The sequence below is a fragment of the Cricetulus griseus genome (genome assembly GCF_003668045.3).
Source record: "Cricetulus griseus strain 17A/GY chromosome 1 unlocalized genomic scaffold, alternate assembly CriGri-PICRH-1.0 chr1_1, whole genome shotgun sequence".
Classification (NCBI taxonomy): domain Eukaryota; kingdom Metazoa; phylum Chordata; class Mammalia; order Rodentia; family Cricetidae; genus Cricetulus; species Cricetulus griseus.
This window is the reverse complement of record NW_023276807.1, coordinates 229,818,154-229,962,332: the sequence shown is the minus strand read 5'-3', so window position 1 is coordinate 229,962,332 and position 144,179 is coordinate 229,818,154. Positions and strand designations below refer to the sequence as shown.

At 44.9% G+C, this 144,179-nt stretch overlaps 2 protein-coding genes across 4 annotated transcripts in view; one reads left to right on the top strand and one right to left on the bottom strand.

The window, feature by feature from the left end:
- The window catches only part of Cby2 (chibby family member 2), a 9,556-nt gene extending 1,380 nt beyond the window's left edge, over positions 1-8,176 (top strand). For all 3 annotated transcript variants that reach the window (XM_027390029.2, XM_027390028.2, XM_027390030.2), the window contains one exon: positions 6,986-8,176. In XM_027390029.2, coding sequence (XP_027245830.1) covers positions 6,986-8,176 — 1,191 coding nt within the window. The remainder of the gene's footprint in view (positions 1-6,985) is intronic.
- Positions 8,177-64,048: 55,872 nt separating this feature from the next.
- Siah3 (siah E3 ubiquitin protein ligase family member 3) lies at positions 64,049-135,744 on the bottom strand. Its single transcript, XM_035452386.1, has 2 exons — positions 135,566-135,744; positions 64,049-64,717 (listed from the first exon to the last, which is right to left on the bottom strand). Exons 1-2 carry the CDS (start codon positions 135,698-135,700, stop codon positions 64,049-64,051), a joined length of 804 nt encoding a protein of 267 aa, XP_035308277.1. The 5' UTR covers positions 135,701-135,744.
- Positions 135,745-144,179: the final 8,435 nt, after the last annotated feature.

The window sequence follows — 144,179 nt, the reverse complement described above, 5'->3', positions numbered from 1 at the left end:
TATTAGGCAACTATGTCCTGGGCATCCTATAGAAGAACAAGGAACCTTGCTAGGTCTGATCCCTGACACATAAACTACACATCTGTGCATGAGGGTGGCCGTGGTTCCTTTGGTACCTTTATTAGCCCACATGTTAGGGGCAGACAGGAGATACCAGCCCAGATGTGGGAGTGGGAATGGGGCTGGGAATAAGATTTGAAAGTAGGTGTATTACTTGCTGTTCACATTGTTGTGACCAAATACCTGGCAAGAAGCAAGTTAAGGGAGGAAGTCTTTATTTTGGATCTTGGTTGAGGGGTAAATCTGTTGTGAAGTGGAAGCTATGGGGTGGGGCCGCTGCCTCACATCACTGCAGATCCATGTTTTTCTCAGTCCAGGATGCTAGTTCATGAGCACTGTAAGACCCTTGGAAAGCTGAGGCTTCCAGAATCTTAGCCCAGGACCTCGGCCACCCCAATCACAGAATGGAGGCGAAAGCTAGATGCAAATTGCATGAGGCTTTATTGTAGTTTAACGAGCTAACACCATGTTAGCTCGGGTCTTTGACCCACCCACCATGGCAGATGGCTAGCAAAGACAGTTTGAAGCTGCTGCATACAGATCTTTATAGGGCAGCATAAGGGGAGTGTTTAGGGGTATGCACAGGCTCAGGATTGGTGTGCCTCCAGGCTTGGAGGGTTTGCCCTGTGTTGATTGGTCAACTGGCTGTTATGGCCCATAGGCCCTCCCAGGGTGGTTGCTATGCTTTGTGCGTCATTGCTGTGCGCTTGTCCATAAAGCACACCCAGGGTCATAAAGCATAGCGCTATCAGCTAACTTCTGATTGGCTCCTTGTCACGAGGCAGGCATCTGACTTTCTAGTGACTAACTTCTGATTGTTTCCTTGTCACGAGGCAGGCATCTGACTTTCTAGTGACTAAGACAAGGTCATAGAGCACGTGTTTGGTCATTATGGCTGCCAAAAGGGAAGCTGGTCCCTTCAAGCACTAGCCACATTAAGTATGGGCCTCCCCTCTGTTAGTCCTTCCCCATAAAGTCCCCACAGACACATCAAGGATGTGTGCCTTGCTAATGCCCTGGGTGTTTCTTAATCTAGCAAGCTGACACAAAGCCTTCATTACTGCCATGCCATAGAAAGATTAGAAAGATCCATCTACCCCTGGCATGACTTTGTCCCTAGCTCCCAGCGCCAGCTTAGCAGTCAAGGAGAAAAGGTGTTTGAGGAGTCTTGGGTTTGTTCTGGTCCTTTCAGGCCTACTTCCTGTGCTGTGGGACCTGGATCTTGGAAGGCAGAAGAATATGGAAGGAAGAGGTCACTGCTGTCTGGAGATTTTTCATGGCCAGCCAGGCTTAGTCAGCAGTCATCTCTAGGTCACTTAAGTAAGCAGCTGGTGTTGAAAAGCAGGAAGAGGATAATTCTTCAGTGTGGCAACACCTGAAGGAGGAACGAGGTGTTAGTGGTCCTCGGAGGACATCTTGAACATGAAATTTGGGTTTAAGTAGAGGTGCAGAGGTTCACATAACTAAGCAGTCCTGGTCTGGGAGTGGTCCAGCCCAGCATCATTGTGTCATCCCCAGTCTCTTCTGCAGGGTGGTCTGACAAGTTATGATGTGTGAAATGTCTGAGAGACAATCTTCCTTCGGCCTGGCACCAGCCTTCTCAGCCTTTACCTTTTTCAAACATAAGACTACAGCAGAACTTTTTTGGTGTCCATTGTTTCAATAATCTGATATCTAGAAGGATGGACTTAAGAATCTCTTTAGAATATCTTCATTCCTGCCAGGATGTTACAGGCACAAGTCAGACAACCTGTCAGGATACCCTAGACCGGTCCTCTTGGGTAGGGAAGTAGTTTACTAGATGATGTAAACTGACCCACCCACTTTGGGAGCCCATTCCACATAGAGGGATACTCCCTGAGCCAAGACACATGGGGGTGGGCCTAGGCCCTATCCCAAAGGATAAGATAGACTCTGATGACACCCTATGGAAGGCCTTACCATCCAGGGGGAGCAGAAAGGATAGGTGATAGGTAGGGTTTTAGTTAGGGGTGGGTAGTAGGGGAGGAGGGGAGGGAGCGGGAACTGGGATTGTCATGTAAAACAATCTTGTTTCTAATTAAAAATCTGCAAAAAAAAAAAAAACCCTGACCCCACCCATCTGGCTGTGAGAAGGGCCTATATGCTCATGTACCTCCCCAAATGGGATAGTGGGGCAGGATTATTATGAGAAACAAGGTGAAGAAGAATATCTTGTTGGCCACAGGGCCATGCAAGTATAAGGCAGAGATTTCACAGCTGTTGGAATTGGGAGACTCTGTAGGGAGACACCGTAACCACGCCTCCTAAGGGGTGGTGGCTACAGCTGTGCCTGACCACACCCTGACAGGCATGGTCAAGGTGAGGTCAGGATGATGCATGATGGGTTTTTAAGGAGCTGCAAGGCACGTGGGCTCCCCTTCTCTCTGGCCTGCCTGCCTTGCGGTCCCTGGCATGCTCTGGCTTGTGTTGGCTGGCGTTTATCAGTATAAAAATATCTTAACCTTATGGACTATGGATCACCGGCTCTCCTTATAATACTCAGTAACAAGGACAGAGCTGAGGTTTAACCCAGGTCAGTGTCCAGCCTGTCATGCTATTCAGTGGGTTCAGGTGATGTCTTAGCTCTAATTCTTCTCTTGCTTCTAGAATCTAGTGCATCTTCCCCCCTCATCTAGACTGCAACTGCTAACCCCCAAGCTGCCAGTATGTATCTGCTCCAGGTAGCTTCATTCTGAGTTGAGTTCATTCTCTTTGGAAGGGAATTATAACAGTACCTCTGTCTCCTGCTCTACTGGTTGGCTGGAGTTCTCGATTGCACTGCAAATGCTATGATTCACTAGTTATCACCTTTAGGTCTTTTCAGGTCTTATTGATTTCACATTTTTCTTCCTCACATTGAACACGTTTTTTCTTCTAGCACATTAGCTTGCAAGCCATAGTGTTATTTCCTGTCCAAGCAACTGATCTCCTTCTATACACAGACTCACTTTTCCAGGCATTCAAGCTTCCCCAGTGAGCTGTTTCCTTTAGACATTGTTAGTGCTAGATTGTCAATGAAAGATTAGCGTTAGATCGTCAAGGAGAGATCTCTGTCTGGATCTGAATGCAGCTGACAGTACTTCCTAGTGCCCACTCCATTTCCCTTTATTTTTTCCTCCTTCCTCTTTGGCTCACAGCAATGCCAACTGAAATAGCTTCAGAGCAAGATTTTAGGAGAGTCATCAATTAGCTAAGATGATTACATCGGACATCTTTATTCTCTTTGCTGTTAGCATTAAAAATATATCAAAACCAATCATATTTACCTTGTTAGCATTTAGTAAAACAAACAATGTCTTTGGCTATTTAGCATAGGTGAGAAAGTTTTTTGGGTTTTTTGTTTTTATGACAGCAGCACTCAGCTGTGAAGGTTTTTCCTTCTAGGACCCTGGTGCCCTTCAGTTTCACATGCATTAAAAGTGCTTCAGCTGGCTGAGCATTCCCTACTGTTAACACTCAATAGTGTTGACGAAGCAGGTGCTTTAGAAGCTTGGTCAGCCATCTTGGGCTTCCTGGGAGCATGCGGATGTTTCTTCTGGGTGATGGTATCTACATCTTTCATGTAGGGGAGAGAAAGAACTTCAGTGCTGTTTCCTCAGTTTTCTGCTACTATAGCAAATGTCCAATGACAGACAGTTCACAAAGAATGAAGAGCATGGCACTATTCTAGCACCTGGTCATTATTTGGCAAGGGCCTTTGTGTTGTGTCCTACCATGGTGGAGGGCATCATTTGGTGAGATACACAGCAACTACAGAGAGCTCACTTTATAACAGACGTTCCTGCAACAGCCCATCACGATCCATCCACATTGAGAAGGTCTCACTTCCCAAATACCATTAGTATTCGACTTTGGAGGTCAAGTTCCCAGCACATGAACTATAGAGGACACACTCAAATCATAGCAGTGCATGTCAGCTAAGCCTGGATGTTCACTGTCTAGTCCCGCTCCCAAACTCTTTAGGCAGAAGGCCACCTAACCCCAGTAACTCCATCCGAGAAGATTTCTCCTTGAGAGTTCTAGTCTTTAGAAATCATACAGTACCAGTAAGAGACTCTGGTGGTATCCCCTCCCTTTCCCCATTGCCTTTTGTTCCCTTTGTTCAGTTGGCTGCTCTGCTGTTTTTCAGGGTCGCTGGAAATCACAGTCATTGGTGATTTAAAGCATCTTCATTAGAAATGAAATACCAGGAGGGGCCAGGCCTATGCTCAGGAAGGAGTCCAGCCCATAGGCAGTTTCAGGCACCAGTGAGGGCCATGTATGTACCCAGGGCTCTTCCTGGATCCCCAGCACTGACACTTCGTTGGGCCACAGCTATGAGTATACTACCCTGGCTCCTGAAGACAGTCTCTTGATCATCTTTCTAACACCTAATGGGGGAGGTATGATGAGCCTCAGAGTCACCTGTGCTCCCCTTCCACAACTTCATTCCCTGAAAGAGCCAACTTTGTTCTTTTTCACACACTGTTCTCCATCTCTATGGGAGAACATGTCCCAAAGACCAAGAAGAGACATTCCTTCATTGACTGAATCTCCTAGGATCAGTAGAACCCCTTCATGATGTTCCAAATACAGATAGAAATCTTGTCAAGACCCAGGTCATCAAACAGATTAGATCAGCCAATGGAAGAAATCTGGGAATATCATTGACCTGGCCCAAGACCCCTACGGAGAAGGGCAGGACTCTTGAGTGCCAGTTAAAGGAGACTGGGGTCTTGAATCTACATGTATTTGCTCAGCTTTGTTGCTTACATTTTGGCAGAGCCTTTTGTAAAGCAATACATTCAGATTTCATAGTAGTTTAGAACAGGAGTTTCCAAATATTACCAGTGGGACTCTCTTTTTGTGTGACATCTTGTCTACCACTTGTTCTCTTATGAACCTAGGAAGCAGGCACAGCAGCCATGAGCAGGCTCATTTTTAGAGGTGATGGAGAAACAAGAACTTCTCAATGGGACTGAGTCATGGAAGTTTTGAGATCAAGGCTCCTGGGGCTTTGGATTCTAGGTTCAAGATGATGAAATGGCTGCTGTCCTGGCTTCATTTCTGTTGCAGTGATGAAATGTCCCCAATATGAACATCTTAGGGGAAAAAGGGTTTATCTGATTTACAGGTTACATCCCATCACTGAAAGGAAGTCAAGAAGTTGAGACTACTAGTTACACCCACAGACAAGAGCAGAGGGACGCTAATTGCATGCACTTTCCTAGTATTTAGCTTATTTTCTCCACTCTTACATAGTCTAGGACCCAAACCCAGGGTATGGCACTACACACTGTGGGCTGGATCTTCCCACATCAAGTAACCCAATTTAGAAAAAACAAAAAACAAAAACAAAAACCTCGAAAATAAAAGAAAAAGAAAATCCCTCACAGGTATTTCACAGGACAGCCCAATCCAGATAAGTCTTCATTGAGAATCCCCCACCTAGATTGTGATTCTAGATTGTGTTAAGTCATGACTGAAACCACTCATCATGGATGTTCAGTATGGTGTATGCAGGAAGCAGCCTTTAAAGGGGTGGCTTTTAGATTTTGGGATATTTCAATATATAGATGGAGACAGAAGGAAGGGAGGTTTCTCAGGGAATGGAGCCCATGCAAAAACATTAAATCCATATGATATGTAGATATCATATACAACTCATAATAATTTTATGCACTATTTTAGTGCACCTGTTTCTTTGCATGAAGGCAGGTGTAGGATTTTTCACTTGTGACATCATGTGGATGCTCACAAAGATACATATTTTGGAGCACTTTGGAACTGAGATTCTCCAGGTTAGGGATGTTCCAGGTAAGCTAAAATAATATTTCAATTGCCAGTGTTGTGAGAATTAAGTGAATTATATAGGTCAAATGCAACCACATAGCCAGCTTGGCAGCCTGCAGATGCCTGCAGCTGCAGCTCTGAGGGACCTGACACCCTCCTCAAGGAGGTGTAGTCATCCCAAGCTAAAATTTTAGAAACTGAAATTCATACAACTTGCCCAAATTCTTATAACTGATAAGTAACAGGACTGAAGTTGAAGAGGAAAAAATGTTTGACTTTAAAATCCATGCCTTTAATTTCTAACATATGATTGGATCTTATTATCTGTGGGTTTTCATTTTTTTGAGACAGGGTCTTTCTCTATGCAGTCCTGGTTTGCCTGGAACATGCTATGTAGAGCAGGATGGCCTTGAAGTTCTGATTACATTCCTATCTGCACTGCCTCCATATAACGGGGTTAACAGGCCTGTGCAAGGCATAGCTCATTATTCATAGACTTTATAGTTATGAATTTATAGACCTTTGACTATCACGGCATTAGTGCCCATAGAATACTTGTGGTCATTCTTGGATCTGTAGAGAGTCTGTGGGAGTGTACACCCAAGAACTGGCCTCCAGGCACCCCTTGTTTGAACTCTCATCCTGGAAAATAGTGTCCTGTTTGCAGTTTATATACCACTACATTTTCTGAAACCTGTGCTTCCTATTGGTGGTTTCCTTGCTTAAAGTGGCATCTACAAACCCTGTTAAAGACTGTTCCTAATTACAGTGTGCCTGTGCTGTGCCTCCCGGAGCAAGCTTGTTAGATAAGCTCTGCTCAGGCCGGGTGCACCCACTGCCAATCTACAGATCCGTGAGGGTGTCTTTAAACAGAAACAAGGATCAATTACCAGAATTTTTATGACCAGAACCTTATAGGAACCTAGCCCAGCATCTCCCCTAGGAACCATGGTTCAGTATTCATTAATTCAAGAAGAAAGGTATTCAGAATAACAAAGGCTGGCTGTATTTCCTTGTGAGGATGCTCGGAGGTCAGGTGCGGGGTGTGTGGGGGGGTCCTCTGGGCCTCTTAGTCTACCAGCAAGCAGTCCTTTACTAGTTCCTGTAACAGTTTCCTTGCTCTCTCCCACAGAGGGGCACCACTGAGCCCTTCCTGAGGTTGCACAACCTGTACAGTATTCCTCGCTGCTCCAGGCAGACTGCCTTGCCCCGAATGAGTCGCAGGGTAGTCAGCCAGCATTCCTACCCACTCAACCGCTTCTCCTCTGTGCCCTTTGACCCCATGGAGCGCCCCACCTCCCAAGCTGACCTGGAACTGGACTACAACCCTCCCAGGGTGCAGCTCAGCGACGAGATGTTTGTCTTCCAGGATGGGCGCTGGGTGAACGAGAACTGCCGCCTGCAGTCGCCTTACTTCTCTCCGTCCTCCTCTTTCCATCATAAGCTGCACCACAAGAGGCTGGCCAAGGAGCACCTGCTGCAGGAGGAGAACAAGTCTCTACGGGATGAGAACCGGGCCCTGAGGGATGAGAACAAGGCCCTCCGCAAGGAGAACAAGATACTACAGATCTTTTGGGAAGAGCACAAGGTCACTTTGGGCCATGAGGAGAACCCATCCTCCTCACCACTGATGCACAAGGACACAGCCTCCCAAGAAGTGGTGAAAAAAGACAATGTCACCTTGCCTGTCCAGCGTAGCAAGGAGAACACCCTGCAGCTCATTCGAGAGGAGAATCGGGCCCTTCAGCAGCTGCTGGAGCAGAGACAGGCCTATTGGGCCCAGGCAGAAGACAATGCAACTTCTGCCGAGGAGGGCAAGCCCACCTCCTCACCCAAGGAGGAGCCCCATAACCCTGGGCTTCTGCCAGAACAGAGTCCAGGCCTCTCCTCCCCATTTGAGGAGCACAAGGGGCCGCCTCCAACACAGGAGGACTCTAAGACACTGCGTGCCCTGAGGGAGATGGTTAACAACTTATCTGGACCATCTGGGGAGGAGGAGGGCAAAGTAGGCCCCAACCTATCTGACAGCGCTCAACCTCTGCAGCTGCTGAGAGAGATGAACCAGGCCCTGCAGGCCCTGCGAGAGGAGAATAGGCTGCTGCAGGAGGAGAACCGGGCTCTGCACGTCCTGCGTGAGGAGCATCGAGTCTTCCAGGAGGAGAACAAGGCCCTGTGGGAGAACAACAAGTTGAAGCTGCAGCAACGGCTGGTCATTGACACGGTGACTGAAGTTACAGCCCGTATGGAGATGCTTATTGAGGAGCTGTATGCCTTCATGCCGGCCAAGAACAGTAAAGATCCCAAGAAGCCCAGTAGGGTCTGAGGCCTTCTCAGCTGACATAGACACAGATCAAGCACAGCACAGGAGGCCAGAGAGAATCCCCAGCCTCCCTATGTCTTCCTCACCTTTGTCACCCCCAGTGCATGCCTGTGGAACAGCAGAGAAAGGGCCATCCTACACCCAGAGACACACAATAAAGGCAGAGGAGGCTGGGCCAGCCGACACCAGTGTGGAGTTTTGGCTTCTTGTCATCTGTCTTCATTACTCTTTTAACTTCCCACTTCCTCTTCTGCTTCCTGTCCTCCTCTTTCCTCCTCCTCCCTCACCAACCTTCTTGTCCAACCCCCCTTCCTCCTCGTCCAACCCCTATGCCTTTTCTCCCCCTCTATAGACTTAGCTGGGTATGGTGGTACATTTCTGCATTCTTAGGATTCAGGAGACTGAGGCAGGAGGATTGTGAATTTAAGGCTCTAGCTAGGCTACCATAGTAAAAGAGGAAGGGGCTGAGGTCAGGCACGTGACATGGGGTGATAGACGATGACTTTAGTCTTTAGAGCAAAACTGAGCTGAAAGTCAAAGTTCCTGTAGACCTCTGCCCATACTCATCAACGTCCCCTACTAAGATCTATAAGAATTGATGAATCTACATTGACTCATTATTAGCATGTAAAGTCCACAGTTTGTTAGGATTCTCTGGCTGAGTTCCTTAGACCTTGAGCCAGGAACCGTAACCCACCCCTCTCCTGGAGGTCCTGGCATGTTGGGAGTCTCAGTATCCTTAGAACCCTATATGGTGGGCATTCTCATCTCTAAGACATGAGAACAGGAATTCTAAGACAGTCACCAACTGACAGGTAGGAAAAGCCAAGTGGGGACTCGTACCGCAGACCAAGTCAGGCTCCTCCATGGCACTCACTGCTGGTTTCCTAGTCTCTAAGCATTAAAGGTGTTTTTGGTATCTGTTTTCCAGATTTAAGAACTTGACAAGTCTCACCCCCAGAGCAGCATCAGAAATCCCAGAGGAGGGGGGACAATATGAGAGGTTTTCCTCTCACTAGTCAGTGGCACATTTGCTCTGCACCCAGGGTAGACAGTGACGGATGTACAGGAGGAGGCTAGTCATTTATTCTACTAATGTCACCTGAATCTGAAAAATGTGTACTGGCTGTTGATGGTCCTCTGGGCCTTAGTAGTTTTTCCTTCTCTGTTTGTTCAATTAATTCATCATTCAGGGGACCATAAATATCAAACCTGTTTAAGTCAGGGTACTAACCCCAGGGTGTGTGTGTGTGTGTCGGGGTGTGTTACTTTTGTGTTTTGATGAAACCATATCGATTCTGTTATGCTGCACAACGGGAAGACAAAAGACACACTCTTCTAAGGTTTGTGTTCCCAGTATTTAACTTGGGTTAATCTACATAACAGCGGTTAAATGTTGTCTCATGAGTTGACAGTGCTCAGGGAACTTAATACTATTTAGCCATGTCAACTTTCTCTGTTGGGCAGAATCTAAATGGATGAAAAAAAAAAAAAAGCCAGACAAGCCATAAGTTGCCATTTTTATGGTGTGGGGGAGATTTATTTCACAACATTGCTTCATTGTATAGCACAGAGCAATCTGTCAGATTGCCAGCACTCTAGTGGAATCTAACTTATAGTGGAACAGTGAGAAAGTTCACTTTTTTAAATTTTTACTTAATTTTTTTTTAATTTTATGTGCATTGGTGTTTTGCCTGCATGTAGATCTATGTGAGAATGTCATATCTTGGAGTTATGGACAGTTGTAAGTTGCCATGTGGTTGCTGGAAATTGAACTCGGGTCCTCTGGAAGAACAGTCAGTGCTCTTAACCACTGAGCTATCCCTCTAGCCCCTTACTGTTCACTCTTATAGGTATGCCTCTAGTCTAACACTAGGCCCTTGAGAATAGCTGAAAGCTTTCTCTTGGCAAGGTAGATCTTAGAACTGAGCCTCAAGCTTTGCATTTGGAGAGGTAAACATTCCACCTTTCCTGACTTTTATCACTTGGTCATTTGCTTGGCTGGGTTTCTTGGTTGCTACAGTTAATTACATTCTTTGCTGAGTTGGCTGGATCCTGTCCATAGGATTATCTGGCTATAAGTTGAAGGTCAAGGTCAACTGAGAACATACACAGTCTGAAACAGCTAGCTAAGTAACAGAATATCCCCCCCCCAATAATTCATGGGGCATATTCTAAGAGGTAAACAATGATGCAAGATGCATCACTGTATTACTTTTTTATTATAATGAAACAAAGCTACACACTTATTTAAAACAAGTTTATCTACATTACAGTTGTAGAAATTCCTAGGGCATAGAGCTAGCCTCAGGGCAGCTCGGGTAAGGACTCAGAGTGGATAACAGCTCAAAGAAGAAGTACACATGAAGATATCAAATGACTTTGCAGGAAGCCAAAGAAGCTGTGGCATAGCCTGACTGTTCTTTTATAACAATCTTCTTGAGACCTAACCAAAGGGTCTCACAAGAACTGAATTTTCCCAGGGATCCTGTTTTAGTCACTTTTCTTTTGCTGTGGTAGAAGACATGGCCAAGGCAATTTATAGAAAAGTGCATTTGGGCTTATGGTTCCAGAGGAATGTAGTCCATAATGGCAGAGGCAGTGTGGCAGGAAGCAGTAGGTAGCAAGGCATGGCAGCAGGCCTAGTAAACTGAGGGCTCCCATCCTGAACTGTCAACAGGAAACAAAGCATGTGAAGTGGCTCAAGGATTTAAACTCTCTAATCCCTTTCCCAGGGATATACTTCCTCCCAAAAAGTGCACTTCCCAAGTCTCCCTGAACATCGCCGCCAACTGGGAACCAAGTGCTCAAATGCTCGAGACTAAGGGGACACTTCTCAAACCACCACAGGCCCCAGTGACCCAAGAATCTTCCACTGTGTTCTGTAACCAGGCATGAATTCACATCTCAGTGAGGGCAAAACCCAAACAAGCACGACCAGGAAATGAAAGAGTGGGGGAAGATGTATATGACCTTTAGCCGGTAAGGAGAATATGGGGATTATTTCCAAAGCAATCAATGACCCCTTAAAGGAAGCACGAGGATAGTTTCTTGGAAGTCTACAAATGGAAAGCACTATAGGGACAAGTACATTCCTGAGCATACTTCTGGGCATGCCCAGTTTAAGGTCATATAGAAATATATGAAATATAGAGGCTATATCAGCATGCATAGCTCAAGGTTATGGAGTATGTGTTGAAAAAGTTAAAATGTTGGACAGGAACACTCAGCACATGCTGAGTTTGTGACTCAAAAACATCAGGAATGCCTGTGGGCATGATCAGTTTTCTCCAGAAATTAAAAAGATATTAATTTAAAACAAAAGGAAATGATCCTTTGTTTGTGCTTTGATACAGGGATTTGTCCTTACATGTTCATGACAAGCGTAGTATTTAACATTCTTATCTCTTAAAGGTCTCCCAACCCCATAATGCTGCCACTTTGTACACCAAACTTCCCCATGGATAAAACACTCAAGCTCCATTTAAATGGATAGTCGTCCTGAGCTTTGTTGAGTTCACAATGAGAATCAAATCAGAAAGACTCTGTGGGAAAGCCTTAGTGAGCAGATTCTATTCCTGAACTCTTTTTTAAATAATTGTAATTAGACGAATTTTAAATTAGAAACAAGATTCTTTTACATGTCAATCCCAGTTCCCTTTCCTTCTCCTCCTCCCCTGCCCCCAACTGACCCCCTATATCAACCCCTTTCTGCTCCCCAGGGGGGGTAGAGGCCTTCCATGGGGGATCTTCAGAGTCTGTCATATCATTTGGAGCAGGACCTAGGCCCTCCCCCGTGTGTCTAGGCTGAGCGGGTATCCCTCTATGTGGAGTGGGCTCCCAAAGTCCATTCATGTACTAGGGATAAATACTGATCTACTACCAGAAGCTCCATAGATCTCCCAGACCGCCAAACTGACATCCTTGTTGGGGTGGGGGGTTGGGGGTGGGGATCCGGAACAGTCCTATGCTGGTTTTTATTCCTGAACTCTTGTCTTTGCTCTGGAATCTCCACAAACTAGAGCCACTTCAGTCTTCACAGAGTCAATGCTTGCCCGGTGCTACGCTTGAGAAGCATGGGAATCATGGGAGAGAAGAGAATGATGGGATAAAGTCCCTAATGGAGGATCTCTAAACACTTCTCAATGAACAGTTTATTGTCTTCGGTTGAGTTTCAGATGGGAAAGGACTCACCGTGAAGCAAAGCCATTTTCATGCATTGCTGAGAGCTGCTGCTGGAAATTGGTTTTCTTCCCATTCATAATTTGGAGCCTCACTTGGCTTGTGTGTATTTCAGCAAACTGGAAGTTGGTGCTTAGATCTCCCAACTCTTCAGTCACATGCAGGTCTTCTCCAACCTGGGCTCTTATCAGTTCCTTCCCATTTGTTCACTCCAACAAAGGCCTTTGTAACCTTGCAACCAAGAACAAAGTTAGGAGTGGGTGACATTATTCTTTGTGCTGTCAGGACAAGTGGTGGTTTAATTGGTGGCACTTTCTCTGTAAGCCTGCTTTTATTCTTTGCAGACAGCTCATCCCATTTGGAAATTCTTCTTCCCTTGGAAACATCAAGTCCAAATCATTTGTTAAGAACTGAGTCCTTTGCTACTCTGGGAATGTCTGGTGAGCTACAAAAGAATTTCTTGGTGATCAGTTACTTTCTGTGGAGCTTCTGGATGGTTCTTACCTGTGCTGTCTCCTCCTCACCCATACAGTCACTGGCTAATCATTTTCTAAATCTTCTAAATCTAGATAGCCCTAGAACCTTCTGCTTCTCTCTATTCACACTGGTCAAATCCAGTTCTTGTCAAGGTCATCTGCTCGGTGACAGCTGCAGTTATTTGCTATGTGTTGATATTTCCTTAGAATTAGTTCTAGCCATTCTCCATGTTGTAACTAGACTGATCTTAAATGTGAAAATATAATCACGCTATTTCCTTCCTTAAAACCCATCATTCTCTGTCCATGTCTTTCGGTTGAAACTTTACTATGGTCTCTGACTTAAGCGTAGATGCTACTTCATATTCTCCTGACCTTCTGAATTCACTTACACCATTGCTTCTCTGGGTCCCACTGGAATTCTTTAAATGGTTCCAGATGCCACCCCTGACTCACGGATATAACAACTAGTGAACACAAAGATTTTTTTTTTCCTTTTAAGAAGGACCTCTGGAGGCCTGAGGAAGATTTACATGAAGGAGAGAAAAAGGATAGCCCTAGGACTAATTGGATCAAAGTGTTAGTGTTTGGAAACAAGGTTAGTGTTTGGAAAGTGACTGTGCTTGGAACCAAGGTCTTTGAGAGATAATTAGCATTGGATGTGGTCACAAGGGTGGTTTGATGATAAATCTTCAGTGTTACCTTGACTGAACTTAGACTCACTCAATCTACTGGCTACATTGCTATGTGCCCATACAGTGAAATATTGGCATTACAAAAGTGGGTGCATCTCTAAATACAAAGATACTTGAATATCAACTTGAGTTGGGAAGAGACTGTAAGTTAGGAAAGCCATCCTCTGGGTTTGTTTGTGAGGGTATTTCCAGAAAGGATTAGCTGAGGGATCTACCCTGAATGTGGGTGGCACTGGACATTTAAAAAAGGGTGGAGGCTGGCTGAGCACCTGCATTCTCTTTTCTCTGCTTTCTGGTCTGCCCTGATGGGAACTCTTCTGTTTTGGGGTGCCTTCTATGACGAGACTGACTTGTATCCTCTGAAAACATAAGCCAAAGTAGATGTTCCCTCCCTCAAGTTGTTCTCTTGGGTATTTTTGTCATAGTAATAAAAAATAATACAGGTTTTGCTAACTTGTCTTATGTCAACTTGACACAAGCTAGGGTTTTCTGAAAGGAGGGAACCTTAAATGAGAAAATGTCTTCATAAGGTCTGGCTGTAAGGAATTTTCTTAATTAGGGATTGATGGGCGTGGTGCCTTCCCTGGGCTGATGGTCCTGGGTTCTATAAGAAAGCATGATGAGCAAGCCAGTGAGCAGCTCCCCTCCATGGCCTCTATATCAGCTCCTGCCTCCAGGTTCCTGCCCTGTTTGAGTTCCTGTCCTGACTTCCTTCAGTGATGAACAGTGATGTGGAAGTGTAAGCCAAACAAACCCTTTCCTCCCCAACTTGCTCTTGGTCACTTTCTTTTTATTATAGCAATAGTAACCCTAACGAAGACACAGATAGTACCCTCATGATGGGACTAGTGTCCTTAGAAGACATCAGAGAAATGGCTGTTCGGGAGCAGCAACAGCAGATGGACACGGACTGACAGAAACAGATGCAGTATATTAACAAAGAGTGCACTCCCAGGTAAGGAATTGAGCTAGAGAATTGGTTAGACACTCTATGGCACCTTTGCCTCGTAGATTGTGACCTTTTAGGTTATTTGTATCGTGAGAGGTTTTTGTTTGTTTGTTATGTGCATGCTGTATTTCATGTTGGCCTTGGTGGTGCTAATGCTTCATATTTTTTTCCTCTGCCAAGTGGTTTCTATCATATTCTGATCCCTCCAACTTCTGCCCTGTTTCCTCATCATTAAAGACAATGATAGTACCCTGCCATGTCAATTACTTGTTATACCATAACTAGTTCTGAACTGAGCAACTTTCAGTGCCCATTTATTTAGCAGTTTGGTACATCAGACTGAGCTCACCTAGGAAGCTATAGTCCTAGCTGGCTTCTCTGATGTCCGAAATCAGCAGGCAGGTCAGTAGGTAGCTGATTCTAGCTGACTGTCGGGGGCCCTTGTTTTTTTCCTCATGTGTTCTCTCTTCTGACAACTTACCCCAGGCTAGGCAAAGGCCCAAGAAAGACAAAGCAGCAGCTTGTCAGCGACCTTCCCCGTACCCCCACCCCCAGCCTAGGCTCAGAGCGGGCGGTTTCCAATGACCATACTCTGCAGATAAGAGGTCAAGAAGCCACTGGTGTGGAAGAGATGTGAAGCTCGTCCCACCTCCATACAGTGGTACCGTGGACTGGCACTTTCTATGTTCGACTCTGACATGCTATCTTATAGGTTGTCAAGACTCACATGGTCCCAGCTAAGGAGAAATCAAGTCATCACACAGAAAGTTTAACTGGCGGCTTCCTCCCCTCTTCTTTCTTCTTTTCGCTTGTGGGTTGGGTCTCTGTGGTAGAAGACTTTGTCATGTGTAGGACTTTAAGAAAGAAGACAGGAGTATTTCAGATACCCTCGATGAGTTTTCTTAATTTGTCTGGATTAGGAAGTCTTTTTTTTTTCTTCTTTTCTTTTTTTCTTTCTTTTTTAAATCTAGTTCAATGGTCTGGTGAATGGGGAAAGATTTTAATCTTTAGACAGGATAGATTTCTGTATTCATTCAATCTGAGCCAGAAGCAGGCAGTAGTTGCCCTGGACTCTGCACCTTCCCTTATTTCCTGTGACTATGAAGTCATCAGATCTGGCCGATCCCACCTCCTCTGTCTCTTTTGTGTCTGTAAGAGACTGGGTCCCTGTAGACCAGGTTATCCTCAAAATTGCTATGTAGCTGAGGATGTTCTTGAACTCCCCCACTTGCCTCCCTGCTTCCTCCTCCTCCTCCTGAGTCTGGGACTGTTGGAGGGAATGAGTACAGGTATGTGCCACCATGCCTAGTTGATGCAGGGTTGCAGACAGACACAGCTGCATTCATGCTGTGTGTCCTGATTGGTTTTGTCAACTTAACAACCAACTAGAGTCATCTGGGAAGATGAACCTCAGAGGAAGGAATGCCTCTATCACATTGGCCTATAGGGAAGTCTGCAGGTAATTTTCTTGATTAGTGATTGACCTGGGAGGACCCAGCACACTGTGGGCAGTGTTACCCATGGACAGGGAGTCCTGGGTAGTAGGAGAAAGCAGGTTGAGCAAGCCATGGGGAATGATTCAATAAGTTGTATTCCTTTATGGCTTCTGCTTCAGTTCCTGCCTTGACTTTCCCTTAGTGATAAAGTGCTGCCTGGAAATACAAGATGAAATAAACCCTTTCCTCTCCAGGTTGGTCATGGTCTTTATCCCAGCAATAGAAAGCCCTAACTAAGACTCTACAAACTGAGCCCCCTCACTCACTCTTCCTTTTTCCTGAACATGTCCTTTTCTCTTTCTTTGTCAGATCACTGACCCAGTTATCTACTCTTGCCTGAATGATGATGGACAAATCCTAAGTTAATCCATTTTTTTTTACTTTGTTCCAGGCGAGCAATTTAAAATATAGTCCTGGCTATGTCACAACCTTTCTTCGGTGCTTTTAATAGCTCATTATTTCTCTTAGTGAGCTTTCTCACTAGTACATTGGGTTCAATTAAAGCTGTGTAGGCATATTGATTCCTTTAGCTCGAAGAGTGTCCACTCTGTAAGCAGCCTTACTGACTCACTCACCACCCCACCTCCCATTCTATGCAAGCATCATTTATTCCCGGTGGCATGATGTGGGAAAGATGTGTAGAAGAGAATCCAAGATGCTTGGACCACTCCCCTCGTGCCAGGTGTATCATCTGTTACATTGCCCTGTGCAGTACTAACACAGCCCTCTGGGTATCACTCTTTACCCTTGTAGTTTTCTGCATCTAAAATATTCTTTGAGCTTGTTTATGTGTTTAGATTCCTAATTATCCTCCAAGACTCAATTGGGAATCATTTATTTCAGGAATCCTTCCTAGAAGTTCAAGGTTAGGCTAAGAATGACTCACTTATTTTCTTTCTCTTCATCTCTTCTGGGGTTAGAGCTAGGAGTTAGGTGTAAGGTGTGGGGGTTAGGGTTAGAGGTTAGGGGTTACAGGTTAATGTTAAGGTTAGGATTAGGAATTAGTTAAGGTTAAAGTTAGAGATTAGGGGATATATTTAGGGATAGGTCTTCTGTTACCTTAGCCCTGAGTATATTACCAAGCAGCAGTTTTTTATGTGTCTGCCTTTCCTTCAAGCCTAAGAGTTCCTTGAAGACAAAATGAGTTATCTTCTACCCAGCATCATGCCAAGCACAGGTTAGTACTCAGTAAATTAGGAACTCGGGAACATTTGGAGGTTGGGTACAATGCTCACGTCTGTGCTGGCAGAGCTAAATACTCGAGGGTTGCTCCTAGCATCTTATTTAGATTTCATCAGCATTACTTGCTAAAACTTTAAGTCCTGTGCATCAAAATGCTGAAGTGAGTGTCATGAAGGATGGATAGAGTGAAGATTCTCTAATTCTCAGGTGTTTTCGATGTTTTGAACAGCGGCAGATGTGAAGAGGCGTGGCACACCAGACAGACAGGGCAGTGAGGATTGCTGTGTTAGCACTGGTACTATATGATGCTGATATGGGGGTGTGTGGCTGTATCCCACCTCCACAGCCCAAGGACTTAATATTATTTTAGCTGTTAGAGTCTGTAGACTATTAGTTGGTAGCAAATAACCATTTCCAAGATCATACATGTACTACCAGACTGGCACGGAACCAATATTAAAAAACAATGCTACGAGTTGTAACAACCAATTGTCAGTTTATGAAAAACCTCACGATTTGCTCTTGGATACCTCACCTCTGCTTGTCACTCCCACACATAGGAAGTTAGAGAACACGACACTTTAAGAAATCTAATTTGTTGGAGTTCAAAGGCTACAGAAGCTTTTGACCAGGGTGCTGTGCTCAGAGAGCTCTCCAGAGACACCCTACAGTGGTGTCTTAAACCACACAACATGGGTAGATTCCAGTGTTGTCTTCCCTGGTCGTCCCTGGTGAGGCCACTGTGAGGAAGGAAGGTGGATGCATCTCAGGTATTAGAGTGAAAAGAGGATGGTGGAGGAGAACGAGCTTCTACATGATGTATGTAACACAGCATGGGGAGGTAGAGTGTCTGTGTACTGTCTGCTAGATGGATGCTGAGAATCTGCCATCTACATGCTGGAGAAACAAGAAACTGGCTGTGTGTCTTAGGATTTCTATTGTTGTAAAGAGACACCGTGACCATGGCAGCTCTTATAAAAGAAAACATTTAACTGGGGTTGGCTTACAGTTCAGAGGTTTAGTCCATTATCAACATGGCAGAAAGCACGCCAGTGCACAGGCAGACATGGTGCTGGAGAAGGAACTGAAAATTCTACATCTGGATTAACAGGCAGCAGGAAGAGAGACAGAGAGAGAGAAAGAGAGAGAGAGAGAGACTGGACCTGGTTTGAGTTTCTGAAACCTCCCCTCCCCAGTGATATACTTTCTCCAACAAGGCCATGCGTCCTAATAACTTTCAAATACTGCTACTCTCTGTGAGCCCATGGTGGCCATTTTTCATTTAAAACACAACACTGCATAGCTACTTTCCATTTGAAGGCCTGAGAAGTGGCCAAGAGGTAGAGAGGGACAGACAAAGATGACACATGTCCAAGATCAGACAGAAGACACTCAGCTTCCTCCACCCCCGGGTTCTGCTATGTCTGCCCTTTGTAGATTGTGTGTCACTTGCCTGCACTGATCTTATTTCCTTGTGCTAATCTCTTGTAGGCACACCAAGAAATAATGTTTTACCAGCTATGTGGGTATCCCACGACCCAGTCAATTTCACATATAAAATTAGCAGTCACACAGTGTAGTGGAGAACCACAGGATCCTTCAGTTTAGCTCATTTGTCTCATTTCAGGGACTCCAGGGATTTGCTGATATTCCAACTAATTATTCTCCATCATTAATGGATCAAACACATGATATATTACAGTGAAGCAGGGAGGGGAGGAAGGAGAGAAACTGTAAAATAAAGTTGAATGGGGCACTATGATAGAAGAAAAAAATGTGTGAAGAATCACCCCAAATCTTATTGCAACCCTAAATATTACCTAATATATCAAGTTTGCCTTTCTCTATGAATGTATGCCTGGAGGAGACTGCTCAGTGATCTTTGCTGGCATCTTTCATTACAGAAATGGTTTTGTTGGTGTGCACTTACCTATCTCATCATTCCTTATATAAAGCTGGAGTGCAATAGAACTATCTACCCACTCAGTTATATGTACTATTATCTATTCATAGTTTATATACATACAGACTACATAAATATGTGCATACCCAAGAAAAATGAAAATATTGGCTCTGGATTATTCAAAAAAGGGAAAACAACCTAGCTTAAGTTATACTTCATGAGAAAGGCATGAAAATGAGGCACATACCAGCAAGTCTGCTTTTCTTTAGCTAGTCAGTTTTTTACCATGCATTTACCATGGTCCAGGCTTCAGTATGTGCATTGAAGAACAAAGCAGACAAGGAATCTACATTCTAATGGGGCAGACAAGTGATAGACAGGTAGGTACACAAACAAAGCAATCTCAGGAAAGTCATGGGAAGAGGGGCTGAGCTGTGAGTGCTGGAGACAATTTCATATAGCATCATCAGGAAAGGACTCTTTGAGGCTTCTTATTTAAGATATGAGATGCTATCATAACCTGTGCAGGCAGCTATGGAATACTTCAGACTAGGTAGCTTGTAAATAACACAAACTCTTGCTCCAAGTTTTGAAGGCTGGGAAGCCTGCTAGGCCCTAGAAGATTCAATATCTGGGGAGACTTATCTTTCTGCTTTGAAGATAATACCTTCCTATTACGTCGTCATGTGCTGGAAGGAACAAGGCAGCTGCTTTCAACCTCTTCTAAAAGGGAACAAATCCTTTAATCATGACTAATTGCTTCCCCAGAGGCTCCAGCATGTGTGCATGTGTGTTTGTGTGTGTGTATGTGTGTGTGTGTGTACATGTGTGTATGTGTGTTTGTGTATGTGTGTATGTGCACGTGGTGCTTCCACATCCTGAGACCTAAGTTCAACATCCAGTGTCTTCCTCCATCACTCTCTACCATATTTTTTGACAGGGTCTCTAAACGAAGTTCGGGGCTCTCTAATTTAGTTAGAATAGTTGGCCAGCAAGCCCCAGGGATCCTCCTGTCTCCACTTCCCCAGCCCTGGGATTACAGGTGTGCACCGCTGTGCCCAGCCTTTTTAAGTGAATGCTGGGGTCCAAATTCAGGTGCTCATGGTAGCACTGCAAGTCCTTTGTCAAATGAGCCATCCCCCAGCCCCTGGTTCCTTAATACCCAATAGGGGTAGGAGTAGCAGCTCAGACCATTGTGTCTGCATAGTTCTGTTGTTTTCTTCTGGATTGATCTGTGTGATGAGAGGAAGAGACAACAAAGCGTTCCATCCTCCTACAGTCTCAGCTTTCGGAGGCCGGTGTCCATAGGCTGTGACCTTTGGGTCACCCACTGGTTAGGAAAGAGTGGCTAGAGAGGGCTAGAGCTGGATACAGCATCTTTCTTCTTCTAGGTAATTTAGTCTTTGCTAAAACTCCCAGCAGCTTATGGTTTAATAAGCTTTCCTAGAGAGAATAGTAGAATGAGCTGTAGGTGACAGCCCTCACCTGTAACCCTAGCACTAAGGATGCTAAGCAGGACAATCATGGGTTTGGGACCATTCTGGGCTACATAGCAAGTTATGGAACAGCCTGGACTCTATTGTAAGACTCCCCTCACCTAAAACAACAACAGCAAAAACAACAGAATGTTGTACTTCAAAATGGCCTGGTGCCAGGGGCTTCTCTCTGATTTTCTTTGTGTGAGTCTGGGCAGATTTTTTTTTTAGATAAAACTCAGACACCATGGGGGTGGGATGGGCTTATAACTGGGCCTCCTAGAAGTTTTTTTCTATTTCAGGTTTGATTTATTTTTATTTTTATATGTATGTCTGCATGTCTAGTGTCTGTGGGGTTAGGAGATGGCAATGGAGTCCCTAGAACTGGAGTTCCAAACTATTATGAGTTGCCATGTGGGTGCTAAGAACCAAACCCTGGTTCTTACAAGAGCAGCCAGTGCTCTCAACAGCTGAGCCATCTCTCTAACCCTGTACCAGCACCTACTCTCCAGTTCTCTAGTCTCAAAAGTGCCTACTTTAAAGCCCCTGAAATTCATCAATTACTGCTTGTAATTTTTTTTTCCCAGGCTCTGTTTCCAGAGGAAATTTCTGTTGTGGTACTCTGTGATTTTTCACTCTGCCTGTCTCTTTTTGATCTTTAATACAGCAGTTTCCTATGATTAGGTGACTTTAATTCCGTGAATCCAAAAAGAATGGTTGACTTTCAGTTTTAAAGCCTACCTCCCATGAGGAGAGGATGCTGGCTTCCGAGGACTTTATATGTTGGATTTGAAACCAGGAGTAAGGAAGCTTAAAGGTTCCCATGCGACCTCTCTGCTGGGATGTGAATAAAGAGAAAGACATCAGATGAGGAGTGTGGGAAACCTTTCCAGGTAGGAAAATAGTGCATTCAAAGGTTCAAAGGGCCTGGGCTATCTGGAGCTGAGTGTTGAAAAGAAGGTAAGAGGACATGGGCCCAAGATCGACACAGATACATCTGTAGGTTAGATCTTGAAGGGCCAGCAAGGCCCACGATAGTGGAAGGTCTTACACACTAAAGGGAACTACTTACTCATCTTGGGATGTAAGCAACACAGATCCAATGGCATGCCCCTCATCTCTACACAGTGTCACAGAGATAGAAACATTATGGTAGTAAGCCCCATGCTCTTTCTGTGCGTCTCCTATTTCCAGTTCAGATGATACAGACAATGGAATGGATGAAGACATTGGTTTTTGCCCATAGGATGATTCACCCCATAAAGGGGCTTGTGCAGACTCTCTCATTCTGGAGTGATAGGATTAATTGTAAATGTGATTGAATCTAGAATCCACTGGGAGCCAGGCCTCTGACATGTCTGCGGGAGATAATCTTGAGTGTGTTTCTTCAGGTGAGTTGACTCACCCACTGTGGGTGAGTCCTTGTCTGGGAACCTGAACTGTATAAGTGGACAGACAGGCTGAGAAAGCCTTGTGACCTGCCCATGACTGCACATGCATGTGATCTCTAAGAGCACCTACGAGGACCCTTGAGTTCTAGAAGTCAGATGTTGGTGGCTGCCGAGATTGCTTTGGGGATAAGTTGATTGCCTTGACTAGTTAGTACCCATAGGAGTGGAGATAGAGTAAAAACAACACACACAGGCACACACTGAAAGCCCAAATAAAACAAAACAAAAACAATAACAATAACAAATAAACAAAAAACCCTAGATTCAAACAAAAAAGTAGACAATTGAGCAATTTTCGGGAAAACCCACTCCAAAATCAAAGGAAGATTACTTTACTTTATTTTTTTTAAATGTGAAAACTACCACAATAACCACAGGGTTTTGTTTTCATTCTGAAGAAAGCCTTGTCACTAGATAATTGTTGTATTCTGAAGAAGCCTCGCTATGTAATGAATGGCCCTGGTGACCCAATTTCCTTCCATGTGTCTTGCTGGCCAATTCAGCTTCACTGTTCTGAGTGACAGTCTTCTCTCATCTCCCACAGAAGTCAGCCCGCAATCCCACCTTTGTCCATTATTTCCTTGTTTTCCTCCCATTGTTTCTTTATCCTTCCCTCCCTTTGCTAAGCCCCATGCTGTCTGAGGAAACTGTTCTCTCTCAAGGATGTCCTGGTGCTACGCATTTTATTCCTCTGGTTTTTTTTTCCCAGAGCTGGAACCTCAAGAACTCTTTTCTTTTAATTTTTTATTCCCAACTTCTTCCTCATATAGGTACTTGAGGCTGGAGGGAGGCTGCAGCAGAGAACACTGGGCTGTCAGCTCTCTAGTGTGACAAGACCTGGCACCAGGGCTTCATATGTCCATGGCATTATGGGTCCTTTTCTGAAAAGTCATGGTGAGAGCTCAGCCTGCTTCTCCATCATACTGTGAAGGCAAGAAGACTCTTCTGTGTGGTTACAGAAAAGCTTCTCACAAATGTATTGTGTCCCAGGGCCGCCGTAACTGAGTACCATAGACTCAGTGACAAACCAATAGCAGTTTATTCTCATAGCTCTGCTGCCGGAAGTCTGAAATGAAGTTGCCCACAGTGCTGGTTCCCTCTCCAGGCTCAGGGCATGTGTGTGTGTGTGTGTGTGTGTGTGTGTGTGTGTGTGTGTGTGTGTGTGTTAGGGGCAGGAAGGCTTCCTTATATTCCCACATTGGGCAGCTGCAGACCAAGGGTTCAAAGCATGAGCCCACAGAGGACATTTCTCATGTAAGTTACCAGAGCCATAATGTGACCAGTTACATCATGTGTCTGCCAACATGAATTGAGTGGCTCCCATTGTCATGCCTTCCCATCTTCCATGCAATGAGCCACCCTGAAGCCATGAGCCAAAAGTCTTTCCTCCCAAATTTGCTGCTGTCACAGGGACAGTTAAGTAGTGACATCACACAGTCTCGCCATTGAGCATTTGTTTGTGGATCTTCCCAGATCAAGTGTGATGGCTTTTAGGTGCAAACAGCATGCAGCCTTCTAGACTATCAGGAAATGCCTACGAAGATCACAGGCTTAATGGACAGTAGTAGCCTTAGGTCACCGAGTCCCACTAGAATATTCCCCCACTGCATTGATTGTCTCTAATGACCCCAGTGGAAGTTAGGAACAGGTTCCATGTATATAAAACACTCTGTTAGGATTGGGATTTATTTTGACAACCAGTTGTCACGATGTCCCATGTTTGCTGAGATCCAGATGAACAGAGCTTGCTCTCAAGGGGAAATGGATTTGATCTCTCCATTGGGTTTTAACCGCCGAGCACTTTAGAGTGAACCATTTGTGATGAATAAGTGACTGATGGGGGGGAATAAATAATTCAGATCAGTTTTCCTTTCAAGGACTTGAAGTGTTTGCCCGATGCTCAAGGTTAGTAATTATAGCTCTAAGGGATGGAGATCTCATTTTAAAAATCCTTTATTTCTATTAATAAAGGGGCCTCATCTCTGCTAATAGAACTGCCTACAGTGTTTGCCATGTGAGATTTCATGTGGCCCGGTGCACAAGTGCTTTGCATTTTGGGGCCAGACAGACCAGGTTCCAGCTCTGGCTATCCCATTTAATTAGTTAGGAGTTTGGAGGTAATTATTTTATTTCTCCAGCACTCAATTTTTTTGGTCTGCAAAAGCCAGAAGAGCACTCATAGTTATCTTAGAGGCACAGGAAACCGAGGGCAAAGTGTACTTAGAGAACTTGAATTTGCAGCAAGTGTCTGTTGTTAGGACTTTTCTCAGAAAATAATGCCACCCTTTATAGAATTGGTCGGCACTAAATGGTTTTGAAAGGATGCACAGTATGAGGTCATTTAGTGTCTTCTGCACCAGTATAGAGCTGCAAGGGTAACAGTTTAACACAGCTTGTTGATGAAGGATCCAGTTTTGCCAGCTCAGCTGTACCCTAGGTTATATGTTCCTTCCAGCTCCCCAGGTCTGCTCTCCCTGTACCAGAACTATGTGCACAAGGAATTATGATGAAATTCATCCTCTAGACACACCAAGCTCCCAGTGTGGCATGCTGGTAAACCTGAGTGTTACAGGGAGTGGAATGCATTATAAATCCATCTTACAGAAGTGAGAGTGAGCTCGGAGACTACCTACGTGTCTAACCATTTCCCATTGCAAATTGAGCATCTTTCCTTTGATCCCATATAATGTCAAGAAACTAGCATGAATCTTTGATCCCATGCCAGTATCTAGAGAAATTGCAAGGTCTCCAGGATGGGATAATAGAGTGTCATCAAGACTTCTAGCTTTAGGAAATTACTTAATCTCCATTCTCAGTGGCTGCTGCTTTGAGACAGCTGTGACAGAAAGGTCCCAAGTGCTATTGAAAATAGCTCATCAGTTCAGAACAAAGCTGATTATGTAAATTGGGCATTAAGATGCAGCTCCAATTTAATTTTACTCTGTAAATAAATATCCCATTAGCATCCATCTGTTGCCAATCAGGTAAGGCCTTCTCTAAAAAGATACGGCCAAGACCCCAGTGGCTTCTCTCAAAAATGCTGATAGGGTGTGGGAGGGTGAGGGTTAAGACACCCAAATTCTCTGTGTAGAACTTAATTTTGTTCTTTAAATGGCAAGTCAGCTATAAAAATCAATTGGGGGCAAGAAGAAGCTGTGATTGGCCAAAAACAACAGGGCACCTCATCTATTTCTGGCTCTGTTTGTCGGGGACACATGAAAGCTTTCTCTGATTGTTGTCATGGAGATCAATAATAATTATAACTAGCCGATTCCCTCCAAAAAGAAAAACATTTCATCTGATGAGGAGTGAGAACTAAATTAGCACTCGCTCTTTTGGCTGCAGGGCAACTTATCAGACAGAGGGGTATGTGAGTGTTGTCTTTGCTGAACCTGAGGATATAGCCCCACCCTGCCTACCCCGAACAGTGACTGTTGGACAATGCTACTGGCTGGCCGCCAGAACCAGAAGGAGGGTGGCAGGAAGACAGTGTGTTTTCTTCAGGGCTGTGCTGTCTAGGTTTCAGGAGGCTGAGTTCTAGAAGTTTCTGATATTTCCATAGTAGTTTATCAACATGAGAAGCAGAAGCTTGGCACTATCTGCCCAGTGGAGGATTAAAACCTGTTGTGTGTTTGGATGGTGCTGCTGGCGGTGATGAAGGAAGAGGAGAGGGATCAGCAAGGAGCTGGGTATAGACCCAGGAGACCCCTTGTGGCCCATGCACTCCAGCACTTGAGGCATTGTCTTCTACGCTGTCAATAACCCCTGCACCTGGCTAGGGACATCCCGGGAGGAATATGTAGCAGAGGCTCTTCAACGGAGACTGCTAGACACAATGCTACTGGCATAAACAAAGCTTTTTGAGCATATTAAAAGGAGGCAAAAGCGATTACTTCCTCTAAACCAATGATGCCTGAACCAAAGCCCATGGATTCGGAGGAAGACCCACTCCTCTCCATATTCTTTTCTCCACTATAGGCCAAGTTTGGGGCCAGAACATCTGTCCCAGTATCCCTAAGGCAGCGAGGGCCCTAAGTTAGCTCCTCCCTCTTCTCCTCTTTTTCCTGTCTTGAAGTTGACTATGATTCCTGGTCATGACATCAGTATCTTACAGAGCATGAGGTGAAGATCAGAAGGAAGGAGCTGGCCCCTGATAACAATGGTGAATGCTGCACTAGCCTTGAACTGGCTGCCTGGGAACTGCTATGTGAGAAAGGTAAATACCAATTTTAAACAACTATCAAGAGTTCTATGACTTGGAGCCACAATAGCCCCAATCAAAACAGGCAATGAGTGTAATAGCACAGCCATGATAGTGGCGGGCAGAGCGGTCTGCCATGTTCACCTTTAGAGGCAGAGCTCACGCCCTTCACTGCGCTTTACGGCCCCTTTCTCAGCATTTGCTCTGCACTGTGTCCTTTCTCTGAGTTCCCCTCAGCCCTTTGTTCCAAGGATGGTTTCTGTTGTACTATTATCCCGAGTCCTGAGTGAATCTACGATGAAGACTGGATGAGGCATCCCGGGGACAGTCAGTCCTAAAGCGAAGTATCAGAGATGGTTCGGTGTGCTGAAATGAGGTAAAGCAGGTCAGTCAGCATATGAGATGCACAACCCTCCCAAAGCCTGCTGGCTGCAACAAGCCAGAGGCATGCTCACGTCACATAGGTGGTCTGAAGTGCTACTGGAAGGAGACAGAGCATTTTAGGTTTGGGTCTCCCTTGATATAAAGATTGAAGTGTGTGTGTGTGTGTGTGTGTGTGTGTGTGTGTGTGTGTGTGCGTGGTGTGTAGTGCGAGTGTGTGGTGTCATATGTGTATGGTGTGTGTGGTGTATGTATGTGTGCTGTGGTGTGTGTGTGGTGTGTGTGTGTGTGTGTGTGGTATGTGTGTGGAATGTGTGGTGTGTGAGTGTGTGTGTGTGTGTGGTGTGTGTGTGTGGTGTATGAATATGTGGTGTGGCGTGTGTGTGAGTGTGTGTGGTGTGTGTATGTGTGCTGTGGTGTGTGTGATGTGAGTGTGTGTGTGTGTGGTATGTGTGTGGAATGTGTGTGTGTGGTGTGTGTGTGTGGTGTGGCATGTGGCGTGTGGTGTGTGTGTGTGTGTGTGTGTGTGTGTGTGTGTGTGTGGTATATGCATGGAGTGTGTGTGTGTGTATGTGTGTGTGTGCTGTGTGTGTGTGTGTGTGTGTGTGTGTGTGTGTGTGTGTGTGTGTGTGTGCTGTGTCCTGGAGCGACCATAAGAAAAATCATGATACAGTTGAGATTTATTCCTCTGAGTTCCCTTTGTGCTAAGCATCTTGCACTGCTTCCATTTAGACTGACTGCTGGCATTTGACTTGTGCCAGTTACAAGAGACTGAGGAGTGAGTGAACTCGGTGATTGAGATGATTGAGATTTGCCTCTTACTTGCACTGTGTGTCCTCTGAAGGTAGCTGGGGGCGCAGTGATCTGCGTCATTATTACTTTCACCCAGCACTCACCTCTGACACATTTCTTTGGCATTGCAGTAGAGGAGACAGACCTTCTGGGGCAGTTATGTGCAACAGAAATACAATGTGAGCCACAAACTCAAATCACAGACCCAAGTGCACATTTTCTAGTCACCTTGGAAAGGCAAAACGAGCTGGGCAGTGGTGGCGCACACCTTTAATCCCAGTGCTTGGGAGGCAGAGGCAGGCAGATCTCTGAGTTCAAGGCCAGCCTGGTCTACAGAGAAACCCTGTCTTAAAAATGAAACAAACAAACAAACAAGAAAGAAAAGAAAGAAAAAAGAATTAAAGTGAAAATGATGAGACTAAGTTTAATAGTGTATTTTATTTTACCTAATTTCAACATACTGTTAATTTTATACCAATAATGAGTTGTATTCACAAATTATATTCACAAGTACTAAATCTTCATAATTTGGTGTATTTTTTACACTTAAAAGAATCTCAATTTGGGCTATCCACATATCAAGCTCTCCCAGTCTCATGTGGCTAGTGGGTACTGTTGTAATTTTAAAAAGCAGCGTGAGAGAGAACATTGACTTCAAGTGAAAGGGTTTTGTTTGTTTGTTTGTTTGTTTGTTTGTTTTAATTAGGGGAAAGTTTTCATAAAAAGGGGAAAGGTGAGGAGGGTGACAGGCCTCTTTGTACAGGAGCAGTGAGGGGGAGAGAGAGAGAGACAGAGACAGAGAGACAGAGAGAGAGAGAGAGAGAGAGAGAGAGAGAGAGAGAGAGAGAGGAGGAAGAGGAGGAGGAGGAGGAGGAGGAGGAGGAGGAGGAGGAGGAGAAAGATGGGAGGTGGGTAGGCCCTTTTAAAAGGGAACATAGTAAATGTGCAGCTGAGGGCAAATCCTGTCAGGACCCCGGGGCAGGCCACTACAGATGCCTGAATACTAACAGGTACCGTACAACATTCTGCAGCTCTACAGCACTCTATCCAAATATATGCTCAACCTGCAAGTGGCATACACATACCTCTGCTCTGTGACTTATTGGATAGAACATTTTTGGAGGGTTCATCCAACTATAAGGATCCATGAGGCATACTCCTCCCTTCTGTTTTTAACACAAGTTGGGAAGAGCTGGGGGAAAGTAGGCATGACCAGCAGGCTTTCCCGTCCTTTACTGGAACATCCCACCAGGCAATCCCTTCTCTGAGGTGAAAGTCTTCCAGCCCAGTAACCACTTTTGCTCGACTACATCCTTGCTGTGTCAGGAACATTTTGTATCTCATGACCCAGAAGGGGCCAGTGCCTCATCTCAAAAAAAAAAAAAAAAAAAAAAAAAAAAAAAGTCTGTCTGTATAAGGTAAATGCTAACAAATGGAGGTGACTAAGTAAGTTGGTGAAGGAAACAGCAGGTAAGTGAGCAGTTTGTGGAGAGGAAGGCATTTCTGCCCATCCTTTAGGTTTGCTAGTGTGGTAGTGTGAATGTAATTGGCCCCCATAATCTCATAGGGAGTGGTGCTGTTAGAGTGTGTGTGGCTGTGTTGGAGGAAGTGAGTCATTGTGGGGGTGGGCTTTGAAGTTTCCTATGCGCAGGATACCACCCACTGTCTCAGTCAACTTCCTGTTCCCTGGAAGATGTAGGACTCTCAACTACTACTCCAGCACCATGTCTGCCTGCATTGCCACCATGTTCCCTGAAATCACGATGATAAAGGGCTGAACCTCTGAAACTGTAAGCAAGCAACCCTACTTAAGTGTTTTCCTTATAAGAGTTGCCATGGTCATGGGGTCTTTTCACAGCAATAGTAACCCTAACGAAGACAGCTAATGTCATTTGCTCTCTTTCTGGCTGTGTGCTGCTGGAGTCCTCTGATCTCTCTTCCCTCACCACTCATGACCCCATAACCTCTCATTGACCCAGTGTTTCACTTCAGGAACCATTGTCTCTCAGTACTGGAAGCTCTTGGTGGTCTCTGCTATGATTCAGTGACCGCTAGCCATAAACCTGGTCCATACCAGATACATAGTAAATATTTACATGGATATATTTATATTAACTTTCACCAAATGATATATCTAAGCTGTCTATATGTTCAATGATGCCATGATTGAGAGCCAGAATTGACCCATCTGCTAGCCACATAGCTATAACCAAAGACCATCGACAGTCACTACAGTCCTCCAAGAAGTCGTTTGGACTTGTGCTTTATAAAATGTTTATAACACTTACATGTCCACGGTTTGAAAACATGGCTGTGGCAAAACCAACAAATAGAAGAAGATGGCTACCACTGAAAAAGTTGCCCATAGATCCCGAGAGGAGGGACCATGTCATGCCGTGCACAGACTCCTGGGGAGGGACAGGGTCAGTCAGGAGGTAGAGTGTGTGAGAGGAGACACAGACCTGGGTCTTGTGATTTCCACAAAACAGGCAAGGCATGAGAAATGAGCTTGGGACTGGCTAACTTTACTGATTTCAGGGCTATCTCTTATTATCTGATATCTGATCTTAGGTATCAAGGGATGCCAGATGGTGACTCATAGTGTGGACCTCTGCTGGGACCCAGGCATTGCAGTGTCTCCAGACACTGGGGATTTGCTGAAATCCCCAGATATCAAAGCATCAGAACTACAGAAAATAAAAGGCAGGGCTCATATGTTCATACTTGATTCTACTGCTGTGAAAAGGGACATCTTGGCCTCTTGGGATTCATAGAAAACTGAGGCTTACATGGCCTTTGTAAGTGTTCCAAGTGGCTTTGTCACATGTCTGGGGAGCTGGTGGATGTTGAGAACACAGCTTGAGCTGTATTTGGAACCCTAATCAGTTTCCATGACTTCTCCTGGAAGACCTCATAAGGAGTTTCTGAATCATTAGATGCAAATGACACAGCCTTGGTGGTACATAACTATGTACTCTGCCCAAAGATTAGATAACTATGTGTTTACAAAGGATATGTGTTATCCTACGTGCACTTGATTTCAAAAAATTAGAATTTTAAAAAGAAATACCACAGATCTGTCAGTAGGGACAAAATGGGGGTAATGTCTTTTCTTCTGCTTTCACTGTCACCCGTAAAGTAGCTCACATCGGAGGGAGAGAGCAAAGCTAGGGGAGAGACAAGGATGTGGGATGATCGGCTGCCACATGTCCCCTTGCAGACTGGACTGCAGTGCTCCCCATGCTAAGTGCTGTGGGATGGTCCCTATTGCATTGGAGGGGAGCTGGTGGGTCATCAGGGGAAGCCTGGTGCTCTTGAAGCCAGTGGCGAGCACACCGGGCTTTGGTGCATTGGTGACTTATCCCTTAAAAGTTAGGTTCAGAAGGACCTCTTGCTGCCTGAGAGATGTGGGAGCATCAGCTGGTTGTCCCCTGAACTTTTCTAGAACTCTTCAGCCCAGGGGTCACTTAAAGAAACTGAGTACTGAGTTCAATAAAAAGGCAAAAATGAAGCCTGTCTCAATATGTCACAATAAAACCATGCAAAATCAATCACTACATTGTTTAGGATGCATAGTGATGATGATGATGATGATGATGATGATGATGATGATGATGATATAATAAAAGCAAAGGCAACATTTATCAAAATTCCGGAGAGTGCCTATTTCTTGGAAGTACAAGAAATTTTCAAACGTGTTAACAAATTCCTTCACTCACCTGACCTGATGGTTACATATGTGCTAAAGGGTAGCCCTTTGGGTGCTTTCCTGATCATACCCCACATGCCTACAACTGGTGGAAGTGCTGTGCTTTATAGTCGGAACTATCATGTTAGACTCCCGGAAAACTCAGGTATCTGGGGTCCCAGGCCACGACCGCGGTCACCCCAATCACCAGGCGGATTCGAGAGCTTTCTGCAAACTGCATGAGGCTTTATTGTAATTTAACGAGCTAATCCCATGTTAGCTCGGGTCTTTCACCCACCCGCCATTGCCGATGAATCACAAAAGACAGCTCCTAGGGTCTCCCGAGAGATCTTATATGACAGCATAAGGGGAGTGTCTGGGGGTACGCACAGGCTCACGATTGGTGTGCCTCCAGGCTTGGAGGGCTTGTCCTGTGTTTATTGGCCAACCCTGTCTCTGCAACAGAGTCTGCTAACCAGAAGCTCCTGATGGATTCCCAATTGCCTAAATTCCTTTTTTGCTTTTGACTAGCATTTCAACCTTCTGGGGTCCCTAACTTCATCCCTAAGTCAGCAGGAAGTAGTTTGGGAAAGAATTCGCCGCCCATTTTCCCTGGTTAAAATGCTAAGTCAGGAGGGACTCCCTTGCATGGGGATGCCAATATCGCTCACTCCCTGATGGGGGCGCTAGAGAGACAGCAATTCCTCCTCCCCACTTGCTGCCTTGTTTGTTCTTTACCACTATCCCACAGGGGTAGGCAATAGTTTTGCTTCTTCGCAGCAGAAAACAGCAGACATTATACAATTTGCCCACGTGTTATTATGGAGCTAGTAAGTGATGGAGTTGATTGCCACGTGTCAGTGTGGCTCCTGAATGCGCACTTACAATCTCGTTCTGGTGGAAGGGCAGTGCTGTTATTGCATGCACTAGTTACTTCTCAGTCTGCAGTGATGTCTATTGATTGTCTCTGCAGGGAACAGGCGTGTCAGGCACAGAAAGCCATGGTCTCCAGAGTCATAGGCAGCTCTTGAACTCAAGTAGGTTTGAGGAGAGCTTCAGGGTCTTCATGTGGCTGTTCTCTGGAGTTGGGTATTCTCGTGGACACCAGGAATCTCAGGCACCTACTTCTCCTCAGAGTCAGAGACCACACTGGTGGAGGAGTCCTGTAGTCCCCAAACTGCCAATTTGCTTGCTTCTTCCTCTCAGGATTAAAAACATGGCTACTAAGTAAATCCATTCAAGCATGAGGATGTTGCAGTAAGAAAAACCGACAAGAGCCAGAGATACGGGTGTGGATGCTTGCTGCTAAGTCCAAGGACCTGAGTTCAATCACTGGGACCTGCATGATGGAAGGAGAGAACCACTTCCAGCGAGTTGTCCTCTGACCTCTGTGGCATGCTCACACATAGTAGATACACATCCAGCTACACTAAATAAATAAATAAATGCAAAACCCAAATAATTCATGAGCTCAGACATGTTGCATGTTGCTATTCCACTCAACCATGGGAGACTAGAAATATCTGGCACACAGCAGCAGTGACCTCTTGTTTCCCAGTCTGAGCAAGGATGGGGAAGAAGGTTTCAGAAAACAGCCAATGTGCTAATCATTATGAAAAATGATTTGTTTCTCGTGACTTGAGGAGGCACCGGGTAACAGGGAGCAAGTGGAGAACCCAGGCCTGAGCCTTGACTGTGGTTTCCAGGAGTAGCTGAGGAGAGCAGGGCAGCTGCTGGCCCTGAGGTCTTAGAAAGTCAACAAGGACAGGTGCCAGCCAGCCTTTATAGCATCTGACTTACATGCATTAAACTAGGAAACACTCAGTGTAGCCGGTTTGTTTTCCTGATGTCTACGACTCCTCCTGTAAAGATAAGTCTTTCCGCTAGCCACCCGAGTTCTGCCTGCTGCCACGTGAAAGTCCCAAGTAACACACAGAGATTTATATTAGGTACAATGCTGCTGGCCAATGACTAGGATTTCTTATCTGTTAGCTCAGTCTTAGTTACCAACCATAACTATTGAACTATATATTTTATAAACTTATCTTATTGAGGATGCTGGCAGAATGCATCCTGTCTTCCTTGCAGTCGCATGGCGAATCCTGTCTCTACTACATTTCCCAGAATCTTCCTCAACTCCTAGTCCTGCCTAACTTGCTCCCCTATTGGCCAACAGTACTTTATTCAACAACCAATAAGAGAAACATACACAGAAGGACCTCCCCCATCATCCTCTCTGCGTCTCTCCTCCTCTCCTCCCCCATCTACCAAGGTCCCGGGACAGTTAACAGTGAGGCTATTAGGTTGGCAGGAGACCGGTTATTGGGAAGCATTTATTTCCCGTGATTTAAAAGGTTGAATGAATCCATGATGACAAAGGATGAGGAGCAAAGATGTGTTTGCAAACATTTTGTGTACATCTGCTGACAATGCTTTTGTAAAAGGGGTTTCCTGGGGGCTCCTTTCCTACCTCTCTGCCATAGAGTGTTTAACCTTTGTCTGTACACTTTCTGGTGTGTGGGGGGATGGAGCTCTTCACCAGAGACTTTCTGTCTAATGTGATTCTAAAGTGACCAAGAATAGTGGCAGAGATAAAGAGAGCTGCCGCTTCTCCTTAGTGTGACTGATTGTGGGGAGATGCTTGTGATGACTAATGTTGTCTATCAAGTTGATGGCATTTAGGATAAACCTTTGGGCATGTCTCTGGGAGAGCTGCTAGACCCACTCTAACTACGATTAGCACCATCCCCTGGGCCAAGATCTGAGACTGACCATGATGCAATGTGGCCTCAAGCTTCTGCCACTGTGCTTGTCCACCATGATGGCTGTACCCTGGGACTGTGAGCCAAGATAACTCTTTCTTTCTTAAGTTGCTTTTGTTGGGTATTTTGTCACAGCAGTGAGAAAAGTAGCCAGTACAATGCTGAGCTGAAAATGTGGTTGATCTCGGTATGTTTTCTACAAGGAAGAATGGGGGAGGGAACTGATTTTAGAGTCACGGATATGGGGTCAAATTCTATGGTACTGAACCGATCCATTTCTCCTTCCTTCATGAACTTACAGTCAGCAAGTGCTCAGGAAGTTGGTCCCTTTCAGCATACATGAAATAAAGAAAACAGAGCCCTCCACAGCCTTGTCTGTCATTCTGGTGTGTCAAGGATAATAGTAAGGTCATAGTAGCTGTTTGGGACACAATGTGTACATGACAATCTCCCTCCCTTCAAGGAACCATAATTAACATTTCGACATAAGGGATAAATTTAGAGCTCAATAAATACACCATAATAAAGGACTGTCAATGAAAGATAGGCCACAGTAGCCCACAGTGGGTGTCATTGTTGTAACAGCTGGAACATATAAACTACAACTCGCTGGGTTGGGGAAGTGGCTCAGTGGGTTAAAGTGATTGGCAAAGCCTGACAACCGGAGATTGATCCCTGGGACCTGTGTAAGAGGAATGAAGCCGGTACTGAGGGATGTCCTCTGACCTAAACACACCTACTGTGGCACTTATCCAGCCACACACCCACATACACACCTTTAGATAAATACCGTGTTTTTTTTTTAAGACTTTTAAAAACTATGACATTCATATGCATTAAAAACAGGAAGGGCAGAGAGTTCAACCCAAGTAAAAACTGTCATCCCATTATTGTTGAAGAGAAACACACACACACACACACACACACACACACACACACACACACACACACACGCACACACACACGTGCTGTGAATATGCTCACTGCATTTTCTAGAAAAAGGATATAAGTCACATTTCTTGTTTGCTGTGTATTATAATGACATTCAGTTGAAGCAGATACACACATTCTCAGTTCACCAGCAAATCTCCAAATATCAGATGGTCATTAAAGTGAAGGCCCCTTGAGCTCTGTTGGCTGAGACACCCCTACAAAGAGCAAATTTCAGTGTCCTGGCTGTCCTTCTCTTTCTCCTTGCCCATAGCTGTAGACGGGCAATCCCTCCCCTGGGGGCTTGCTTTCCATTGAGAACAAAGTCTTCCCTATTAAGATTCTGTCTGTCTGTCTGTCTGTCTGTCTGTCTGTCTGTCTGTCTGTCTGTCTGTCTGTCTAGTCTGTCTGTGTGTGTATTTGCCTATCAGTCTGTCTATCTATCTATCTATCTATCTATCTATCTATCTATCTATCTATCTATCTATCTATCTATGGTTATGGTAGTGATGGCTCACATGGCTAGATATGCCTAGGATTTCCTGACTGAAAAATCACCAGGTGAATCAAAGTCCCTAGAGATGTCACCCAGGAGCCTAAGATTTTACAAGTTTCAAATTATCCTAATGTTTGGAAACCAAGAACTTAGTTTGAAATGGTTTCTGAAGTTCATTGCCAGTAGAGAGTAGCCTCACACCCTGGAAGGCTTATGAATTAAGGGTGGGTTAGTAGAACTTCTGGGAACCTAAATAGGTGTCCAGTCCCTTCTGTTTTCTACTCAATTTCTCAATGCAACTCACAAACAAGGACATTTGCAGAGGAATCCCCTACTTCTCTTTTTCTATCTTTCTTGTACTTTCTGTGAGTTAACTTTAAGATCTCACAGACTGATATCTTTCCTCTAACTAATGGTAACTCTTGACGGTGTCTGTCCTTCCTTGTGTTCAGCTATCAGAGGCTAGAGTGTGTGTCTACTCCACTGGGCTCCCACAGACCCTTGTAGGAGATAACCTTTGTCAACGTCTCTGGATCATGCTTTGCAGGTCTGCTGCCAAAGGGGAGGTAATGTGAAGTAGCAGTACGGAGTCAGGTTAGATATAAGGGTATTTATTTAGGAGGATCCTACTCACTCAGAACAGCCTCGCCAGCCAGCAGGGAGCAAGGGAAGTAGAAAGAAGGGACCCCACATGTGTATCCCTCACTCTCAAATCTTCCTCATGCCACCCTGACCATGCCCAAGTAGGCATGACCAGGCACACCTGTCTCCAGCCCCAAGTGGGAGTGTCTCAGGTATCCCCTACAGGGAGGGGTCCTGAGTTTCAAGCTGAAAGATGTCCTTTTACTTAACTTGCTTGGTTAAAGGCTTCCCCTCTTTAGGCATAACATGTCTCAACAGAACTCCTTGTCTTCTCTCATCTATTCCAGAGCAATCCAGAGCTTGGGGGGACCCCGCAATGCCATTCCTCTCAAATACTTCATATCTAATCCACAAATTCTCACAACCTATCTTTGAGGCCTGTCTTGAGGCTGGCCACATTTCCGCATCTGTGTGAATGGTTCCCTGTCCTGGACACTATTTTCTCTCCCCTGCCCCTTGTGATGGCCTTGTAATTGGTCACCTTCATTCTCCCTTCCCACCACTCTGGTCTGTTCCCAATAAGGCAGACAAGGTAATTTTCTGAGACTCTGTTAGATTCGGTAGTGAATAATTTCATCTTCTCCCTCATTTCCCCAAATAAACATAAACCCCGGGCCAGTGTACGTACGTTCTTCCATCTGCCCTGAAACACTGGTGTCTCTGTTATCCGTCCATAAAGCCAGGGATCTGTCCCAGGATGTAACTGTGCTCAGTTTGGCACAGAACTTTCCTTCAATGGTTCTGTGTAAAACTCCTTTACTTCTTCATTCATCTTTTCCATCAAATTTCATCCTTCAATGTTTAATTCAAAACTTTGCCATGGCACTGATGTTTGTAATCTTCTTGCCAGCCCCAATTTCCCCACAGTCTTTCCACGGTTTACTATTGAATGTCACTTACTTTTTTTGTTGCTAGGCAGAAACAAATTGTCTGTTGTGTTCACTTTTGTTTCCCTAGTGCTCATGTAGCTTGTGACCCTTGGGCTGCATGCATCCCAGGATAGCTATGAATGTGTTCCAACACAGCTGTATATGACAATGTCATATCACAATGTCAAAAGTTGGGACACCTGTTATTCAAATAAATATTGGAGATAAGGGAAAGGAAGAGAGGGGGAGGGTGAGGAGAGTGAGGTAGGGAGGAGAGGGAGGGGTGGGAGAGGGAAGTCTTAAATATTAAAATCAATGATGTTGGGGCTGGAAAGATGACTTAGCAGTTGACAGCACAGAGTTCAGTTCCTATCACCACATGATGGATACAGGCCTAGGGATTCCAATACCATCTTCCAGCCTCCTTCCACACCAGTCATACATGTGGGTGCAAAGTATCCATGCATAAAATAAATGCAAGATAATTGAAAAGTCAAAGTTGCTAGACTTAAGTCAACACGAAGTCACACTGTGAAGAGGGGAGAAGAACAAATGTTTGAAAACCAATATGAGAGACATCTCAGCACACTGCTGGCAACTTAGTGAGCTCATGAGTGGTTCCGCAGAGCCTGCTTACATGGATTGATGGTTCCTGGCCTAATCAATCATCCATCAGTTCCTATCTGTGTTCTCCCCTGTAGGCCATATTGAATGGTGAATAGCTTCCTTGCTTCTGTCAGGCTCTCAAAGTTAGGGGGGTTTTAGCCACAGAATTCTGGAAAGGGTAGAAGGAGACAGTCACCTAAATGTAGGTCAAGACAGCACCTGGAAGATGCTGGGCAATGGAAACCAAGTGTCCCCAGTATAGGGGTGCTCTGGAAACCAAGGTCTTCTCATGAGTACTGGGGTTTATCTGAGCCTGATGTGGATACTTGCATTCATTCATTCCTATCTAGGAGCAGTTACTGTCTATGGTATGGAGTTAGGTATAAGAACTATATTGGTAAGAACTGGCAGCATAGCCTAGTGCTAGAGCATGTACTTAGCATGCATAGAGCGCTGAGTTCAATCACCATTATTGAAAAACCTAAAAGAAAAAGGATATATATATATATATGCATATATATATATATATATATATATATATATATATATATATCTGCAGATTAGTCAAAACAAGTTTCTGCGTATTATCAACAGCCCTGCATGAGCATCCCACAGTGGGCTGAGGTGTCCCTGGCGATGAGGTTGACTGTATTCAGTCACTCCTGCCAGGTGGATGAGAGGAGGGCTCCTTTGTTAATATCTTCCAGCCTCTCAGCAGACACATATTACACTGTTTGGTATGGTCAGTACCTTGGTCTGAGTAGTGAAAAGATTTCTGTTTGGTTTCAAGAGCCCAGGGTTACAAATGAGCATGACTCTTGGGTGACACATGTGACAACTTCAACATGAGGTCACAAGTCCTTTGATGCATGCCTACCTTATCAGAAGTTAGCCTTTATGGCTTGCCTTGAGTCTGAGTGTGACTTGGGATTAATGTAGTTATTCTGTGTAACTTCAAAGGGTGGGACATTAAATGCCATGCATCTCCCACTTGGTTTGTGTGAAGACACACTCTTGGACTCCTGAGTCATGTACACTCTATCTGAGATAGACCTAGTGGAACATATTCATTCTTAAGTCTTCCCAACCCAAGAACCAGACTGATCAGAAGCCCCTTTGGAAGTATCTCCTCCAGCCTTAGCTGTCACGGCTCCACCCCTACCCGAGTGTTCTTCCTGCCTTTGAGTCACCCCTGCAGAGACCCCAGGTATCAAGAATAAAGTAAGGCCTCCACTCTGGCCTTTGCAAATTCCTTACATAAGAACCCATGGACACAAATTGTTGTTTTATGTTTCCAAGTTTCTTGTCAATAGTTTTAGAACATTGCAAGGTGACAAAGAGAAATATCTCTTTTCTAAAACTAATAAACAAAGAACTACATACGGTTTAGCAAAATGGTTTGGCCTTGGCATGGCGACAGATGAAAGATGGTGTCAAGTCTGCCATGTACTTTCAGAAGCATCCTCTTCTTCTTTCCTGTTGTACTCTGCCCTTCAGGGTACACCCCTGTCAAGTTTTCAGACTTGCAAGCACATTGCTGGTGGCTCCTGGGTTTCGAGACCTGTATTTCCCAGCACAGGTGTCATTCTGAGTAAAGAGAAAGCAGTCACATCCTTGGTGTCCTGGGCTGAGCCACAGAAAGTGTCTCTGTGCATACCACAGGCATCTCCTTTTGTCACCTGTAAATGTTTCCCAAACTCGAAACCCATTAAGAAAAAAATATATATTCCCTTTTGTAAAGCATTAGACAGATTTCACAAGTAGCACTCTGCTATGCTTATGCAAAAATAACCATCTTTGTCTACTTGTTGGCTGATTTTCTTAGTTATTCATGTACTATGTATAGATGCTAGCTATGTGCTAACTATGTGCGTCTCCCTGGTTGCCAGTTATTTGGACAGTTTTGCAGGGAAGAGAATCATCAATTTGAAATGACTGCAGGCTGATGTCTCATTAAAATTTCATTAATGCCTTTCCTGGGTGTATTAAATGTGATGCTTTCAAAGCATCTTCTACTGCATTTCTACCAATGATGTCCACTATTTTATTAGCCTGGGATATTTTATTATCCCTTAAGTTAAGGCAAGAGAAAGTAGCATGGAAAGACTGAACTAAGAGAAAGCCTGACACAGTAGCAGGCACTCTCCTGCCCCATCCCACACTGCACCCTTATCTGTAGAAATCACACAATGCAGGAGAGGCTCATGAGAGATTTTTGGGGTACCAGTTAGGCAATCAATAGATTCGGGGTTAGCAGTCTTTGGGTTCCAGTGTTGTCATTGATTGGTGACGGGCACCTAGGGTTGGGAATGTGTGACATGGCTTTTCCTTCTTTAGTGGGTGGCTGGGTCTTGTAAACAGGCTGACTGGCCAACTGATCTCTGGACCTGGTGTCCTATTTGAACATTAGGGAGTCAATACCTGCAGTAATGACAGAGTCAGGCTCCAATTGTGAATTCTGCATAGAGGAACTTCAAGTCCGGACCCTACACAGCCTCCACTGCCACACACAGCTATAGTATCCTGAGACCCTGCAAATGTTGGGTATGAGGTAGCACAGAACACGGGAGCAAAGACACACAGTCTCACCTGTGCTCATACTGCCTCCTCCTGCTGCTGTAGCTTAACTCTACAGTGCGCAAATAAATCGGATGCCTTTTTGTTCCCAAAGAGAGTCATTTAAACTTGTAAGCCCTGAATTGCAGCCCATGGGAGTCCAAAGGATTTCTGGACAAGTGACTTCCCTCAACAAAGACATTACTGTCCTAATATAACTAAAGTTTGGTGAATCAAGGCCGTGTAGTAGGCCCCATCATCCATCCTTTCAAGTATTTAGTAAAGGAACAGAGGAACGACGGAATGTGGGACAGGCTGTTTCAATACTCAAGTTCTTAAGGAATCGGCAATGTTTACGTTCTTATATAGTTTTCCAATTAGGGGGAGATAAATCGAAGTCGGCTACCCTAGGGTCTCCAGAGAGATGCAGGAAAATTTACATGCAACTTAGAGAGATAGAAAGAGTTATTGGTACTGAGAGCCTAGCTAATCTTCCCCTTGTCAAAGGAATTAGGTAGAGAGCTGTGGATCTGGGGTGTTAATCAAGGGAACCCTGGAATTTATATCACACCTTCTAAATTATGGTCTTCTCTCCTTCCATCCCATCATGGAGTAGGCACCAGCTCGCCCATGAATCAGGGCTATTGGGTATTTCTGGAACCCCACACAGTGCTTTGCTTTTAGATCAAAGAGCATTTCCTTTGCTCCTGGGCTCCTTTGCCCTCCCCTGGGTTACAACCCACTAGGAAGCTTCCTGTCAGTCATGTGATATTAATATAGTCCAGGTATTGGGAGGAGTGTCATATAATTTCAGCAGCCTGATCAGATTAAGAAAGAAAAAAGATTTCAACATTTTCTCAAAGATGTCACTATGTGAAATAAATACGTTTTACTCCCACATTGTTTATTTTTAAGAAGTCTTTCCCCACTGGAGCATAAAATTATTGATAGGGATCCTGCTCACCTTGGCCAAGGCTGTTTCTCCCACCCTTTGGGAACAAGGTTTGACATGTGGTAGATAGTCAATGCGATTTGCAGACCACCTTCGTCAAGCTTCTCCTTTCAATTCAGCAAACACCCATCGATTTTCTGTTGCGGGGTCCATCGCCGTGTTAGGTTCTGGACACAGCACGGTGGGAAGACACAGATCTGGGATGACAGACCCCAAACCAGTTACCACAGGAGTTTTCTGCGTGGTGGGCACATCAGGTCCTGTGATGATGATAGACACAGAGAGGGTCCTGGGTTGCCAACACATCTTGCCCTGTGCATATTGCATTTGATGGTTGCTGAGTTCTGCACAAAAGAAACTCATGTTAAGCTTATTATTGGTGCCACTGTTTTAATTATATTTAACTAGGACTTTTTTTTCAACCATTGATTTCTTTCCAGGGATTGATTTCTTTCCAAATAAATTTCCTTGTTTTTATATTATGCATGAAAAGTTTATGTATGTTTAAGACCAAGACTATTAAGATGATTTTTTAAGTTGCTGGAGGACTGGGGAAGATACCTTAGTCTATAAAATGCTTGATGTGCAAGAATAAGGACCCAAGTTCAATTCCTAGAACCTGAATACAAAACTGAGTGTGGTAAGATCTGCTTGTAACTCCAGGTCTGAGGAAGACGAGACAGGCAGATTCCTGGGCCTCTCTGGCCAGCCAGTCTAACCTAATGCCTGGTAGGCAAGCTCCAGGTCTCAGTGACAGGCTTTGTCTTAAAAAATGAAGTGCATGGCCATCCTGAGGAATGCCATCTGAGAATGACCTCATTCTAGCTTCCACATGCAAATGTGCACATATATACCTCCTTGCACACACAAGAACATGCACACATACACACACGGTTGTTGAAGACAGAAGAAATAACTAGAAAATTTTCACTGACCTCATTGGATTTTCCCATGGCAATTATGCAAAAACTACCTGTATGCCAATACCCCTCACTCCCTGATGGGGATGCTAGAGAGACAGCAATTCCATGATTGGAATCTCCAAAAAGAAAATGGGGGAATGAAGTGACCAGCTCCCCATTTCAGCAGCCATAACAGCCTAGCACGTGCTTGACTGACCTTGCCTTGGTCACTAGGAGGTCAGATGCCTGCCTCATGGCAAGGAACCAATCAGAAGTTAGCTGGTGGTGCTGTGCTTTATGGCTCTGGGTGTGCTTTACGGACAAGTGCACAGCAATGACGCACAGAGCATAGCAATTGCCCTGGGAGGGCCTATGGGCCATAACAACCAGTTGACCAATCAACACAGGGCAAGCCTGGAGGCACACCAATCCTGAGCCTGTGCGTTCCCCTAGACACTCCCCTTAGCTGCCCTATAAGATCTCTATGCCATGGCTTCAGGCCATCTTTCCTAGCCATCCACCATGGTGGATGGATGAAAGGCCCAAGCTAATGGGGTTAGCTCATTAAAATACTGCAATAAAGCCTCGTGCTGTTTGCATCAAAAAACAAACAACAAAAAACTGGTGGGTGGATGGAGTGGGGTGGGCTGGGGGTGGGGAGGAGGGATGGGGGTGAGGGGAGGGAGAGGGAGAAGGGACTTACATGTGAAACAAGCTTGTTCCCTAACTGGAACTAATAAATAAATAAATAAAAAACTACGTGTAAATGTATTTTTATCATCATTTTTTACATTCCATTTTTATTTGGTTGTCAACTAAAGGCAATTTAAATTTTATCGGTGCTTCGGAATTCACTGCAATAGAAATTTATATTGAAAACACAGTGCTAAATATATAAGGTAAACTTTCTGACTTTTTGCCGTAAATAAGATGAAAGGAAGTTACTAAAATCAAATGTGGTGGTTTGAATGAGAACGCCCCGCTGCCCCATAGATTCATATATTTGTATGCCTAGTTCCAAACTGTTAGGAAAAGATTAGAAGGTGTGGCCTTGTTTGAGGAAATGTGTCACTGGGAGTGGACTTTGAAATTTCAAAAGCCCATGCCAGACTGTAGTGGTTTGAAAGAAAGTGGCCCCCAAAGAGAGTGGCACTATTAGGAGGTGTGGCTTTGTTGGAGTGTATGTGGCCTTGTTGGAGGAAGTGTATCACATCAGGGATGAACTTTGAGGTCTTATATATATACTCAAGCCACACTCAGTGTCTCAGTTCACTTCCTGTTGCCTTTGGATCCAGATGTAGAATTCTCCAGCACCATGGTCTGCCTGCACGCCTCCATACTCCAGCCTCCATGTTCACTGCCTTGATGATAATGGACTAAACCTCTGAAACTATAAACTGCCACCTCAATGATATATTTTTTTTATAAGAGTTGCCATGGAGTCGGGCATTGGTGGCACTTGCCTTTAATCCCAGCACTTAGGAGGCAGAGGCAGGAGGATCTCTGTGAGTTTGAGGCCTTCAAAGGGTCTTCAAAGGGAGTTCCAGGATAGTCTCCAAACCTACAGAGAAACCCTGTCTCGAAAAAAGCAGAGAGAGAGAGAGAGAGAGAGAGAGAGAGAGAGAGAGAGAGAGAGAGAGAGAGAGAGAGAGAGTTGCCATGGTCATGGTGTCTGTTCACAGAAATGGAAACCCCAACTAAGACATAGACCCAGTGTATCTCTCTACTTACTGTCTGTGGACCAGGACGTAAAGCTCGTAGCTACTGCTCCAGCTCTATGCCTGTCTGCTTCCCACCATGATAACCATGGACTAACCCTCTGAAATTGTGAGCAAGCCTCCACAATTAAATGCTTCCTTTTATAAAATTTGCCTTGGTTATTGTGTCTCTTCATAGCAATAGAATGGTAATTAAGACATTAAATCACACAATACAACTGTCAAGGACATGTTCAACATCGTCTTATAAGAATGGTACACAGAATAGAACTATGAATAAGCACTGATTAGGACTTCCGTGCTATGGATGGATTGGAATGTTATAGGTCCAGAGGCTAATTACCTTATCTTGGACTAGTGTTAAGATCAGACAGCCATTCCTTGTCCACCCCCATGTCAGAACTAACATCTTGTAACTACTAGAAAAACAAACACAAAAAAGCAAAAACAAAAAACCCAAAAACCTTTGGAGTCATTAGCTTAGCAGACCCACCAGCTTCTACCTACCCAAATGCTAAGAAGAATGTCATCAGATAACATCTGGGGCCTATAGAAAAGCCTTCTTCATCTCGCTGTACCTGCCTCTCTGATATATCCATCAATGTACTTTAACTTTGCCTTGATTTATGACTTTCTTCATTCTGTAAAACCATAAAAACTTTATGAAACTGCAACTGTGACAGGATGGAGTTTGGAGTAACCTTAATCTGTGGTCCTGGGCCATGGTCACTCAAAATGGCTCTAGGGTAAACAGTCTCTTATTCCCTTTCAGATGAGAGCCAAGTTTTGTGTGGACAGAACTCATTTGTGCATTCATCATAATAAGAAATTCACAAGCTACATGCTAGAGATTGCAATCACATTTACTCATTTTTAAAATAATGACTTTTAATCTATTCTGTGCTACCGCAACAAAATATTTTCAGAAAGGAAACAAATTTAGGGCCAGAGAGACAACTAACTTGGTTAAGTGTTTATTGACCAAACACAAGGACCTGAATTTGAGCTCTGAAATCCACATTTTGAAAAGTCAGACAATGTGGAGGGTGCCTATACTCCCAGCTATGAAGAGGCAGAGACAGGAGGATCCCTGTAACTTTCTGGCCAGCTAGTATACCTGAATTGACAAACTCTAGGCTTATTGAGAGACTGCATCAAGTAAATAAGATGGAGAGAGATCAAGGAAGACAGTGGACATCAGCCTCTGACTTCCATGCATACAAGCATACATGTGCACACACACACAACAAATAAGTAAATAAACAAAGAGCTTTTTAAAAATTTGTGAAAATTCGTGTTCAAATACTTGCAGGCTTCAAGCAGTGCAATGCGGGTATCCTGGCATGGGTTTCTGGCAGTGTTGCAAACATAGGGAAGCAGGGGAAGAAAAGGAAAGAGAGACAGCCATATCCAGAAGAGGTTAACCAATGGGATGGACTTGATTTATAGCAACCTAGTACTAAGGGACATAACTCATTCAGAGAGCCCAGCAGTAGTCCCTCCCTTCCTAGGATGGTGACAGTAACCTAACAGGCCCCACCTCTTAAAGTTTCAACTGACAGCATCAGATAAACCTCCAATGATGTTCTGGTATATTCAAGCAGGCCAAAAATAAACACCAAGACTCAAGTTATCATGAGTATGACCAGTGCTTAGAGTGACAGGACACAGAAATTGCAGAAGAGGGACTGAACATGAACCTTAACCTCAGAAGGGTCAAGGAAGGCCTCCTGAGGGGTGAAGGAGTGGGAATGAGCCAGATAGAAGTATGTAGATAGTCAAAAGGAGTGGAGTTGCTGGCAGAAGCAGCAGCATAGGGAGTGGCACTATTAAGAGGTGTGGCCTTGTTGAAGCAGGTGTGGCCTTGTTTGAGGAAGCACATCACTGTGGGGGTGGACTTTGAGGTTTCCCATGCTCAAGCTGCACCTAGGCCTAGTTCAGTTCACTTCCTGTTGCCTGCAGATCAAGTATGTAGAATTCTTAGCCCCTTTTCCAGCACTATGTCTGCTTGTGTGATGCCATATTACACCATGATGATAATGGACTAAACCTTTAAAAATGTAAGCCACCCCAATAAAATGTTTTCCTTTATAAGGGTTGCGATGGTCATGATGTCTCTTGACAGCAATAGAAACCCTAACTAAGACACAGCTAGAGAGCAGCAGGAACTTCAAGTGCTACACACCACCTGCAACACTGAGAGTTGAATCATTGGGCAGTAAGGAACCATTGAAGACTTGTAGGAAGGCAGTGTGAAGACACTGTCTCCCTGTGATCTTAAGAAGAGTCCCCAAGATTTATCCCTAAAGGGGCATAATGCGGTTTCTACTGGAATCTGTGATCTACACATTTATAATTCTAAGATCCCAAATAAAAAGCTTTATAAAAAAACTCACATCATCTTAATTTTTTTCAATAATATATTTTTTTTTAAATCTGTTTCTTAAGAAACATAAAAGGCACTTAGCCTAGGGTCCCTGGTGTTTTATCATTGTCTCTTGAATCAAGGCATTAGTTGACCTTCCAGGAAGCTGGCAAGTTTCTTAGAGAAATATGTAAATGTAGCTACATACCTCAGGAGCCAGGCCAGAGAGCCTTCAGTGGCCAGAGGCTTCTCTCAGGCCCAATCTTTGGGGAGGCTGTGAGCAAATCCCAGGTTGTCATTCCTCCCCTGGCTGTGGACAAAAGGAATGTGGGTTTTAGTTTTAAAGTCACCTATGTAGCACCAGGCTATAAACCCTCCAGGCTTGAGTGGGGAGGTCAGAATGCAGAGCCTCCAGGCTGGTGTCAGAACTCCCTGCAAGGAGGCAAAACCGCTGCCCGCTCAGCCTGCCTCAGAAAAATCCAGCTGATGCCACTTGACCTCCCCAACCTGCTATGCTTCTTGGTGTCCCTCTCTCCCATCCAGCCACTTGTTTAGGACAACTGAATCAAGCTGACATTTTGATAATAAACTCCAGGCTGAGCTGCATTTTCAAATTTGGTCTCTCTGTAATGCTGTTTTCATTGATTCTGAGAGTCCCTGGAACACGGGTGTCTCTTTTACAAGCCCTGGGCAAGAACTCAGGCTCCTCCTCCTCCTCCTCCTCCTCCTCCTCCTCCTCCTCCTCCTCTCTCTCTCTCTCTCTCTCTCTCTCTCTCTCTCTCTCTCTCTCTCTCTGTGTGTGTGTGTGTGTACAAGAACGCATTGTCTCTGTACAGAGCAGGCTCGGCTGGCCCCTGTTTTCTCTCCTTTGTCCACTCAGGGAGCAGAAAGAGGGCTGGAGGATGGGGCTGTGTCAAATGGAAATGTTTGGTAATTTCAAAGATACCAAACCAAAACCTATTTTCCGTGTCCACATAGCCCTCGGTGTAATATTTCCTCTTTCTCCTTAGCTTGCGTCTGTAGCCTTTTACATTACTTCGACACTAGCAGAAAATAGGATTTCTCACCCACAGATGGAGAAGAGAAAAGAGGCCCGCCTAAACATTAGGTAGAAATTGCTTGTCAAGTTTGATCAATTCAGAGAAAATCCAAAGCCCCTTTGAAGAGACACAGTTGATGCTAGGAGATTAGATGGGCTGTCCTTATGCAGTCATTGTATGGCTAAATTGTCTGCAGATGCAACCTGTTTGCTAAATGTCCAATACATTTGCATCTAAATGGCCCATAAATAATTTGATTCTGCCTTGGAAAATGCAACCCAGAAGCCCCCTCCTCCCTTTGGGCGTGGAGATGTGTCAGTTGGTCTCTTCTCTGTTATTGCTTCTATGGTGCTATTATCTGACAAGGCACCGGGGAAAGAGTACAGGAATCTATTAGTGAGAACCCATCTCCATTATGAGCTGAGATTTAAGTGAGCAGGCAGAGACATCTTTCATTATGGACAGCGCTTGGCCTCCAGGTCTCAGGGCCAAACTGATAAAAGTAATAAGAAAAAAGTTGAAGCTGGTACAGGGAACCCATCCCCCACTCCACACAGCCATCCCTATCTCAGCAGTTTTGCTTTGCATGTTGCAGACCCATGTGAAGTGTCAATTGCTATGTCCTAGCTGCCTTCTGTGAGGACACTGACCACCCCCCTTCCAACACTGGGATGAGTAGCTATAGCGCACATATTCCTGCTGGGGTGACTGGACACCCCCAAGGGCTTCTGACTGCTCATTGGGCATGGCCAGCTGTTAGGATCACACAGTTCACTTCCTTTACAACCGTACTGCTGTTTTAGCTGTTTGGAAGTAAGTTTCTAGCAAATAAGACACTTCTGCATTAAATACTTTACAAGGCTGACTGATTAAAACTTCAGTGAGGGGCTGGAGAAATAGCTTAGTGTTTAAGAGAGCATGCTGCTTTTCCAGGGGAAAGCAACACCCACATCAGGTGGCCTGTAACTTTAACTTCAGGAGTTCCAATGCCTTCCTCTAGCCTCTGTAGTACACACACACACACACACACACACACACACACACACACACACACACACTTGCGCTCATGCATGCACACAGGCACGCATGCACAAATAAAGTCAGTGTAAAAAACGAAAAACAGCCGGTATTGGTGGCACACGCCTTTAATCCTAGCACTCGGGAGGCAGAGGCAGGCGGATCTCTGTGAGTTCGAGGCCAGCCTGGTCTCCAGAGCGAGGGCCAGGATAGGCTCCAAAGCTACACAGAGAAACCCTGCTTCGAAAAAAAAAAAAAAGAAAAGAAAAAGAAAAAAAGAAAAACAACTTTACTGATGGCGGAAAACTAGTATGTTGCAGGCTGGGAGCCAAATCATTCTGAGTTCTTTAGCCCTCAGAACAGCCATTATGGGCACACTTCTGTGGGTGACCTGATGTCCTTGAGACTATTAGGTGAATCTTGTTGGCTTGTATAAACAGGTCACTAGTTGCCTCCAACCCAAAGTAAGAGTGCCGTGATGGCATTGCCCAAGACTCCCTGTTATCTGCATGGTTCTTGTTTCCCTTACTGCAAAGCTGGGACTTTTTTTTATGGCCTCCTTTCATGAAATTTGTGATGCTCCATTCTTTTAAAAGGTTCCAGGGGGATGGCATGTCTTGATTTAAGAAAGTTCAATATATTAAATCCAGTTTTACACAGGAGAAATATGGGAGGGTTGTTACTCACTTTGTGAAAGGATTCACCGCGGGTGCCGAGGGCAATAAATATTATATGTGGTACTTAATGTGTGATTTAGTTCACTGTTTCAGGAATATGTCTGTGGGCAAAATGCTGTGTTCCTACTTAAAGGGTCTTGGTGTTTCTTCTTTCTTTCTTTCTTTCTTTCTTTCTTTCTTTCTTTCTTTCTTTCTTTCTTTCTTTCTGGTTTTTCGAGACAGGGTTTCTCTGTGTAGCTTTGGAGCCTATCCTGGTACTCTCTCTGGAGACCAGGCTGGCCTTGAACTCACAGAGATCCACCTGCCTCTGCCTCCCGAGTGCTGGGATTAAAGGTGTGCGCCACCAACGCCTAGCCGATCTTGGTGCTTTTGTCCTTGGATTACTGAGCCTTTGCTCAGCAGCTCATGGGGACACAGGGACAGTGGAGCTCATGGGTGTTTATCTCCAGGGCAGTTGCTTCTAATCTGTTTTTTTTTCCCCCTATAACTCCGGAGTCTCATTCCTTACTGTAGCCCCATATTGGCTACTTTTCTTGTCATTGTAAACAACACACTTGACAGTGGGATTTAAGGGAGTAAAGCCTGATTCAGGCTCAAGGTTTCAGAGGATGCGGTGTGAAGGTATGGCCTCTGGGAAGTTTGCATCCATAGTAGAGGGAGGGTGAGGAGGGGGCTCCTCACATCTGGCATATCAGGAAGCAGAGAGCTCAGGTTGCAGTAGAAATGGACATAGCTAACCTCCAGTGACCCTCTTTTGCTAACTAGGACATATATCATAAAGGTCCTGTAACCTCCCATAACAGTGTACCAGTTAGAGACTAAGGGTTTAAACACACCCATGGGGGAAATTTCATACTCGACACAGCACAGTGTGAACTGGCCCACAGTGTGAACTGGTCCACAGTGTGAGCTGATCAATTCAAACTCAGTGAGATTTTTTTTTTTAACTTGTTAAATCTGTTTAGTCCCTGGCAGTAACTTCCTAGTCCTGTAATATCCTGTAAATATTTTCTGTACTGCCTCCTCCTTCTCTTCCTCCTCCTCTTTCTTCTGCTTTGAGACAGAGCATTTGTAGACGGAGGTTTCTGTCCCACCTGGTCCCACAGCCATTTAGTCCAAAATAAACACACAGAGGCTTATATTAATTATAAATGGTTTGGCCTATGTCTCAGGCTTCTTTATCAATTAAAGTCTCTCTTAGTTATTAACCCATTTCTATTATTCTGTGTATTTCCACATGGTCTTCCCTTACTGGTGATGCCAGTCTCTTGCTTTCTTGGCAGCTACATAGAGTCTTTCTCATGACTCACTCTCTACCTTCCTCATTCCAGAATTCCCCTAGTTTGGTAGTTCCACCTATACTTCCTGTCTGGCTACATCTGCCTTTCCATTGGCTGAAACAGCTTTATTCATCAACCAATAAGCAAAACATGTATTCACAGCATATAGAAGGACATCCCTATGTAGCTCAGGCTGGCCTTGAACTTGAAATCTTAACTCCTCAGCCTCTTTTGTGCTAGAATTGCAGGCATGCACCAGAGTACCTGGCCTTAATGTTATGTTTTGATTCAACTAGCTGAAATGGGTTTTGTTGTTTGTAACCAGGATCCTTAACTAACATACCTTCTTTCTCTTGCCTGCTCTGAGGCACACCCTCAGAATGACAGTCATCTTATGAATCTCTATACTTATGATACACTGCCAACCCTCTCTAAGCTCCCCTGTTCCCTACTGTCCTGGTTTGGGCCTCACCACAGTTGGCTAGTCAACTGTGAAGGGAGAATTTTCCACAAAGATTACAACTCCTTCCGCCCCCAGGACCTTTTTACAAGAGATGAAAGCTTTTAGATTATAGTTTCATTTGTCCAGCAAATTGGGATTTTACAGGTAAGTGGTGGTTTAATCATGTTTTTTCCTTTTCTACATGTTTTGATATGTTGACACCTGGGTCTTACAGGTCTGGGGGATGTACTGTCCTTCTAGGATTAGCTAATGACTACCCAGAGCCCATGTCTGGTCCTTTTTATCAAACTGGGACACAGTTCTCCCCCCTAAATCACCCCAAACCCCATAGCCCAGGATTTACTTCCCTCCCACCTTACTCAAACCAGACAACAGCATGCTTACTCAGACACTTCCTCTGCCTCCCCTGTTCCTCCGGTGAAAGCAACACGAAAGCAACACGAAGGCTCTGCCCAGGCTTCCTGTCATTCTTCTGTCTCCTGATTGACCCTGGTCGTCTCTGTGTGCCTTGGGAGGGAGGGTCCTCCCCCAGACTGAAAGTAATACACTTTTCCCATAAAAGCCATTGTCTCTGTCTGGTTTCTTGTAATTCCCGATGAAGACAAACCTTGGGCACATCATATAACACAGACAGCAAAGTTGTTTGAGCATGCAGTACCATTTTCCAAAGACCTTATCTCTTGCTGTAAGATGGGTTTCCCATTACAGAGCCCTGGTGGTGTATCTTCTGCCTCAGGGAATTCACTCACAGGACTTCCCATCAAGGGATACCCCTCACTGTTGTGACCAAGACTTGCAGTGTTAGGGATACAGGTTACCCGTTAACAGATTCAAGGTTCCCTTAATCAACTTTGAGCTCTTCCTTAGTGATGGAACATTCAACTATCAAGTTCCTCTTCAAGCCATACCAGTTTAGTGGGCCATCCACTCCTCTTCATTGGGTAATGCTGTGTGATGCTGTTGGGTGGCAACTGGCTACAAATCTTTCATATTTCTATGTGTTTCAGTATGGATGGCTAATTGTTCCAGAGCTACCTTTAATTTTTGAAAGGAGTTTGTTTATGTATTGTTATGTATGCGCTGTATACAAGTATGGGGTACATTCCTGTGTGTGCACACATGTATGTGCAGATGCATGCACCCATATGTGCACTGTGGATGCCTGATGTAGACATGATGTATCTCTGTTACTCTTGGCCTTATGTTTCTGAGATGGGGTCTTTTACTGGAGCTCAGATTTTGGCTGGCTTGCCCAGCTAGCAAGTACCCAGGATCCACCTGTCTCTGTACCTCAGCACTGAGGTCATAGGTACATACTGCCACAACTGGCCTTTATGTGGATACTGGGGACTCAAACATAGGTCCTTGTAGTTTACCCATGAGTCATCATCTCCCTAGCGCCTCTGCAACTATGTTTTCAGTAATGTGTATCTAAGCCAGTGACAGTGACTCTGGACCAGATTAATTTCCAAAGACAGTTGGCTCCTTGGAGGGATTTGCTTATCTTCATGGATGCTAACATTTTTCTCTCTCTCTTTCTGTAAAAGAGAGGATGGGCATGTTTGCTCGTAGCCGATATATAAATAGGAGTTCTCCTAATCTCTGGGTGCTTTGTCATTAATGCACATGTTTTGTGTGTGCACAAAGCAACATCCAGGCCCTGATGCATTATCCTATTGAATTGGGAGCTCAGGGACCCTGCACCAAAATGTTCGCATGGCTGTAAATAATAAATCATTACGTGTGAGTGCATTTTCGGCTTATTTGTCAGTCTACAGAGGCATGTGAAACAGTCCAGCTGTGGCAACTGTGAATTGGGAGCTGCTGATGGCTTGTGTATGTACTGTGTGCTATGATCAACCTTGATGGTTGCTTGATTAGATGAAGGGCATTTGGTTGCCTCAAGTACACTAAGAAATTCCTGAGGGCAGGGACCACAATCTTCTCTTCCCTTTTAGTCCTCCTATTTGCTACAATAGACACTCAGGTTTGATCTGCTGGTCAAGCATTCCTCCTGCCCCCAAATACTCTTCTTAATGGATCAAGAACATTGGTGACTGCTTTCTACATTGATGGCTTCCCTCTGCTTGAATGCTTCTGTGTCCACATCCATAAACATGTACACTTAGATTTCTTACATGTTCATGCATGCATGTACAAGTGTATGCATGCATGCACGCACACACACACACACACACACACACACACACACACACACACAAAGAGAGAGAGAGAGAGAGAGAGAGAGAGAGCAAACAAACACATAAAGATGCATATTAAGATGCAGAGACAAGTAACACCCAACAGTATTTAACTCTCTAATTGGAATAGGTCTGTGACCTTCCAGTTGTGTTACCAGAGAAAAGGAGTCACACGCTAGACACCCCAGATAAGCAGTGGAGCTAGCAAGAAGGCTACAGCTAGCAATCTGCCCTCATAACAAAATGACTTGTCCTGTCAGTATTGAGAGACAAACCCAGGGCCTTGCTGTGTGTGTTAGGTAAGTGCTCTACCACTTAGCTATATCCCTAGCCTAAAAAATGGGTTCTTTTTGCCATATCCAACAAATAAAAAACATAAGGCAAGCAGTTAAAGTAGAATTTCAGGTAAATGCTCAAGTGTAACTACATCCTAAATGTTGCATGAGATACACTAAATTTGTTGTTGTTTTTCTGAAATTCATATTTAACTGGGTTCCTATATGTTGCTGAACAATCCAAGTCCCTGACTTCTTCTCCTAAAGCCCTTTCCTCAACTCAGCAACACCCTCAGCACTTCTTACACCTCTGACGGGTGATGGTTTGTTTATTCTTTTCTGTTGAGCCCCTTTTCTGAGTTGGGGAAGGTACAGGGCCACTGCTCAGGGAATATAGACAGCCTTCCTGTGGCCTTTCTTGTGTTTTCACTTAGATTTTGTTACTGTTCAAAGGAGACCAGGTGATGAAGTGGGTGTGGCTTCACCTTTGTCTGTGAAACATTTTGAAGTCTTTGATTTCTGATTTGATTATGTGTCATTTTTAAAATCTGTTTTTTTTGCTTGTTTGTTTGTTTTTTGGTTTTTCGAGGCAGGGTGTCTCTGTGTAGCTTTGGAGTCTATCCTGGCACTCGCTCTGGAGACCAGGCTGGCCTCGAACTCACAGAGATCTGCCTGCCTCTGCCTCCCGAATGCTGGGATTAAAGGTGTGCGCCACCAACGCCCGGCAAAATCTGTTATTCTTAAAATTATCTGGTGTGAAAGAGAATGAAATTACTGAGGCAAAATCTTCCTAGAGTGGACTTTGGAGAGCACGGGAGCACAGCACTCACGGCTGCTTCCTCCGAACGAGGCAGCATAGAAAGACAGTGACAATTGTGAGCCTCTGGCTCAGCCCTGCATACTCCTGGAAGTCCATCCCAGCTTCCCTCCCCAAACCCCATCCACTCAGAGAGTCTCTAAACAAAGGAAAGGCACCAAAAAGCCCAGTTCTGCATTCTTGGTGGTTCTTACAGCCTCCCCTGAAGTTGCCAGTAGCCCAAATCCCTGCCTAAAGCACTCAGCTGTGGACTATTTGCGGCCACAATCCCAGCTTGTCATCCATCACCCCTTGCCTAAAATCTATAAAACTTTCCTGCCTGACTTGGACAAAGAACTTCTCTGGCCTTGATCTCTGGGACCAGAGAACCTACCCAGCAGTTACTTTGCTCAATATATCTGTTGTTATACTTTTTCAATTTGGTTTGATCTGGCTTACTGTGTCCATGGAGAAACTTAATATTAGGGGGTAGAAAACCTATTAATGGGGACTTGAAAAGAGAAAAGAGTTTCTAGCCCTTGAGTCTGCTTGAAGCCTCTGGAGAATCAAGAATTCTAGGAAAATTAACAACATTTGCTGTTTGGTTGCCTACATAGAGGCATTGTTCTTTTTATATAACGATATTTTCACATAATGTTAAGTTAGCAGTAGGCTTCAGAGCATATGATCTTCAAATATGGCCTTATTGTAGGGGTTTTTCACAGTCATTGGAGGGCAAGGAGTGCCACAAAGTGACACCATGCAGCATACCTCAAGTCAGAGATTTATTGGGGGTGAGGTACATGCAAAAGTCTGCCTCTGAGTGAGGATGGAAAGGCCATGAAAGTCCAGGCTGTATGAAGGATATAGTGCATGCTCCCTGGGAAAACATGACTCGTGGTGACACTGGAAATGTGTAGCATTTGGTTGCTGCTGATGACGAGGCTGCTGGCACTGAGTCACTCACTACAGGCAGGCTGGGGGAGTGCCTGGTTCTGGAATGTGTGTGGTTCTCAGTTTTCCAACACTTACTACTAATGAGAACAAGAGAAAGACACCAGCCAGTTTAGGTACAGAAACTCGAAAACCAGAAGATCTGCTTCCTGTCTGTGACAACCAGTTCTGTCCTGTCTAGAAGCTGGAAATGTCTTTGGTCCTATTGGCAGTGCTGTCCAGACTAAAGTCCAGAAATGCCAAGGTGCCAAAGGGTATTGGTTCAAGTTCTGTGCTCATTTTCGTCTTTCTTCCTTTTTTTAGACAGCGAGTTTAATGAGCACAGACACCTAGAAGCTATGGGAGAGTAGATGCGCTGGAACCCGTGTCCAAAACTCCAGGCCAGGTACCCCTTGTGGGCGGGACAACTGGATCGATCAACTCACACCCCTATACCTCCACCCAATAGGGCTTTATTAACTTAGAGTCAGCTCCTCAGCTGCAGCCCCTTCTAGATGCCCTCCTGTTCTAAAGGCACACTCTTTGCTTCCTTTCTCTTGAGCTCTCACCTGTAATAAAATTCCTTTCTGAAACTCACGCTTCCTTTGTTCACAAAATTAATTCTGTGTCTTCAAGACAAAGGACCCAGAAGTCTCTAGCCTGGTGTGCCTTTGGTGGCCATTGTACTCAAGGTCCTCTGCTCACTTTCCTCCCATCCCTCCTTTCCATATGTAAGCCTGATAGTCTTTGGGAATCTCACAAACAAAGCTAGGAACTTTCATTACACCAAGAGTACCTTATCTTCCCTGATTGTCTAGGATTTTACCTTATCTGCTGTGAGCTTCTCTCATGCACCTGGTGGCCCCTCTATGATCACATTTAACTTCCTTGACAACCCCTTAAAGATAATAACTTCCAACCCCACTAGCATCCTTTACATGGCTATTAGAAAGACGTTAAGTCCACACCCACACTTGAGTGTGTCTTGGTCTCTCACGGATGCCTCTCTTTCCATTAATTCCCGGGCTTGAATCTACATTAAAATTTCTTTTAATAAAGTCCAAGTCTGGTGGTTGGGGAGATGGCTCAGTTAAATACCTTGCCATGCAAGCGTGACAACTCAAGTTTGGGTCCCTAACACCTATGTTGAAACCTGAGCACACTGATAAATGTCTATAATCCCAGCATCGGGCAGGAAGGGAGGGAGAGGAGAGGGTGGAGACAAGAGAACCTTGAGTTCCCGAAGTTCCTTTATGCAGTGGAGGGCCTCCCTTCATGGGTGGGAGGTTCTGAGGACACCTTGGGTTACTGCCAGTGAGGCAAGGTCTATATGTGTCCATCTTGAGAGTTCCACAATTTTGAGCCAAATTCGAAGCAAGCTTTAATTAAATACTGGCCAGGAAAATGGACTCTAGCCAGGTCCACTCTGAGTTCCCAGGAAATGGCTGCAAGTCATGTCTTGTAGAGGCTTAAAATGGCAAAACTATCAGGCCACTGTATTTCCCAACAGGTCCAATCAGGGACAAGCATACATCCTGGCATATTTCCTGCCTAGATACCTCTGACCTATATCCAATCAGGTGCCAGCATACATCCTGGCATATTTCCAGCCTACATACCTATGACCTACATCCAATCAGGGACCAGCTTACATCCTGATGTATTTCCTGCCCACGTACCTCCCACCTGCATTGGATCAAGTACTTCCAGTGCAGTTGGGTCAGACGAACTTGTTCAGGGGAGTGATAACTGAAATAAATAGCCTCCAGCATTTAACTTTGCTTCTCCCATGTGCTACTATGTATCACCTTCTATGGCTGATAAAACCTACAGAGAAAGAATTAGATAAAATAGTGAAATTCATGCCCAGTCAGAATGGGTTTGTGATGTAGGATGTCTGCCAGTCAATTGCCTCTTAAAACAGCTTTGGTGGGAATCTATCAAAATGAGAAATCCTCACTATTCAGCTTATTTTCTAGAACATTCTCTGTGTTACCCTAATATGGTATGCTAGAATTACAATCCCTATTTTTCCAACTGAGTGCCATTTCCTTTGACCTGAGTGTCAGATCTAAAAATCGAGACATGCCCACCTCCTGTGTGTTAACCGAAGTTGAACTGGTATCAGGGAAGAGGCAGAGAGAATGGAAGAGTCATTTCCCTTCTAACTGGGTGGTAGTCAAAGCCCCCAGTTTAGATACTTAAAGGATGCTTTTCCCACTGGCCCCCTTGCTGAGCAAATGCCAGTATTCCATCTACCCCTAGGCTAAAGGGAAGTGGTATGGTGATTTCCTTCTCTGCTGCCTCTAGGCAAAGCTTACGTGGGGTTTAGTTCTGAGCTGTTGGAGGAAGGAGGCTGATAATTCACATCACCCAGGGAAGGCCTGGACGGCAGCCCTGTTCATGCAGCCTGGGATTTTCAGGGTAAATAAATGCATCCCTGGGGATTTGCTGGAAAACTTCTGGTCCGGGGAAGGACAGAGATTTAAACATGAATTCCTATCTCTGCCTCCCCCAGGCAGGGATTTAAAGGATAAACCCCTTCAGCTCAGAGGAAGATTTACACAGTTACAGTCACTTCACTGGGGACTGTTTCTGTGTGACACTTGGCACTGGGGACTGCTCTACACCAGTTCACCCATCCATCCTGGCTGATAAGCTATGGCACCCCATCAGTCTGTGCAGGCTTTCCCACTCTTCTGTCTGCTCCCCCCCACACCCCCCTCACCCCCCCTCACCGCAATAGCAAGAGCAGGGACCTCTATAACACTGGATGACAGACCCCTTAGGACGGTTTGGAGCCCTGGTTATGTCTTGCTTCACTGTCCAAATGCAGTCTGGGCCATCTCCAGTCACCTCTTCCCAGCCTTCCTCTTTTTAGAGTCACCAGCTGGTCTCTCCAGGGCATTTTACCTACTTTCTGTGTTCTTTGTGCTCCATTTTTCTCACTGAACCCTGGCTTTGGATTTCAGAACTTGTAGGGGAGAGCATTAACGATTAGTTCTGGGCTCCTCTCTGGCCCCTTGAATCAGAACTGCAGGCTCTGGGGCTTGGAAATTGAGGTTTCCGGGTAATTAACAGTTCAATGACCCCCTGGATCCCAGGATGTAGTGGAGATGGGTCTTTCCTTTCCACCCTCATTTAGGGGACACTCTCTGCCCAGTATTAAATGACATTAGTGTATGTTTTTGAGGACATATCATTGACAAAACAAGAGCCCTGGCTACTGTGAGGTGCAAAGCAGTCAATGACAAGGCTTGAAAGGTGTCCCAGCTCATGAATATTTATGTTAGCCTTCTGGACGCTTTTGATCATTGAAACCAACTCAAGGCTTTCTCTCTCTCTCTCTCTCTCTCTCTCTCTCTCTCTCTCTCTCTCTGTCTGTCTGTCTTTCTCTGTCTTTCAGCTTTTGTGAGAGCAGGAAACATGTTCTGGGAATAAGGTGGTAGAAGATTGAAGGTTAAAATGAATTGACAGGCAATAGGATTAGAACTGTGCTCAATTCTGATCTTGGGAGTAACTAACAGTGGCCTGGAATTAAAGAATTAAACCATGAAGGCTTCTTTGACAAGTGATCTGATAGACCCAGAAGTAAATTTCAGAGACAGTGTTGTTAGGCAGAGGCAGGGGACAGCTGAGATAAGGGGTTCTGGGAGGTCAGGGCCAGGGGTGAAGCCCTTCTCTTTCTTTAGAATGCAGGGAGAGAGGCATTGGTCCTGCTTCTCAGGGCAGCTCCAGGGGCTGAAATAGTGACAGGGGAGTTATCACAGTTTCAATTTGCCACTGGTAGCATTTTCTTCCTTCCGTTCAATTATGACTTTAAATTGAGGCACACATGAAAAGGGGAGGGAGATAATAAGGCAAGCATGACAGCCAGTGAATCTCTGTGTATTGCACTCTGCCTCATAGCTTTACTCTGCTATTCCCTCATGTTGCAGGGAACAAACCACCAATAAGAGCGAGCAGGTTCCAAAGGGCTCAAAGAAATGATACTGAATGCAGTTTAGTGGCTTTTCCATGGAGGAAGAGGAGGAGAGAAAGTGGCGTTCCAGTTCACTACTGCTTCTTGTCTGTGATGGCGTAAGAAAACCTAGGAAATTCTATACATGTCAATTGGAGTGAAATGTCTTTGGATGTCCATCCTTTTCCTTATCTCCTTTCTCCACACAAGTTTTTAAAAGGACAGGGGATGTTTCTGGTACAGCTAAAATGAAATGTTGGAAAGACAAACTACAGCTTGTGTAGGTAACTGCTGTGTTCTGCTAATCATATGTACAATGCATCTTCTGGATCTGTTTTCAGTGGTTTTTCTCCAGTTGACTATTGAAGGAACTCTTTAAAACAAATAATCAGAAATTTGACAATCGGACCTGGAAACATCACTTTTGATATTAGGGTCTGATTTAAATGAAAGCCAGATTTTATGTTCAGCCTGTGACATGCCCCCCATCCTTCCTCCTTATTGGGCCCAATTTGTGGCCTTGGAAAGCCTCATTTCTGTCACATCCCTTACAAGGAAACCAATGGACTCTGAGGCATTAGTTCGTGTGTGTGTGTGTGTGTGTGTGTGTGTGTGTGTGTGTGTGTGTGTATGGTGGAAGTGGTGTGTGTGCATGTGTGTGATTGTGTGTAGGGAACAAAGGTTGATGTCAGGTAAGTTTCTCTGCCTTAAGTTTTGATTCAAGGTCTCTCACTGAACTTGGATTTCACTGATTTAGGTAGACTATGTGACCAGCAAGCCTCAGGGATCTCCGTCGTGACTCCCCATTGCCAGGAACAGGCACACACTGCATCACCTGCTTTTATGTGAGTGTTGGAGACCCGGGTTCTAGTCTTCAGGCATGCTTAGCAAGCACCTTACTGAAGGAGCTGTCTCCCCAGCCCCTTGGTTCACTCTTCACCTCGGAGAATCTGTTTCCAGTCATAGGACTTCCAGGCACAAGATACTCACCAAGGATTGCTCCTTCCAAAGTCCTTGTGTGACAGTGAGAACCATGCCCTCCCTGGCAGTCTCCATGTTGGGTTGCCTCAAGTAAAGTAGTCAGAGCAGGAAGGAAGGTGCTGGGCTCTGTCTTTCCCAGAACATCCTCTCATATAGTGGGAAATTACCAATACGGAGTCAGGTAGAAATGTAAGGGTATTTAATAGGGAAAAGCCTTACTTACAGAGCAACCAAGCCAGCCGGCGTGGCAGCGGTCTGTACGCAAGCCCAAAAGATAAACGAAAGAGAAAACGCAGTCCCCTTCAAGTCTGCTCTACGTCACCCTGACCATGCCCTCGCAAGTGTGGTCAGGCACACCTGTAGCCAGCCCCTAAGTAGGCGTGGCTACAGCTTCCCCTACACTCTCACTTATTGCCTTCTTAGCCCCTTGATTAGTAAAACATCAGGGCCTCACTTTCCTTTCTTGGCAACACATTTTATGTGATATTTGGACACTACTTATTATTGAGAAGTATTACACTACTTCTCAAGTGTTGCATGTTTCCACTCTCTAGTTTCAAAGTTAAACATTTCTTTAGAGAACATTTTGACCTATAGGTAAGGAAGAAGAGGGAGGGGAACCTATGGGAGAAGATGAGAGAGGGAATTCCAGTTCTATAGAACTTGGGTTCCCTTTTAGGCTGGGATTGCCAATAGGTTGCTTTTCATGGTTCTCCATGAAAGCCATCAGATAGGATTTTGCATGGCAGTATAGACCAGGGTAGGGTGGAGGGTAGTTTTGAAGGGTGTTATGGGCAAGAAATACTCTTGGAAGCTACTTGGAAGCCTCAGGGTCTCTTCCCAGTAGAGTTGCATTTCCTGAACCATTTGCTGTCTGACAGCCATCTGTTTACTCACCAAGAACTCCTCCTTCCAAAGTCCTTTCTCCCCACCCTGTGTGCATCAGCAATATTTAGACTGTGATATGATGGGAAAGGCTGAAGAATTAACTCTCCGGGGCTATATTGGTTTATAGTATTTTCCAATGGCGGCAGTGTGAATCCTTCCACCCCACAGGGCCACTGCATGCTGAGTCTGAGGTGGGTGGTGGCGCATCTGTGTAAGCATGTTGAGGCAAATGGCCTCAACAGCACAGAAAACGAAAAATCAGGAAGCGGTGAAGCCTGAGTGTTATCCTTGTTTTAAATAGAATTTATTTAATTGTAAGATTATATATAAGCTCATTTTTAGTAATGGTTGTAATAACTGGCCTACAAAATTCTAAAAATGCAACAGTGTGAATACAAGTCAGCTATTGGGCTGGAAGAAAAAGAGACAAAAAGGAGAGAAAGGGTACATTTAGTACTGAAATACTAAAGCAGGGCTTCCACGCCCTTCAGACTTATGACGGGGTCCTCAGGACCTAGACATGGCACGGATGGAGCTGGCTAGAAGCTTGACTGTAGAGACAGTTTTACTACTTGCTAACTGCAGTTTCTCATCTATCACGACACATAGCGGCAGCTTCATGAGGTTGCTTCGAGGATTACATGGTATAATATGCTCCCCTGGGCCAAAATGAAACTTTTTGTTGGTGACAGCCACAGGGTCTACTACGACAGTTATCCTGATCCATTTCTAAATGTGCCCGCACTGCAGGAATGTTAGATCTATGCCAGGTACAGGTTCATAAGCATGCTCACTGTTAGGGACAATCTGCATTGCATTGCTACACCTCTACCAGTCATTCATTTAGGCTCAGACTCAAGGAGAGACCGGCTTCTCTTTAAACACCTCCTGAACAAACTGCACACGGCTGCCAACTCAAATGCAACAACTGTGTTTTTCCTAAGTGCTACTGTCTGTCTACGCCCTCTATTAGACACAAATATTCCTCGGAGTCTATCACTGGGTTGAGTGTCTTGTCATGAGTGAGGCAACGGGGTTCCAGAATCTATGAACAAGAGGTCTGAGAGTGGGCGAAGGAAACAAAAAGACATGGAGCCACTGAGACCTTCATGTGCCTCCCCCTTCCCACCTCGCTGGGACCAGCTTACTTCCACAATGCTAAGAGGCCACTAATAGCGGATTTCCCTCCAGTCTTTCCCTCTGGATTCTCCTCATCACTGAATGGTGAAGACCCATTCAGTTTCCAAGTCTCCAATCCACTGCTGAAGCAAGACCCTGCTGAACACTGAGGGGCCTTCTTCCTGTTGAGAACACTAACCCTGAAGTGGTAGAGCCAAGTTTCATTTGTGGTCTGATGCATGTCTCTGAAACTGTTTATTGACAGAGTGATGGAGATTTACTCAAGACTAAAGTAGAGATTTACTCAAGACTAAAGTATTGCTTCCTTTTGGAAGCAATAACACTCAAACACTTTTTTTTCATTCCTCGCTTCTGTTATCAATTCACCAGTATTAGCTTGTTCCTTTGTCTTCTGTTCTTCACATATTAGTGTGGAGAGAAAAGCCATCTTGGGAGCACCATAGTTAGAAAAGAACACATTTCCTAACCTTTATTCTAAAGATTTCTAGGAACCACCATTTGAGTCTTTACCTGGGATCACTTACTCATAACATATGCGCAATCACAATAGCCTGCAGTTGTTCCTAGTTTGGCTCAGTAGCAAGGCAATGACAACATTGCAGGAGCCCCGAGGCCTGTAAGTGCTAAATGTATTCTTCTTGAGGTGTTGTGTGTTTGTTTAGTTGGGGCACCAATGATGTTACAAATGACCATCAGAAGCCAGGAGAGGAACAGTGGTTTCTGCCTTTAGACAGCTAGAGATGTCCTGGGTAGCAGGAAAGGGACCATACTATTATCAGTCTCTCTCAGGGCTGGTGTACCAGCCTTGGGCCTGGGCCCCCCATGGTTGGTGGTTGACGGTCCGCAGGACACAAGCTGCCTGATACCTCAGAGCTTCATCTTCGTGTTCCTCAGGCCCTAGATGGATGAAGCCTCAATTCAGAGTCCCAGCTATGACTGGGTGACTAGAAAGAACTGTTTCATAGTTCTATAAATATATGCTTTGAGTGTGGGCTACAACCAAAATGGCTAGAAAATCAACCAGTTTGGGGGACGGGTAGTACATTTTAAGATGAATTAATTTTGGTGGAGAAAAGATTGCTGATAGGCTGTCGGGACAGTCTGCCCAAAACTAAGTGTTCACTGGGAGGCCAGCCAGGCCCAACTGGTGTGCCTGAGGTAAGGGAATGAGCCAGAGAAAGGCCCACACAGCCCTATGGAGAGCTGTGCTGGCTTTGGGTGCCATGTTTTCTCCTAGCGCCTGACAGTGACAGAAATAAACAGAAAGAAAGCAGAGCGAGGACCGCCCCCCCCCCACACACCCTTTCTTCTAGTGCAGGAAGGCCTTCCCCAAAGGCTGATGCATTGTTCTAACAACAAAACAAGAGAGAGCAGCCTCTGTGGGGTGGGGGGTGAGGGTGAGGGTGAGGTGAGGGTGGGGGTGGGTGAGGCTGGAGGTGGGTAGGGAGTGAGGGTAGGGGTGGGCCAGTGGGGTGTGGGGTAGGAGTTGGGGACTGGGGGTGGGGGTAGGGATTGGAGGGTGAGGTGAAATGGGTTCCCGAGGCTTCCTTCTGTACATGCTTAGCTTCTAAGCAGCCATGTTTATGTGCTGAACCAGGCTACAGAGCATGTTAGAGAGCAAGGAGAGTAAAGGGGAGGCCCAGAGTGTGCCAGCATCAGCTCTTCAGGCTGGAGGTCCTAGTTGCTTCTTTCTGGGATCCCCATGTTTGATGGCAAGTCTTATGTATAACCCATCGAGGACAGAGTAGCTCTCTGTCTGATACAAAAATGTGTTACTTTAGTGGGGTGGGGTGATGGATTTATAATTCATGAATTTAAAATGTCTCACTGAGGCAGGCAGGTGCACCCTCCCAGAGGTTAGAGGTCAATTTGGTGCTGTCTTTTTTCTTGCAGCTCTTTCCCTGCATCATAATCGTGCTTCTCACCAGAGGCAAAGCGATTTTCAGAAAAGCACCAAGAACATCTGGGCTTAAATTGCAAAGCAAAAGGGAATGGCATGGCCAAGGGAACCTGAAAAATAGAGGGTTTGTATCTGACAGCTGTCCCGGGCCTGGATCAGGTGATGCTTCTGTTTGTGGAGGAGACACCATCTCTCATGCTCATGCAGCTTAGCTTTGACACCTGGGTTCCAGGAAGGTATCAGCCACAGCTGGCTGGGTCTTCTTCCCAGACAGGCTCTACCTGAAACAGCCTGAAAAGAGAAGGAGGGGCTGTTTGGAAGCCACACCCCCTTTAACTCCAGGGCTCTGCTTCTTGGTGTTTGCTCCCTGCCGAAGCAGTAGAGAAAAAGACCAATGGTGGCAGGAAGTAACTGTTCTGGCAGAATCTTCTAATTGTTCTACAAAACTTTACCAACAACACAGGACAGATTTCACACAAAGATCTTGAATCATAGGTGTTTACATAACATAACGCTCATAGCAGATGAATACTAACACCACAAATTACCTGAGACGAAAAAGAAAGAAAAGAAGCAAGGGAGGGAAATAAGAAGGTCCAGACACCTGGAGGCCCAAGGTGCACAGGCAGCGCGAGTGCCCAGTGGCTCCTGGCCTCACATCTCGGCATCCCTGGCGCCGACCTCCGTAGCAGTGATGGCGATGCCAATGGCGAGGCTGCCGTTGTCAGAGAAGAGCTGGGCCAGTGAGGTGTTGAGAACCAGGCAGTCCCCATCAGTGATGACTGAGTCCACACACTCCAGGACGGATCTCGGGGTGGCCTCCCATTTGAGACGCCTGTGGTTTCTGTTGAGCTCCAGGCGATAAGTGAAGCAGTCGGCCTGGGTGGGGGTCCCAATGAGCATCATGGTAGCAAAGAACTGAGGGTGCCCTTCGTGTCGTTCCTGCTTCCTGAGCACCAGCAGGAAGTGGTGGCCCAGGCAGGAGTGCATGATGATCCAGTCGGCTGGCGCTGGGAGGTGCATGTCCGTGGCCAGGAAGACTATCTCTGCTCCTTGCAGAATGTCGATCCTGTGGATCTGCCGCAGGTGAGGCACCACCACCTCTAGGTGGCCTTCCCACTGGCAGGAGAAGAGTGGGCACAGGCAGGGTGTCACCTGAGCGCTGTGCATCCCTGCCTCCTGGTGGTGGAGGTGGCCGGGACGGGCATGGTGGCACAGGTGGCTGTGGTGACAGTGGTGGCGATGGTGGTGGTGAAGATGATGCGGGTGGAAGCTCCCTTGCTCTGTGGAGTTCTGAGTGATGGCCCGTCTACTGGACACATACTGAAAGGAAAGAGAAGAGCATTAGTGGGGGGTAAGGCTTGTCTCTGGCGCCAAGCGTGGCTCTCCCGATATTACGAGCATTAAAGGCAGACTGTACAAGAAGGCATGGAATCTCTGTCTCTTTCCTTCCCTTCCTCCCCCCCGCCCCTACACTGGCTTTGCCTGATAAAATGTAACCCTCACTTTTCATCAAAGACGCTTCTCTTTGCAGACGGAGACTATTACAGAAAATCACAACTCATCAAAATGCAGAGAACGAATGGTCTCATGAGGCGCCCAGACCCAATGCATTTATCTACAACACAAGTCCCGTACCGCAGGCTCAGGAAACATTGAGGAAGAGGGGTGAAAAGATTGTAAGAGCAGAGTATCAGAATGTCTGCTGTGAGATTGTGTCCCCTAGAAAAAACAGGATACTTATTGCAATAACATGGCTACATAAACAAGACCTGAAGAAGCACAACACCAATAGACATTCTAATATGGAATGGAAATCTCCCGGGACCCTGCTCCCAGACAAAGAAATATAGACAAGGAAGGAATTCTGCGGTAGAGAGAAATGGCCTCCTCCAGGGATGAGCCCATTAATTAGTTATATAATACCAAGTGGCCAGGCCTGTGTACATTACAAACAACATTGAACAGATTTAGAAGGTTGCAGTTACATATTCATACATATATATCTATATCTATATATAGATATAGATATAGATAGATGTAAGGATAATAATTAAAGAAAAAGAGGCCATGAATTTGATAGGGGGCAAGGAAAGGCAGGAGAGTTTGGAAGGAAGACAGGGAAGGGGAGAAATGCAAAACTGTTAGAGTAATAATATAAACGAGAGGAGTGATATGAAATTGCTCAGAGGGTAAAGGCACTCGCCACCAAGCCTGATAACCTGAGTTCTATCCATAGGACCCAAGTGGTAGAAGGAGGGAACAAATTTCCTCAATGTGTCCTTTGACCCTTTCCCACTTGTATGGTTACTCAGTATATGTACACACACACACACACACACACACACACACACACACACACACACACACACATTTTTTTAAACGAGGCGGAGAGATAGCTCAGCAGGTAAAGTGCTGGACCTGTATTTGATCCCTAGAACCCACACTAAGAAACAAACAAACAAACAAACAAAGCAGGTGTGGTGGCACACACTTGTAGTCCCAATGCTGAGAAGATGGGACAGGCAGACCCCTGGGACCCCTTGGCCAGTGAGTCTCCCAATTAACTTGGAGAGTTCTAGGCCAATGACAGAATCTGTGTCAAGAAAAAAAGAAAAGCAAAGAAATGGTGGCTGTGTCTTAGGAATGACACTGAATGTTGTCCTTTGGCTCTCACAGGTGTATGTACACCTATACAGAACATATATCTATACACAGATGAACATGCAACCACACACACACTAAGAAATGAGGGGCATCATGGATTGGGATTGGGATTCTGAAGACTCAACAAAGAAAATTCAATGTCCGATTCTTCAGAAAGACATTCAAGCAGCTAGCTGATGTCCCCTCTCAAATAGCATGCACTGGGTCATGACTCATACCCTTTTTGCTTTCTTGATGTTTGTTGAAGATTTTTAATGTAGACAAGGGAGATGTGTAAGTGTTTTTCCTTTTGGATCATGATGGATATTTATAGAAAAAGAACCCTTTCTGTTAGAGCCATTTGTCTTCCCATGTCCCCAGGGGCCGTGCTGTTGTAGTCACTCTTCTGAGTCCTACATCAAGTCAACATGTGGGATGCAAAGGTGACTGTGTGCAGTCACAGTCCCCAGGGAGCAAACACCAGCTGGGGCCCCCAACTGCCCTGCCAGACTCGTTTATTCTCTGGTCCTAGGTCCACTCTGCCGCCTTGTCATCTCCAGGCAGCCTCCACCATGGCAATCTCTTACTTTCTCTTCTTCATGTGTCCATAAATACCGTCAGCCCCAGACGCATGGTGGCATGTTCTGATCAGGAATCCATAAACATTTATTAAGCACTGCTATGGTCAGACACTATAGGCATCAGGTATGTAACTGTGAGCAAAAAGGACGTGGTGTCTCTCAGCGTGTGTGAGACAGATGTGGATTCGGTTCCAATTAATTACAGTTTTACAAGGATCCTACATGTGACATAGGGACTGTGATTCTCATTTTTCATTGGAAGAAATGGGCCTTGCTAATAACGTGCCTGAGGGTACAGAACTGTTAAACCCAGGGTTCAGTTTTAAATCTCCTGACTCTGGTCACAAGAGTACATACCCCTGCCCAGTTGTGCACCCTCTCTCCTCTATGCTCAAGTTCTTGTCTTCACTAGTTTGTAGGATCTGACCCATGTTGCTACTCTGTAGTGGGCCAGGCAGGCCTAGGGCCTTCACTGGGATCAGTCTCCTAGGTTATCCTCAAGTGAGCGACGTCCCTTCGAGTACCTTTGTGAGCTATTCCCTCAGCTTGCTCCACTTGCGTCAGTGCAGAGGACAGGGTGAGTCGGTCCTCACATTTGCCACTATGACTGTCAGAGGAACTATTACCCAGCTCACTCTGGCTAACTAAAGTCCTCCGGGCTTCCCTTTCTTTAAGGCATACATGAATATATACATGCAGACAGGCATGTAGGGAGAAGATCTACGTACCTGTACCAATGACCACATCCGTTTGGGCTTGGTCACAGGTGCATATAAAAGGCATGTGGAATAAAGGGCTGAGAAAAGGGACACACAAGCTCTTTTCAGGGTTCTGGTTGGGTCTCAGAGTGCAGCTGAAACTGGACTTCTTGGAGCACCTATCTGGTTATCGGCTTCTCACGTGAGTGATTCTCTTTTATAAATATACCATCAGTAACCTTATCCTGTGTACGGTTGCATTCCTTTTCACAGGCACACATGGGCATACACATATGTGTCCATGCAAGCACTTACATGTGATGCACACACTGCACATGTATGGACACACATACCCGATACACTGAGAAGACCTCTTGGCAGTGGCCACCGCCAACAGGCGAGCATGTGTCGGAGGTGCTCTGCTTTCAACTTCTAAATTCCAGCAGCTGTGCTCTGTATTCCCTGTGTGGGACTGAGAGCTCTAAGGGGAACTGCCCGTAGTTCTGGCGTGGTAAGCTATTGATGGTCTACTGTGCTGTGGAATAATCCTTTTGTACACTGTAAAGATTTGTCACTCGAATTTGTTTAATAAAATGCTGATCGGCTGATAGCCGATCAAATCAATCAAACTGAGGATGCTGGGAAGAAGATGAGCATCAGAGCAGATGCAGAGAGGGCAGGAGATGAACATGCCATGCTAATAAAGGTACTGCCATGTGGCAGAGGGTAAATAAGGAATATGGGTTAGCTGAAACTGTAAGAGCAAGTGAGTAACTGGCCGAGTATTTGTAATTAGTATAAGCCTCAGTGTGTTTATTTATTTGAGAGTGGCTGCAGGACAGGAAAACTCCGTCTACACTCCTGTTATGTATTCTATGTACCACTCCAAGGAGAAAAGTTGTCTTCAGGAGTGAAGCAACACACTGGGTTCCAGAATCCCGCTAGTGATAGGTCTGATTTACTCTTCAGTGTTCATATGGGGAGGGGAATAATTGACTAATATATAGCCTCTAAAACGTGTTCGGCACTATGGGAAGTAGGTATGTTTTTTTTTCTCCATTTTTTTATTTGAATTAGAAACAAGATTGTTTTACATGTCAATCCCAGTTCCCTCTCCCTCCCCTCCTCCCCTGCCCCCCCAACTAACTCCCTACCTATCCCTACACACCAGGGAGTGTGAGGCCTTCCATAGGGGGTTTTCAGAGTCTGTCATATAGTAGGTATGTTTTGTCTGTTTTTTTCTGCAATAGAAAACAATTTCTTTCATGGATGTATGCAGACCTGGCAGGTAAGCCAGCTCTTCTTCTGTGCTCTGGGCCTTGGGCTCTCATGGAAAACCCAAGAGGCTGTCCTGTCTCCGAGAAGTCTATTTTCCTACCTGGTTTTTACAACCACCATAACAGGAACACAGTGGTCATGTATATGGAGAAAATGAGTCACTTGTCCAAGGCCACATAGATCATAGGGCTGAGCTTGGGAGCGGAGATGAAGGACCTGCGGACATGCTTGGCTGAGTATTCGGACTCTTGTTGGCTTTTGGATATATTGGTTCAATAGCATTAAGTCAATTTTCTTTTTGAGAAAATATTTGCCTCAAAGGATTATCAGGAGATCACATGATGATGGCATTTAAAACTGTAAAATGGCATTAAAAACTAAGTTAAAGAGTGTATGTGTGTGTGTGGGGGTAATGATTCATGGTTGTAATCCCAGCACTTGGGAGGTGGAGGCAGAGATCAGGAGTTCAAGGTCACCCTCAACTATATAGTTGAGTTCCAGGCCAACTTGGGCTCGATGAGACCTTATCTCAAAACAAAAACAAAACCAACCAACCAAACAAACAAACAAACCAAGGAAAATCAGCCAACCAACTGAATACACACCATGCTCCCCTGCCTGCCCAAGAAAAACTCTGTACACTGTTATACCACTATTTAGATATGGTTTAGAGTGAAGACTTTGGCAACCTTGAACCTTGGCCCTCACTTGCTGCTCTATCTTGCTGGACTGGCTTTCACACTGGGCAGTAACCTGGCTGAACATAGGCCACCATGAAATCCCATAGTTCTCAGTCTTGCTGTTGGCCAAGGCCTCCTGTCCCAGCGCTGACCCAGGACAGTAGAGTGACAAGAGTGTACCATCTCTGAGCATATTCTCGTCTATATGTCTCCCCCCAAGTCCATGCCTATCCTTTCCATTCTGAACTGTGCAGCTAGTGTCAGGTACAAATGTATAATGTTTGTGTTCTATTAGCTACTGTAATGCAGAGATGTTTTCAAGTCTTAGTTCTCAACCTTCCTAATGCTGCGACCCTTTAATACAGTTCCTCATGTCCTGGTGACCATAAAACTACTTTCATTGCCACGTCATAACTATAATTTTGCTACTGTTATGAGTCATAATGTAAGCATCTGTGCTCTCTGATGGTCTTAGGTGACCCCTGTAAAAGAGTCAAGACCCACAGGTTGAGAACCACTGCTTTAAAATGTCTGGGAGGAGGTTCATGGACTATATGAAAATACCAGGCTCTTCTATATAAGGGATTTGAGCATCCAAGGATTTTAGCATCTGGAGGGGGAGGGGTTCTGGAACCAAGCCCTGCCCTGCGGGTACTAACAGACAGCCATAGGCAATGGGGCTCTGGAAGTTCACACTGGAAGGGTAAGTATTCTAGTTGGTGTGGGATGAGATTACACCAAGTGAAGAAAAAGATGGCTTCTCTAGCAAGAACAGAAGATTTCCCAGCAAGGTCAGAGAAGCCAGAAAGAGCACAGGGTACATTAGAAGTGTTGAGAACTTTCCTAGAAGCCTATCACTCTGGTGCAGATGGAGAGCAGTGGGGTCACATTGCCAAGGTCTTGTGAGTCAAGCTATGCCTGAAATGACCTCCCTGCCCAGCGGAGAGTAGCAGGAGGCTCAGGACACTCGGTTGCTAGCTTTAAGGGACCCCTGTGGGTAACCTGGCATTTTAAAGCCAGGTAGCAGAGCTGGCTCCAAAGTGGTATTCAGAATGGGGCCAGCAGATGGTCCCCACCCTGTCCCACCACTGAACCCAAGTGATGGCCCTTCCACCTAGTCTTTCTGGTTGCTTCCTTTTGGTTTCATCTTTCACCAACACTAGCCATTTTAATTGCTGTAGCACTACATGACAGATTGGGGCATAATCAGAGGAGACTGTAGCAAATGACTATGCAAATGGAGTCTGGCATTATGAACTCATGGAGACCTGTGCACTCTCTGCACTCCGAGAAAGAACTAAAAATAAATGCAGCCTTAATTCTTCATTTCTCCCAGTTCCGTCTTTTGATGCAAAATATGTTTCATTTAAATGATCCTGGGTGAGGGAGGTCACGGGGCTGCTGGCAAGGAGAGGGGATTTGTTTAATTGGCAAAATGCTAATCATTTTTGGAAAATGAATTCTAATCTTCCCATCTAATACAGTGGATGTGTGAGTAATTACTTTCCTTCACTAAACTGTTAATGCAACATTAGTGATTACACTAATTAAAACTAATGAACTCTTACCACTGATAAACCCTCAGTCAGGCAATGGATGGCGTTCCTCCATTGGCTGTGTTTAACTTCCCATTTGGAAGAGAGGTTTTGAATTAACCTTTAGAGTAATGCACAAAATTGGGTTTAGAAATGTTAGGCTTTATAGACTGGGTATAATTCTATCCCTAACCATTAGTGAGACTATTTCCACCGAGGGTATAATTGAATTTTAAAACACATTTCTTAATTTGATCAGCCACGCTCCTATGCCTGGTAATGGCTGTCTTTCTGAATCCTGGCTTCAGAAGGGGGAACCTGTCCTTGGAATTATCCGGGACCCTTTCTCCAGCTTCTGCTCCCTGTGGGCAGAAGGCTCACTCAGAGGGTTGCCTTTCCTTTCCACTCACCTCGAGGATCTGAACTTTGCTACTTGAGCAGAAAGAGGTTTCTGAGACCCTCTTTAAATGATTCTTGGACGTTCGTGCTAGTTAGCTGAGGAATGAATCCTGGGAGAAGGGACAGATTTGATGTCAAGGCCTTTTATCTAGAGAGTGGAAGAACAAACAGGTTGAGTGAGTGGAACATTTGGGCCAAAGATTAGAGTATGGGGCTGAAGTCAAGGCCTGATCCCAAGTAAATAGTCAGGTCAGACCGGCAACGAGGATAATATGACTTAGGGCTTTTCTGTTTCTGGGAAAGATAGTCAGAGGGAAAAAAACAAACAAACAAACAAACAAACAAACAAAACCTACATGTTGTTTATTTGGTTTTCCTGCCTCTCCACATCTTTCCCTCAAAACCTGCAGTGACTATGAACATCTCAAGCCCGGGAAAACACTGGAACGCTACACCAATGGTTAAGAAAGAAGTGAGGTAAGGCCAGGCGTGATGACGCATGCCTTTAATTCTGCATTTGGGAAGCAGAGGTAGGCGGATCTCTGAGTTTGAGGCCAGCCTGGTCTGCAGGTGAGTACCAGGACAGCCAGGACTGTTTCACAGAGAAACCGTGTCTCAAAAAACAAAAACAAAACCCTCAGGGGTTAGGGTTAGAGGAAGGGTTAGAGCTAAGAAGCCACAGCGAAGCTTCAGCACTGAGACAGGGCATCCTTCCCAATGCAGCGCATGCTATCCCCCCTTGATGCCCCCCCAACTTATGCTTCCTCGGATTCAGTTCTCAGCTGAATTTCGGGCCATCCATGACTGGGTGACATATTCCTGCAGACCTTGTGGTCACGCCTGCATTCTTCTTTAGAATCTAAATGCATACATTTTAACACCATGCTCCGGTGGGGCTGTCAATGCCTGTTTCGGGAATTCACACCTCAGCATGATGACCTAACGTTTTATTGGAAAAGACCATACACCAGAGATAATGAGTACAATTGCCTCAATTGGTATCTGTATTTCTGATTCACACCAGATGCTGCTAATTAACACTTATGCATGGGTTCTCATTGGGGAAATTAGTGACTTGTCAGTCATCGTAACAGATGCTCAGAATGGACTCTCTGTGATGCGTGAGAATCAGTTATGAGAAGTCAGACAAATTCCTCATTTGGCGAATGTGTCCTGAAAGTTTCTTCTCTAAATACTCGGCACCCAGCCTCTGAGACAGAACAAACAGTCACTGGATACCCTCCCTTAAGTGTTCAGGTTTTACTTCACTGAATGTTGTAATTCTGGTATTTGGGAGGCTGAGGTGGGAGGGTTGCCATGAGTTTGAGGTCAGCCTGGACTGTAGTATGAGACTAAAGTGGGAAATTGCCAATACAGAGCCAAGTAGAAATATAAGGGTATTTAATAGGGAAAAGCCTTACTTACAGAGCCACCTAGCCAGCCCGCATGGCATCCATCTGTAGGCAAGCCGAAAGGGGTGAAAACTGAAAGCGGAAACTCAGCCAACTCAAACTCTTACTCTACGTCACCCTGACCACGCCCTTGCAGGCATGGTCAGGCAGACCTGTAGCCAGCCCCTAAGCAGGCGTGGCTACAGGTTCCCCTACATGAGACCCTGTTTTAAAATGAATTGTCAAGATGCTTTGCAAACACTCGTATTTATAAGCATAGATTAGTGTGTGTTCAGAGTGGCTCCTTAGAGCAAGGCAGGGCAGTTAATGAGGAGACTCATAGCCCGTCAGAGTGCAAGGGGAAGGGAATGTGGAATGCTTGGCCCTAAATGGCGTATCTGTATTTGTCCCTCCGAAGCTTAGGGAACATTGCTGAAAATGGGGTAGAAAGAATGTAAGAGTCAGAGGCCGGGGATATGGGCAGAAATACATCCTTTGGACATGGCATGGCCACTGCAGTCACCAACTCACCAAAGCCATGGTTGTTTGTACAAGAATGGTCCAGCCAACATTTGATCATGGGTGGGAGGGGAGCCCATGAAGTCCTAACCCTAATGGTGCCTATGTGGGGAGTACTGGCAGTTAATGGTTGCTGGGGGAGAAGATGAAGATGTCACTTTCCTCAATGGTATAGCCACTGAGCAGTGGCCCTTGTGACAGAAAAACAAAAACAAAACCCCACTCATGCTCATGGAAGTAACTCTGAGTGAGTGGATCACATGCAAAAGGAAGAAGACTTGGGAGTGGAAGGGAGCTTGTAGGGGAGAGAAGGTTCCAGAGGGGGGTGAATGAGAGAGGCCAATGAAAATGACCAAAATTTATTATATGCATGTATGAAACTGTCAAAGAGTTAGAGAGAGAGAGCAATCCTTACCCCCAACAAACAAAAAGGACTATTTTTGCATGCATTTTCTTTCCCAGTGACCTGGTGACTAAAACCCCTGAAGTTGAATGTGGAGGTTTTTGAGTCAGTATCTATCTATGCCATCAACTCACTCAGTAAGAGGGAAATGGGATGATTCTGCAAAAAAGAAGTAAACAACCTTGGTGGATGAATAATATTTTAAATCAAGACCCACGAGTGACAAAAAACATAAGAAATCCATAGAGATGACCACATACACACTAGTCTGTGGTCTCAAAGCCTCCTCTCAAGAGGCTGGTCCTCTTTTAAATGAGATCCCTGGTTATGCGAGGGATAGGAAAGAAAATGGGGTTGACTCTGGGAAAAAACAGCAACACTCACCCTTGAGTCCCTGGGCTTGAGATCACGGGGCCTTTAGCTTCTAGGTCCACTCGCTTGCCTCAACAGGACTGGTTGGCTTATCTGTGCTATCTTCTCACTAGATTCATTGTTGATGTGGGTACAGTGCCCGGCACACACAGATGCTTGGCACACATATGCAGCACAGATGCGTTAGTCATAGCCTTCTCTAGGACACACTGGTTCAGCCCTTTACTTCACTCAGCTGTGTCGGCCGTGGTCCCAGCCTGATGACTGTTTGAGGCAATCGTGCAACCTGGATACTGCCTTGCTAACTCACCTGTGATGTGGTTGGAAAGCAATTGAGCACCAGACAACTCACTTCTTTATTTAACCTGCACCAGAAGTCACTAATTGGTGACCTTCTCTCTTTGGTTAGGTTGGAGTCATTGATGACAGTGGTTGTATTAATTTGCCCAGTGCTGTGTCCTATGGTGGGCAAGACCAGCACTTTGCAGCTCCAGGTGGCTAAGAGTTTCTCAATGAGTACATACTTTGGGAATGAAAGAATGAACACATGGCTCATCAACTGAACCCCCTTCTTGCCCATGGCACTGGTGGCTTTGTCCTCCACCCCCTCTCCTCAGCTTCTGGAGAAACATATCTGTGTGTGTATGTGGTTCCATGAGTACACAGCTGTGAGCTCGTCAGGATGGAGTCTTGGAAGCGTCTCGTCCCAAACCTGACAGGAACGGGACACAGAGGCTACAGTCCAGCTTGACAAGGAGGCAGACTCTGACCCATTTCTAGCTGACAGGATGGGAAGCAGAAGGGAGGAAACACCACGTGACAAAGAGGCATTTATTTTGCTTTTACTTTTTAGGGTTTATTGGAAAGCATCAATCATTTGCTTTTCCTTTGTAAGGGGCAAATAGATTTGGAAGTGCAGTCTGCTGGATTAAGAGGAAATCTGTCCATCCCCTGGATAGATCTAGATTGATTATCTTTCAGTACCTTGGCAGGATCGTTGACCTAACAAATGGCTGAAGAGCCCATGCTCACCTATTATCCACAAAAAGGTAGCTTCAGCCCAAGCAAAGATTATTGCTGTTCTCTAGGTCTATTCTCCCATAAAATGAGTAGCTGTGGGTGGCTTGAACAAGAATGGCCCCATAGGCTCATATATTTGAAAGCATAGTCACCAGGGAGTAGTACTATTTGAAAGGATTAGAAGGATCAAGAGGTGTGGCCTTGTGGAGGAAAAGTGTCACTAGGGGTGGGCCTTGAAGTTTCCAAAGCCCATGCCAAGCCCAGAGTCTCTCTCTGTCCTCTATCTCTCTCTCCCTCTCCCTCTCTGTCTCTCTGTCTCTGTCTCTCTGTGTCTGTCTCTCTCTCTCTCTCTCTCTCTCTCTCTCTCTCTCTCTCTCTCTCTCTCCCACTCTCTCTCTTTCTCTCTCTGCCTGTGGATCAGGATATAGCTCTCAATACTCCTCCAACTTTGCTTCCTGCTATGATGATAATGATCTAAACCTCTGAAACTGTAAACAAGCCCCCAGTTAAATGCTTTCTTTTATGAGTTGCCTTGGCCATGGTGTCTCTTCACAGCAATAGAAAAGTGACAAAGACAGTAGCTACCCAGGTTGTGTCCACCCAGAGTCCTACAATCTACACATTACATCTGTATTTCTATATTCCATCCCGATAACCAGGATGCTACAATTTCCTCCTAATGGCTGAGACAGTCTCCTGCAGTCTATGCTGTTCAGGGATCCATCAACCAGGAGGCAAATTCTTGGGCTCAAGAGTAGCCAATAAATGGGTATCTGGGAGAAGGTGACAAGAATTCGGATGTGTGAGCTGTAGTGTCCACCTAGTTTTATGGGAGGCTCCTCAACAGTGTGGAATGAACCAGATTTAGAAGAAAGGGACACAGACTGTTGTCTGGAACTGAGTACATAGTTTATTGTGAAGGTACTAGTTATTAAGTTAGAAAAATGAAACATATCTGTAGAATCTCATACCTGGAGATTTTACTTAGAAATATTTTGTATATGTGTGTGTGTGTGTATGTATGTGTGTGTATTTGTGTGTATGTGTGTGTGTGAAAATGTGTGTGTGTGTGTGTGTGTGTGTGTGTGTGTGTGTGTGTGTGCTTTCACTTGTAATGCCGTGAGCCCTGCAGGTGTTCAGGGCAGACCTGCAGTCAAAGCACATGGCTGGAGGGAAGCTGCTTTCTTTCCATTTATGTCTGGCTCTGATATTTTTATCTGCAAAACTTGGAGCATGCTAATGAGTCTTGTAGATGAAAAGATTTTTCTTAGAAGTCACTTTTTGCAGAGCTCAACTTTTATATTGCAGCTGTAAGTGGAACCTGGGCTTACATGAGCAGTTTAAAGGTTAAAATTTAATTACCTGGAACCCCATTAACTAGAAGCATCCATGTAGGATGGTATCAGGACCACAGGATGACTGAGGGAGGTGTGTTGGGCCTCACTGGGAGCCCGTGCTCAGCAGACCTGGACAACCCAGACTGTGGGCTGTAGTGTTGATCCATTAACAACAGAGGCCCCTCCCTGCAGCTGACTGAGTACCCTAACCTTGGGGAGAAGGTAGGCTTTTAGAAACTGTTACACAGGCAAGTCTAAACATGGAAAGCAAGTAGGCTTACAAATTTTGAGTGGGCAGAAGTTATGTCCTGGGTGGCATGAGACAATCTGATGGCCTGATTGCTCCAGGTGTGCTTGTTTCTCAGTTCTTCAAAGACATCATGACTGAGAGCTCTGTAAATTCAACTTGTCCCATCATGTCTCCAGACTTTCCATCCTCCGCACCCTTGGATCAGCTACATTGTATCCACCTGATAGGGTCCCTTCCTCTAGCAAGGTCTAGTCTGCCTGTTGCATGTTCTTTCTAACACACATTTATCCAGTCTTTCTTGACAGTGACCTGAGCTCTAGAAAGGTGAGCCATGTGTCTGTCTACAAGTGAATCTATCTTCAACAGCATTACTTGAAAGTGGTAGCTGCCCAATAAATATATGTAAAGGAGAAATGACTCCTCCTGTGACCCCCACATGATCCAATCATGGTTTACTCTCTGAGACTACCACCACCCAGATTCGGATTATCTGTGTTAGCTCTCAGGACAACTATAGTGCTGGAAGGGGACCCATAAAATTACATGCCTATATGCTAACACTCTGGAACAAGTGACTGTGATGTCTCCATTTGGGAAAACTGGTATTTGAAGGTATGGTTTTATTGAGTCTTGGGATACAATTGTTCTGGTTATCCAAATTGTCCCCAAATTCAATGGTAATTCCTCTTAGAACAGACAAGAGCAGGAGACATGGATGATGGTGGGGTCTCTGCAGGTATCAAGTCCTACAGGGAAATGAACCGTGAAAAAATGAACCTCAAAATTCAGTACAGCTAGATTTGGTCATTCAGACTGAATCAAAGCTTCTAGAGAGTCTGATTCTGTGGTTTAATTTTCTTACACATTTAAACACATTCAACTCAACTTTAGGGGGCAGGGGAAGTCTTCTCAGGACGATTTTCACAACAATGCTTCCATGATGGCTACATGGAAATTCCCTTGCAAAATATGACCTTTACAGTAAAAAAGAGAGGGCTAGGATTTGTCATAAACATAAGGATGGGTAATTAAGGATGGAAGATAAAGGATGGAGTATGGGGCCTCTTTCATAAGGATGATTTCTATTTACTGAGAGACAAAGCCCATGGTTAGGGCCTAAACAATTCCCAGGACTTGGGTGGAGGCTGGCTTCTCATAGAATAGCAAAGGATCATTGGGTTGTTTGACCAAGTCACTCTAGTGTTCCAGGTGGCCAGACACTATTCGTTTCCCTCAGTTGAAGAAAATAGGCCCATGTGTTTGACAAGCCTGGTTCCTCCAATCCTTTCTTTAAGCTGAGTCTCCTACAACAGGGGCACAGGGGAGAGAGCCATTGAAGAAAAAGGTAGAGTTGGAGAGATGCACCCCCTAGAATGCTTGGAATCCTCAGAATTGGAAGAAGCAAGTGAATTCTCCCAGGAGCATTCAGAAGGAGAGCCGACTCAGTGACATTTTGAATCCAGATTTTTGTTCTCTGGACTGTGTGAGCATACCTTTTATTGTCATAAGCCACCAAATTGCCGTAATTTGTCATGGTATCCAAAATCCAAAACTAAGCCCTGAGTCTTCCTTTGTCTACCCTTGTCCTCAGACAAGCTGGAACATTTCTCATTAAATAGTCTAAAGGTTTTCCATCATTTACAGTGAAACCCAAACTTCCTCTCTCAGTCACCAGGAACCGACATACTGTGGGCCCCTCTGAGCTTTCTAGTGTCACGTTCTCTTACACCTCACATGTTCTGCTCTGTACACAGTGGCCTGTGCTGTCTGTTGACCCTGTTGACCATACTCCTGCACAGGGCCTTTCACTGTCCATGTCCTTTGACAGTGCTTTGGATTCTCCATGGCTACTTTGAAACGACTTTAGCTGCAAAGACCACTGCAGCCATGACTGATGCTGAGATCATGGTACCTGCTTCAGGAAGCCTTGCTCCAGTAACAACCATTTCAGGCAACTTGCACTATTTTGGAAGATTCCACTCCAGGTAAAGCAATTCTTGGCAGACTTTAGAAGACCTTACACTTGCTACAGCTATTCTCACTGTGGCCGAGAGAGGGGGCCTCCTGAGCCATTCTGCAAGAAGCCTGGAGACTGATGTAATGTGAGGCTTGTGATTGGTTTGTAAGTAAGGTAAGAAATCAGAATTATGAACAGTGATACCAGGCAGGCAGGAGAAGGAACCCTCATTTTCCCCTCAGTCTTCCTGTTGGAGCCTAGAAAGCTTTGAGGAATATGCATTTGTAAGCATGAGTTCATTCAGGGTGGGAGATTTGGAGACAACCAGGCGTCAGGATGGGTCAGGCCTAATAGACTTTAGTGAACTATCTGTCACCTGAAGCACTGGCCCAGCTTTGAAGGACTGCTGCAGCCTCACTTTATTCTGGTCCTACAAACCAGCAGTCTGAAGACAAGAGCAATAACACAGGTGACTAAATAAATGAAAGCACTTGGCTCCAGTGGCCTGTCCCTCAGAACGTCACAGACTCAAAGCCCCAGGATCTCTGCAGCCATCTGCTGGGAGAAAGCCACCAGGTCAGAGGTGGGCAGAGATTTTGCTTTTGTCTTTTCGGGGAAGAGGCAAGGACAGCAAGTTCAAGTTATTATGAACAGTTGCTGTGGGTCCATTTGCTCAGCTGAGAAAGAATTCAGAGATACTCAAAGGGGAAGCAGCCCTGAGTTCCAGGAATTCTCAAACTGAAGCTCCATGTCCAGAGGTGTATATCTTTAAGTCTTAAGAATCAGAAGCTTGTGACTCCAAGTCTTCTAATTTAGAGCTTATTGTTCATGGCAGAGGTTTGCTGCTCTGGGCTCAGAGAATCAAGACCCACTGACTAGAGTTACAGTTTCCAAGATTTAGGCATCGGGACCCTTAGCTCTTTAATGTTGTTCAGTGGCCATGGCTGTTCTGGCTCCTCATAGCCACTCGTCTTTGGTGGTTTCAATGTCTCTGCCTTGTCTTGCTTTCTCAATACTTATATTGCCCTTCCTAGTTGTAGGCCCTCTACAGAGGCTGCAGAATCTACTTCTGTCTTCTGGTGCTTTTAAAACTCCCCAGCCTCTTTCTAGTGTTAAGATTCTGAGCTTTGGTTTTCTTGACTCTGTCCTCAATAAGTGAAACTGGAGATGATGTCACCCAGGCATGAATGTAGCTCATAGGGCTCTTCCCAGGATACACGTCACTCCACACCCCACACATATGTCTGTGTTATTACACACACACACACACACACACACACACAGAGAGAGAGAGAGAGAGAGAGAGAGACAGAGACAGAGACAGAGACAGAGACAGACAGACAGAGACACACACCATGTCCTCCAATGCAGGCTTAAGTTCAAATAATTCCTCTTAGAAAATTAAGCTTTCATAACAGTCTATCCTTAAAGTTGAATATATATCATTTTATCAAGAGTAAATGGGAAATCAGAATAGAAAGAAAATTGATTTTGAAGTCACACTAACATGGGTATGAATCCTGGACTCTTTAATTAACCTCTTCATGCTTCAGTTTCCCAATTTAAAAATTGGGATCATAAGATCTCCCAGAGTGAAGGTAAGGACTGAATGAGATACAGAGAGTATTTGCAATAACAGAGCCCCAAGTAAGAAAGACATAGGTGGTGGATATAATCATTGTCAACAAACAGCTAGTTGACTGGGGCTAAAGACCCACACTGTACACAATATTTAGAATTATACCTAAAGAAGATGAGATTGTAAATCATGATTGCCCTTCTAAATATTGCAAGGGTTTTGGGTTTTGCAACAAAAGAGTATCTTGGCCATCAGGGCCAAGAGATGTCACAAAAATCACACCAGGCAACAGACCTCACACAAGAGATTTATGTGTGTGGGAGGACAGGATGGCTGCCTCCGAGCAAGGCATGGAAATCATTCATACATTGGTGGACCAGGTTGGGTTGGTGGGCTTTATAGGGGGTATGAAGCATGCACATAGTGAAAATATGGCACAGTGTAAACATGCCGTGATCCTGGAATGTGGGTGGCTCTACTTGACTAACAAATAACCTCTTAAGACTCCTGATAATTTCAGTTGGAATTAATATTTTCATCAGTTAAAGTTTTTCACTGAGTATTTCCACCTGGCCACTAGACAATGAATCCTGGCTGCAATGCATAGAGCAAGCCTAGCCGAGTGCATGGAATGTAATTGGTAATCCACAAGTGATTGCTGCAGCCACCACCAACACCATTATCACTATCATCATCACCATAATAATCCTCACCATCATCATCATCATCGTCATCACCTCTGCCATTACCACCACCACCATCATTGTTACCATCATTATCGTCAAGCGTTTGGTAAGGCAATCATCATTGTGAGTTTAGACAATCCTATAAACAGATCGAGTTGTATCCCACAATCCTCATCAGCGACTTCTTTCTTCCTTGAACAGAAGGAAAGGGGCATGTGGGAGGGATGTGTATGTCTCGCCTCTAGATCACTGATAAAGGGACTGTCTCACAGGATTAAGAATTTAGGAGGTCCTGCCTTTCCCCTTTATCTGTTGGAGGTTGTATCTGTTGCCTGTGATGCTAATAGCTAGCTGGGGATGGGAAGAAGGGCCAAGAGGGTCGCATTTAGATCAGAATGATGGAGACCAAGATCTCTGTGTGTGAATTCTAGAGAGCTCCAGCCTGGAAAACCAAGACTGGTACTGAAGAAGTACACAGCCCTGCCTGTGGGAGTGCGGCACTTGTCCCATGGTCCTGGAGCCAGAAATCCCCTCTCTGAGACCAGACTAAAGGCTGAGCTCTGAAACAAGGAAACACCTCACTGCATACGTGGCTCCCCTCACCCCAACCTGTGGACAGTACAGCCTCAAACAGCTACTGATAGCCCAAGTATCCTCCTAAGAGAGGTGGGGCAGCTGTTTTATTAAGTTTAGATCTTTGCCAGATGCTAGGTGCATATTTAATAAAAATCAGGCTGGGGGGGAGGGTTATGAAGGAAGAAGGGAAAATTGCTGCCCTCTGGGCTTGGAAGCTTAGCTCTCCATCCAGTTCCAAATAATTCATTCATCTACGGTTCGTCTTTGAGTTATTAAAGCCTCAGTATGTCTCTAAGGAACAAGTTTATTAGTGTTCCAAGATAATTAGTTGGTGCTACTTCAAGGCAATTCAGATTGTCCCCATGTAGGTATTTCTTCCCAGAATTCACCATGGCTCCATTTCTACCTTGGTTTATTTGGCTCACATTTCTCCCTATTGAAGAGGCACTCACCTATGAAGCTTCCGGACTCTCCAGAAGGCCTGGTCTCTCAATGAGAGATTAAGTCCCCAGCCTCTAGTTCAGCCTTGTGTGAACTAAAGTTCTTTTTCTTGTCTCACACTTGCAGTTGTGTTCCCTGTGACCACCCAGGAGGGTGGGCTTACTTCCTTTCTCTTCTCTCCATTCCTGGGGGATCAGTGGAGGGGAGGACACGTGTGGAGCTCACCCTGTTCCAAACCCCACATGTGTATAAATCACACATACATTGCCAGCAGTTTCATAAACACCAGAACCAACCACCCCTTCTTTTTACTATTCTGCCTAGTAGACTAGACCTTAGCAGTCCTCAACCCTATGTGGCGAGCACACAAATCACCTATGCAACTTGTTAAAACAAAGCTTGGCTGCATGGGTCTGGACCAGCTCCCAGGGAAGCTGGAGCTTCAGTCATTGTACCTTGAAGAGTGAGAGGTTCGCTTCCTCTCCCTTGTCTACTTTCATCAGACCCAGGATTTCCTGCCCCCACCTCCCCACCTCCACAAAAGCACCTGAAACCCCAGTAGAAATCAAGGAGAAACTTTTAAATGACCTCAGCCATCACCCTCTGTGTCTTGGCTCTCAGTCTCACCGGGCTCCATTGTCACCTTCACAATAGAGGTAATGGGGCTGGACCCTGAGCTGGATAGATGCCTGAGTTAGTAGCCAAGCAGAGCCCTGGGGACAGCTGGCAAAGGGGGGCATCATTTGGGGACTGAGGAAGCAGAGCCTTGAGGGAATTCTTATCCACACAGAATGGAAGTTCCTTAATCTTCTTTCTTCTCACGGTATTTAAATTCGTACTTTAGCAAAGAACTTAGCTTTAATTAATAAATTATCCATTTTTATAGCTGCCCATAATTTTCTACTGTTTAGCTTAATGGGGTTTTCACATGCGGAGTTCCAAAGCAGGTTCTCTCTCTCTCTCTCTCTCTCTCTCTCTCTCTCTCTCTCTCTCTCTCTCTGTAATAAGACATAAACAAATGTGCTTTTCTCTAGGACCTTCTGATTTCCATACCCCTCTATATAATAAATCCATCCATCTACCCATCTATCTGTTGTTTTGTCCATCCTTCTGTCCATCTATCAGTCTGCCTGCTCATCCATCCATTTGCCAATCCATCCATCCATCCATCCATCCATCCATCCACCCACCCACCCATCTATCCATCCACCTATCAATCCGCCCATCCATCCATCACTGTGCATTTTTATGTTACAGTTATGTTATGTGAGGGTGCTGGAGATCAGACAGTGAACAAAACAAGTGTGACCCCTCTCCTCTGAGAGGTCACTTTTCTCAAGGGAAAGGAAACTATTTCACCTGTAGGAGAAAGGTTGGAGGGTATCTTGATCGGGTTCTGGCGAAGGTTGCTTGAATACTTTAGTAGAAGGATGTGGTAGTTGGTTTTAAGGTCAACTTGCCATAAATTAAAATGAGTAGGAAGCCTCAGCTGAAAACTTGACCTGCCTGCCTTAACTGATGCAGGAAGATCCACCGCAAATATGAGTGGCACCTTCTGGTAGCAGCTAAGATACGAAAGGGTGTGGCTGCAGGAAGATTATCTGTCTTTGTCTGGCTCCACTTTCTCTCTTGTTGTTGAGCTATTGAGATGATTTACCCTGTTGCTGTTGCTTCCTTCACTGAGGTTAGAGCCAGTGCTTCCAGGCTTCTACTGTCGACTAAGACTGGCAGCTCTGCAGAAACTCTCCAGGGTTTTAGCACCAGATTGGGACTGCTGAGGTGCGCCCAGCCTTGTGGTCTGGGCAACTACAGGATTGTTGGCCTCTCCAGGGAGAGACAGTGATTATCAGACTACTTCCACTGCTGAGGCATCAACCTCAAGGACAGAGCACCTATTGGGTCCTCAGGCTCTCAGGTATAAGATAGCTGTTGCTGCCATTTCAGCATAAGTTGATTTAATAACTTCTTAAAATATATATTTATTCTGTTAGTTCTGTTCTAGAGAACGCTGACTAATACAAAGTACTGTTAGTCCAAGTGGTTCTAACACATTGGATTCCTATACTATCCAGATAACATTCAAGCTCAGTCAGTCTCAGGCAGCCAACTGGACATCGATTACATTGTCTTGACCTCCTTACCTAGAACGCCTAAACAAGGCAATTGCTCATATTTTAACCAATCAAATAATTGTTTTTGTCTCCATATCCATTTTACAACAATTTCCCAGCAACTACTTCTACTCACTTGGATTTGGAGATTCCTTTTTTTTTTTTTTGACTATCTACTCAAAAAACCCTTTCAAAGTTTTAATACTTCAAAGAATATGTTTTAACCCATCTTGAGTGCAAATTGCCCCAACGGTTCTCATCTCTTAATTCTCAACCAGTGGGAGAGGAAGTTCAGAAAGAGAGAAGACAGAACCTTGCTCAATGGGTGAGAAAGGGTCTGGGATTTCTTTAAGGAGTCTTGAAAACAATTTATGCACATTAATTATATTCCAAAGAGGACGATTTGGAAGAACTTTAGCTTTCTCATATCCCTTCCCCCATTCCATGGCTGCCTCCTAAATTCTTCCATGATGCTAATATTGGAGATTATCTCTGACAAAAGACAAGCCAATAATGATACACAAGCCTTCCCCAGAAAACAAAGAAATGACAAGTCACTCTGTCACTGTCCCTGCCTTTTTGTAAGTGTTCAGAAAGACCCCAAACCTCCTCAGTTTCTCCCCATTGCTAGAACTCTTCATGTCCATGGCACTTGATCTCCACCGCCCACTGCACATTAATCCCCACCAAAATGTCCCAAGTCCTTATGGATGGGTCCCAGGATGAAGCTTCTATTTCCCTGTGTGGGATAAGAAAGGGAGCTAAGGCAGCAGAAGCAGACTCAGTGATGGCTGATGAGGTAGGGCACAGGGAGTCTGTGAGAAAGACAACAGGAGACACGTGAACCCTATTCTTCCTCTGCTTGGATGGGCAAGGGGAAAGCCCCTTTTCTTTCAAACCTTTTTTGTAGTCAGTTTCTATGACTACAAAGTGGATGTGATACTTGCCTCTCTCCTGAACAGTATGAGGGATGATGTTTTAAAGACAAAATCCACTAATGAGGGAAGTCTCAGGTGAATGGAGACACGGAAGGCTGTGTCTGAATCATACACTCTTCGTCTTAAGCATATCACATGGATTGTTTCAACCTTACATCTGGGAGGTGGAGATCATTTCTACCAGTGGCCAACATACAGAAACAGAGAATGTAGAAGGTAGGATATATCTGCATGGGGGCATTTCCTGTCCCTTCCTATCTGTCTGCCACACTCAATCATCCCCATGCAGATAGTATACAGCTCATACTTCATCTCATTCCAAGCTCAGCTTTCCTTCCTAACCTGCTTAGCTCATTAGTTGGCAGAGGAGCCAGGGACCTGGATCTAATCCCGATGTTAAGTAAAGAGCAAACATAATGAGGAGGATAAATCTTCTGCAGAGAAATGATGTGTGTAACATCCCAAATTCAAGCCTGGGTGATTCCCTTCTCCTCTAGATGGGTCATATCAACAATCTCCTTTTCTACCTCAGATAACATGGGCTGGTGGGGAATTATTTTTAAACTTACTATTTTCTGATTAGGAGATAATGTATTCATTATCTCCATCTCAAAAATTTTAGAAAATCGTGCATTGTACAAAGACAAGAATAGCACACTCTCATAACACTACCATCCTAACAGGAGTATTATTATTGTTTTGCTAGGTACTCCTCCTGCCATGTTCTTTAACATAAATGCCTACATATTGCACATATATTCTTGGAAATTAGTTTTCCAATCTGATGGTTGTGAAATAATATGAGTCAAAAATGTAAATGAAAAGTGCCATTTTAGGGGCATCCTTGGCCTTGGAGAACCCAAGGAGAACTCACATGGGTGTCATACAAATGGCTTTATTTGGACCTTGGTGGAAGAGATTGCTCCATATATATCATCCATCATTTATTTGTTCATTCAGTTGGCAACACCCACCCCCATATTTAGGATAAAAAGGAAGCTAGGATTTTATGAGATCCTCAAAGAGGACAAGGTCTTGTCCAAGAGTCACTGTGTGAATTTCTGTTTGGCTTACTCACATCGACCTGTCTTGCTCCACCCTCTGTTGCTCACAAGGTTTCCAAAGTTACCGGCTTTGTTGTTGCAAGCAGTCAGGCTTTACATGTTGACCCTCCTGCCCCCCTCCCCCTCAATCCTGTCTGATTTGCCTCTGGGTTTAACAGTGGCATAGAACTAATTTATAGCTCTTGCCAGTAAGAATACAAATTTTCATCTTAGCCTGTCAGGCAGAAGGAAGCTCTAGTTCGAATGAGTGATTGTTGACCCATGCTACTTATTAGCGATTGTACTGGGGTCACCCCGTTTGTTGTTTTAACACAAGAAATTAAAGGTCGTGGCAAGGGCTTCCATTGGAACTGAATTGGTAATGAGATAGAACATATTTGTCTTTGTGAGTGACCTCTCCTGGTGCTGTGTTCACAGCAGATAGTGGGATAAAGCCTTACTTCCACAACTATCCCATGGGAAAGGCAGACTGCCAGAGTCTACTTCTGATCTTTAGTTCCCACAAGACCCTGGGGGAATAATGACTATGACCCTAAAGGCAGGCATAATTCCTCTATACCTGTGGAGCACCTAGAATATTCTGGAAGTATTGAGAAGGATATGGTCATAGATGTTGCTGCTTTAGCTTTCAGAAGCCCACCAGCACCTAGCACACATGCAGCTATATATTGCTGTATTGTCAGACGCATGGTGTGAAGCAAGATGTGTTCCCTTCAGAATCAAATGACTCTATGTTCATCAAAGGCTTGTGTAAGAGGTGACAATAAAGTGAGCCAGGAATGACAGGTGAGTCTGGGTTGAGGATGGGGAGCAATCTTCAAAAGATGGTGTCTTAGTTAGGGTTCTATTGCTGTGAATAGACATAATGACCACGGCAGCTCTTATAAAGGAAGATATTTAATTGGGGCTGGCTTACAGGTTCATCAATTTATTCCATTGTTATCATGGCAGAAAGCATGGTGGCATGCAGACATGGTGCTGAAGAAGGATCTGAGAGTTCTTCATCTGGATCAGCAGGCAGCAGGCAGAGAGAGTCACTGGGCTTGGCTTGAACATTTAAAACCTCAAAGCCCTCCCCCAGTGACACAATTCTTCCAACAAGGCCACACCTAATCCAACAAGGCCCTATCTCCCAACCCTTTCTAATAATGCCACTCCCTAAGAGCCTATGTAGGGGGTCATTTTCATTCAAACTACCACAGATTGGGAACAGGGAGAACTTGGTCTTTTCAGGGACTGATTCTAGCAGAACAAGGAGAAACAAGGTTGTGTTGAAAGGTGTAAGCAGATTTAAAGATCCTCCTCAATTTGCCATGTAATTACATCCTAAGAGTCCCGTCACCAGGCAGAACTTGCCCGAATCTAAAGCGCATCATCATGGTATCGCTCACCTACTGAGCATTCTAGAGCATTCTAGCGTAGGCCTTCATCTGAAGTGGAGTATCGTTTCCCCACATGGTCAGGGCTGACTGGGAGCTACAGTTTGCTGCTGCCACCCAAGAGTATCTATCATATCATGCAGCCAACCCCAAAAGACCAAGTTACAGACTCAAAGCACAAGTTCTACCCGAGATGTTGCTCTTGATGCTTTAGTGAAGCCGAAAGACCAGAAGTTCAGAACCATCTGTACAGAGCATTTTGAAAATCAGGGGAGATTGGGGAGGATGGAGGGTGGGAAGAGGTCTCTGCACACTTTTAGTTGGTCCAGATGCTGGATAAATGAGTGGACATATGCTCTTCTTCTTCTTCTTCTTCTTCTTCTTCTTCTTCTTCTTCTTCTTCTTCTTCTTTTTCTTCTTCTTCTTCTTCTTCTTCTTCTTCTTCTGATTTTTATATTTTATGTGTGTGGGTATTTTGCATATAATATATATATGTTCACCATGTACATGCCTGGTGGCATGGATCCCCTGGAACTGAAGCTACAGACAGCTATGAGCTGCCATGTAGGTGCTGGGAATTGAACCCAGGTCTTCTAGAAGAACAACCCTGACATATGCCTGTCTAATGTTGGTGACTAAAAACTACAATGGAAATATATGTATATGGCCTTCCATGGAGCTGTGTACATCTCTCTAGTAAAGTATTGTTACTTTGAGACACCATTTCTGCATTATAAAGTGTTTTTATACCTGCTACCTCCTGCAATCTCTCAGACAAAGTCAAGGGCATTGGTTTCTATGACTTCATGTCAACTTGACAGGCTTTAAAGTCACTGTGGAAATACACCTCTGGTTATTGTCTATGGTTTTATTCCCCAAAAGGATGAACCAAAGAGGGAAACCCTACTCTGAATGTGAGTGGCACCATCCCTGGACTAGGGTCTCTGAATAAAAAGGAGAAAACAAGTAGAATATGCCATCATGCATCTCTTTTTGTTTCCTTAGTATGGATAAAATGTGGGCAGCTGCTGCATTCCTGTTGCCATGACTTCCTCACCATGATGCACTGAACTCTCAAACAGTTAACCACAATAAGCCCTTCCGTGCTTCTTGGTGCTGCACTTGTCGGGTGTTTCCGACAACAAGAAAAGTCACTAACGCAGTAGCTCAGGTGACAGCCATGGCTAACTGATAGACTTTGCGCTCCAGGCATTGGTCTAGGGCAGCCAATGAAGACAACACAAAAGGGCAGTGAGGTGAGCTTTTTGTAGAGATGCTGTCTGTTCATGCTGCTTCATGACATAGACAGTAGGTGAAGAAAACATTTTTCCTAGGAATTGTGACATTTCTCAGGAGAATTATTACAATGTATAAAATTCAATAAAGTGGTGAGAATTCATTTTCTCTCAGTCATTGGGTCCTAATGATGAGAGTTGAGACATTTTGAAGTGAGGCAGGAAACAAATACTGCTGAGTTAGTCTCCCTTCTGGGCTTGGGATGTAGTCCCTGGGCAGAAAAGCGTGGGGGAAACTTCAGGATTGCCAGGATAATTCTCAGTAGGAAAATTTATACACTAAACAGAAAATATTCATTTGCTGTCATCAAGAGCCACAGCTCATCCCTTGGGACAGGTAGCTGGTAATGCTGTATTCTGAACCATAGATCAGAAGCCCTGGTGTGGTTTACAAGAGTCTCCAGTATGTGCAATGTGCAGTAGGATCTTCAAGACAGCAGAACAAGAATCTGTATTGAAGCAGCCATGGATAAAGAGGCCCGCTTGGCTATTAGTTGCTCTCCACAAACTGATGTAAGGCTCTATTGCTGGAGAGAGCATATATACAATTCATAGAACATGGAGAAGTTGAACTGGTACCTACCTAGAGCTTTCACTCCTATGGACTAGTGTCCATGTACTGGAAGGTACTCTGCACACCACCAAGGAGAAAGGTAAACATCAACCCAGCTACAAACCTTTAATCTACAAAGATGACCTGCCTGTAAAATGTGCTAGTGCAATAATGACACAAAGCCTTTGGGAGTAACCAACCAAAATCTGATTGGATTTAAGGCCCATTCCATGAGGTGGAACCCATGTCTGATACTGTTCATGTCACCAAGAACCTGAGACCAGATAGACCAGGGACCTGGGGAAAAAACAAATACCGTGGTTCTTCTAAAGGAACATAGCCATAAAATGCCTTCTAATGACATTCTGCTGTACTCATAGATCATCAGAGAAGCTTCCTCCTGTAGCAGATGGGAGCAAATGCAACCCACAGCTGGACAGTGTACATACAGTAAGAGACCTTGTAACACTCAGTCCTAAATGGGATGTCTCTATCAAATCCCCCAATTCAGGACTCAGGAAACTCTATGAAATGATGGTAGAATGATAGTTGAGCCAGAGAAAATGGAGGACACCAAAGAAACAAGGCCAAAGCAGTGCCAAAGCACATTTGAACTCATGAAGACTGGAAGCATGCACAGGGCCTGCACAGATCAGTGCCAGATACGGTCCTAGTGCTAAGAGGAGAAGTGGGTACAAGCCGCCATCCCTAACACAGACACTATCTCCAACTGATAACCACTCACAAATGAAAAAACTGGTTTTCTCTAACAGAGTTTCACTGGGCATACAAATCACTCTTAAGGGCAGGCCCCATGGCCAGCAGTAGACAGCCAACACAAAACAAACTCATTGGCATCTTTGGAGGTTCTTTGGCTCATAATGTTTTGTTAGGGATTTTTCTAACTTTATAGTTCTTTTGTATATATATTATGACTTCCCATTTTGTGTTTTTATGGGATTCCTATGTGTGCAAACCTGTGTGTATCTGTGTCTACATGTGTTTTTCATGATTTTTCCTTGGGTCTTTTTCTTCTGTTTGTTTGCTTTGTCCTATTCAAGTTTGTTTTTGCTTCATCTTATCATCATTATTCTTTAGAAGCCTATTTGTTTTCCAGCAACAGAAAGGAGTGTGGATTCAGATGGGAGGGGAAATGAGGAAACTCTGAGAGGGATTGGGGGAGGGGAAGCTATAACCAAAGTATATTGTATGAAAATAACTATTTTCGATAAAAGAAGAGATAAATATCTTTACAAAGAAACAAAAAGAGAAAAGGAGAAAGAAAGGGTGTGGTGCTGGGTGGGTGCAGAGGTGGGAATGATCTGGGAGAAGCTGGGGGAAGGGAAATTGTCATCAGAATATATTGAAGGAAAAATGTTTTAATAAAAAGAAAAGGTTGCTGTATCTTACACTTGGGTCAATGTGTACAACTGACTTCTTGTGTTTTCTAGCAACTGTATAAATTTTTTTTATAATTCTTTTGCAAAAAGTCAATTCAGCATTGAGGGAAGAACATATACTTTTTTGTAACCTTAAAAGAAGACACCTTCTTGTTAGGTTTTAGATAGTACTGACTTAATCTTCTAGTTTGAAAGAAGGCCTCTGTTTTGAATATCCTGTCTTTCTCCAGTCACTGTTGGATATGCAGCAAGTAGGTGAGTATATCTTGCTATGCCTGAGGCCAGAATGGATGGATTTAGTTTCATTTATAGATTCATTTATTCAGTTAGCCATCAAGCTTCATTGATCAACTTCCATGTGTCAGAAATGGTGATGGAACTTGGTGATAGAATGATTAATAAGACCCAGTGTCTATTCCCTAAAGACAGCATATTATAATGGCTGAAAACCAGACCTGCATATGACACACATGATCATATGCCCTCCCTGGTGTAGGGCTCCGGAGGAGAGACAGTGAGAATTAGACCCAAGGAAGCTTCTTGGGGGAGCGGCCAAGGCCGTGGCGGATGCGTGGGGATTGTCTCTGCACAGCACAGGTTTGGAACAGGAAGAATGGTCATTCAGGTAGACAAAAACCCAGGACATCTTCAGTTCAGCATGTTATGGTTAACTCAGCCATAATGGGAGGACAGAGTGCTTGAAGTTGAGGTTGGCAAATGGGAAGGTCCAGCCAATGAATTGAGAGCTTGTGTTGTAAGGAGGGTAGAAAGGAGCATGTCATAGACAAGTTTCTCTTGAAAACATTGCCAGATGGGTGGGGTAGGATAAGAAGAATGTAAGGTAATGCTGACATGTGTCTATCCAGTTATTAATATGTGTAGCTCCTTTACAGAGACATGTATAGTTGTACCCAAAGATAGGTTGATTGATAAGAAGTAAACTGGGCTTAGAATTTTGACAAATAGAATGTTTTCTTTTATTTTAAAAATAGGATCACTTTATATTTTATGTGAGTTCATTATTATTGGTAAGTTAATGTTCATTTTTCAGTATCATCATCATCATTACCCACTATAATATGACTTAACTCTGGAACTCTCAAGCTGTGTGAAAGGAGCCAGTTACATATTGCATGATTCCCATTTAGATAAATGAAAAGAACAGGAAAGGATGTCTACCAGATCTATCCACTTGTCTAACAATGCATCAGCCTATGTGCATTGATTATTAACATTTCAGGAGTTTTGTGAGCTGATCATTAGGCATAGCCATTATTAAAATGCAACTATATAAACGTGTAATTGCCCCAAGTGCATTAAAAACACAGGGACAAAGTACATCAAACGTCCAATTTTTAATTGTCTTACAAGTGTGTGTTACATCTGTATCTTGTGGAAGCAATACTACATAATGTTAAGCATGCTTCCTAACTTCATATCCCATGATGTGACATTGGCAGTTTGAGATTAGCCATGGTTGGAATACTTGAATAGAAATCTGGAATTAGCTATGGCAGGAATACTTGCTGTGTGTTCAGATGAAACTTTGTGTTGAATAGCACAGACAATGGAGGAGATGTTCTTTCCATGGCTAGAACAGTCACCTGATTTAGCACAGAAGTTCTTGTCATTCTGGAGTGAGTGATCTTAGCTACTTCACTTTTATCTTGTTAACATACAGGAAAATGTCAGTCACCATTCACCCGAAGTTACACACAGTGACATGGTGACTTCCTTCCTGCACTGCAGAATCATTATGGTCCGAGTCTGTCACATGATGGTTTAATCACAGTTGTACATTGGGTTTGAACATCAGAATCTGGTAAAACCAGTGAAGGTACTTGTGTTGTTTTACAGAAGTTATAATAAAGGCAAGGGTAGGGGGATGGTTCAGGAAGTAAGATGCTTGGCAGGCAAGCATGGGGACGTGGGTCAGATCCTCAGAACCTACATAAAAAGCCTGGTACAGTTGTATATGCCTATAGTCCCAGCTCTGGGGAGTGGATTCAGGAGGCTCCTTGGGGACCACTGTGACAGCAGTTTAGCCAAACTGGTGAGCTCTAGGTTCAGTGAGAGTCCCTGTCTCAAAACTAAGGTGGAGAGTGATTGAAGAAGACATGGATTATCAGCCTCTGACCTGCACATGCTTGTACATACACAAACATATTCACACACATAAAAATAAAAAGTATGCATTTCATTTTTATTTGCAGGCTGTATCTTTATAGCCTCAAATTTTATAACAAATGTGTACACGCACACGCACGTGCACACACAGATACATACAGATACACAGATTCACATTCTCATGCAAACACAGACACACAGACACACAGACACACACAACACACACACACACACACACACACACACACACACACACACACTTTCTTTCAGAAGAGCCAATTATTAAACACCTGCCAAAGTGTCACTTCACAGGTCTCTAAAACTTGGTCCGTGTTTTGAGCCAAGTTGGGGATCTCCAACTTGGCTAAATTTCTACTGGTCATGGGATGGGACCCCATGTGCAAATTAAACTCAGCTATAAAGGAAAGAATGCTCCCTTTCCTCCAATTCTGAGAGTTTGCTCCCATTTTGCATCTGAAGGCTGAGTTGAGCAAGCACACTGCGAGGCTGAAGCCACTGGTGGTGTGTCCACTGGGGAGGGAGTGTGCTTCTATCCCTGTTGTAACAATATTGATGATTCCTGCCTGGTCCTGACTCATAAAAGAAGCTGATGTGGGTCAATGCATCCTGAGGTGGACATAAATCCCGAGCCTGTCCCATCTGACCTCTGACCTTTCAGCAGCTGCTGCCTTCAGGTAATTGGCTGAGCTGCTGAAGGGAGATGGGGACATAGGGAGCTCCACAGAACCGAGACCTTTAAAAATAGACTTCATAATTTTTGTTTCACACTTCAGGTTACACTGGGAATTGGCAGATTGGGAGTTGGAAATCATTACAAGCATGTTTTGCTATGTCGCCAGACCCACGGACTCAGATCTCTGGATATTGTCACAGAGGCCTCAGATAAATCCTGTGTGCCCACTAGAGATTGTATGTCATGGGGCAATTGTCAGGCATGCCCCTGCTCATGCCCAGAATCTTTTGTTTTGCTCCTCCAAATAAGAGGATCAATGGTTTAGGTCATCTACCTCTAGACTGGACAGTACTTAAGTCAAGGAACAGTGAGTGAGCTGAAAAGTCCCCAAGCTACTTACCAAACCAGGCTCTGTCTCCATGCTATAAAGGTGTTTACAACAAATTCCCTTTTTCAAAGCAAGACAAGAGGCTAGGGAGCTAGCTCTGCCAGTTCAGTGTTTGCTGTGTAAATATGAAGGCTTGGATTTCGATCCCCAGATTCCCTTTGAAAAAGCCAAGTGGGATAGAGGGCACCTCTAATTCCAGTGAGGCAGAGACAGGTATCCTGGGGCTCACTGGCCAACCAGCCTAACCTATGTGTTAATCCCCAAGTCAGTGGTGAGAGATTTGTCTCAAAAGATAAAGTGAAAGACATTCTGAGGAAAGACACCCGAAGTTGACCTCTGGCCTCTATGCACATGCACAGAAGTGTTTGAACACACACACACACACACACACACACACACACACACACACACACACACACACACAGAGAGAGAGAGAGAGAGAGAGAGAGAGAGAGACAGAGACAGAGACAGAGACAGAGACAGAGACAGAGACAGAGAGGGAGAGAGAGAATTAACTATACATGGGTAATATGAATTCTCTTATAAAACATAAACATGCACATTTTAAAAATTGTTGAGATCCTATCCCCTTCTTCTTCTCCGGGGTACCATGAATGTCTCTCTTAGGGTACTCCTTGTTTCCCAGCCTCTCTGGAGGTGTGGATTGGAGGCTGGCAATCCCTGATCCATATCTAAAATCCATATATGAGCGAGTACATACCATGTTTGTCTTTTGTGACTGGGTTACCTCACTCAGAATGGTTTCTTCTAGTGCCACCCATTTGCCTGAGAATTTCAAGATTCCATTGCTATTTTTCCACAGAGTAGTAGCCCCATTGTGTAAATGTACCACATTTTCTCTATTCATTCTTCAGTTGAGGGGCATCTAGGCTGCTTCCAGTTTCTGGCTATTACAAATAATGCTGTTATGAACATAGTTGAGCAGATGTCCTTGTTGTATGAATGTGCATCTTTTGGGTATATGCCTAGGAGAGGAATTGCTGGATCTTGTGGTAGACTGATTCCCATTTTCCTGAGGAACCAGAACATGGTGGGAGGGGAGAGGGAGCTGGGAGAAAGAGAGAGGGAGAAGAGGAGGGGAGAGGAGGATATGGGGGAGCAGGAAGGTTGGGTAGGGGGAAGAATAGAGGAGAGCAGGATGAGAGATATCATAATAGAGGGAGCCGTTATAGAATTGAAGAGAGATCTGACACTGGGGAGAATTCCTGAGATCTACAAGGATGACACCAACTGGCAATATAAGCAGTAGTGGAGAGGCTACCTTAAATGCCTTCCTTCAATAATGAGTTTGATGACTACCTTATATGCCATCTTAAAGCCTTCATCCAGTGGCTGATATAAGCAGAGGCAGACACCCACAGCTAAACACTGAACTGAAGCCCTGAAATCCAGTTGTAAAGGGGTCAGACTGAGCTGGTGAACCCCACAGAAATAGCTGACCTGAACTAGGGGGAACTCATGGACCCCAGACTAATGATGGGGAGGCCAGCATGGGACTGATCCAGACCCCCCTCAATGTGGTGTCAGTGAGGAGGCCTTGGCAATCTATGGGAACTTTAGTAGTAGATCAGTATTTATCCCTGGCGTATGAATGGACTTTGGGAGCCCATTTCACATGAAGGGATGTTCTCTCAGCCTGGACACATTGGGGAGGGCCTAGGCCCTGCCCAGATGATATCACAGACTTTGGTGATCTCCATGGAGGGCCTCACCCTCCCTGGATAGTGGAGGGGAGATGGGGTGGGGGATTGGCAGGGGGCAGGGGAGGATGGAAGAGGGAGGGAGCTGGGATTGACATGTGATGCAGGCTTGTTTCTAATTTAAATAAAAATTATTGAAAGCATCAATCCCCCCGTAATGGCGGTTTTCTCTGGATGGGATTATAGGGGATGTGTTTTTCAAAGGTTTTCACATGTCTGCACACAGCATGTAAATTACTTTTTTTCCAAGAAATTACTTTTTTATTAGTTCAAATTAGAAACAAGCCTGCTTCACATGTCAATCCCAGCTCCCTCTTCCTCCCCTCCTCCCCTCCTCCCCACCAAACCCCCACCCCATTCCCCCTTTGCTCCTCAGGGAGGGTAAGGCCCTCCATGGGGGAATTCCCAAAGTCTGTCATATCATCTTGGGCAGAGCCTAGGCCCTCCCCCATGTGTCCAGGCTGAGAGAGCATCCTGTAATCTACTGTTATGATTTAAAAAATATCCAGGTGATGGTGATACATGGCTTTAATTCTAGCACTCTAGAGTCAGAGACAGGCAGATCTCTGTGAGTTCATGGCCAGCCTGGTCTACAGAGTGAGTTCCAAGACAACCAGGGCTGTTACACAGAGAAACCCAAATATAATGCAGGATGAAACAAAAAGGAACAACCCAAAGAAATTAAGAGTAAGGATGATAAGGACTGTCATTCAGCCCTGAGTGAATTAGCCATGACCCATGGTCCTGCATCCTGAGGCAGCAAGCTGAAGGGACAGGTCATCAAGGTTAGTGGAGCTCAGACGACAGCCAGCCACTGCCAGCATTTCAGATCTAGAGCTCTCTACCCTCCCACAAGAGACATCGGGATCCCCTGACGCTCAAGCCACTTCCAGCTGTCAAAGGAAATGAGAAATGCTATGTCGGCACCATCCCTCACTCACTGACTCTGGCTGGTGGGTGAAGGGACTGATGAACTGCTAGTTAGCACCGGTACCTGAGTGAGGAATTGCCCATACCAGGTGCTTACATATATCATTCGTGGCTCTCGTGTGTGTTGGGGACTGATATAGTACCGCTGCAAACCACTCTGGATGCTTAAAACTTGAGAGATATTTTTCAAACTATGCCAGCAGCAGCTGGTGTTTAGTGGCTCAGGCAGGGGCTAGTGGCATATCCTGGAATAAAAGCAAATTGTCCTCTAGAAATAGAACAATTCTGTTACAGGGGCAAATGAGAACTAAAAACTTAGGCCAGTGCATTTGCCTCAAACTGTCTGGGTGTAAAGTTGGAAGCAGAGACTTAGAGAAACAACATATTGCTGTATGGGTGGGGCTGCCAATGATCAAACAAAATGATAAATTTGACTGCTAAAGGTTGGCTCTATATTGTTGCCGATAATTAGTTAGACGTCTCTGGAGCTGAAAAAGGCAAATTTCCCTTAGTTGATGGTCACCATGAACCTTTTAGTTACAGTGAAAAATTGGCATGCACACTGCCTTCAAGGGTCTTGGGTGGATGTTCTGGAAATCAAGCATGGAGTCCAAGCAAAACCAAGCATGTGCAGCTTGCACACCATATCTAGTGGTTGGCTTCTGAGGGCATATGGCAGAAGGGTTGTTCTGATGTGCCCAGGAGAGGCAAAACAAGTTGGAAGCTTAGAGAATGGTCTTGGGAACCCCCAGTCCCAAGTGCAGTCATGCATGTGCTGTGTGGTCCAGGGATACTTATTTAACCTCTCTGAGTTTTATCTGTGAAGTATGAACAAAAAACCAGAACTTCTGTCACAGGTTCATTCAGTAACTGAAAGAATTCCATGTAAAAATAAGCACACTTACAGGGACAGAGTGGAAGTTGGGGCTGTTGCTGGTGATAATAGCGGTGATGGTGATGATGGTGAGGATGGGATGGCATGATGGTGATGATGATGATGATGATGGTGATGATGATGATGGTGATGGCGGTGGTGGCGATGATGGTGATGGTGAGATGGTGATGGTGATGGTGATGATGGTGAGGGTGAGATGGTGGTGGTGGTGATGGTGATGATGGTGGTGGTGATGGTGATGGTGGTGGTGATGGTGATGGTGAGATGGTGATGGTGGTGATGATGGTGATGGTGAGATGGTGATGGTGATGATGGTGGTGGTGATGGTGATGGTGAGATGGTGATGGTAGTGATGATGGTGATGGTGAGATGGTGAGATGGTGAGGATGGTGATGGTGATGATGGTGATGGTGAGATGGTGAGGATGGTGATGGTGATGATGGTGATGGTGAGATGATGATGGTGATGGTGATGGTGATGATGGTGATGGTGAGATGATGATGATGATGATGATGGTGATGGTGGTGGTGATGATGGTGATGGTGAGATGATGATGATGATGATGATGGTGATGATGGTGATGGTGATGATGGTGATGATGGTGATGGTGAGATGGTGATGATGGTGATGGTGGTGATGATGGTGATGGTGAGATGGTGAGGATGGGGATGGGGATGGTGAGGATGGTGATGATGGTGATGGTGGTGATGGTGATGGTGAGATGATGATGGTGATGGTGATGGTGAGATAGTGATGGTGATGGTGGTGGTGATGATGGTGATAGTGAGATGGTGATGGTGGTGGTGATGGTGATGGTGAGATGGTGATGGCCATTGTCATGATTGCTCTGAGAGTTCAGAGAGGCAGCAGGAGTGGGAAGAGAAGAGATGAGGTGCAGTGAAGTGTTCTTCTGGCCCTGGTGGGGGCACAGTAAACATTTCTCAAGGGAAATGGGTGTTTTCAGGTGGACTAGATTTTAGCCACTCTAGAAGTGGGCTTGTTGATAAAGAATGTGGTGATCTGCACTTTCAATGACCTCTGCATGAAACTCATTGGGTGCTCTGAGGTCGCAGTATAGGAAGGTGTGGCTTCTTGCCTCGTCACTGCCTCTAGCTCTTTTCCTGAATGTCCTGGCTAGTCTGCTGGAGTCTATTGCTCTGGGCTTTTGCTTCTTCTCTTGAGCATTCCCCTCTGCTGACCTAGGGATCCAAGGTCATTTGGAGCTGGGTTCTTGGGGGGAAGGAAGCCCCATCTTTGGTGAGCCAGAGAACCTGTGCTCTGTCCTCACGATCAGAGGTTCAAGTCTAAATATGTGAATCAGACACAGGGAGTAACTGAAGATAAACGGTCAGTGAGCCCCAAGCTGTGTGAACCAGGATGGGGCCTGAGGATGGACAGGTCAGGACCAGGCTTGGTACCATGTCCCTGGCTTTGTAGTCTTCGTGGGACATTCACTCATAGTCTCTCATTTCATCCCTCCCAAGCCCCTTGAGCTGGTTTCTCAGATGAAAAATCACTATGAGAAATTACATGGCTGGCTTAAGGTCTCACAACTAGGACATGACACACAATGGACAGATGTGACCCAATACATTTTTAAACATTTTCAAAAGAAATTAAAAGTAATGCTTGCTTAAGAGCTTTCTCCCAAGGACTTCTGCAGCAGTACTAAAGACCTCTTGTTAACACATAGGAGCAGCATACAACTAATATTACAAAGGTCATAAAGATCACTGTCATTACTTAGTCTCTAAGCCTGGGATGCAGCTTCACATAATGCCATTTTTTCCTGTGATACATGGGTGCATGTATAACCCATGAGGAGGCCCCTGTGTGTGTGTGTAATGCAGGTGTGTGTGTGAATGTGTGTGTAGTGCAGGTGTGTGTGTGTGTGTGTGTGTGTGTGTGTGTGTGTAATGCAGATGTGTGTGTAGTGCAGATGTGTATACAAATGTAGTGTATAATGTAGGTATGCGTAGTGCAGATGTGTGTGTGTATACCGGTGTGTGTGTGTGTGTGTGTGTGTGTGTGTGTGTGTGTGTGTGTGTAGTGCAGGTGTGTGTGTGAGTGTGTGTGTGTGTGTGTGTGTGTAATGCAGATGTGTGTGTAGTGCAGATGTGTATACAAATGTGTGGTGTATAATGTAGGTATACGTAGTGCAGATGTGTGTGTGTATACCAGTGTGTGTGTGTGTGTGTGTGTGTGTGTGTGTGTTAGACACTCTTGTTTCATGAGGTATGCAAATAAACATGAGATATGGTCTGCGGTCCCAGTATAGAGGTTCTTTTAAGATTTTTCTGGTGCCCCCAATGATGTGAAAACCTTTGAAGATGATATCCACAGGGGTGAGGGTGGGAGGTAGCAGGGGGTGGGAGTCGCAGGAAAAAGTCCCTGCGACTTTTTCCAGGGAAAGTTTGGGGTGTCTTCACAAGCTCACATGCAGGCTGCACATGCAGGAGCTGAGCACATCCTGGGCTGGAAACGGGAGGCCACATCTCTTCCCAGAAATGGGAAGGAAGCTGGTGGTACTGAAGCCTACTAGACCATCTGGATTCCCAGCAGGATGTAGGGCAGCCAGGGGGTACCTTCTCCAGCTGCCTACACCACCCACCCATGGAAGGAGACTGTGGAAAGCCCAGAGTTGCATGTGACCCCACCTCAGGACTAAGTCCCAGGAGCGGCAGTCACATCTCCCTCACTGTGATTCCTATAGACCAGAAATGGGGACAGGGTTAGGACACAACATGCTGCCTGGTAGCTTCAGTAGTGCAGAAAGCAAGAGGAGAAACCTATGGCTTGGTGCCAATGGACCTAGGGAATGTTATTTCTAGGATCATGAGTGTTGTCCATGGTCTAGTTGCTTAGGCTACCTGTGACCACAGCCTCCCCACCTGGCCCCATACAACTATTCATTCTTTCCTTTATCCTCTGTCTCAGATAGTCCAGGCTGCTCCAACAGAGCATCACAGTCTAGGTGGCTTACATCACAGCCAGTGATCCTGCTCCGTTCTGGTGGCCAAAGTGTAAGACCAAGATATGGGCAAATGGGTGTCCAGGAACAACCCACTTCCTGGTCTGCAGTGGGTACATTCCCACTCTTCTCCTGTTTCATTGGTAAGAAAGGAGGAAGAAGGGAGAAATGCAGACCCAGAGAGAAGAGAAGTGGGGAAAGCCGGGGGTGAGAAGAGAGATGTAGGCGGCAGGAAGCTCTCTGCACTCTTTCTCTACCTACAGGGAAATACGATCAAGAGGACTCTGTCTTCATATCCTTATCGAAACCTAATTATTTCTGCCTGCAAAGTCCCATATCAGCACAGGCTAGGATTTCAGTAGATGACTTTGCAAGAATGCAGCTCCAAGACACTCATGCAACTGCTCAAGGATATTTTAGGCACATACTCCACAAAAAGCTACAGTTCATTGTACTGGCCAGTTCATTGCACAGGCCGTTATGTAGAAGTGCATGAGATAGGTGCTGGGGATCAGGGGGTGTTCAGCAGGAGAAACAGCACCATCCTAGGGTACCAAGATGATAACTGGGAGGAAGAGTAAGACCCACAGAGGCAAAGATGAACAAGGAAGGCAGCTTGCAGACACAGAGGCAGCACAAGGGGTAGCTTCCCTCGTAGGCTTGGTTCTCACTATCCCTGGATTCTCATAATTTTCTCATAGCACAACCCTGCTCAGATCTTTCTAGAATACTTGGGAAGTCATGCATTTACAGCCTTCAGAGATCCAGTGTAAACAAACAAAATCATGGTGTGTCCTTGTGGTGAGGACTATTTTGTATTTCCAGGAAAAGCAATGAGTAGTAATTTTAATGTGTCCACTTAGTGAGGTCACAGTAGCAGATGTTTTGGTAAAACACAAGTCTGATTGGTTCTGTGGATGTAGGGTTTAGGTGAGGTGTACACCCGAGCTGGTGGACTCAGAGTAAGGGGACAGAGGTGGCCCTCATCCCATCAGCTGAGGGCTTCAAAAGGAAAGAGGCTGAGATCCTGCAAAGAGGAGGAAATTTTGCCTCCAGATTATCTCTCGGCTCAAACTCTGGCCTCATGTAGAGCTGCCTACCCTCAGTATTTGAACTTGCCGGTCCTCACAAGTGCATGAGCTAATGCCTTAAGTCAATGTTTCTCTACTTGTGTGTGGCTGTAGTGTATATGTATACAACCATGGGACTTAGTCCATTCCAGCTGCTGCAACAAAGTACCTCAAACTAATTTACAAATAGCAGACATCTTTCTCACAGTTCAAGATCGAGTCTTAAGCAGAGCATGGCAAGGTAGCATCCTTCACTGTTTTATTTATTTTTTGAATTTTTCATATACTTATGCAATGCATTTTGATCACATCCATCTACCATCTACCTTACCCCCCTCCAGCACCCCTAGAGCTCCCCCCATCTCCTCAGTTTCAAGTTTCTGGTTAACAACCCCTTGATCCAACTGATACTGCTCATATATACATGGGTATATAGCCATCCACTGGGCATCTACTTCATAACACTACCATGGTGTGGAGTTGGTCTCAATCTATGAATCAGGAGAGGGCAATGCCAGAACTTTACGTGTATGTAACAACAATATGTCCATGTGTCTATACAGCAGTCTGTATCCTCAAATTTAACTACCTACAAGTGGAGCTTGTACAGAGGCCTGTGATGGTGGGTGTCATGAACATGAGCACGGGGTTTCCTACCCTTATTTAATACAAAAGTAGCAACCATTTAAAAGACTTTAACATTGTTTGCTACAAATAATTCAGAGATCACAAATATTGAGGAGAATGTGATATATTCATATTTGAGATCTAGATAGATAGATAGATAGATAGATAGATAGATAGATAGATAGGTATCATATTCTTATATGACAGACTTGGGGACCTGTGAATTTGGCACAGGTTCTGGAGCCAATACCCTATACTGAGGGATGGCTGTCTGTCTATGCTTTCTCATTGTCTGTTTCCTGGGGAACCCTGACTGTCCCTGTGTCAGCCCAAGCACTTCAGGCTTTTAACATTTGAAATTGTTACATCTTGACCCCGAGGAAAAAACAGGCTCCTTGGCATTTCCTGAAGATTCCAGGTGTCCACAGCATGATCTGAGAATCCATGGTAGGACATCCCTGAATCCCAATATGGCCCCAGCCTGTCTAGACTATAGCTTCTAGACAAGTTGATAAAATTCCTGAGACTCTTTTCTTTTCTTTCTTTTTTATTTTTTGCAGATTTTTAAAATTTGAATTAGAAACAGGATTGATTTACATGACAATCCCAGTTCCCTCTCCCTCCTGTCCTCCCCTACCACCACCACCCCAACTAAAACCCTACCTATCACATATCCTTTCTGCTCCCCCTGGATGGTGAGGCCTTCCATAGGGTGTCATCAGAGTCTATCTTATCCTTTGGGATAGGGCCTAGGCCCACCCCCATGTGTCTTGGCTCAGGAGGTATTCCTCTATGGAATGGGCTCCCAAAGTCCACACCTGTGCTAGGGATAAGTACTGAACTACTACAGGAGGTCCCGTAGATTTCCAAGGTTTCCTCACTGAAACCCATGTTCCTGGGGTCTGGGTCAGTCCCATGCTGGTATCCCAGCTATTATCAGTCTGGGTAGCAAGAGTTCCCCGATGTTCAGGTCAGCTGTTTCTGTGGGTTTCACCAGCCTGGTCTGCACCCCTTTGCTTTTCACTCGTCCTTCTCTGCATCTGGATTCCAGGTCAGTTCAGTGATTAGTTTTGGGTGTCTGCTTCTACTTCCACCAGCTGCTGGATGAGGGCTATCGGGTGTCATATAAATCAGTCATCAATCTCATTATCAGGGGAGAGCATTTAAGGTAGCCTCTCCTCTGTTGCTTAGATTGTTAGCTGGTGTCATCTTTGTAGATCTCCAGACATTTCCTAGTGCCTGATTTCTCTGTAAACCTAAAATGTCTCCCTCTGTTATGGTATCTCCATTCTTGTTATCTTCTATCCTTCCCCTGACTCAACCTTTCTGCTCCCTCATGTCCTCTGCATCCCTCCTCTTCTCCCCTTCTCATTCTCCTAGCTCCCTTCACCCTTTTCCCATGCTCCCAATTTGCTCAGGGGATCTTGTCCCTTTCCCCTTCTCCAGGGGACCATGTGTGTCTCTCTTAGGGTCCTCCTTGTTTACTAGCTTCTCTGGCAGTGTGGATTGTAGGCTGGTAATCCTTTACTCTATGTCTAAAATCCACATATGAGTGAGTACATACCATGTTTGTCTTTTTGTGATTGGGTTACCTTGCTCCGAATGGTTTCTTCTAGTTCCATCCATTTTCCTGCAAATTTCAAGATTCTATTGGGTTTCCCCCCCACTGAGTAGCACTCCATTGTGTAAATGTACCACATTTTCTCTATCCATTCTTCAGTTGAGGGGCATCTAGGCTGCTTCCAGTTTCTGGCTATTACAAATAATGCTGCTATGAACATCGTTGAACAGATGTCCTTGTTGTATGAATGTGCTTCTTTTGGGTATATGCCTAAGAGTGGAATTGCTGGATCTTGTGGTAGACTGATTCCCATTTTCTTGAGGAGTCACCATACTGATTTCCAAAGTGGCTGTACAAATTGGCACTCCCACCAGCAGTGGAGGAGTGTTCCCCTTTCTCCACATCCTTTCCAGCATAAATTGTCATTGGTGTTTTTGATTTTGGCCATTCTGACAGGAGTAAGATGGTATCTCAGAGTTGTTTTGATTTGCATTTCCCTGATGGCTAAGGATGTTGAACACTTTCTTATGTGTCTTTCAGCCATTTTAGATTCCTCTATTGAGAATTGTCTATTTAGTTCTGTACCCCACTTTTTAATTGGATTGTTTGGTGTTTTGGAGACTAGCTTCTTGAGTTCTTTGTATATTTTTGAGATCAGCCCTATGTCAGATGTGGGGTTGGTGAATATCTTTTCCCATTCTGTGGGCTGCCGTTTTGTCTTGTTGTCTGTGTCCTTTGCCTTACAGAAGCTTTTCAGTTTCAGGAGGTCCCATTTATCAATTATTGATTTCAGTGTCTGTGTTATATTCAGGAAGCGGTCTCCTGTACCAGTTAATTCAAGGGTATTTCCCACTCTGTCTTCTAATAGGTTCAGTATGGCTGGATTTATGTTGAGGTCTTTGATCCATTTTGACTTAAGTTTTGTGCATGGCGAGATTGTTTTCTTTATATGTGACACATTTGACAAAGGCTAGGGTGACATGGCAGTAGAGGGATCATATAGTATGATGATAACAGTTACTGACTTGTGTCGTGTTTTTCAGGACCCAAGCCCCACATGAAACTCTTTGCATGTATCTCTTATTTGTTCTCACAGCAGAGGCAGGAGTTAGGAATCATCGTCAATGCCATTAAAGAGACAAGGAAACTGGTATCCAGAGAGACTCAGCTGCCTAGCCTGGGTTCCCAGAGGCAGCTGGATGGAAGACGGAAGCCTCCTCCTGGTCCAGCTGGACCCCTCTGCTTCACAGATCTGCTGGACTTTGATGAACAACAGAAGGAACTCACATCACCATCTAATTGATGTTTCTGCTCTGTGACACCATGTCACCCAGCCTCAAGGGACATCCCTCTATTCCCACAGAGTACAGTGCTCCTGCCTTGAGCAACCAGGAGGCCTTGTTTCTGCTAGGCTTTCCAATGGCTGGACCACAGTCAAGACATCAATGGGAGATTTACCCAGTAAAACACGTTAATAGCCCAGCTCAGGAAGTAAAGGTGTGACAGCCACTTATTTCCACTAAGATCTGCACTGGGCAATGATGTGCATCTATTTTATATTTATAAATCAAGGCAGCTGTGTTATAAAAGGCTCAGGAAGGGCATTCACACGAATGTAAATGTCAGCATGACCCTGGAAACAACAGCCTGTCCAGGACTCTGTAATTATGCCTCCTCCAGTCTCTGCCTCGCTCTGCTCACTTTGACCTGCTTTCCCCGCTGGCTGGGGAACGTGCAGCGAGGCTGCTCTCAGGCACTTGTGGAGCTTGTAACTGCTTCTCAGTTATTCTGGGACAGCCAGACCAGTGAAATGGCTCAGAGTGTGACAACCACCAGGAGGAAGAATGCTTAACTAACATTGCCTACATGTAGCAGCAATTAGCAGTGACAATGACAACTCACAGTGATGTACGGAGTCCCTCTTAGCATCCAGGTAATTATTTCACTGAAAAGAGGCAGAACTCCACAGCTAATGGGAATTTGCACTAAGCTACCAGATCTGCCAGTGCCTAGGTTTCTGAATGCTAGCTTCCAGGACTATAAGACAATAAAGTTTTGATGTTCAAGTGACCTGAGTTATAGTCACTTGAAGTCTAATACGACACTCCAGCCACCTTCCCTTGATGTTTTCAACAGTGGTCTTGCAAGCTTCTGGTAGATCTGAAAAGTCCCTCTAGCCTAGCACCACAGTGACTGTGGTGAGGCCATAGTTTAACATACTATTCACGTGTTTGTGGCAATGTTGATGTAAACACATCTACTATGCCACTAGTTGTATGAAAATATAGCAATGAAAATTGTGGTTAGCACGCAATGCTTGACAATAATAAATGACTGTAGAACTGTTTTTACTAAATTTTTTGTCACTATTTTGAGTGTCCCCTTTAGAAACAGGTTTTTTTTGTTTTGTTTTGTTTTTTTGTAAATAACATTGGGTTCCATTGACAATAGCCCCATATACATCACTTGCAGAGTCTCTTGAATGCATCAAGAGGCCATATTGCATGCCTGTCCTAGTCTGTCTAGGTCTGAGCAAGTGCATGCTATGTTGTGCAAGGGACAGAATGCAGAAGGATGCCTCTGTCAGAACATATCTCTGTTGCTAAGCACTCTTGGCTGTCCCAATAGCCCACTCTCAATATGTGGTTTATACCTTGTATGGTGGTTTGAATGAGACTGGCCCCTGTAGGCTCCTGTGTGGGGAATGCTTGGCCCCTAGTTAGTTGATCTGTTTGGGAAGGACTAGGAGGTGTGGCCTTGTTGGAGGAGGTGTATTCCCGGGGGTGAGCTTTGAGGTTTCAAAAGCCCATGCCAGGCCCAGTGCCCCTCTGCTTACAACTTGCAGATCAGGTGTGAGCACTCAGCTATGGCTCTAGCACCATGCTTTTCTGCTTACCGCCAAACAAGCCCCCAATTAAATGCATTCTTTAATAAGGTACCTTCAATAAGTTGTTTCCTCACAGTGATAGAACAGAACCTTTTTTCCACTACACCATCAGCTCTTAAGGGTTTGGACCATATTGCTTTCAGACCCAACGCGTGCCTGTCACATGGTATGCCATCAATAAATGTTTCCCAATAAATAACCATCTTCACAGTGGACAACCTGGGCTAGGGAGATCACTCAGCCAGTAAGGTGTTTGTCTTGCAAGCACAAGCACCCAACTTAGATTCCTTGGATCCATGCAAAAAGCTGGACTGATATGCTGGTACGTACTTACAATTCCAGAACTGGGGAGGCAGAGACAGGTGAATGTCTGGGGCTCACTGGACACCTAGCCTAGATGACTCAGCAAGGTCTGGGCTACTGAGAAGAAACCCTTTCTCAAAAAAAAAGGGGGGGTGTGATTGAGGAAAGACAGTAGGCCTCTGCACACACACATACACCTCTACCACAGAGAATCACAACCATTGTCCTAATTAACTTCAACAAAGATTCTAATTATGAGCCAGTGTTATGCAAATGACTCTGTGGTCCTCTTAATTATAGCATCAGTGAGATGTGCCCTATCCCCAGGAAATAACTGTTCTCAGTTATTGGGTTGCTGATCAATGAGGCCAGGATAGAACAGCACTCATGAGCTTCTGTGCTCAGCGGTAGGGCAGGGAGGGAATTTGGGCCATATGACCATTTTCTCCATGTGTTAAGCTGATTTCTGGAGACCTGACTTTCAGCACCACACTTCATGGACTGGGGATGAGGGACTGCGTGTCATGAGTGACTTGACAGGGCCATCTGTGGCTGGCACAAAGATGTCCACACCTGTGTGTTCCTAGCTTGCATTACCTGCTGATACTCCTGTGGCATGTGCCCCTGTTGTTAGTGACAAATGTAGCCTTTGGTGTCTCAGAGGAATACGGCCCATGTGCCCCAGGACCTGCTCAGAAACAATGTTTTCTTGGGACACTGGGGTCTTGACTCAGACCTGTACAGTATCCGGCTGCCTTAACTCAGGGAGGGAGACTTTGCCAGTGTGATCTGGGGACGGGTTCCTCAGTGCCAATATAGGCTTCCTAAGCATCTCTCCCACAATCCGTCAGCAGTTTCATCGTGTGGTGCATGCGGCCTATTGCCGTTTGAGAAGAGACTAAGATGAGAGGGCTGATTTGTAGCTAAACAAACTGTATTTGAATTTGAGAGCTTTCAGATAGAAGTTGAGTTCTGAATCACCACTCGAGAGTCCTCAAAACATGGAAAAGTGAACTGAACTTTACCAAAATACAATAAGGGAAGATTAGAGGGAAAAACAACAACAACAAAAATAGTATTAACAACGATTGCCTCTGGGAAACAGGATTGTGGGTGGCTTTGATTTTTTTTATATTTTTTATTTCCCAATTTTTGAAACAAACTCACACATATATTCATATAAATATATAATTTATGTAAATATATATTTAATCAGGAAAATGTCTCTCAAGTTGTATTCCTTTAGCATGGTGACAGGTGTTTGGAGCTGCCATCTTCTTGTATCCTATGAGCTAGAGCCCCCCATCTTTATACATCACTTCAGTAAGGGTCTCTTGATTTCTTTTATTAAGGAACAAGTCAAGTTCAGAGGCTGTGAAAATGTCCACTGAGGTCTCTATTATAGAGGGACACCCTAGAGCAGTAATTCTCAACCTTCCTAATGCTGCAACTCTTTAATAAAGTTCCTTGTGTTATGGAGACCCCAAGCATAAAATCATTTTCATTGCTACTTCATAAGTGTAATTTTTCTACTGAATCATAATTCAGGGATCTAATATGTGGGATACTCAATATTTAACCCCTGTGGGGTCAGGACCCCACAGGTTGAGAATCACAGCCCTAGAGAGAGGCAAACAGAGATTGCTTGACCTTCCTTCAACACAAATCTCTTCCTTCAATTAAGCCCATCTCTGGCATGATAGATTAAAGCTGCTAGGTGTTATGTGAGCCTCAGGGGTATGGAAGGGGGGTCCTATTCTATAGAAGTCTGGGCTTGCTTGAATGATGCAGTAATTACAATTCATATTTGCACAATGCTTGATCATGGTGGAACCTCAGCTCCAACTGTCCAATGGCTTGTAACAAATCTCTTGCCTGGTCCATGCCACCACATTGACTTCATTAGTCTGGGCTGGGGCTCCTGCCTCAGTGGTTTCCCAATCCCGGCAGTACAGGGAGCTGGCTTGTCCACTGTCTCAGCTAATCTCCAGACTCAGAACAGGGAAGGCGCGTCTGCCCTATTTTCCCAGCCAGGCAGGTCTTTTTATAGCGACTACTTTAAAACCTTAAACCTCATTCTGCCTCTAGAGTTTCTCCAATTTTCCTTTTCTTTCATGAAATCTACAATTGATAGACCTTTTGGCTTGAAAACTCTAAATAGAAACTCTCAGCCCTTGAGAGCCCGATCTACTCTGAGCATTTGGAACATTTTGGTCTCAGCATTTTTCTTTTCCAAAGACACCAGAAGAGCCTCCTTGCCTCTCTGGTATTATATTGTCCTCTTTTTAATGCAGCAGGGGTTGGGCAGGGATTGGGAAAATATTTTTCTGGTGGTTTAGTCCAGTAGGCGCTGTGGTGTGAGGAGTGGCGCTGCTGCAGCCTGGCCTGGGAGCTGTGGCCTTGGGCAGCTGGCTCAGCAGCTCTGGCCTCTTCAGCAGCACTGGGTATTTTAGTAGTCTCCATAGTGGGCCCCTAAAAGCTCAAGAATACACTTCCCTCCATTTCATGCTCACGAGACTGTACCTTGGGGCCAGTTTTCATATCGTTTTACACATACTAGGCAATTCCGACTTCCACAGGTTTCAATAAATGTCAGTGTGGGCTTTAAATTCATAGAGTGGAAATGGGCACAACTTGCTTTTGAAGTTAATTCCTCTTACTTCCTTTATTTCTATAAGCCTTCTGCTTGATCAAGTGGACCATATCCAGGTCTCAAAAGGTGCCGCTTGTGTTCCCTGTGTCACAAAGTTGATGACTGGATGGAGTGTGTTGAGGCCGGGCATTCAGCTACCCGCTGTTGCTGTCCATAAATCATTGCCACTAATAAAAGGAGGTGCAGAGAGTGACCAGTGCAGCGTGGGACAAGCTCCCCTCACCTGGCACCAGTCTCCCCTTGCTCTCCCACTCTCTAGAAACTTGACAGCTCTGGAACCAGACTCATGTTAGAAGCAGAGATGGGGCCCCAGCTTCCAAGCTTCACCTCTGTTTGTAGCTTCCTACATGAAGGTAACATTCTGGCAGGTTGAAAACCACTGTTGGAAAAGACACCATGTGCTAAATGTCTTCGGATCCCCAGACGCACACCACCTGGCATACAAAGCCCCAGAGTATACTTAGAAAACAATACACTCGAATTAGAAAAACCTAGCTTAAAATCCGATTCTACATTTAGTAAAGAAAGGAACCTATTCTCTTTGGGCCTTAGGTTCTTCAGCTAGCAAAACATAAAATAAATAACAACCAGTCCATCCTCTACTCTCTCCAGGCTGTTCTGAGAAGTCAGGGAGCCATGTGGTATGCTAATGCACTCACGCTAAAGAATGCTGACACTATGCAGGGGGATGGCGGCATGACAGCATTATGGGGCTTAATACATATTTATTGATCCTCACGAGGTCTTACCTACCCATCTTTTCTTCACCCTTAAATATGAAACCAGGGGAAATAAATAAGAAATATAATTGCACCTCACACCTCAGGACTCCCTAGGCAGCTCACATTAATAGGCCTCTTCAGTTTTCCTCTAAGTGCTAATAATTCCTGGGTGTGGTGATGGTACCACTTTCTCCCCGAGATGAATTGGCCCCGGCTAAGAGCCGGGCTCCTTCCCAAATCTCATTACAATCAGCCTTGATGGCAGCCAGGCTTCGGAATGTAACACAATTAGAGCTTTTAAATCATTATCTCAACTCTGAGAGCATGAGACTAATAAAAGGGAATGTGAATGATGAGGCAGGGATGGATGTGTGGCCCCACAGGCCTCACGACAGAGGGAGGATATTGATTGACCTCACACCACACGAGCAGAGCTCTGGCCCAGCCTGGCAGTGCGCTCCGTGTTACAGTGCAGGGTACAACATTGAGCTGTATTTCCTTTGACAGCCATCCTCCGGGAACCATGCTCTCCCAGCTCCCTCTCTGCTAAAGGAACAGAACATTGGTGCCTTTACACCACATCTTTGTGAGGAAGGAGTTAGGTAGGGGACAGCATGTCCTATTCTGCAGTTCTTTCCTCTCTTGCTGTCCCCTTAATGTCTGGAAGGGTTTCTCATCCATTCATCGGCAGGGCGGCATTTGGGTACACACGTAATAAATAGGGAAGGTACCAGGATAACTGATCTTAAGATGGCAGCCTTGTCACACTCCTACTTTCTGCTTAGCTACTGCACTAGTAGTGTTTTCCACCTTTCTTATGACGCAGGTCCTTGCCATATACCCTCTGGGTATTGTGGGAGTCTACAGCTACTTTACCTCCAAGACCCTCCTCACTGCTAACACAGTATTCTATCATTGGAGTTCCCAAGACGTAGGGCAGGGTCCCTTCTCAAAGACCTCTGTGTCTTTGCTCGCCCAATGGCTCTCCCTACTGCTTACAGGCCAGCCGGCTGTACTATCCTGCTTTTGTTCAAACGCAGGTTCCACAACCCTTGGAAAACCTCTCTTCTTTCTTCTGGTCCCCAACACAAGCCCTCTGATTTTGTTTCCTCCTTCCTTCTAGGCAGGAGCCCCAGCCGTGGGCACTATCTGGCTAGTTCAGGAATATTCTTATAAGTCTAACATGAGCTCACATCATGTTTGTTTTTTCTTATCTTTTCTATATATGGGGGGATGTGTGTGTGTGTGTGTGTGTGTGTGTGTGTGTGTGTGTGTGTGTGTGTGTGTATGTGTGTGCTTCACAAGTGACAGCCACCCTTCCTTGGTGGCTCTTTCACTACCTTTTCTTTGAGGCAGCGTTTCTCAGTCAAACCCAGGACTTGTGACTCAGCTGCTATTATGTCTTTTCTAAAGATAGCTTTCCTGGATGATCCAGTCCAGTTTGTCTGAATTCTTTGTAAAGCACTTACCCAATAGACTTGCCTATTAACTTATTTTTTAAAAAATTTCTTTCTGAATTGGACTGTAAACACACAATGAGAATTTGTTTATCTTACTCACTACCATACCCCCAAAGCTTAGGAGAGAGCTGGGCACATAGTGGGTGGCAAACAATTATTTGGATGGGTGAATGAATGGGCAGAGTGGCGGATAGATGGATGGGTGGATAGATGGATGGATGAGTGATGAATGGGTGACTGACAGGTTGATAAGTGGATGGATATATAGATCAATGGATAATGGGGACTGGGGATCCAAACTCATGCTTGCAGAGTGAGAACTCTTACACTCTGAACCATCACCTCAGCACCCCCACACAGTTTTGCAGAAAAATAAGCTTTTGTTTGGTTAAGATACTATTGCCTGAGCCCACAGACTGGGAAAAGATATTCACCAACCCCACATCTGACAGAGGGCTGATCTCCAAAATATACAAAGAACTCAAGAAGCTAGTCTCCAAAACACCAAACAATCCAATTAAAAAGTGGGGTACAGAACTAAATAGATAATTCTCAATAGAGGAATCTGAAATGGCTGAAAGACACAGAAGAAGGTGTTCAACATCCTTAGCCATCAGGGAAATGCAAATCAAAACAACTCTGAGATACCATCTTACTCCCGTCAGAATGGCTAAAATCAAAAACACCAATGACAGTTTATGCTGGAGAGGATGTGGAGAAAGAGGAACACTTCTCCATTGCTGGTGGGAGTGCCAACTTGTACAGTCACTTTGGAAATCAGTATGGCGATTCCTCAAGAAAATGAGAATCAGTCTACCACAAGATCCAGCAATTCCACTCTTAGGCATATACTCAAAAGAAGCACATTCAGACAACAAGGACATCTGTTCAACGATGTTCATAGCAGCACTATCTGTAATAGCCAGAACCTGGAAGCAGCCTAGATGCCCCTCAACTGAAGAATGGATAGAGAAAATGTGGTACATTTACACAATGGAGTACTACTCAGCAGAAAAAAAAACAATAGAATCTTGAAATTTGCAGAAAAATGGATGGAACTCAAAGAAACCATTCTGAGTGAGGTAACCCAATCACAAAAAGATAAACATGGTATGTACTCACTCATATGTGGATTTTAGACATAGAGTAAAGGATTACCAGCCTACAATCCACACTGCCAGAGAAGCTAGTAAACAAGGAGGACCCTAAAAGAGGCAAACATTGTCCCCTGGAGAAGGGGAAAGGGTCAAGATCCCCTGAGCAAATTGAGAGCATGGGAAGAGGGGGGAGGGAGCTATGAGAATGAGAAGGGAAGAGGAGGAAGGATGCAGAGGTCATGAGGGAGCAGAAAGGTTGAGTCAGGTGAAGAATAGAAGAAAGGAAATGTGATAGGTAGGGTGTTAGTTGTGGGGTGGTAGGAAAGGCTGGGAGGGAGAAGGGAACTGGGATTGTCATGTAAATCAATCTTGTTTCTAATTCAAATAAAAAATGATACTATTGCCTGTCCTGTTCTTTACAAATGATCTTATTCCTAAGTGATATAGACATTTCCAATCTAGATTCATAGGTGGTCTAGCAGTTCACAGTTCTTTGAGGGGTTTGGAGAGTTCTGGACGGAAGGGATGGACCTAGTCACCTTCAGTCTGAGTGGCTGGCTTCAGGGTAGACTCATGAGTCCCATAGGCTTTCAGGGACCCTTAATCCCAAGCCTACATACTGTTCTGATTTTTAAAAAGTCATCAGGGAGGCATCGTGTCAGACTTCTCCAATTCTCTGCTGCTCCCATCAATAAAGCTTTTTGTTTTACCAGTATTCCCAACCAGTCTTGGTCTTCCCTCCTTTAGGCCTCCACAATTGTTCATAGCTCCTGTGCATTGGGCAGGCTCTGTGGACATTCTACTGGTGCCATCCACAAGGCCCTTGGTTTACAACTGTCCTCCCCTGACTTAATGTGTTGCTGTCACTTTGTGAGAGTCTTAATTTTAACCAAGAAGCCCCTGCTTTGCCTCTCTCTGCACTGCATCCCACCAATGATACAGACAATCCCGTTTCCACTCAGACGTTGGGCCATGTCTTGGCTTGAAGCTCAGCGTCCTCACACATAAAACGAGAACAATACTTTGCGGAGTTGTTGGGAGAACCAAATGAGGTAGCAGAAGCATGGCCTGGCACAGACTCCAAACCACTTCTTCCTCCTCCTCATCTCTTGCTCTCTGCCAGACTCACACAGTGGTTAGGCTAGGCGCATGTCTATCTCTGTGGCCGAAATTGGTGACCCAAAGCCTCTTCTAGAGAAATGCCACCAAAACTCTTTGAGAGCTGATACTATCTCCCTTTTTCCCAGTGATGCCTGAGATGGAACCTTATCCTTAGACAGCATGAGACAGGGGTTCTGTGAGGTTAGAGACTCTATTCTGAATGCTTTTAGGAGTCTATACAAAAGCCAACTTCTCCTTTTGAAGTTGCACCTAAGGGGGCAGCAGAATTTTACAACAGTATAATAAAGAAGCAATAGTCAGGACTTTGGGAGACTCAAGAGACAATGCCATCCCAGCTGGCCTAATAGAACAACCAAAGTCTCCTTTCTTTTAACAGGAAATAGAATCCAGACATCTCTGTAAGGGATTAAATTCCAGCATCAGCTCCAAGCTCCTTCCAGGGGCCCAGGGTGAGGTCCAAGACAAGAGCAGGAAAAGCCTGTTCCAATCAGCCTTCTTTAGCAGCAGCTGCTGCAGCTTCCTTGGGGCTGAAGTCACGCTGAGATGCTGATGGTGACCAGGCAAAAAGGCAGCATCTAGACCTAGTGGCTTAAACTGAACTGCTCAGAGAGAAGACGGTGGCATTGGCTAACAGAGTGGAGAACAGAAAGAATTACTTTATTTTTCATTTAGAAAAACTGCGACTTAAAAAACAACCTGCCTGTTTCCACAGGGCCTACACCTCCAATTCAATGGCAGCAATGTGAAGCTGACACCACTCAAGCACCAACTTCTGTCATCTCTGCAGTGCCACGAGGGAGACGAGCTGGCCTAACCCACTTTGTAATCAAGTAAATGGAGGTTTCTGAGCATCTGTCACTTGCTCAAGGGCAGCTCGCTGGCAAGCCCAAGCTGAGTGACTCCAAAAACCACCTGCGCGTGAAGTGCATAAATCTCAAGTGTGTAGCTCAGAGAACTGCAGCATCTGCATGCTCCAGAAAATGCTACTTAGACCCTGAGGTTGAGCACTGGCTACCTTCTAGAAGCTTCTGTCGTGCTGCATCTTATTTACTTAGACCAGGGCCCCACCCCATGCATTTCTCCATCCCCAGCAATTAGTTTCAGGTAAATCTGGCTTCTTTGTTGCTCTGTTTGCACTGTTGTCCCTCATGGAAAACCAGCAGGGGCTTCCTCTGGAGCTGGCTAACACCTCTCAGATGAAATGAGGACATGAGAGCTACATCCAGTAGCTGACCTAGGCTGTGGCTCTGTGCTTTTGGCTACCTCTAACACCTGCAAGACCCACACAACATTTATCTAAATGTTTTGGTGTTAACAAACTAGGCCAGCAGATGGTTAAAGTAACCCTTATGGATGATGGGTTGTGGAAGAGAGTGGATGGGGAGACACGGTCACGACAATGGAGATGGTGGTTCGTGTGTGTCTGTATTTATGGCATGTATTTACTGAGGGCCTGCCTTGGAAAGTGGTTCTATCATGGAGAGATGAAACAGACTTGATGGCATATATGTCTCACCGCAGACTCAGTGTTTAAATACAGTCACACACTACTATGGAACATAACCGTCAATAATACATGTTTAAGGCACTGATCCTGTTAGATTATAATGGAGATGAAAGATGTCTATGGCCTAGTACTCTTACTGTACCTTTTCTGGGTATAGATGGCTCTAAATATGCAAGTATTCACCAGTGAGGTATAGGCCTAGAACATTCAATACAATGATATGCTCTGTAGATTTGTACCCTAAGAGCAATATGCTGGACCAGACGTGTAAACCTAGAGTTAAATATCCTCTTTGATATCCACATGGTGAGGGCGCTGCCTATCAGTGCAATTCTCAGACTACATCCCCATCATTTAGTGGTGCATACATGTTTCTTACCCATCACCAAAACGCATCTTGCAAAGAAAGGTCTTCGGTAGATTACAGCCAACGAGCCTGACCTAGACTGGTGTCTTGCAAAGGCTTTTAGAGGGTTAAAGAGAATTTCTAGACCCACATGGGAGAAGGAAAGGAGAATTAACCATCCCAAGTGGCTGGAGGGTAAAGGGAAGTGAGCTGTTGACTGAAGTTCCATCGAGCAGGAGTCATGCCATGCCCAGCTTTGCTCAGAGACCATGCTTTTGTTGTTTCTTTTTCTTTTGCCATTCATGCTCTCCCCCAACCCTTGTATGTGTGATGTGCCATATGGATGTATGCTTGTTTTGCATGTGTGTGTGTGTGTGTGTGTGTGTGTGTGTGTGTAGGTTGATAGCAAGAATCATCCTCAGTTGCTCACCACGTTATTAGTTGAGGTAGGGCCCCTTAAACCTAGAGCTTGCCACTATGACTAGTCTTGCTAGCCAGCTTGCTCTGAGGGTCCCCTGCCACCATGCCCATGTGGTACTCACATGGGTTCTGGGGATCTGAACTCCCAAACTCACATTTGCATGGCAAGCACATCAATCACTGAGTCATCTCTCAGGTGGTTCGATGCTGTCATCTCTGAAGTAGAGTTCCTGTTTTTATTGTGGTGAATCTATCTGACATAACACCACCTTGACTGCTTTCGAGCATATAATTCCACAATATGCAGCCATCATCACTGTTCCCAGAGGGTGCTCATTACCCTAGACAGGAGCCGTGGCCACCCAGCGGTAACACCCACTTCTTCCTCTCCTCACCCTGTTACTTATCACCTGCCATATGTCTCTGTAGATTTGATTATTTTATATAATTCATAGAAATGGAAACAGGTGCTGTTTGTTATTTTGTTTCTAGCATATTTCACAAAGCATAGGTTTTTAATCTTTCAGATATAGGGTACATCAGAATTCCATTTTATGGCAAAGTAATGTTCCACTGTATGCATTATTACATTTTATTGATGGGCATATATGTTGTTCCCCCCTCTTAGCCATTGTGGGTAATGCTGTGCTTAATATTCATGCATAAGTATCCGTATCAGTTTCTATTTTAATTCTTTGAGGTATATAGCTGGAAGCAAAATTCTGGGTCATATGGTAATTCTGTGTTATTTTTGGGGGGAGGAAACTCCATCTGACTTTTTATAGCATCTGGGCCATTTTACATTCCTTCCAGCAATACACCACTGTTCCAAGTTCTCTAGCTCACTGGCAGAACTTGTTATTTTCTGTCTCCTCAGAGCTCTGTGTCCTCTCAGAACCTCTGGCCACCCAAGTGTGCAGTCTCTGCAAAGTCCTCCATGTCCTCTGGTCCATGGGAAGAATCCAAGGGATCCCATGTGAAGTTTAATCACTAATGATGGAAGAAGAATAAGAAGCAGGAGGACACTGGATAGAAAACTCAGCTTCTGCCATTGTGACAAAAATATCTGAGTTCAAGGACAAGCAGCTTATTTTGGCTCATGGGTCCAGTGGCTTCAGCCTGTGTTACTCGTAGGGTGTGGAAAGGCATGAGGTCACGGTGGGGAACCACACAGTGGTAGAGAGCCATTTATCTCATGGTAGGCAAGAAAAAGGGAGAGGTGATGGAGGGGGAAAGACCAAGGACAAAAGAGATTCCTCAAGATCATGCCCCCCAGTGACCTACTTTCTCAACTGGGCCCCATTTTCCAGGAGATTAATTCTGTGACAAAGCCAGAGTCCTGTTCAATGACTCCACATTTGAACTTTGTTACCCTGGTGACCAAGCATTCAAACATTGATCTTTCAAGGATATTGCTTATCCAAAGTGCTGTAGAACTGGAAGACTGGTGAAGAACTTGGGATTTCTCTCATTAGATGACAGTTACAGGGACCATCTTCCAAGGACTCAGCCTCCTCATTATAGCTCTACTCCTCATAACAGAATAAATAAAAATATGTTCAAGGCAACAAGGAACTGTAGAACAAATAAGCTGCTCCATCGTTTTCTCTCCATCTCTCCTCCATCGTTTGTCATCTGCGGTGCTTTTAGGTCTCTGAAGCCTGGCAAGACAGAACCTAATCTCCACCCTCCTAGGCTCCCTTACAGCAGGCCAAGTCCCTTCCAGGCTCTTAGTATATTGTCCTGCTGGACCTAGCAAACTATCCCAGGTCTGCCCCTGTCTGTGTGCATGAGTCTGTGCGCGCGTGCGCGCGTGCGCGCGTGCGCGCGCGCGTGCGTGCGTGCGTGCGTGCGTGTGTGTGTGTGTGTGTGTGTGTGTGTGTGTGTGTGTGTGTGTGTGCTGATGCCAAGTCTCTTCACCTTATTTTTTGAGATGGTCTCTTGACTAAACTGTGCTCAGTACTTTGCTAAGCTAACTGGCCAGCAAGTTCTGTACCTGCTACCCCTGCCCTGGGATTCTCTCGTTGCTGTCCTCAGGTCCTCATGCAAGCCCAGTGAGCACCTTACCCACCGAGGCACCTCCCCAGTCCCCCACTGCAGGTCTCTTTGATTTTGAATCTTTGTTCGCTACTCTAATCATTCTGCATGGTGGTGCTCAGAGTTCTGGAAGAAGCTACAACAACACATGCAGGTTGGTTGGAGTCTTGTTTGGAGCAAAGCAGGGCAAACACATAAGAGGACCAGAAAGGGGTGATGTATTTATATCACCCTCCCCCCACTGCTAGTGATCTGAAGATTGCTGAGCGATGCGCCAGGCATGTTCTCAGTTCCTACCCACAGCCCACCACCGCTGTTGGCAAGGTGAGTGCTGTCATCCGGCTGGATTTTGCTGGATGGGGAGGTGACTGCGAAGGTCAGTGCTTAGGAGAGCTGGGAGGATCTGACCCCAGGCCCTGAGTGGGCTTCTCTCCCAGCAAGCAGATGACTCATTTTGGCCTTGTTGGCCCGAAGCTGCCCAGGGCTTCCTGTAAGGAGTCAGCCAGGCTTTCAACAATCAATCAAGAGTTTTCCTGAGGCAGCATGAGCTGTTCACTAGTCTTCTCAGGCTGTTCTTTCAAAAATCAGAAACAAAAACCAAAATAGGCACCACCACCACCACCCCCCAAAAAGAAAAACGCTTTCTTATTTTTTTTTTTTTTTTGACCAATCAATGCTGAGGTCAACCACTCCTCCGCCACAAAACTCTGTCCCATTCAGCCTGGCAAAGCCCATTTCCCTCCTCATATTCAAATTGGAAACCTCTTTCTCTTCTCATTAGTTTGGGCTGCAGCAGTCATTACAGCCTAAACAATTAATCCCTGAATGCCAATTTCTTACTAGAATTATCCTGGACTCAACAGCTTATTTTCTTAGCAGTGAGGCTGAAGCAATTATTCCAGGCTTTTGTAAGCAAACCTGCTGTGCTCCGCACTTTGCATGTGTTCATCATTGCTGGTTTCTAGTCTCTGTGCTGTGCAACTGTGAAGGCCCAGTATCAACGACTGAAAAGTGGCCTCACCGCTCATTTGCCCCTGGCCTTGAACCTCACTACTTCCTAACACCATGTTTCCATTCCATAGTGTGCTCCAGGAGACAATCTCATCTTGAGCGGCTGTCTCAATTGCCCACATAATGTGAATATTTTTTTACCCTTTCTATCTTTTCTTTTTTTGGGGGGAGGGGGGCTATGGTGGAGGATGGGTCAGCTGAGGATGGTCTTGAGCTTGGGATCCCTGCCTCCACCTCCAAAGTACCAGGAGTACAGGTCTATATAAGGCTATACCTTGCTTTATGTGGTACCAGGAACTGAACCCAGGAATTTGCACTTACTAGGCCAGCACTCTACCTACCAGGCTTGCCACATCCCTAACCCCTCCATAATCTGCTCATGTCTGCCAGCTGTGCCTTCTTCTTGCAGTCCTTAGCTTGTTTATGAATTAGACCTCTGTTTGCACTAGTCATTTTATTTACACTATAACCCTGGGATATGGCCCTTGGGACTTCATCATCCGGTAAAGATGCAGCCGTGGGAATGAAAGCAGAGTGAAGCCTGTGCTTGGAAGCTCTCCAGGGACTTGAGATAAAGCAGCATGATTCTCCCTGGGGAAGGGAGACCCAGGAGAGCCTTTGCTGAAGAAGAGGAGGCATGGACTGGGTCTTAGAAAGTCCAGGGTTGGTGGCTAATCTTTGGCTATGGCTCTGCTTTTTGCCACTGGATGTCCCCAGTTGCTTGGGATGTGTGCCAATGTCTACCCTGTCTATTTGGATGTGCCTGCAAGACCTCAGGGTGTGAGGTGCCTCATCTGCCATCTTGAGTCTGTGATAGTTTAGTGGCAACGGGGAAGAACATGTTCTAGATCCCCCTGGGCATGCTGCTGACTTGCTCGCTTGTGCTCAGCTACTCTTATACACCCTACTCTAGGACACCCTGCCTAGGGAATGGTGCCACCTATCCTGGGCTGGGTCTTCTCACATCGGTTATTATAATTCAGACAATGCCCACAGCATGCCCATAGGCCAAATCAATGTAGACAATTCCTCACTGAGACTCTCTTCCCAGGTATTCTATGTTGTGTCCAGTTGATAATTCAGGCTAACCATTGAAGTATTTGATCTTTCCAATATATATGCAGATTTTTATTTTCCTACTAAATCCCTGCCACCTCCAATAAAATGGGTCAAGCCATATAACCATGTCCTTTCCATTTATCCCTCATTTCATTTCTCCTACCACTCTACCATTTGGTGTATATTACCTCAAACTTCAAACTTGGGGTTTGGGTTTTTGAGACAGGCTCTCCTGTGGCCCTCAGGCTGGTTGCCAACTCCCTATGTAACCAAGACTGGCATTGAGTTTCTGATCTTCCCATCTCTACCTCATGCGTGGGATTAAAGGTGTGTACCACCACATCTAGCTTTCAAATTTCATTTAAGCAGAAGCAGTATCTAAAGTCATTCCAACTGCAAATCCCTAGCTCTGTACATGAAGGTTACCTTGGAGGGAGGCAAAGAGCAAGGGGCCATCCCTGTCATTTGACAGATGGAGACATCAAGGTTGATTGCTCAGACCCCTCTGGGAAGCAAGGAGGAGGGCCAGTGAGGCTGCACGCCTGTGCTCTAAGCAGACCCCCGTTTGCTAGGTATTCTCATGAACTGGGGGTAAGACCTGAGCACCAACCTGTCTGTTCCGCATTTCTCCTGGATTATTGGAAAGCAGCATGCTGCTGGCTTGTGTGTCAGTGAGAAAGCTGAGCAGGGTCCAAGCAACATTTATTTAATTGTCAGAAGCAGGTGGATCACTTTGGCTTCAATGAGGCAACCCTTTGGCATGCTCATCAGCCCTCCTGGTTATGAGGAGACCTGGGCATGGTGTGGGGCAGGGGAGGGCAGTCTGGTGTTTACCAGGCCAGTGCCAACCTGTTTGCCTCCACATTTCCACCTTGAGGGGTGCTGTGACAAGCAGGCAGCCTGGGGAGTGCAAGTATCTGGCCCAGCATTGAGGACTTCAGTGTATGCTGTGTGCCTTCTGCAACTGTTGAAAATTTCTACCACGCTCTGCCTTCCTGGGGTGATTTCCCCAATGTTGCTGCCTGAAGCTTGCCCTTCTCTGGGGTCAGGGTCCTTGAGGACAGTAGCCTCCAGGCTCATTCTGTGTGTCTCCCCCAGGCTCCCTTCACATTGGTTCCCTTTCTATCCAGCCCTCCCCACAAATGCCTTGTAAAGGAAAAACCAAAGAAGTACAAGACCTTAGGGGAGGGGGTTTGCCTGTGGCCTAGGAGGAAGCTGTGCTGAATTAGGTAGGAGGTAGGTAGTCATTAGAACTTCCTTCCTCTTTGATTTTAGGGAAATAGATAACTTGTGGTGCTAACACTAATGAGAAAGATGTTTCAAAGGCTTGTTGTTCTCAGGGAACAGGTGCTACATGAGAGCCAGGTCTCTCAAAGGGCCCTTTTCCTTTTGTATAAAGGCTTTTCTTCTCTCTCTGTCTCTCTCTCTTTACACACACACACACACACACACACACACACACACACACACACACACACACTACAAACACCATAGAGGAAAATCAACCTAGAGAAAATTTGCAATCCCCTTCTGAGGTGGCTCCCACTGTCAAGGCAAGGCCAGTTGGATATTGAGCAGACAGCCACATCAGTCTCAGTCTGGGGTCGGTCCATGTTACAAATGTTTTGTCTGTCAGACAGGTAAATCATTTAAAAACAAGTCTGATAAACAAACTCCTTTTCCTTTTCTATGAGACAGTTCTTAGTTGGGTATTTTAGTGAAGGTGTGGTAACAGTTTCTCTCAAGCATTTTAGGGAACTTGGCATTTTTATACAGCTTGAATTGAGGGAGCTGTATTCTTTGTAGAAGCTTCCAGACAACCTATTCTAAATGCAGAGAAGAGAAAGACACCTTAAAACAAGATTAAAAGTATGAGCCATCAAGGTGGTGATAATCCATGACTTTAATCTCAGCATTCGGGAGGCAGAGGCAGGTGAATCTCTGTGTTTGAGGCCAGACTGGTCTACAGAGCTAGTTCTAGGACAGGTAGGGTTGTTACACAGAGAAACCCTGTCTTGAAAAAAAATCCTCTCAAACAAACAAAAAACAAGCAAAAAAAAATAGTATGAACCATATCCTTCCACTTTGACAAGTTGCCATGCCTCTGACTCTTCCTCTATAGATAGGGTGTGATGTCTAGTTTTTTTTTTTTTTGGTTTTATGTCAGCACGAACTAGAGTTATGAAGAGGCACACTTAATTGAGAAAATACCCTTATTAGATTGGTCTGTGGAGCATTTTCTTCATTAATGATTGAGGTAGGAGGGCCCAGTCCATGTTTGTGGTGCCACCCTTGGGTCCTGGGTGGTATAAGAAACCAGGGTGAGAAAGTCAGTGAGCAGTGTTTCTCCTTGGCCTCTGCATCACTTTCTGCCTCCAGGTTGCTGTATTAGGAATAAAGCGTGATGGGTTAGGACCACAGTGGGGCAGGTCCCTGGTCCCCGGGAGCAGAGGGTGATGGATGTGGGTGGATGGGAAACAGAGACCTGTAGACGTGACTTGTATTGGAAGTTTTTTTTGGGGGGGGGATATGAAAATAAGGGAAGGAAAGAGAAAAGAGGTAAAGAGACACAGACACAGAGGGGGACAGAGGACAGAAGAGAAGGGGGGGATGGGACAGGAAAAGTCCTATCTGTCCCAGGCAAACAGCAGGAAAGAGAGAGGGAAAGAGAAGGGAAGTGGGTGGAGCCTTTCTTTTAAAGAGCCAGGGTACATACACAGGCCATTCAACTACAAGCTGCAAGATGAAATAAAACTTTTTCTCCCCAAGTTGCTTTTGGTCATGGTGTTTTATCATGGCAATAGAATCCTTACTTAAGACATGAGGCATAGAGTTGAGGCTTTATTATAGGAATGATCTTTTTCTATATGAAACTATTTTATAACAAATTTGAATTATTCCACAGATCCTTTCACCTAAGAGCATTTCATCCTTAGACACAGTGCTTTAGACAATTGCAACAGATGTACCTGAAATACTTTAATAAGATAACTAAATACATCAATAAACACTAAACCAAATGCATAACACCACATTATACACCAAACACTATGAAGAGTGACCTGAATGACAGTTAATAAGTTTTTTTACCTTGAGAAGCATTTTAGAATGTATTATTATTATTGTTATTATTGTTGTTGTTGCTGTTGTTGTTGTTGTTGGTGGTGGTGGTGGTGGCGGTGTGTGTGTGGGCATGTGCATGCCACAGCCCAAATGTGGATGGATCACATGCTAACTCTTCAAGGGTCACTCTCCTTGTATCTACCTTTCTGTGCTTTACAGACTAGTTGGCAGGCGAGCTTCTGGGTTATTCTGTCTCTGCCTCCCATATGGCCACAGGAGTGCTGGGTCTACAGATGGTCACCACTGCATTTGGCTTTTTGAGGGTTCTCAGGATTGAACTCAGGTCGTCAATCTTGTGTAGCAAATGCCTTTACCTGCTGAACCACCTCACTAGCCTGATAAACGTGCACTTTAACCAATGAGTCAGAATCTAGAAGGCTACACACTCACCTCTATATGACCATCCTAATACCTGCATGAAACAGATGGACAGATGGCAGTTTTGAAACAATAGTGTGGGTCAAATTGCATTCCTCTCCTAAGATGTTCATTCATGTGACAGTCCTTCCCTTGGTGTCGTCTGCTTTCCAAAGTCAACTCATGCTAAGCAGCCTATACATTAACAGCTTCACAGCTTTTGGACTTCAAATAAAAAGCTTTATGGATTCCTTTTAGAAAACCTTATTACTCATTATTCACATTAATGAGAGATTTCTGTTATAAAAAAAAGCAAAGAAGGCTGTGGCTGGTGGCAGTTCTCTACTGGGTCCTCTGACATGTGTGTTTTACATGCATGTACACGAAACCTCCATTGTGTCTTCCATTCAACTAATTATAAACTGGGAACCATAAAGGGAACTTTTCTATAGATATATAAGGAACACCCTTACAAGAGAGTTCCCTCATAGAAATACAGAGAAGCAAATATTGCTTATAATTATGCAAATAAACACACTTCATGATAGGTCTATGCGATAGAGATTTTCAAACATATTAGTAATCACCATAAGTTATTTTCTGTGTCTGAAAGGTAAAATTCATTGATTTTTGCCATTTTTTTAAAAAAGTTTGGGTGAGAAAGTCATTATTTCTGTTTGACTAGAGCCATCTTGACATGGCTGTGTAAACACTGCCAACAGTAAGCATTTATTTTCTACCGCATACCCTCTCATTACCTAGGCAGAATGGAAAGGTATTCCCTATCTCCCTCCCCTCTCAATACAAAGACCTCTGTTATGTGACAGGCTGGGAGCCAGGCAAAGAAGCATCCTTAAGTAGACTTCCAAAGGAAGGGATGAGCCAAGACAGCCAGTGGTGTGCTCTACTCTCTTCTGTCATTCTCCAGTGTTACTTTCTTTGGAAGACGCTATTGCAGAGCTTCCTGTAAAACAGTATGTCTACCACATCCCTAAGGATCATCCAGGAAGCCAAACGCAGTAATGTGGCCCCACCTCCCATGCAGTGCCTCAAATGTTGGTAGCAGGAGGAGTAGCCAGCATTTTGAAACAATGCATAAGTGACGGTTACACCATCAAGAACAGCACTGCTTCTGGGTCCTGAATTCATTCAGGAGTCTACAATGTCAAAACTTCTTTTATAATTATGCATGTCATGCATTTCTTTTTCAGTCACTCATGAGTATGTAATGGTGTCTTAGTTACTTTTCTATATAGCAATAGAAAAGATACCATGGTTTATAGAAGAAAGAAACAGTTTATTGTGGGTCTACAGTTTCAGAGGGTGAGTCCATGACCATTATGGCAGCAAGCATAGCAGTAGGCAGGCATGCCTCTGGAGCAATAGGAGAGAGCTTACATTCTAATTTGTAAACATGAGGCAGAGAGAGAGAGAGAGAGAGAGAGAGAGAGAGAGAGAGAGAGAGAGAGAGAGAGAGACTGAGATGGCATGGACTTTTTGGAATCTCAAAGCTCACCCTCCAGTGACACACCTCCTTCAAGACCATACTTCCTAATTTTTCCCAAATAGTACCACCAACTGGGGACTAAGTACACAAACACATAAGCCTATGGGAGTCATTCTCATTCAAACTACAAGTAGATGCTTCTAAAGGCTGCATGATTGTGATATTAACAATCAGATTATTAATGTATGTTATTTCCACATTAGCATTATAAGTAATATTTGCTTCTTTGTATATTTCTGTGAGGAATTCAGAAATGGTTTACTTATACTGAGTGCAATTTCTCCATTTTTATGTAGTTCAAGAACCCCTGTCTAGGGAATGGAATTGGCCACAACAGACTTGATCTACCAACACCAATGAATTTAAAACAGTCCCCCATAGGTATGCCAACCAAATGTAGACATTTCCTAGTGGAGACTCATCTCAGATCATTCTAGGTTGTGTCATATTGTCAATTAAAGCTCACTATCACAGAAAAAACAAAGGCCTTTTTTCATCATAGCTATCCCCAAACCCAAAGTGCTCCCCATTTTCACTCTGTATGGTGAGATATGTTCAGATATTAATTTGACAACAGTATTTAAGATGATGCATAAAAATGGAGAAATTGTGCTCAGTACAAGCAAACAATTGAGTAACCAGGAGGATTATATACTATTCTTAGATGAGATGTGACAAGCTGCTTCAAGTTCCTGTCTTAACTTCCCCACAATGATGGACTATAGCCTGGAATCATAAGCCAAACAAACTCTTTCAACCTTAAGTTGCTCTTTGTCAAGGTGTTTATCACAGCGACATGAATGAAGTTAAAACCATTTCCCAATGATAAAAGAATAACATTGATGCTTTTGACCTTTCTTAATGAATTGGTATTTAAAAACTGAAACAACTAACATTTATACAAATATATATTATTTGACAGTAATGTTGCAATCACTAATGCCAAGAACACTTTTGCTAATTTTAAACATAGTAGGACTCTAATATAACTCTTTAAGATGTCATATGCAAATTCCCTATTTGATTGTTTTGCTTTTATGTTTTTATTTGTCTTTTGAGCTAGTATCTTGCTCTGTAGGCCAGCTTCTTAGTTAGGGTTTTTACTGCTGTGAAGAGACACCATGAGCATGGCAACTCTTATAAGGAAAAGATTTAATTGAGGGGGTTTGCTTACAGTCCATTGTCATCATGGCAGGGAGCATGGAAGCATGCAGGCAGACCTGGTGCTGGCTACATCTTGGCTTGCAGGCCATAGGAAGTTGACTGAGAAACTGGGCAGTATACTGAACATAGGAAACCTCAAAGTCTGCCCCCACAGTGACACAGTTCCTCCAACAAGGCCATACCCACTCTAACAAAGCCACACCTCCTAATAGTGCCATCCATATAAATTATGGGGACCAATTATTTTCAAACTACCACAGTCGGGCTGGCCTGAAAACTTACTATGTAGTCCACTTTGTCTTCAAACTCGTAGTAATTCTCCTGTCTCAAACTTCCTAAATGTTAGGATTACAGAATGAGCCATCATGCCTAGCAATTAACTGGTATTGGAGAAAATATGTATTTTTCTCTAAGTGGTCTTTTGGAAGAGGTGCACTGAATGTTGCTTCTAGCCATAGTTATGTTCATAACATGTGATTATTTTTAAATTGTCTTGTCAAGGGGGACTTAAATCGCACTCAAGCCAAAAGCCCAATCATTGGCTTCTCCTTCTTCCCACTTGCGCATGTTCATTCCTAACTATCATTTCTCTACAAAATTTCCACGGTGTCTCTCAAAAATCAATACCATGTGAGTTTTCTGAAAGGCCCTGCAATTTGCGTGAGTCAGAATGATTACAGCATTCTGCAGAACTGCATCTGCCAGAGTGAGGGCCTCATCTAGCAGTCTGGCAAAAGGAGCTGTTGTCAGGGGAAGCAGAGGACATCTGGGACCCTCGCTGTTTTTCAATGAAGTCCTCGATATGACTCACCCTATGAGAGATGCTATTTCTGGACAACCCCTTTCCCATTGGCTAACCAGATCTGTGTATCAGTGAGAGGTGCCAAGTGGCTGGGCACAATAGAGATGATTCGGTTTTCCTTTCAACTTCAATACTCTTTTGTTTTAGAAACAGCTTGTGGTGTGGCCTGATGGGGAGAAGGGCTGGAATACAGGTAACTTAGACATACATGCTAATTTTAACATTCCCTTTCATGTATCAAAGATTTTCCCTCTTTAACTGAGTTCAGGAAATGCAGACCTGCATCATCTATAATCATCATTGTGAATCTATGTTCCTGTAATTTTACACATACATCTACCTGTTCCTTCTGTTTGGTGGGAAGACAAGAATTTGATACCAGTTTCTAAGCTTTCTTAAAAAGGCTTTCAACAAAATAGTTACAACTCCTTTGGTTGATATCTTTAGAGGGTTATAAAGCCCCAACCCTTCTTTTCTTTTCAAAGCAATTCAAGGAAACTATGCGCTTGGCATTTAGTATGTGTTCAGTAAGTGTAAGGTAATTAAACAAACAAAACCACAGACTAAAAACTACGCACATAGTCTTCACTTGAATTTCCCCCACAACAGAACCTGAGATAAGGACTCTGGGGCAATAGTTGACTTGGGAGTTGCCCCAGCAAGCAGAAGAAGGGAACAAAATCAATGCAAGCTGCAGCTGTTCAGCTCCACCAGCAGCCTTGAGAAATACAGAGAAAGCCTCCCAGGATTGCCCAGCAAGGGCTGGGGCACCAAACTTGTGTTTATATACACGAGGATGAATAAAACATGCTTTTAGCTCAATATTCTACAGTGACACAGAGTACATTTAGTATGAAACCTCAGCTTAATAGGGTTGTGCTTTTTGAAGAGTGGGTGTGAAGGGACACCTTATCAAGAAGTGTCAAAAGTTACAGGATTTTAATCAAAGGAAGAGAATGCTAACCCACCAAGATCTCTTCTATATTGGGCCAGCTCGTTTGACCTCCTTCTGTTTTGATATTCTGCAGGGTAGAGTGTGATAATAACATGCCTCTTCCCAGTGACAATTAGATGCTCAGTCCCACACTAGATAGTTCTTGGATATAGCCAGCCTGCCTTCAGTGTGACTGTTATCACCATGACTTACTATCCCAAGTATGGATGAGACAGTGAAAAACTATTGTGTGTGAGTTTCAGATGTGGCCTGGTTCAGCCTGGGATATGTCACATGAATACCTAATTTATGGCTAAGGAACCTGAACCTCTGAGCGGCTACTAGCCTCTGACTCTGCAGCACATCTTTGTGCTGTAACCTGTGAGATACTTTGAGGAGCCATGATGTCTGGGTAGAAAGTTAGGAAGTGGCTGGGTTAGCTGGGCTGCCTGTTGTAAAGCCTATACTGTTGAACTGGTTTGGGCTCTGCTTCTGTGGGACCTTCTGTGTAAGATAACCTTGTCTGTCCTCTATAAACATGGCCTTTGATGACCCCTTCCTCCCACATTGTACCCTTTCCTACTTCGTCAAGGGGGCCCGGCCTAACCCTCTCATCTTAGGCTACTCTCTCCTTGCTGGAATTCTGATGCCATGGGCTGGTGGAGTCAGCCCAGTGGCACAGAGCACATTCTTCATCATGAACTCATGATGTAATAATACATCAAAGGGCCCAGAATTATTAAGAGGTATGATATCTTGAAAGTACAACTGACATTCCCAGTTAGCCCACAATTCTAAATTATCCACTAGGAACCTGTTCCTGCTAAACACACAGGGCTGGTCTCTGATGGTGCTTCCATCCTGGGCTCACAGCCAAAGTGAAAATGTAGCCTTTGGTAACAGAACTTGATCTCTCCCAGTGTTTGACCATCTGCTTTGGTAACTTCCTGTGGATCCTCATATGAGCCAGAGTCATATATCTGCATGAGCATTTTAGATACAAGAAACTGTTGATTCTTTGCTGTCCTATGGTGGTCCAGCTGGCAACATCCTGAGAGCAAAGCCCCACCAAGATGATGCCCAACACTGCTCTCGGGCCGTATTGTGGGGTACCTTCCTGCACCAAAGTGCCTGTTCCCTCTTGGTATTGGCAAAGGCAGAGCTACAGTCTGGACGTAGACTGGGAGTGTGAGACCTGTCTCTGCTGAAGCTCTATCAGCTTCGACTTTGGACTGGCTGCTTGACCTTTGAGCCTTATGGTTTAGACCTAGACTTTGAACTGGAACATTGTTCTAACGCTCCTCCCTTGAAGATCATGCTGTCAACTTTGTCCTTCAGCAGGTAGGTCTTCCATTGCCTTAACTTTATTGTTATAACTTCCTGTCTTGGTTACTTTTCTTTGCTGTCATAGAACACCATGACCAAGGCAGTATAGAAGGGAGGGTTTATTTGGGTCTTACTGTTCCAGAGGGTTAGCGTCCATGGTGGTGGAAACAGAAGTTGCAGGTGGCAGGTGGTGGGAGCAGAAGCTGAGAGCTCACACCCGGAGCCACAAACAGGAGACCCAGAGCACTCAAAATGGCTAAGTCTTTAGAAACCTCATAGCCCACCCCAGGGACACACCTCCTCCAGCAAGGCCACACCTCCTAATCCTCCCCATACAGCCAGCAACTGAGGACCAAGTATTCAAATACCTGAAAACTATGGGGGACACGTCCACCATCTAGTTTGAGGATATTGTTCACCCATCCAAGTTAGACACAAGAACTGGATCATATTTACATTCTGCCAAATGTTTCCGAATATGCACCCCAGCCAGCCTGGTATAAACCATAGCACACCCTTAATCTGTGGGAAAGGCATTTCTGATGAACTCAGTAGCAATGCCAACAGGCTTGATTACCACAGACCAGGTGCTGGGCCAAAGCAGTGGTGGTGTTCCCCACACCCCATTTTATAAATGAAAAGAAATGAAGTTTACAAAGGACAAAGATATCACTTAAGTCCGGAGTTTCCTAACCCCAAAATAATCAATGCTGGAGGAGATGGAAATGATATTTACCACAATTTGTTCATGGCACATTGTGTAACAAGTTGAATTCTCATCCTGGACATCCTGGAATGTGTATAAACATTGCATTTCCATAAGAACTAGGAAAAGACATGCTCGAGGAAAGCAGGATTGGACTCCATCCCACTCTGGCTCCAAATCCCATAAACGGCTAAAACGGCACTTCCTTCCCAGCTCTACCATCTGTGGCTCATGGCGGCCTTGGAAACAGGCCCCCTTCTGTGGTCTTACATTGCCCTGGATGCATACAAACTATAACTTCTCCGCTTTGGCATGCCCTCCATCATTCCTGGAGCTGCAAAACCCACGCCCGGAGCAAGATGACTTCTTAAGTATGAAACACCGTCTCAGACAGTTGCTCCCTGCCCTGCCTCTGTTGCAAACTGCCAGAAAAGTAGTCTGTCTCAACTGGGGGAAACGGTCCGAATATCTGTGACCTCTCTGTGGGTTTCGGGTAAGTTTAGGCTGTCTGTTCCCTCATTTCCCCCGACATTCCTTGTTGGTAGACAGACCCTTGGTAGGGGAATTTCACAAAATGGTGTCGAGGCTGCTGGGTAAATGCAGAGCAGAGGTAATCAGCCCACCTCCGCACAGCTTCCAGCTCCAGCCTGTTCTGCAACTCAATCACTAGCGCACAGCTAACCAAATCACCGCCTGGGGCCCGGGGTCTCTCGTAATGTGGCTCAGGGGCCTCATTTGCAATCACCATTAACCAGAAAAGCTGCACGGCTGTTTGGGGCCCATAGTGTCATAGAATATTTGCAGAAACCAGGGGGCTAAAAGAGTTTTTAGAGCCTTTGGTATCAAAGTGGAAGAAGGTAGACCTTCGGCCTCTCCTTCCCGGCCTCCTCCCGGCCTCCTCCCGGCCTCCTCCCGGCCTCCTCCCCCGCCCCCCCGCCCCGCCCCCGCCCCCGCCCGCCGCCCCGCCCCCGCCCCCGCCCCGACCCCCCCCGACCCGCCCCCGCTTCTCAGATGCTAATAAGCAGTGAAGTGGCTCCAAACTGGGAGAGAACCTGGGGGCAAAATTGAAAAGACTGAGAACAGGGCCCTCTGACGTGGTTAAGAACTGGGTAACCCCACATACCAGCTCTTCAACAATCTTGCGGCAAAGCTTTGAACCGCTTTAAAGTGGGCATTCCCGCTGAACACTCCAAAGGCTGCCTCTCAGTCTCCGGTGTTCAGGTCTCATTCCAGCCCTGGCTGAGCTGTGTCAAGCAGAGTTAGCAAAGCCCCGGGGCAGTTCAGGGTTTCCAAAGTCAGCTCACACAGCAGAGGCAGAAGCCATGTTTGACTTTGCCAGTCTCGCATCTCCCCTTCCTCATCTCTCCTTAGAGGACCTCCCCTGTCCTCTCCCTTTTCTCCAGCCCCATCAACTCTTCTTCCCCAACTCCTCCTCCCCCCTCATCTCCTTCCCTTCCTACCCCTCCTCCTTTTCCCACCTCTTCCTCCGTGCAACACCCCCTTCCCCACCACCATAGCACACACGTTCATTCCCACCACCTGCTCCAAGAATGAAAGACGTGTAGATGCTGCTGGAACACCCCCAGTTTCAGATTTTGCACCTTCCAGGCGCTTGAAGTAAAACTACCATTGTCTTGTTTGTCACTCCTCATGGTATGTGTGTGTGCGCACACACACACACTCGAGTGCCTGTGTGTGTGTGTGTGTATGTGTGTTCTATTTGTAAATCCAAGATTAACGAGTTATAAGAAAGAATGGCAGTGGCCTGGCTGATGGAGGGGGGGAGGTGGGGTGCTAATGTTCTTGGGCCCAATCCATAGGAGGGCACTGGGTGGCAGCATCAGACAGAGCCTTTCAGAAGTTTGCCAGAAAACACTTTGCTAGCTTTTCTTTTTAATAATTTGTTTATCAAAGCTGTGGTTAAAGAGAAGGAAGTCACCAAGCTGTCCCAACTCTGTGACTTGGGAAAAGCTGAGGACTGGGATGAGAGGGGCTCTGGGAAGCCTGCAGACCCTTCCCTGGAAAACACTGGCTACAGGAACTGGCTGTGACTCCCTGCAAAGGGTGTGTCTACAGACAGGGCAGAGGGCAGGGATGCCCTGGTGGCTAGGCCAAAGGGAGAAGAACCAGGAGAGAAAAGCTACTGAGCCTGGAAAGGGGCAGCAGATACAAAGAATTTGCTCTAGAGGCAGCCTTGGGATGGGTAGCACCTGGAGACCTCTAGCTGAATGCTGGCTCCGGGAGGAGGAGTACTCTTCATGGGTGCAAAGGAAAACTGGGGGGGGGGGGCACCATTTGGAATTCTGTCCTAGGCAAAGTGTTGTAAGTACAGGTAGAGACAGGCAGACACGTGGATGGGGGTGAGTCTCTCACCCATTTCAAGGCAGGTACTTAAAACCCAGTGTTCCAGGTCAGCTGGTCATTCTAAAGGAGCCTTTTAATTAGAGTGGGCTTATGGCTATAACACTTTAACCAGAGTATCTGCAGGCTCTGGAAGACCTTCCACTTAGAAAGAAAGGCACCAACTTGAAGGAACCCCGGGTCAGCGAGACTGCTAATGAAGGTGACCTGTGGAAGCATAGTAGATACACTAGTGAATTATAACTCAGCACTTCCTTGCAGTCCTTAAATGCTATTAGATTATCAAGAAAGCCTGAAACTGTTCCTACACAGTCTTCACTCGGTAGCTCCAGGCAGCCCAGCAGAAGGAAAGCAGTGGCCTTGGTCACCATTTCATGCCTTGGCCCATCTTATAAAGTGCAGGGGAAGTACCACAGATCAATAGTTATTCTTGGTTAATATTGCCATAGTTTCTTTTTTTCCTTCAAAAGAAAGGAAGCCCCTCCCCCATAGATCACAGCTAATTATAGCAAAGGCATATTTTATGTGGTCTATTTATGGACATGACGTTTAGGAAGAGAACTCTTTTGCGTTTGTATACACTTCTTAGTCTAGCCAGCAGGCCGTTAGATAGCAGATAGCTGTTCTTATAAATTAATTCACTAACTAATTAATTAATTGAAATATTTAAAAAGCCTGCAGCTGTCTGCTAGCTTTTGGTTGAGAGGTGGGTCTGCTGACCTTCCATCACCTGGGCCCTGGATAGGTACAAGCGGTTGGAGACCCCACAGAGTAGTTTGCCTGCTGGGTGGGTCCGTCTGCCCACAGTGGCCCTCCTAGTTCTGTGTGCGGGGACCCAAGCACTATGGCACACAGTGCACTGTGTTTACTTGCAGTGAGTTCTAATGAGCAGAGTCCCTGAGGGGATATTAATGGGAAATGAAAAGCCAAACGAGCATTTATAGGAAAAACTGAACCATGAAAAATCACTCCTCAAAAGCACATGGCATCTATTTTTCTGTTCCTGCTTACATGATCTTAAGTTACCTTAAAGCTTTAAGTGACCCTCTTTGAAGAGCCAATAAATTACATGGAAGAATGTGTGTGTGCACTTTGTGTGTGAGAGCATTGTGTGTGTGTGTGTGTGTGTGTGTGTGTGTGTGTGTGTGTGTGTTTAGAGAGGAGATTGTTGCAAACACATTCATCATCTCTCCCCCAGCCCACCCCCCCCCCAGTCAGCCCACGTACACACACTATCTCTTGGCAATTTCAGAAAGCTATGGAGGAGCCAGGACAGCTATTTCTATGTTTGCCTTGAAGATGAGAAAGGGAAGGCTCAGAAAGGTTGAGTCATTCAAAAAAAAAAAAAAAAATCACACAGCCATCCAAAGCTGACTCAAAGCCCTGTACCCTGACTCTGGGCCCATGGGTTGGGGCAGCAAACTGTTGCAGTCAACAAGCCATTATCATGGAAAAACATGCAAGGGTGATTTCCCCTTGCCCCCCAGCAAGCTCTAAACACCCCCCTTTCCCATCATTGGGTGCAGTCAGTGAACCATGTAAATTCAAACTTTAGAACGGCTATGTCGCATGACTTAAAAGGTATTAAAATGCAAAACAGGGGTAAACAATATTTCTTGCCACAGGGAAGTAACTAATTTAAGTTGACAAAATAATGGGATTGGAGTAAGGTCTCCAAAGTGGCCATGGAAGGAATTCAAGAGTATTTTTAATATGGACACTATATAGTTGCTCTGCCAAGGATGACTGTAAGAGAATTATCATTTATAAAACCAAGCCATAAAGGGGGGGGGCACTTAAGAGGAGGAAAGAGATGACTGAGCAGGAGTGAGGGATAGAACACATGAATGCTTCAGGGAGATTCATGGATTCGTCACAGCCTGGGTACCACAGACAGCCAGTTGCAGTCTCAGTATGGTCCAGGTCCCCTCCATCACATCACCCCCAGGAATATGGCCTGAGAGGCTCCAGACAGCTGTCAGTCTAAAGACTTTGGGAATGGAGGTGGGGGCCACTTGTAAGCACTGATCTGCAGTAAGAGGGCTGAGGACCTTCTGCTCCTGAGAGTTCATAGTCACAAGATCACTCAAAACTGCCCGACCACAGTGATCAGAGTTACAGACTTGGTCTCCTGGAGACAGTCCCAGACTCTGCTGCAGACACAGCCCCTCCCCCGCCCCTCCATTCCCCCAATACAGTGAAGACAGGTAAGCAACTCCCTAAGGAGTCCTGAATTTCATTTTATTTTCTGACCATTTCACCTTTGAGGAGTTTAGCTGTATCCTCCCAGCATGCCCCTTACCCCATTCCCAGTCTTCCCCACAGCCTTAGGCAGTTGGCTCTTCATTAATTTCTCCATCTAGACTGTGACGTGCAGAGGTCCTTCTAGCTCTGTATCTTGGCTTAAAACATTGGCACGAAGGGATGAACACAGAGGAGACAGAACCAAGCAAGCAGGGAGGCAGCCACCGGCAACTCAGCAGCCAGCCGCCTGCAGGCTCCAGGCAGCCTCTGCAGCTCCTAGCTGGTTTCATTATTACACAATTGAAGCGAAGCCCTCCTCCCGTAGCTGTCCTCCGGGAAGGCTCACATCTAGCTGGCAGGAGGGAAAGGAGCTAAACTCCTCCCAGCAAAACACACACACACACACACACACACACACACACACACACACACACACACACACACACACACACACACTTTGCACAGTTTGAGGACAAGGACAAACTCTTACAGAAACGGCCCCTTGTCAACTCCCAGGTCCTGTCTCTAAGCTCCCCAGTTCTGTAGCTACTTCTCTACAGCAGGACAGATGGCAATTTGGATAACTTTTCAGATCTTTTCTCTTGGGCACTGGCCCACAAGTGTTTGGGAGGGAAATAAGGACGCCTCTACCGGACCCTTCCAATCACCCTCCGTTCTGCTGCCCCCACTCCCGGCTCGGAGGACAGTGTGGGGGAGACACTACATGCCTACTCCACTGTTGCTTGCCAGTCCAGGCAACACCACAGTCACTGTAAAAGCACCGCGCCACCCAGAGAGCGAGAATGAGCCGCCGCGACAAGCAAGCGGCTCCAGAGCGTTGTGATCCTAGCACCAGCAAACTGTTTGCATGAGCTCCCTGATACATGCCTCCTGAGAAAAGGCTAGAACCCCCAAGGAGATGGCTAGAAAGCGTAAGAGGAAGTGGCTCACCTTTAGGTTGTGCGTGGGGTTGACCACACAGACAAGTTGCCCAGCAGCAGAGAAAACCCGTTTAGCCTTGTAGTGCTGAAACCGGAGGTGAATGAGATCCAACACAGCCCCAAAGCACTGGGTAAAGAAAAGCATCACAACTTTTGGGGGGTTATTGGTGCACAGGAAGGCAGCGGAGGAAGCTGTAAGACCTTGGGCTCTGAATGGAGCACAGCCCGAGACACTCTGCTCCAGCCCGGCTTAGCGCGCCTTCATATTCATCATCAAAATAAGACGGTTAGAATCTTGCAGCAGCGAGGCAGCCAATCAAAAGGACAGAAATGTTATCCTTGAGGTGCAGAGACAGCCAATAACAAATACCTCCCCTACTGAAACTCCCTGATGAATTGAGCCTGGCGGAGAATGTATTATTGAACATTACCATAGATCAGCACATTGCATTTATCTTGTGATTACAGCCAACCATACATAATGCTGGGGAGATAGGCTGACAAAATTGATTGCTTAATGTGTCTCCATTTATTAATTGACTTAATTTAACATGAGAGCCTTTCTTAGTGCCCTGAATACCCCCCCCCAAAGAAAAAAACGTAAAACATTTAAACCTCCAAACAGGAGAGCATTGTGCTCCAACAGGCAGATGGGTTAGGCAGCTTGTGGCACTACTCACCAGAGCTGCCGGGAGAAAATCAAATACTACAAGACACTGATTCTAGATACGGATTTGGCAGCTGCAGAAATTTCAATCTTGGGCTCTGACTCTCTGCAATTTGGATTGTAGCCCCTTAGTAATCTAACTCCCCACTCTTTATGCAAAAAAATCTGACAAATGAATTTTAAATTGAGGAGGGAAATTCACACACATATATATATATGTATATATATATATATATCAAAATACAGTAATCACTGAACTCTCCTTTATTAAAGCATGAAGATGCACAGAGCTTGCTTCTAAAAATAATGAAATCCCTGATGCATGAACACACACACACACACACACACACAGAGAGAGAGAGAGAGAGAGAGAGAGAGAGAGAGAGAGAGAGAGGGAAGAAAGTGGCTTGTACATCAGCAGAATAATTACAGATGCAGAGAACCTGTGCTTGCCACTCATTTGCATATTGGTGGGTAGCAAATTGCTAATTAACTAGTAGATTGTTGGAGACATTAAAATAGAGATTAGGGACACACGCCACATAGCACTTACTTGTGTGAATGCCAGCAGCATATTGCTGTGCTGGAATGGCCAGAGACCAGTCCATTTCTTAGCTGCAACAGAGCACTGGTCACCCCATGCCCGAGGTGGTCTGTGGGGCCACCCATTGTTTCCTGGAGGAGAGCTCCTAGGCAGTAGTACATGGAGGGCTTTGGGCTTTCTGGGAATAAGCTCCGTGGTTTATTTAATCTCTGCCACAAAAGCCCAAGAATTGGGAGTACTGAGTTTTCGTTCTTTGGCTCTTTCTGCTCTGAGTGGTCAGACAGACTCTAGTGCTGCTGCAGCAGGACCAGCCTCCGGATGAGCTGCAGCCATTGGTTTGAGGGTGTTGCTCCTTCCTGGACCCTCACTGCACTGACCCAGAATAGCTATAAACACAGCCAACAGCATTGTAAACTTTCGTGAAACAATATGAGATTAAAAACAAAACAAAACTCTACTTACTGCACGGTTCACAGTATGAACTCTGTAGATGACATCTGTCTCTATGGCAAAGGGCTAGAAGTGCTGGGGTCATAGGACCTCGGTTGCAATAGATACAGACTCTACGACCCCAGGACAGTTGAGCTGTAGCCCAGTCAGGCACTTAAGATAAGAACAGACTAAAACACAGCAGAGTCCCAGTACATTTTAACTGGACTTTAAAACCAAATCAATATCTGAAGCAGTGATTCTCAACCTTCCTAATGATGTGATCCTTTAATACAGTTCATCATGTTGTGGTGACCCCCCAACCATAAAATTATTTTAGTTGCTACTTCATAACTGTAATTTTGCTGCTGTTATGAATTGTAATGTAAATGTCTATGTTTTCTGATGGTCTTATTCGACCCCTGTGAAGGAGTCTTTTGACCCCAAAGGGGTTGCAACCACAGGTTGAGAACCATTGATCTGAAGGAACAAGTTGAATATCAAAATTGGAGGTTAATGTTTGCAATTTGACAATGAATGTACCAGCAAAATATATGACAGTGTTTTAACTGAGTAACCCTGAGTCAATGCACTCTGAAAATGCGTTCCTAGACTCACAAACTGGGGTCTCATTTGCTTTCTGATTTGCTGTGGGGAATATGTGACCAAAGGGAACTTGAGGAGGAAAGAATTTGTTTGGTTTATACTTCCAGGTCACGCTCCATCACTGAGAGAAGGCAGGGCAGGAACTCGAGGCAGGAACCTGGAGGCAGGAACTGAAGCAGAGGCCATGAAAAACACTGCTCACCGGCTTGTTTTCTATGGCTTGCTCAGCCTGCTTTTTTCATATAACCCTTGGACAACCCGCCCAGTAGTGGCACCGCCCACAGAGGAGTTGAGCCCTCCCACACCAATCATAACCAAGAAAATGCCCCACAGGCTTCTCTACAGGCAGTCTGATAGAGGCAATCCCTCTGCAAGGTTCTGTCTCCCCAGATGACTCTAGTTTATGTCCAATTCACAAAAAACTAACCAGTATAGGTTTCTTGAAAATATGTAGTTTATAGTCTGATTTTATAAGCAAGTGTTCTTAATTTACAAAATTAAAAGCCACTTTCAAAAGTTGTATCATTTGTAATAAACTTCCAGCAATTAAACAGGATAAAATTCAATGTTTTAATTGTCTTTGAGGAGGGGCTTTTTGGTCTTGGGATTGTTTACATATATTTAGTGTGTGTACACACGTGTGTGCACATGCATACACATTCCAACACACACACACACACACACACACACACACACACACACACACACACGCCTTGTCCTAGCAGGTGTCAATTCTTTACATCTAGGATGTGGGTCTCAGGGGGATTGAACTCAGGTTGTCAGGCTTGGTCACTTAGCCTCTTGCCAGCCCCACTTTTGGTGTTTTGCAGTGGGATCCCATATAGCCCAGGCTGGCCTCAAATCTTCTATGTTGCCTGAGATGACCTCCCTCTACATTGTGAGGGCTGGGGTGCTGGGAGTACAGGTGTGCACCACTGTGCCCACTCTGTTTTATTTTTTCCTTCAATAAAAATAAACATATAGGCTGGGTGATGGTGGCACACCCCCTTAATCCCAGAACTCGAGAGGTAGAGGCAGGTGGATCTCTGTAAGTTCAAGGCCAATCTGGTCTACAGAGTGAGTTCTAGGACAGCCAGGGCTGTTACACAGAGAAATGCTGTCTTGAAAACAACAACAACAAAAACAAAAAGCAAACAAAACAAAAAGTGAGCATATAATCCCTTGGAGCATGACCCCTTGAAGTATGATTTACAAGGTCTAAACTTTTACTTTTTGTTTTTTGAGACAGGTTTTCTCTGTGTAACTAACAGTTCTGGCTGTCCTGGAGCTCACTTTGTAGACCAGGCTGGCCTTGAACGCACTGAGATCCACCTCCCTCTGCCTCCCAAGTGCTGGAATTAAAGGCATATGCCACCACTGCTGGGCCCTCCTAAACTTCTACTTTTATGTTCTTGGTTAAATTGGAGCTATAAGTTCATTTATTTTTATTTTTTGTTTGTTTTGTTTTCTTGCCTTACTAGAAGTTAAGTCCAGTGACAGTGGGGATTTTTTTGCCATTACCCTTTAAAAGGTACATTTAATATAAAATGGTTGTAAGCAATATAAAGATGCCATCAAATGGTATGAAGCCTGAGTACTTTGAGACATAGAAATGAATGCTCCTTTTAATTTGAAATTTGATTTAAGACTATTTTAGAACAATTTCCGATTCACAACAAACTTGGAGGGCACAGGGAATTCCCTATGCCTGTGCCCTCACACTTGGATAACTCCCGCATCACCATCGCCCCCCACCAGAGTGTGAAAAGTGCCTTTGTAACAACTGGTAGAACCCCACTTGCACATATATATAACACGGGGTGTATAGCTGATCTTAGGATTCACAGCATGCAGAGTACATCAGGAGTCTGCACATATGTATAATGACAGATCATGGTGCTCTGAAAACCCAGTCCCCTTTGCTAATCCCCCTTCTCTTATTCCCAAACTCCTGGCACCACTGACCTTTTTACTGTCACTATTGCCTTTTCCAGAATGTTCTACCATTACATCCATAAAGGATGTAGCCTTCCCAGAATGACTTATTTCACCTAATAATGTACATTAAAATCTCTGTCTTCTCATGACTTGACAAATCATTTATTATAGTGCTGAATAATGTCCCCTTTTCTGAACATATCCAGTCTACCTGTTCACCAGCTGGAAAGCATTTTTATAGCTTTCAAGATTCCAAAAAATTATGAATTAAGATTCCATAAACATCTGCTTTAGTTACTTTTCTGTTTCTATGATAAAACACTATAGCCAAAAGTGACTCAAGGAAGAAGGCCTTTGGTATTTTTATTATCTTTTTTATTTATTTGGGTGAAAGGGGCACACACACACACACACACATGCCATAGTGTGCATGTGCAGGTCAGAGGCCAACTTATAGCAATCAGTTCTCTCCTTCACCATGTGAGTCCTGTGCTTGAACTCGAGTCAGTAGGCTTGGGAGCAAGCATCTGTACTCACTGAGCCATCTTTCCAGAACAAGGATGAAAGGTTTATTTTAGCCTCCAGTTCCAGAGGGATAGAGTCCTCATGGCAGGGAAGCATAGATAAAAAGTAGAGATCTCACAGATATTACTCCAGAGTAGAAAAGTCAGACAGAAAGGGATACATACTTCATGGCTTTTTTTTTTTCATGGCTTCTTTTATACAAACTTCAACATTATAGAGAAGAAGAACGAGTGAGATGAATAAACAGGCCAACACACTTGACTTGAAGGCTTGACATCCAGAGTGTGGTCCCTAGAACCCACGTGGTGGAAAGAGAGAATGAGTCCCTGATGTCACACCTCTGGTGTCTTACTTCCTCTAAGCAGGCATGACACCCTAAAGCTCCCAGCACTTTCCAAAGTAGTACGGCTAGCTGGGACCGAGTTGACAATGGAAGGACCTATGGGAGAAATTCCGTATTCAAGCCACAGCACCCACACTAGCAAAGCAGTGCAATATATCCATTATTTCTCAGAAAGTTATCTGACTACCATCAGTGCACGTTACTCTATGAAGGACTTACAATCCCTCTTATATTAAAGTAGCACGTAGGAGTGCACTCGTGAATGTTGACAAAATGGTATAAATTGTAAAGACATTTAAAATCTACTGAAGTCATCACAAAGGGAAACAATTGATTATACAAAGTACAAAATTCTACATGTCCGACTAAGAAATTGGTATCTAACAATTTGACTTAAAAAAAAGAAAAATCAAACATTGATGATGTACTTGTAATAATTATGGCAAAATCTCTACATTCCTAACAAGGAACTCAATATACACTTGAAAGACTAAGGTAGAAATAAGAGACGACAGATAAATAGAAAAAGAAATAAGTAGGTCATGAGGGGAAAGCCAAGTTAGTGGGTGGCAGAACACGAGGTACCAGCCCTCACTGCACCCTCCCCTGGAAACACCAATTTCATACCTCCCTAGATGAAAATCACTCTAGCTAGGAAAGTTCTAGCATTCAGATGCACATATTAAATGCATACAGTTTTTAAAATTGTTTTTTATTTATATTTATGTGTATATGTCTGTGAGAGAATATGCCATATCTGTGCAGGTGCCCCAAGAGGCCAGCAAAGGACATCAGAGCCCCTGGAGCTGGAGTTATAGGTGGTTGTGGGCTACCTGACATGGGTGCTGGGATCTGAACTTGAGTTTTCTGGGAGAGCAGCAAGCACTCTTAACCATCATCTCTCCAATCCTGTGTACAGCTTTTTATATCTTAATTATGTGGTAGGAAAGTTATTTTGAAAAAAAAATAATTAATCAAATTAAAACCTTTGTCCGTAAAATCAAGGGTCTTCAAATTCTGAGGAATCGGGCTTAGGAAGCTGCAGGTGGGGGCAATGTAAGTTGTAGCCATGAAGTGAAAGGAAATATCCTTCACGTCCCCATTCAGTAGGTCAAGTCTTTCTTCTTTAACTGTTTGGAAGACTTAGTGACCCGTATGACAGAAAGGACAGTGTGCGGTTTCTTAGACTTCATGCTCAGAAACGTTGCTATCCAGTGGCCATGTGAAGACCACTCAAGTTCTCTGTCACATGGTATGAACTTGCCAACCACATGAGTAGGCCCTGTGGGGCACGACCATGGTAACCCCAGTCAAGATGATGAAACCCTGGCCAACATTTCATCTGCCGTCTCATGGGAGACTCTGACCAGAACAGGAGGTAAGCCACTAGGTGGCTGATCTATGGAAGCTGTGATGTAATTAGTGCTTCCCCTTGCCTTTAAGCCACTAGGTTTGGAAGTTATTTGATGAGCATGTATTGTAGATGAGGGCAATGAGTGCTTGTGTCGGTGTCGTTGCTGTGTTTTATGTTATGGGAGAGAAGAGGTATGGGCATAAAAGGAGCATATGGAAGAAAAAGGAGAAGGAGAGAGGGATGGGAAAGGAAAGAGGAAAGGGTAGGAGGAAAGGGAAGGAGAGGAAGCCTGGTGGAGAGGAGGAAAGAGAAGAAGACAGCTCTGTCCATTGAAAAGACCTCAGAAAAGGAGTGCCACAGGGGCCAGGGCTTGTTTCTTCCTCATGGTCCCACTAGAAACAAGAAACCAATAGATTAGGGCTCTCTGAAGCAATGGCTGGCCTTAGTGTCTCAATGGAAAGGGATAAGATGAACTTAGTTGATCTCATAACTCCAGAAATAAGGAGACAATAGAAAAAGACCAGAAACAATGCCACAGTCTTGTTAGAGACTTGGGAGCAGACACGAAGAAGTCCCTGCTGAAAGGAGACATCAGGTGCTTTAGTCAACATCCTAACTGCAATGGGGCTACTGTGTCGTGTGTATATAAATCCCTGCACTCACAATGACATTAGAAACTAATGAGCTCCCTCTAGGTCATGTTTGGCACTTGAATGTATTAGTTTAGTAACTGGCAAATAAGTAAAATAAAGCAAGTATTTTACCTTTTTGTGTTATTATAAGATAGCCATTTGCTGTAAAGGAAATGAGAAGAGAGGGGTATTCATCAGGTGGCTGGGGGAGGGTGACACACACGAGGGGGCTGAGTAATCTTGCTTTAAATAATGTGAAAATGCCACATGTTAAATTAGGTGAATCAGGATTGGGCATTGGATTTATAAGACGAATTTATTTTATTTTAAAAGAAATTTATAATACAAAAAAAAATCTAACAATAATAGTGTCAGTTGTCGGTAAGAGAATTGCTGGCATGTTAGTTTCTTTAGCTGTATGTGGCTGAGTCCAGGAGCCTGTGCTCACCATGTGTGAGACTCTAGGTTTAGTCCCAGACACCATTTAAAACAAGCAACTGACTCAATTAATACATTGGTGAATGAAATAGAATAATTTTATATGGCTTCCAAATCTGCTTTCAGAATCAAATATTTACAATTACCACATCATATATCCTTCAAAATAGGAGAAATAGATACATTCAGTTTTTTAAAAGGAAAAAAAATCTATATCAATAACTAGAAATCTCTTCCCTCTTTCTCTTTCTTTCAACATGATAGGATAACTGACCAATCTTCCTGGGTTATGGTGTGTAATGTGTATGGTCTGTCTCCCTAATTACAGTATGTATTTTGAGAAGGGTGTTGTGGGAAAAATCTGCAGGCAACACAATGACTCAGAGCTCACCTTGGGGCTGAACACCCCCTTAGCATTACTCAGGCATCGTTGGCTCAGCCAGGAAGTTTGATGTTTAGTAGATGACAAAGAGGAAAAGGAAGCGAGCAGCCTCCACGTAGGCCAGGTTGGTACAGATGGTCCAAAGGCAACAAGTTTATTCTGTAGTGTTGCCAAGGCAACAGCAGCTGCTTTGAGCATCAGAGAGGGTGAGGGGAGGAGAAGCCCTGGAGATAAAGAGGCAGGACAACTCTGTAAATCTTTCCTAGGGAATCAAGAAAGAAGATTGTAAAATAGGGACTCTTTCCAGGAGAGTCCCTATTCCCGTCCTCCGCACTGCAAGTGCCAGTGATAAGAGGCAAACGGTGTTTTTCACATTATAATTTGCCTAGAACCAAATGGGAGCCCAGTGGCTCTTGTCATACTGTTATTTTCCCTCCAGAGTCTCCAAACATCGGTATCCCCTTGAGTGCTCACCACAGTGATGGGTTTTGTGAGTTTCTGTGGCATCTATTCCTGTGGTTGAAGGATGTTTGTTTATGTTTTCACTGTGTCTGGACTTGAGCAGGGAGACAGGGGAGGTGTTTGCTCCATTCTCCTTTCCTCCTCCCCTTCCTTGTTCTCTACTCCCCTCCTCTTTGCTTCTCTCCCGTCCTCTCTTCTTCTTCCTCCCCTACTCTTCCCCGTCCCTCTCTTCCTTTTTCCCCTACTCCTCCTCCCTTTCTTCCTCCCTCTCTTCTTCTTCCCCCTGCTCCTCTTCCCTCTCTTC

What these genes read in the sequence shown, in the direction of transcription:
- Siah3 (XM_035452386.1), bottom strand. Translation starts at nt 135,700, where the DNA reads ATGCTTTTCTTTACCCAGTGCTTTGGGGCTGTGTTGGATCTCATTCAC. An exon ending in ACCCCACGCACAACCTAAAG is followed by an intron (nt 64,718 to 135,565) that starts GTGAGCCACTTC and finishes CTTTCCTTTCAG; the next exon opens with TATGTGTCCAGTAGACGGGC.